Here is a 111,717-nt window from a genome sequence, read left to right as displayed (position 1 = left end):
TCCCACTGCCTCACTGCTGCATCCCAGGGGGACGCTGGCCCTCCTCTGGAGAATTGACCCACTGTAGTCCAATTGCACCTCTCTCTGACGAAAGGGAGCTGGGAAGGGAGGGAGGTAGGGGAGGAAGGGAGGACAACCATGATTCCACTGGTATGGTTCTTGCTTTCAGGGGCAGCTTGAGGGCATGTCCGTGTCCAGACTGATGCTCTGTAATGCTGGGGTTCTACATGCCAGGGTGTTGGGAGGGTTGTTTTGTGGAGCCCCATGTGCCTTAACCCTAACCCAGCGATGCCAGGGGCTGATGGATAGGGCTCAGCAGTGGAGACTTATCTCACCTTATCAGGATTTCCATGACCGCATGCACTGCAGACAGGGCAGAGTCCATCCTGTGAGGTTGATAGGGCTGCTGTGTGCAGCCCATGACATCGTCCCAGGTGTTGCAAAGGTCTCCTGTGTCTTGTGGAAGGACATTTCCACCCCCGGGGCTGTGTTCACCAAGCTGGATGAGGGCTAGCAAGATGGGAGCAGGCATGCCAGCACGGGGGAAGGGATCTGCTCAGGGGTACCCCAGCCCCAGGAGATCCAGCTTTCCACCATCCCACAGGAATCCGGAGAGCCCTCCTGCCAGGAGCTCTGGCACAATGCATTGTGCTTCTGCCCTGTTCCCCACACTCCCAGTGCCCACAGGGTTGCCCCGTGTGTGACTTGTGGCCCCTCACCCCCAGGGCTGCCCCAAGCTGTGTTCACAGCTCCTTGGGGCACCACAGAGAGGGCTCTATGGGGGAGCACGGTGCAGCCTTGGCTGCCAAATGTGTGAGTGCCTCAGGGACTCAGGACCCAGTTTGGGTTTGTCTGGAGGATAAGGAGATAAGCAGGGATCCCTGGTGCTCTGACCTTTACTGCCCAAGCAGCCAGTAGGAGACAGGGCTGGCTCCTGTGACAGAACTCCTCACTGTAACCATGCAGCTGATGCCCTTCTGCCAGCTGCTGGCAAGAGGCTGCTGTCTGGCTGGACAGCCGGGGCATGGAGCTGAGCCCTGGGCTACCCGCCCTGTTCAGCAGCACCACCAGCCCTGCGCCCAACCACACTGACGTGTCTCAAGGCTGCAGACAAGGCCAGCACAGGGCTGAGCTGCCAAGGGATCAGGGCGTTCCTCAGCCTGCAGTGGGGGAGCACTGAGCTCCGATGGAAATGCTCACAGCCACAGTCCATGCTGTGGCCAGCAGGTCCCAGACTGGGTGAGCAGGAGCACAGGAATGGGCTGATGAAACAATTCTTTCCCCCCTTCTCCACATACCATGTTCTATTTGGGGCTCCCCAGAACAAGAAAGATCCCAAACTGGAGTGAGGCCAGTGGAGGCTGCTGAGCTGGTCAGGACTGGAACTGGACTTACTTGGGCATAAGGAGAGGTGAAGTGGGACTTTATTTGTCCTCAGCTCTGAGAGAGGCAGGGCTTGTTCCTTCTCCTTTTGCACCTCCCAGGCCAGCACAGGCATTGGGGTGATGCCTGCCATTGGGATATCCTGCAGGCAGGGACTGGATGTTCTGACTGTGTGAGTGGCTGCCAGACCTAGGGCCTCATCCCTGTCTCAGTGCTGACACACCCCTGCCTGTCCCCACATCTAGCCTTGCCCTTTGCCCCAGCTAGCTGGCAGTGCTGGTTCCCTACTGTGTGTGTACTGTGCATGCTGCTGGCTGCATCCTGACCATGTTCCCATGGGACAGGCACCCTCAGAAGAGACACATAGCTCTCTCTTCTGGAAAAGGGGCTGTCACCCTGCTCAGGGCAGAGCCAGAAGAAACTGAGTTTTCCTCTGGCTCCCCTCCCTGGAAGCAGGGAGAGGAGCTGACCTTGTAGAGCACCAGGTGCTTGTAAATACCAGCGGCTCAAGGACTGCCATGGGCCATTGCCCTTCATGTGAGGCTCCAAAAATGGTATTACATAAGGAATTGCTGCGGCACTGGATATAAGCCTCTGCATTCCACTGCTTTAAGCTGGAACTTAAAAGTTTTGTGGAAGGAAGGATGAACATGTGTCCATCCTGTGCAATAGGGCATCCAGGGCATTCATGGCTCTGGACATGGAAGGTAAAGCAGGGAAACAACTTGATGCAATGAAATCTCTTTGTGGAGATGACTTTCACCACCAGCAAGGCAGTGTGCCGGGGTTCTGGAGTGGCTTCCAGCAATAAATAACCAGCCCTGCCTATAGGGAAATACAGAAAGCCCCAAGACATAAGGAAAGTGAAGAAGAAACCACCCCAAAACCACCACAAGGCACAGAGGTTCCATGTAAAATGTCAGATGCTGGTGGCAGCATAAAATTCCTACCATTTTCTGTTTTCCCTTAGCCCCTAGGCAATTATCTGTGCCATTGTGAACTTGTGAGCACCTAGTTTTACTGCCCTGGTGAATGCCTCTCTTTAAATTATGGGAATTACCCAGGGGGAAGCAACTCTGCAAGGTGGAGTGGTACCTGACATGCGTTTCACTGCACTCCAGGTGAAGATCAGGCAAGTGATCAGTCAGCAGGAGCTTTGTTGGCTAGGAGCAGCTCAGAGAAGGGACACACTTGCCAGAGTGTGTGGGGGCTCGGCAGGAGCCACGGACTGGCATTCTGGGGAGAGAAAAGGTCATGGAGTTGGGGTATTTCTGGAAAGCACAGTCTCCTTTCTTTCAGTGTCCAGGGAAAACTGTGGGCTGGTATTTTCATCTCCTTGGAAATGAAGTGAATGGACAAAAGTATCTTGATAAGAGAAAAAATTCTCACATGCTTTAGGCTGGTTTCCCATTGCATACGATGGATGTGACTGAACTCTGCCTGTGACAACTGCTGAGGATGTTTGGGTGCCCGTGGTGGGAAGTGTGTGTGACACTGGGTGAATCATTTACTGCAGAGTCAGGCAAACAAGACATAGCACATGTGTGTGTGTTACTCCCAGCTGGGCAGAGCCAGGGCCAGCGCGCAGCCAGTTCCACCCCAAGCATGCAGTTCCATGGGGGCTGGCAGAGCTGCATCCAGTCTGCCCTGACCCACAGCACTCACACCACATCCACATCATTGCCACACAAAACAAAAGGGTACGAGTGTAGAACATGCTAAAAACTTGTGGATTCCTCCTTGAACCCTACCCATCTCCTAATAAAGCCAGTTTCCCTACTTCTAGTAAAGGCAGTAGCCAATTTCAGATGGCCTTGGGTCCCAGACAATTTCTTCTTCACACTGGAGCCGAGTCTGATGCAACCAGACCATGGGCTTCTCTGATGAAATGGCTGTGGTGGCTCCCATTTGTTTGTCCAGCATAGAGACAAGGCAGATATACACAGACATACAATTCCAGCAATTTCTACAGTGTGCAGTCCTCTGGAACAGCCACACCATAGACCCTCTGCAGATGTTGGCCAGCAGCAGGATGATGCCAGCTGTGCCTGAGGCTGTTGAAGCCTGTCAGCAGGGACAGCAGAGCAGTTACGCAGAGCAGCAATTCATGGCACAAGTCCCAGAGACATGGCACACTGCCGAGACAAGAGATTGTGCAAAGGAAACCAGGACTTGGGAGTCTTCCTGTCCCTGGGCAAAGATGGTGGCCTTGGCCTGTGCCACTGTTACAACCCACTGTGACATTAGTTGGGTGCTCAATGTTCATTGTAAATTCTCATCAGACTGAATAAAGACACCAGACACGTCAGGGAACTTTTATGCTTTATTGTGCAGTCACCAGAGCTCTGGCAACCAGCACTGTTCAGGCTCAAAAAGTGTTGGCTAACAAGCCCTCAAATTCTTCAAACATAGTTCCACATGAGTGGTGGCTCACAAGCCCTTAATTTTGTACTGTACACTTCAGTAAGTTCTCAAGTCTCAAAACAAACTGCTGGTTTATAAGCCACAACATGCTTCCATAAACTCCCCACTCCCACAACAAAGTTCAGTACAGAGTATGGGGTAGACTATGATAGCTATGCTTTGCCCAGACAAAGCAGGGGAGGACAGAAATAAAGAGAGAAAAGGCAAAGAGAGAACAAAAATTATCACCAGTCTGTGATCCCATGTTGGTCCTGTCACGTGGATAGTCTGGAGATGGGGCTGTGAGAAAAAGGTGAAAGAGAAAGGGAGGAAAAAGAGACTGGGCGGGGGGGGGGCCTGACAAACTTACTTTCCTAGTTAACCTATTGCATGTGTCTTGTGTAAACCAGAGTTTTTGTGCCATTTTGTTTGCCCATGCACACCCAGCCCTTTGAGCCCTCCTCCTGGAGTGAGTTGAGGGGAAGTGATTGTGCTTGAGCCTCAAGGTAAAGCTGGAAGCTGGCTCAAAACACACTGCCCCACCTCTGTGGGACCCAGTCCTCTGATCACTTCCTGTCATAACTGTCAGAATGTTTGAGACAAAACATACTTATACCACACCACAGCTGTCAGTATTGGCACCAAAATTTTGTGAGCAGCAGAAGGAGCCCATGGCTGGGGAATGAACCCAGCCTAGAAAACCACTGAGTTAATGAGCAAATCCAGCTGCTCTTCCAGAAATCTACCACTGAAGCAGCCCTGAAAAAAGGCAGTGCTGTTTAGAAAATGGCTTGTTTTTATTTTGGTTACTCACACCACCTCCAACATTGTTTTAATTCATCCTGATGTTCATGTCAGTCAATTTGGAGGGCTGAAACAGCTTTATAGGCTCTCCAGCCTTGGGACTGCCTTTACCGTGTGGCCACACCACATGCACAGTCACCTAACCCACCCTTGGGGCAGACAGCCACCTCTTCTGCACCCTGTGCCAGAGGTTCTCTGGGAAGGGAAAGGGTTGATTTTCACAATTTTCTTTTGGATTCACAGTATGGCAAAATACCAACTGCCCAATACAGAGTAAAAGCTTCCCTCTCCCTGCTGAGAAAAGGGAGGAAAGGAAAAAAACCCTCAAACTAGGTTTATGCTTAAACTAACTATATATACTTATACAGGAAAGAGAAAATTAAGAGAAAATTACAATATAACACACACACAAGTTAGATATAACAACAATTTTCTACCTCCCACAGAAAAGATTCCATCACTCTAGATCTATAAGCACCCTAAAAGACACCCAGCAAGAAACAGAAAGTATAACAACAAAAATATTTCTACTTCCCTGAACTCAAACAAAAGGCAAGTAGCCACGGCAGCAGCAGGGCCCACTCCAGCAAGACAGCAGCTGCATATCTTGCCTCTACTTCAGCCATGATGGAACTGAGTGAACACTTCCCACTCCTGTATTCATATCTTAGGTTTGCATCATCTGGTATGAAATATTTCTTTAGTTACTTAGTCAGGTGTTACCTGTCTCTCCTAATCTATGTAGATTCTTTGAGCCTGCTAATTTGAGGCCTGGCTGAAACTACCACACCTTGCAGCAACACGGCGATTTCCATGGCTTGAAAGCACTGTTCAATTTCTGGAAACCTTACAGGGGAGACAGAAGCTGGAGAAAAGATGTTTGCAGCTGTGAAGCAAAATATGAGCAGGTATTCCCCCCAAATGGCAGAGCAGTGGAAAGAATTGAAAAAGGTTTATTTCAAAGGCAAGAACACTAAAAACTTACAAAGATAAAACTAGCAGTGCTGTGAGCAGCACTGGGCCTAAGAAAAGGCAAACCTTCTGCTCGTTGCCAGCTTTATCATCACTTCCCCACCTCGGCTCCCCTGCTGGCTGCTGAGGCCTGAAGCGGGTCTGTGAGCGTCCTCTCTCTTGGACCCAAGGAGTCAACCTCTGTGGAAGGTGTGTGGAGACACGTCTAAAACTGTCTCTGGGAAAGAGGCCTCATTCCAGGCAGGAAAGCTTTGTTAAGAGAAAATAACTGCCTCCTTGGTGGCAATATCTTCCAGAAAAGAGTTATTTCCCCCTACAGCGGCCCAGAAAAGCCTCTGGTGAGGAAAGGTTCAGGGATAAAAGGGACAGGTGTCAGGGATTTCCACTTGAGAGGCACCACTCCAGTTGCAAGGTCTGGTGAGTGGGGAATAGGTCTGGGTATGGATGGGCTTCCACACAGAGGGGCTGTGAACCTTCTCTTTGGGCCATGTCATGCTGACCAGATGGACCCTCCAGCTGGGGGTGGCAGAAAGGGCTCTGGGTATCTGTCTTGGTTTGAGATAAGCAACTGCCAACCCCCCCAAGCACAGAGAGAAAAGCCTCCCTCCTAACACCAGGGAAAGGGAGGAAAAGAGAGGGGAAAGAAAAAAAACACTTCAAATGGCATTTATACTAAAACTACATATATTTTTCACAGAAAGAAAGAGACAATTAGAAGAGAGTACAAATATACACTCACACAAGTCTGCAACAACAAGTTCCCCACCTCAACTTCTTAACGAACACACAAATTCTACTGTCCTGACTACACATTACTTAAGAAGCAGCTTATTCCCCAGGGAGACAAACTCAAGCAGAAAGGAGAGACCCAGAACAACACATTTTACTTTCCTGAGGTACCCTGTGAGCCAGTGGTGGGCCTGGTCCTCTCCATCCCCCCTGGAACAGCATCGTGAGTCCTCCCAAGAGGAGGGCTGAGAAGTGACTGCCTTAACCACTCCCACACTGGTTCCTACTTCCCTGGAGATGATGTCATAATGTGGTATGGAATACAAAGTTACTGGCTAGAAGAGGTCAGCTGTTAGCCCAGCCCAGCTCAGGTCAGCTGACAGCTTCAGCCTAGTCCACACTTCAGAGTCCAAATCTAGGCCCACCTGGGTGAACCCATAACAGTATCACAGCCTTAATAAGCACAAGAAGCCCAAGAAGCTAAACTGGTCTGCTTCAAATGAGCGTGACCTATGCCTTGCTCCACCGGAGAATCCATCACTGTCCCACATGAGGCAGCACCACAGTCCCCGAGGCCAAGTCTGTTCTGGGCATGTTGGAGGTGGTTATTTTCCTGCTTAGGCACCAAGGACTAGCCTGTACCTGGTGAGATCTTCCCTATCACTGACCCCTGACAGAGTACAATGGAACACAGTCTGGTAATGTCTTGTGGGGACACCAGGTCTGTCCAGTGCCTTTCCTGGAGTCAGGGTGTCCTGATTGTGGCTGGGACAGGGCTAGTTTTTGCAATAGCTGGGAGAGGGCAGGGCCAGGACCTGGAAATTATTCTACACAACCTCATGTCATTGCTGGGAGCAGCAGCAAAGGAGGATCTTCTGAGGAGAAGGGGTTTTCCTTCTGGTCAAGAAAATGTGGCTGAGGGAGCTGTTCAGTGCTGTCTAATATTGGAGAGCTTTTCCATGTGAATAATTTCTTTTCTTATACCTCTTGTTACTAATATTGTTGCTGTTACTTTTTGGGATTTTTACTCTCGTTGCTGTTTCCAGTAACTAGTTCTTACCTCAACCTGTGATCTTTGCCTTTTGTCCCTGCAGTTGGAGGAGGGAGGTCATGTGGCATGTTCTTTTAGTGGGAGTACTAAATTGGAGAATACCATTCCTAAATGATTGTCTTGGTTTGAGGGGAAAAAACTAAAATGTTTACCCACAAGCGGGGGAGGGGCCTCCTCCACGATAATCACACCACTCTTTATCAAATTTAAGAAAAGGAATTTTAATACAAGAAGGATAACTGCTATATATATATATATGTAAACAGACTAGTGCAACCCACTTCCCCAACACCAAAAGAGAAAGAAAAAAAAATAAACAACAACAAAACCCAGCAGGTTTTCCTCTGGGAGGAAAGGTTATACTCAAGTGTCCATGTCACAGCCCGGCTGGCTGCAGAGTGAGTTTCAGTCCCTCTCCAGCGAGACAGACGAGCAATGAGCTTTCAGATGGACTCAGTCTCTTCCCCCTGTGTTCCCCGTCCAAGAAGCAGAAAAGCACGAGCAGCCAGAAGCAAATCCAAGGCAGGCAGCAGCAGCAACGCGGCCAGAAAAGCAGTCAGGGACAGGCAGCAGCAGCAGCGCAGCACGAAAAGCAGTCAGGGACAGGCAGCAGCAGCAGCAGCACAGCCAGAAAAGCAGTCAGGGGCAGGCAGCAGCAGCACAGCCAGAAAAGCAGTCAGGGACAGGCAGCAGCAGCAGCAGCACAGCCAGAAAAGCAGTCAGGGACAGGCAGCAGCAGCAGCAGCACAGCCAGAAAAGCAGTCAGGGACAGGCAGCAGCAGCAGCAGCGTGGCCAGAAAAGCAGTCAGGGACAGGCAGCAGCAGCCGCGTGGCCAGAAGCAGTCCGGGTACAGCAGCAGCGAGACAGCCAGGAGAGCCCCAGCAGTAACCAGCAGGGCAGCTGCCTCCTCGGAGCCCCCACTCCCGCGTTCCGCCGGGCCAAGACTGGAAATATATCCAAAAAAACCCAAAAGAGACAAACCTTTTTGTCCTTTAAGCAAGTGGCTGTCTATTTTACTTATCAGTAGTCCTGGTTCATCAAGGGGTTGACAAATGGGATGTCCATCTACAGGAATGGTCAGAAGAAATATCTGGGGAACTACAGGCCTGTCAGCCTGACCTCAGTGCCTGGGAAGGCCATGGAGCAGATCATGCTGAGTGCCATCATGCAGCATGTACAGGACAACCAGGGAATCAGGCTCAGTCAGGAGAGGCTTAGGAAAGGCAAGTCCTGCCTGACTAACCTGGTCTCCTTCTGTGACAAAGCAATCCAATCAGTGGATGAGAGAAAAGCTGTGGATGTGTGTACCGTGACTTTAGTAAAGCCTTTGACACCATTTCCCAGAGCGTCCTTCTGAAGAAACTGGTTGCCATGGTGTACATGGGTGCACAAACTGACGGGCGTTGTCCAGGCCCAGAGAGTGGTGTGGGGAATGGGGTAAAATCCAGCTGGGGCTTGTCACTAACGGGGTTCTCCAGGGCTCAGGATTGGTGCCAGTTTTGTTTAAAGTCTTTATTGATGATCTGGATAAAGCTAAAGGACTCCAGATGCCTGGGAGGAGTCTTGAATGGATCCCAGAGATCCTTGAAAAGAGAAAAATAATCTTGGGTAGCTTCTATGGAGGAATTTGGGGCTTCTGCTTGTGATCTCAGGTGCCTATGGCAGAGAGAAGATTCTGAGAGATGCCTGGAAGACTTGGGTGGTTCCTGAAGGATACAGAATCTACCAAAAGAAAAAAGTTGTCTTGGAGGTCTCCCTTGGAGGAGTCTGGGGCTGCTACCCATGACCACAGGGCACAGTAAGAAGGCAAAAGACTAGGAAATGAGGTGGAGGAATCTCCGGCTGGATCCCAGAAGAGAGAGTTCATTCCAAAACAAAGTCATCTGATTGCTTCCTTGGAGGAGCCCTGGGCAGATACTGGGTTTCAGAGGACTAAAGGAGCTGTGTAAACCATCCAGGAGATGCCTGGGAGGAGTTTTGGGTAGATCCTGGAGGATATAATTTCCTCAAAAGGTGAAAAATCATCTCAGGAAGCTTCCTTGGAGCAGCTTCTCAGGATGTCTGTTCTTTATAAGTAGTAGTAAAAACAATCCTCCCAGATGGGAGGAGTCTTGGGTGGATACTGGAACAGAGAGCTGCTACCAAAGAGCAAAACCACCTTGGGGAGTTTCCCAAGATGCCAGGGCTTTAAGAACTAGAAATAAAAGTGTGCCTAACGAAGCCAAACCCAGCCAAACCGAACGCAGCCAAGCCAAATGCAGCCGAACTCTGCTGAACCCCACTCAGCCCAGCCGAGCCGAGGCCAGGCGGGGGCCAGGCGGGGCCATCGGTCCGGTCGTGCAGCGCCCCCTGCGGGAGGGGCGACTCCTGCTCCGCCGATGCCGCTGCCCCAGCCCCGCTCCCGGTCGCTGCGGCTCCGTGTCCTGCTGCGAGACGGCCCCGCGCTTGGGAACCTCCCGGCTCTGCTCGGCCCCTGCCAGGGTCTCCGGAAGCCGGAACGGGGTGACTGTGGGGGGAGCAGGCGCAGCAGCAGGAGCACGGCAACGCCACCCTGGCACCACCTCCGCCGTGAGCCCGAGATGGGGACGGGATGGAGAGAGTCCCGCAGAGCACCCCTTGCCTGCCCTCGCACCAGGAGCCATCATGGCAGGACCGCGGTGCTGCTCCATCCTGCCTACATGTCTGCCCAGCCCAGAGCTCTTCCAGTCCTTTGGGATCCTCTACGGGCTGGAGCTGCTCCTTGGCGCCCATCCAGCAATTTTCATAGAATCATGGAATATCCTAGATTGGAAGGAACCCACAAAGATAGAGTCTAGCTCCTTGCCCTGCACAGGACAACCCAGCAATCCCACCATGCTCCTGAGAGCGTTGTCCAAATCATTCTTGAGTTCTGGCAGGCTTGGGTCCATGACCACTGCCCTGGGAAGCCTGTTAAGTACCCGACCATTCTCTGGGGAAAGCAGCTTTTTCCCAATATCCAATGTAAACCTGCCCTGACACAGCTCCATGCTGGGGACCTGGGGCTGCAGAAATGTATGAACAGGACAGAGCCCTCCCAGCTCCCTATGGATCTCAGCCCTGCAGAATCTGGGACAGGCAGGAACCTGCTGAGGCAGACAGGAATGCACTGCTGGGCTCCCCTGCCTTGATTTTGGAGGCATTGCCCCCACAAAGCAGTGCCACTACAAGAGGTCAGCCCTGAGTCCACCTTGGCATCATCCAGACAGCAGGAGGCAGAGTCAGCCTGAAGGAAGGTACCAAAGTGCAGAACACTCTAGAGGCACACTCACTGGCAGGGACCCACTGTCACATTAGGGTCCATCCAGTGCTGCAGCCCCTTTCCCTGGAGCTGAAGAGGGACTGTGGAGAGCACAGCCAGGCTGCAGGCCCCCTGCTCCCAAGCAGGCAGGGAGGGATGAGACAGGAACAGGTCCCTGGTCCATCCTGCCCAAGGACACAACTTGTGCCATTCAGCTGCATGGAGCGCCCAGGGGTGGGCCACAGCCCCTGCTTCCCTGCTGCCCAAAAACTATACCTGCCTTCTACAACTCATTTATTTACAGAAACTCAACATTAAAACCACATCTGGGGGCCAGCACAGACGTGTGCAGACCAGCTCAGCCCCTGGAGCCCCCAAGACCAGCACCAGGCAGCTGGCACAGGACAGCCCAGTCCCAGTCCCAGCTCTCCTTCCCCCTCCTTGCTGCAGGAGGGGTGCACAGCTTCTCCAGGCCAGGGGGATTCAGGACTGTTTTCCATGGATGTGAGAGCATGGAGTAGGCAGGAAGAGCAGCCCAGCCCTCATTGCTGAAGCTGGGGGTTGGTGTGCAGCAGCCATTCAATGGTTTCCAAAAGGTAGGCCATGTTGTAGTGCCGGGCGATGTTCTGGAAGACGCTGATGTGGTCTGTAAAGGTCTGTCAAGAAGGAAGCAGGGAAGGGAAGGAGGCTGCCCAGCACCTCAGGCAGTGGGGAGCTCCAAGGGGGTGGCTGGGCAAGGCTGGTGGGGCAGAAGGCAGCTCAGCAGATGCCAGGGGACATGGGGTTAGAGCAGAGGTAGAGAAGGCACAGGACACTGTAGGGCTCCTTGTTGTCCCTTGCCAAGCTGCTGGCCTGGGAAGGTTCTAGAAGTACCTGGAAGGAAATGGTGAGGGCAAAGTCTCCAGCGCAGCTGCAGTACACAGGCATGTGCATCTCCTTCACACCATGACACTTCTTGCAAATCTGGAGGCCAAGGAGGTTCAGATGAGCCAGGAGATGAGGCCAAACATCTCTGCCAGGGGCAGAGTGTATGTGTCCAGCTTCAGTCACAGGAATGGACACAGGAGGCAATCCCTGCACTCACCAGGTCCTGTAGCATGAAGGCCATCAGCTTCTTTTGCAGGGCTTCCACCAGTGCCATCTCGATGGCATTGGTGTCATACTGCACCTGGCAGTTGGGGCAGACCCATCCAGGAAGCACTGATCCATCCTAGAGGCAAAGAGATGGAGGTGAGCACTGTAAGGCCTATGCACTGGGATGGTGGAACTGGTTTCTGGAGAGGAACAGCACATAAGCCAAGCCCAGGCATGCTCAGAGTTGCAATGCAAAGGGATTCAGAGAAAACATGGGTAAAGTGATGAACTACTGTAGTGGGGCCTCTGGTGTCCCTAGAAAAGAGGGTGCACCTGGCAGAGAGCATGGTCCTTGCACAGGTCCAGGTCCCTGCAGAAGTTGCAGTTCCTGCAGATGACTTCAGGAAGCACATAGGAGCGGCATGGGTCCTGAAACTGGGCTGCTTCTGAGAACTCGCCCACCTCGACGAGGCGCAGCAGGTCCCGGCGCAGTTTGTTAACCTGGTTGGTTATGTTGGCATCCAGAGAGAGGACCTGCAAGGATAAGAGCCAGGTGAGCCTCTCAGCAGAGTATCCTCAGCAGGGTAGCTCGTACCCTTGTGACATCATATGTGTGCAGGGCATAGCAAAGTGATTCTGATTTCCCCCTCCTAGGGGAAAGCTGTAGCCAATCTGAGCCATAGACAAGGATCAGAATTTGAGCCCAGACCCCAAACCTTCAGCCAAGGGGCCTGGCCCACCCCGCTGACCTTGCAAACATATTTGATGAACTCCAGGGCTGGGTTGTTGAGTGGCAGGTAGGAGCCAGGCAGGACAGGGAACATGTCTGAGGGCTCTGTGGCATTGCGGGAACCAGCCATCTTCTTCTGGATCTTCTGGGTAATAGTGAAGAAGCTTTGGGTGAGCTCATTGGCCACATAATCCTGTGAGAAGGTGATCATGCCTAGAGGAATGAAGCACAGAGTTCTTGAGATGATTGGTGGCATAAAGGGACAATGAAGTGGGTGGCTCTCTGCTTGCAGCAGGGCTGTTCTGGGGCTCAGCACTCACCGGGCAAGGCCCCCAGCTCCCCCAAAGTCTCCTGAGACACCTGGCTGGTGGTCCTCCTCTTGACTGGGGTACTCCCGGGAGTGTTACGCCGCAGCTCCTCCTTCATGCTGTGGTACACGGCCACGATGTAGGCTGGGGAGACATGGGCAAAGCTCCAGTTCCTGCCTGGAGCTAGCACTGAGGCAGCACAGTGACCTTGTCTCTTTCTCATGACCACTCACCTGACACAATCATCAAGAAGTAGCTCTGGCAGGAGGCAGCCTGGGGCAGGAACTGCGCAATGTTCCAGCTGTTCTCCAGCAGCTCCTCCATGTCTGGCTCCCCTTCCTCCTCCTCTTCTTCCCTTGCCACCTCCTCCTCCTCTTCCTCACTGTCCTCGTCTTCCAATGCCTGCCTCTTGCTTGTGTTCTTCTGGGGGAGCCAGTGATGCTGCAGCCGTTCCTCATGCACATCCAACACCTTACTCCGCTCAACCCCACCACCCTGTTCCCAGGCGACTGGGTGCTTCCCATCTCTTACCTCCCCATAGTGGATGCGGGGATCCACTTTTCCCTTGATACCTCCGTAATTTGCTGGGTCCATCCAGAGAAGAAATTCCCAGCAGCGGGAGAAGGATATGGTCAGAGAATGGAAGATCTCCTTGGAGTGGATGCTGGAGGGAAGAAACTGCAGTCAGTCCTTGTGTTGGCATCGTCCCTTTCTATGGGAGACAGCGGGGAGGTGGTGCTGACCAGAAGAGAAAGGTGTCCCCTTTCCCACCCAACCACTGCCAGAGATCCCAGGGGAAGCAATGCTCAAGGACACGTGGCTTTCTATTCTTGTATCAAGGTGCTGTACCACAGCTGGGATGCTGAGAGCCAGCCAGGAAATGAGTTGCTGGGCATGTCAGGTTCTCCTGAAGGTATCTTCTTCATTGAGCGCTACAAATATTCTTGGAATACTGCCTACAGAGGACAGGTAGGGACAGATCCTTACTCCAGGTGTGACAGCAAGAGACCTGGGAAGCCTTGTCCCTTCAGTATCTTTGTCAAAATAATAAATTCAGTTCTGAGGCCCACTAGAAGGCAAAAAATCAGCATTCTCCTTCCTGGCCCTGAGCCCTGCCCCAGCCCCATGACCTGGGAGCCCCATCTTCAGGTGCACCCTACCTGTTGATGATGTACTCCACGTAGCTGATGGCGTCCTCGATGCGCCGCTTCTTGGTGCATAGAATGATGCGGTTGAAGTTGGCGTACACAACAGAGGAGCCCAGGCGCTTGAACTCAGCTACCAGCCTGCAGCAGGGCACAGGGTGGGGGGGTCAGTGGGTGAGAAAGCAATGCCCAAGGAGCAGATGCAACCTATGGAGGATGTGCTGATCCATCAGTCGGAAGTCAACAAGCAGCAACACTGCTCAAGGGAGATCACCCAAATAGGATGAGAGGTCCACTCCACTCTACTGCCCACCCCTTTGGAGGATCATTGTGAGCGTCAGCATCCTGGTCAATAATCTCACACCTGTCCCTTCCCCATCCACCAGCCTGCACCCTCCAGGCCTCACTTACTGCAGGAATAGCTTCTTCATCATGTTGTGGAGTGTGCGGTGCAGTGCTGGGTCGTAGAGCAGGGAAGAAGGAGAGCGAAGCCAGCGGTAAAAGTGAATGACCTGGTTGTCAGCGTAGACATTGTGGTACTGTGTGATCTCCTTCACCCAGCTCACCACCATGCTCTTCAGGATCCTGCCAGCAACCGGAGAGCAGCATTACCCCACCAGCAACCCTTTCTGCCTTCCCAAGGGGGTCATGTTTTTGGATACACTGGAGGATTCAGAGTGGGATCTTCCTTGTCCCGCTCTGAGCCAAAGGGTAAATATGTGCCTCTATAACATGGCGGAGCATGAAGAAAGGAGAAACAGGAAAGGGCAGTCTTCAAAATCCCCGCGCATATACTGGCTGAGGTACCAGGCAGCTCTGAGCTCAGGATCTTCCAATGTGTGGGAGAAGACGTGTGCCCTGCCCTGGAGTCATGGGTTTATACCCCAGAAGCCTTATTGCTGGGGAAGGGCTAAAGCCTAGAGGGGATGAGGCAGGACCCTGAGGGAATCTACCAAAATGCAAACCTCCTGCTCTGCCTCCTGCTACTCCTCAAGCTGTACCTGAAAGTGTTGGAGCAGAGGGCAGTCTCATCATAGCTGGCTGGAATGTTGGCAGTTTGATTCCCTGTCACCATGTCCTCTAGGGATGCCTGCTGAATCACGTCAAAGCTGATGCTCATGCTGGAGCCTCCTTCCATGTCGTTCACGTGGTGGGATTGCAACACGGTGTTCACAGCCAGGCTCTGGATATCCAGCTCCAGACACACTAAGAGCAGACACAACTGTCAGCAGGGAGGCAGGGAAAGGACCAGGGACACCCTTCCTGCTGCTGCCAGAAGTGCTTTTCACAGATACAGGGTGATCTATAGGTGCTGCTGCAGCAAGTAGGGAGGTGTTTTCACAGGCATGACTCTCTCAACCAGATCTTATCTTCCAACAAGAATCAGACCTACTGACCCTCTGAGGACCACCAGTTTATTCCGGAAGCTGCAGAAGTGGATCTCAGAAGAACTGAATACAGTCAAGCTGTCTCTGCTTAAGAAAGACCTGTCCCAGGCTCACCAGGGATGACCAGGTGAGCTAGTCTGTCCTTTGGCTTCACATGTTGCAGGTGGTCTGCCAAGTGTTGCTGTCACTGTTCATTGGTAAACAATCCGTATTTCAATGCCTGCACATTACAAGTGAGCCTCCCCTGACCAGGACATGCCTTTAGCATCCACCTTGCCCAGACTGATGCTGAAACCTGAAAGATGCTGGTGATAACTGTCACCACACAGGCTTTTTGGGGACTGCATCCACCCCTCTGCAGAACTCAAAAAGCAGGATCCAGCTCTGACCCACTCAGTGCTACCACCCTCTTCCCTCCTCACCTGTGGAATAGCAGCCAGGGTTGTTGATCTCCACTGAGGTTCTCTCATCAAACTCCATGACCAGGCGGTTGTCATCAGCCTCCTTCCCACCCAGGTCAGGGCGGGCTGTGGGGGACAGCCACAGCAGGTGGTTGTGACGACGGAGGTGGCGTGAGAAGAATAGGTCAGAGCCAAAAGTGGAGATGTCATCAGGGAGGTTGCCAATGGGGATGTGGTAGTACCTGGGGCACAGAGAGGTGAGTGGTCATTGGAGTGGGCATGGCTGCAGGGAAAACAAGGACAATGCCTGTCCCCTCAAGGGACAAGACAGGTCCTGTGGTCTCACTGAGTGCACAGCAGCTTCAGGGGAACATGGCCATTCGTGGCACCTGCTCATCTCAAAAGCCTGGGAGAGGCAAGTGTCCAGATTGAGATAGTGGCGGATCATGCGGCGGGCAGCGTGGCGCTGCCAGTCCAGGACCAAGTAGCTGACGTCATCTACCAGCTGGATGGGGACCAAGGGGAACTCATCGATGATGGGGATCCCACTTGCCAGCCGTTTCAGGTCCCAGTTGGACTGCACAGCCACCAGCGTGGGGCCCCGGCGCTCATCCTGCACCAAAGAGAAAGGGATATGTCCTGGTGTGCTGGTCAATCTGCTCAGTAGGAAGCTGGCAGTGTCAGGTGCCCTGTCCCCACAGCAGGTCCCCACAGTGGGAAGCACATCCCAGCATTCCCAAAGCGGCCACTCACCTCCATACTACCAGCTCTTGAGCTGACTGCAAGGATGGAAAGAGATACTGGGTGGCCTTTTGGCTGGCACTGCCCGAGGTAAGCCACCCATGCAAAACATAGCACCCACTTTGACTCTTGACCTTGGGCCCAGAAGTTATGTGAAGGTGCTGTTGGAATTCATGTACCACTGCCTTCCACAGCACTCTCTCCCATGGAGACCTTCCTCCCACCTTCATCTCACCTTGTAGCCCAGCAGCAGCCTCTGGACACCTCTGTAGATAGCCTTGGGGTCAGTCTCAGCACGCACCTCAAAGGTGTGCTTGTCTGGGGGCAGCAGCTCCTCGCCCACCTTTTCCAGCAGAGCTGTGCGCTCTGCTGAGAACAGAGTGGTGAGATTTGGCATCTGGTTGCTGCGTACCTGGGTGCAAGGGGGACTGGGTCAGAGCAGCAGGAGAGAGACCTCAGGATGCTTGTTGCCAGGGGAGATACACAGAGAAACCTCCTGCTGTCCAGCCCTAGCATGGAATGGTTTGGAGTGGAAGGGACTTACAGGTCATCTAGTCCAACCCCCTGCCATGGGGACACTGTATAAACACAGAATTGTTTGGGTTGGAAAAGACCTTTAAGTCCAGCTCTTCACCCAGCACTACCAAGACCACCACTAACTCAGGTACCCAGGTGCTACATCTACATGGCTTTTAAATCTCTCCAGTGATAGTGATTCTACCACTGCCCTGGGCAGCTTGTTCCAGGGCTTGAAAACCCTTTCGGTGAAGTGTTTCCTACTATGAAACCTAAACTTGCCCTGGTGCAACTTGAGGTGAACAAGATCAGGGCACTCCAAGCCCTGCCCAACCTGGTCTTGAACACTTCCAGGCATGGAGCAGCCTCAGCTGCTCTGGGCAACCTGTGTCAGGACCTCACCACCCTCAAAGGGAACAGTTTCTTTCCAGTATCCATCTAACCCTGCCCTCTTTCACTGTGAAGCCATTCCCCCTTGTCCTGTCACTCTAGGCCCTCGTCTAAAGTCCCTCTCCAGCTCTCTTGGAGCAACTTTAGGCTCTGCAAGGGGCTCTAAGATCTCCCTGGAGCTTTCTCTTAGCCAGGCTGAAAAACCACAGCTCTCCCAGCCTGTCTCTGGAGGAGAGGGGCTCCAGCTCTTGGAGCATCTGCGTGGCTTACTCTGGACTCACTCCAACAGCTCCAAGTCCTTCCTACGCTGGGAGCGCCAGAGCTGGAGGCAGCTCTCCAGGTGGGGTCTCACCTGAGTGGGGCAGAATCCCCGCCTCCCCTGCTGCCCATGCTGTGGCATGAGCCCAGCACACAGGTTTCTGGGCTGTCAGTGCACATGGCTGGGCCATGTCCAGTCCCTCACCCACCAGCACCCCAGATGCCCCACACTTCACAGTCCCCCTTACCTTGTCCAGCACGAAGATGGAAGCTTTATGCTGTGAGGGAATGAAGAGGCCCAGGAGTGCCTTGCTGCCTTGGGAGCTGTGGTACAGGTAGATGTGGCGAATGCTTCCTGGAGGCACAGAGCACAGAGCATTAGTGGTACCCATGGGTGTGAGATACCAGATTCCTCAGGATACCCTCTACCAGGATGCCTCACCTGGCTCCAGGTAAGTGAACTGGGCCAGCGATCGCATCTCCAGGTGCTCTATGTCGAAGGTTTCAAGCTCTCGCCCTGCCAGGTGTTGGACGAGCTGTCTGCTGACCATGCACACGCAGCCCAGGTGGGACAGGGCACGGAAAAGCAGAGGCACCTAGAGTGATGGGGAGAGATGTGATGGAACAAGAAAACCACACGTATGACACACCTGAGGTGCCTTTGGCATGAGTTTGGTATTAACACCTTTGCCAGTGCTTAGAGGTATCTCAAAATCCACGTGTTCCTATCTAGCCCCAGGTCCCACCATCAAGGGTACTTTGGAGGACATGTGGAGCGGTATTTGGGCAATCTTGCAGCTCTGGAACTTGTGGTTTGGCACTCCAAGGCAGAGACTCCATCTGAGGCTCCAGATAACCTGCATGGTGCAAGATCCACCAAGGATCCACCTGTTTTTTTAACCCTGTAGCTGTCAACTCCACAGCTGCAGGAGACTCCTGAAAGGCTTGCTGAGGGACCTGGTCCCAAATCAGTTAGAAGGAATAAGCATTTCTTGCCTCATTACACTTCCCTTGTGCCAGTTTTAGTTGTATAGACTCCGGATACATTACATCCCTTCAGCACGCTGAAGCATTCCCATCTAAGCCCCATCCTTGCCAGGAAACTGTTCCCTTGCTCACATCCTCCTGTGTCACTTGTGCTACATTTTTTGCGATCATTATCAGAATGGCACTGCAGATGTTTAAAGATGAAGACGGATCTTCCCTTAAGCAGGTCTGTGTCCAGCTGGGTTATGTGTGTCTCTGAGGATGGAAGCTCCACAACCCTCTGGTCAACCTGCTTGACCACCCTTGCAGGTTTGTGCCCACTGCCTTCTGTTCTCTCCTGGGCACCAGAGCACAGTCAGGTTCCTCTCCTCCACTCTTCCCATCGAGCAGGTCTCCTGAGACTCTTCTCCGTCTGGCTGCACAGTCCACCTCATTCAGACTCCCCTCACAGGACAGATACCAGTACCCTACACTCATCTAATTTCCTTCATATCTTTAAAACTTCTCTATGCCCCTGGTTTTACTTCAGCTGCTCATTTTAGTTTCCACTTAGTTCCTTGATTTTTCCTCTTGCAACTTATTAAACACTGTGGGAGTGAAGAGGATTCCATTTGCTAGAGGAAGGTCTATAGATGTGGTGAATTTGGATACACACTACTCACTTTGGCAGAGTAATCTGTAGTCTGTTTTGGATGCTGCTTACTAAACGTCAGTAAGGTTTGATAGGTACCATTTTCAATTGCTGATGGCATAGATGCTTCAACCTTTTTCATCACCACAGGATTTCATGAGCTCCATGTAAACATTAAGAGTTGTGCCTTGCCTTGTGGAACCTTTGTCCAAATTTTCCAAAAGCAGAAATTTCAGGTTAGTAAAAATGGTTTCTTTCACCATGCGCCACTGGAACGCTTCCCAGGTTATACCAGTAACTTGAGTTGCTGAAGTCTCCCAACCTTGTGATGCTCTTTCTGCCCCCTGCAGTCTCCTGCACCTTGGAAAGCATTTAACAGCCATGGCACCTCTGCTCACACAAGTTTGTCCTACTCAGGCAAAGACTTTTAATCCATAATAATTCTATGGTGCATTTTAGTATCAAATCCACCTTCCTTATGCTTTCTCTAATTCCACTCTTACAACAGCTTTACTCCCAATACCCTTTCTCTTTTCTGGTCCCAACACTAGCAGGCTGGTTCTGGATTAGTTCAGAGGAAGATTACCACTTCTGCTTATTAGAGGCCTTCTTTCCTCAAAGTTTCCTAACTCAAAATAAACTGAAACCCCCTTCCCTGACATACTGTAACTCACATGCTGGTATTTCTGTCCATATGAGCATGGGTATATGTACCAGTTCTCTACTGTCCAGATTGGATTTTTGGTATCTTGGTGCCTTGGATTTTTGGTGACTTGTCACTGGCACTCAGACTAATGAGCTACTACTGCTCAGCAATCCTTAAAAATGAGCACCTGGAGGAGTTACCTGTGTCTCATACACTCCCTCAATGTCTGGAGCAGAGAGGTCCGCATTAATTTCATTGATGTGCTCTTGGTACATGTCTTCGGGAACAGAATATTCATACAGGTTGTAAACCAAGTTTGAGCGGGGCAGGATCCTGTTCACCTGCCAAGGTAAGGGACAAGATTATTGGGACATATCCCACCATGTGGCACCACTGCCAGGAGCCAGGCTCTGAGCCCAGCTTCTGATGCTCCTCTCTCCTAGGGGGATCAGTGGGTTATGCTCATAACATGTTACAAATTCCTGTAACAGAGAACCTGCTTTCCAGACAGGCTGGGATTAGCAGAGGGACTATGCCCTGGATGAGGGATATCTGCAGAGCGGGACAGTGAGATGTTGCTAGGCCTGTAATATCTGCTTGTAGGTGAGGTGAAGCACCTCATCTCAATACAGGCAGCCGCTTCTCCTTCCAGAAGGGGAAGGTCCTCACCTTCCTGTAGGCTGTTCCCTCCTCTGGCTTTGGGATACGCTGGTTGACGTAGAAGACACGGGGGATGCTCAGCTTGATGCAGTGCAGGTCGCTCCCTATCACTGCCCACAGCCGGAACAGCCCAGGCTGGCTGGTCTCAGCAATCTGCAGGACACGGGGTGCAAGGTCAGGGTTAGCAGGAGATCCAACATGCCATCAATGCTTTTATCTGTGCTGTGGAGCACTCTGAGGATGTACATGGTCAGTTGGTGGCCAAAAAGAGTGGAGGTCTTAAAGTCATTGCTCTCAGCTCTGGAGTCCTTATGTCCTGCTAATGTCCCAGGGTACCATGAAGAAAACTCTGCCTCAGGTGGGCCAACAAACTCCAGGGGATGATGTCACCCAATTCACTCTGACCTGCTGGACCTGCAGCTCTGAGGCTTTTCTAGAGGATGAATTGGTGACAGGGGCTGTGCTTAGGTGGCCATGCATAACAAAGGTTTGCGAAAATACAGGTGGCACCATTCCATCTCTGTGTTTGTACAATGGCTGCTTCCAGGTACCACTGGAATCCTGTGCTCAGTGCTGGACTCCTCAGCACTGGACATGGACACACTGAAGGGCTACAAGGATGAAGAAGGGACTGGAGCATCTTTCATATGAGGAAGGGCTGAGAGAGCTGGGACTATCCATCACTGAGCGGAGGAAGCTCAGGGGGATCTCATCCACACGTATACCAAACAGGAAGGATGGAGGCTGGCTGTTCCCAATGGCAGGACCAGACACCATGGGGACAAATCAGAATGCAGGAGGGTCCCTCTGCATGTCAGAAACACTTTTTTCCTGTGAAGGTGACCGAGCCCTCACCCAAGTTGCCCAAGGTAGGTGTGCAGTCTCCATCCTTGAAGATATTCCAGGACATGGCCCTGAGCCGCTGGCTCTGGGTGGCCCTGCCTGGGCAAGGGGTGCAACAAGAGGGGCCCCAGAGCTGCCTCCAGCCTCAGCTGATATTTCTGTGGTTCTGTGACTGCCCAGTGCTGCCCTCCAGCTGAACTGGAGTTGCCCCACTGGCCGATCTATACACACATCCCAGATTCACCAAGAACGACCCCGTGGGTGCCTGTTTCCATCCACGTGTGCGCGAGCCTGAGGCTCTGTGGCACCGTCTGAGTTCCCCAGGGCTAACAACTGCATGGCGCTGGGGTCAGGGTTCCTGAACTTCACTGCTTGACCACAGAATTTAATGTAAGGGCTGTACCCTGGGTTGCTCTGTGGCAGGTCCCCTCTCTGGTACCTGCACAATCTGCCAGGGCAAATCCAAGATGCTGCGTGCTGTCCGGCGCAAGTAGCTGCTGAGCCCTTTGGAGGAAGCATCGCGGACCACTCCTCCACCTGTCCCTATCCCGCCACCCTCCAGCCGCCGCCTCTTCTGCCGCTCCCGCCGCTGTCGAGCCTGCAGCTCCCACTTCTTCTGGTGGAAGCGCAGCCAGACCAGCCGCTCTTCCTGAGTTGGGTGACAGAACACATGAAACCAACACAGGCTTCCCAGCCACACAACACCACACCACACAGCCCAGCCCTCCAGCCCCCAGCCCTCCATCCCGCTCCTGCCCCAGCTGCAAAGCCACTACTCCCCTTTTCTCAATTAGTGGTTTTATTTCTGTCTCTTGGTTATATTTCTCCTTGTATCTGAACCATGTGTGCACAGAGGGTTTTGAGAGATGCACAACTTGCTCCTGGCAGCATCCAAGCTGCTTTGATAGACAAGCACAGTACTGAGGCATCCCCTGTAAAATCTGCTTCAAATCTGCTTCACCTACCTTGGTGGTGCCCATGGGTGGAGGTGGGCCCAGGATCTCCCGCCAGGACTGGGACAGCTCCAGGTCCTGGGGAAGCTGTTGGCTTTCCTCTGCTGCAGGGATGCGCTTCCGCTTATTTGCAATGGGAACCAGTGGCTGAGGAATCTTGACAGCCCCAAAGTCCTCTATGTCACCAATCTGTGAGCTGGGCATCCCCTCCACAGACTGATTGGCAAGGACCTGAGAGAGCAAAACAGCCGGAGGATGTGGGCTGCTGAAGAGCCCCACAAGCACAACCAGTACCTTCCCTTTACCCTCTTCACCTGTCTCTTGCCTTCCAAAACAAAGAGCTCGTTGATTTTTTTCTGTTTGTACACGTCATTCTTCTCCAGGAGTTTCTTGTGGAGCCAGTCTGGGTGCCGAACCCGTGGCACCGGATTCTTTACCTGGAGAGCAGCTCCAAATCAAAGTAAGTCCCTTACCCCAAGGCCTGCTCTTCCCACCCCTGCACTGCCCTGTACCTGCTGCAGGGCTGCAGGAATGGTGATGATTTTCTGGATGGTGCTGCCCAGTCTCTCAATGTAGTAGTCCCAGTCCAGAATCTGGAAAGAGGGCAAAGCTTGGGAAGTGAGGAAAGTCAAGCAGTCACAGAAGCAAACATCCTTGTTGTGCCCAGGTTGTGCCTCTGAAGGGATGAGCCCCTATCCCAAATGCAGGGCCATTTGCAGGGATGCCTTACTCACCGCACGGATGTTGAAGTCCTGTAGTGAGGGACTCTTCAGCCATTTTCGGAGGTAGTGTTTGCACACGCTGGGCTCGGCTTGGAAGATGGCAAGGGGGATGGCCCTGGGAAAGGCAGGGAAGCAACATCCTAGCACTGCACAATGCTCTCTCCCAGCCTGTGGAGACCCTCAGGCTTCTCCTCCCATCCCTGAGAGACCACTGGGCTGCATGATGTTACCCATCACCCCACTCATGGTCTGTCCCAGATTCAGGTGATCACCTGGCTACAGCATACCAGCTCCCTCCCTTTCTGATACCTGCCCATCCCCTCCTGGTTGCTCCCGCACTACCAGAAGCCCTGGTCCCTTCAGGTGGGGTTACCTCTCAGTGACTGGAGACCCTTCTGGTTTTTTGGAAATGATGAAGCGACAGCTTAGCCCTGCATCCTTCACCATTTGGTCCCCCAAAAACTCTGCCAGGCGCTTGGCAGTGCTGATGGAGGTGGACTTCTGCTCCCCATAGTCCTCCAGCTTGCGTGACATGGAGCGGTTCTCTGAGATGAGCTCAAACAGCTCTGAATCGGGCATGTTGGCAGCCTGAAAGCAAGGGAATAACCCAAAGTTGGCAAGAACTTAACAATCAAACCTTGCTGCTGTCAGGAAGAGGAAGCACCTACATCCATTTGGTGTGTCTCTTTACATGGAGCCTGAGAGCTGCTCCCTGTTGCAGCTGTCAGTAGGATCTATAGAAAAGAGGGAGCGTGGGTTTGAGGCTGGCACCAGTGACAGCACAGCTTTGTGCTGCAAAGTTGGACTCACCAAGAACTTGTAGCACAATGTCATCACAAAGTGAAGTACTGTAGAGGACCAGACTTAAGTGTTTTCTGTATCAAACTTCCTGAGCACTGCTACAGAAAAGGTATGATTGGAGGAGAGGGTCCCACAGCGGTGGGGCAGTGTGTTCCGAGCCAACTTACTGTATTGTGTGCAATATCATATAAAATATTTAGAAGACTCTAAGTGGGTTAGAGCATGGTGCCAATAGGTCCCAGATTTGATCCCTGTATTCACCTAAGAGTTGGACTTGATTATCCTTGTGGGTCCTTTCCAACTCAAAATATTCTGTGATCTGGGAGCTTTCTGCTCCACCTAGACACTCATGCTCAATTCCCCTGTCCAACTCACTTCCAGGAGGTCTCAAAGGGCTGGCTGTGCATGCATGAACAATATGGCACAAATAATCTAGTTTACATGAGAGTCGTGCACCAGGTTAACTAGGAAAGGGAGCAGATTGGGCCCCCCTCTATCTTTTCTCTCTCTTCTCTTTCTCCTCTCTCCTTCACTCTCTTTATCTCATTATTTGCTCCAGCTCTGGACCACCCATGCAGCAGGACCAAGGTGGGATCTAAGGACTGGTGATATTCTTTGTTTTCTTCCCTTGCTTTGCCTGAGCAAAGCACAGCTAACAGATTTTACTCCGTATTCTGTACTGAGTTCTCTGTGACAGTGGAGAGCTTGTGTAATGGGGTGTTGTGGCTTGGTAGCCAGCATCCTTGAATATTGGAGTATTGTAGTGTGAGCCAGTGCCTTTGAGGAGTTTTTGGTGGGAGTTGAGAACTTAATGAAGTGTTCTGTACAAAATTAAGGGCTCATTTGCCTCCACTGTTGTGGAAATTTGTGAGAACTGGCTTGTTAGCCAACACCTTCTGAGTCTAAGCACTGTGGTTGCTGGAGTTATGGCAACTGTATAATAAAAACCTAAGAGTTCCCTGACACATGTCCAGTGTCCTTGTTCAGCCAGATGAGAATTTATAATGAACATTATGACGCTGATCAGTGGGTCATAACAAGGACCCAACCAGGCTCTCGGTCCCTCTCACCCTCTGATTTCATAGAATAACAGAGTAATTCAGGTTGAGAAGCCCTCTAAGATGCCCAAGTGCAACCATTCCCTCAGCACTGCCAAAGCTGTCACTACGCCATGCCCCCAAGTGCCACACCCATAAAGCTTTTAAATTCTTCTAGGGATGGTGATTCTCCTACTGCCCTGGGCAGCTGTGCTATGGCTGAACAATCCTTTTTGGGGATGAAATTCTTCCTGTTATTTAACCTAAACCTCCCCCAGTGCAACTTGAAGCCATTCTATTATCCTGTCTCTTGTTCCAGTCAGCAAAGACTGACCCCCCGCCCCCACCTTGCTCCACCCTCCTGTCAGGGAGTTCGAGAGAGTGATAAGGTCCCCTGAGCCTTCCTTCCTCTAGGCTGAGTCCCTCCAGCTGCTCCACATCAGGTTTGTGCTTCAGCCCCTTCCCCAACTCCCTTGCCCATCTCTGGACACGCTCCAGTCCGTCAGTGTCTTGTCGTGAGGTTTCCAAAAGTGATCCCAAGACTGGAGGTGTCTCAGCAGTGCCCAGCACAGGGGCACAGTCACTGTCCTGGTTCTACTGCCACACCATGGCTGGTACAGACCAGGTGCCACTGGCCTCTTGCCCAGCTGGGCTCATCTGGGCTCATGCTCAGCTGCTGTTGACCAGCACCCCCAGGGCCTTTCCTGACGGGCACCTTTCCAGCCCCTTTGTCCCCAACCATGGGGTTGTTGTGACCCCAACGCTGAACCTGGCAATTACTTTTGTTGGAACCTCACACCACAGGCCTTGGCCCACAGACCCAGCCTGTCCAGTTCCCTCTGCAGAGCCTTCCCACCTTTCATCAGACCATCACTCCTGCCCAGCTCAGTGTCACCTGTGAACTGACTGAGGGTAAAAGAGGCACAGGGGACCATCAACTCTGTGCAAGAAAAGTCCACCCTCCCCACAGTGCCCAACCAGCTTGGACACTCCTTCCCAGGCTCCACCTTGGAGCACAGACATGCTGAGCTGTGCCTACCTTGCTATAGAGCACATCCAGCCAGTAATCAGCCACTTTGGCCACTGAAGCGTAGACCTCCTCCAGTGTGCTGCCTTTCAGGAAAGCTTCAAACACAGATGACTGGAATATCTTCACCAGCTGCAGCTCTCCCCGGCGCTTCACCTCAAAGCCCTTCAGCTCAGCCAGAGACCCATCCTCGTTGAACACGGCATACCTGGGAGAAACAGCATGAGAAAAGCTGGCCTGCACCAAAGGACACATCAGGATGCTGCTGTCCCTCCTGCTAGGGCTCTTCTCCCTGTGCCATTGTGCCATCATCCAACACATTCAAAGGAGCCATGGTGGCACCTGGATAGTCTCAAATATCTACAGCTGCTCTAGCATCCATTTCAATTTGGTCTGGAAAAGCATAAGAGTTCTTGCCCCAGCTCATTCAAAGTGATTCATAGAACCACAGAGAGAGGGACCTTACAGATCATCCAGTCCCACCTCCCTGCCATGGGCAGGGACACCTTCCGCTAGCCCAGGTTGCTCCAAGCACTGTCCAACCTGGCCTTGGACACTTCCAGGCATGGGGCAGCCACAGTTTCTCTGCCCAACCTGTGCCAGGGCCTCCCCACCCTCATAGAGAAGAATTCCTTCCCAATATTCCATCTAACCCTGCCTTCTGACAGTGGGAAGCCATTCCCCTTGTCCTGGTCACTCCATGCCATTGTTTAAAGTCCCTCCCCAGCTCTCTTGGAGCCCCTTTAGGCTCTGGAAGTGGCTCTAAGGTCTCCCTGGAGCCTTCTCTTATCCAGGCTGAACACCCAGCTCTCCCAGCCTGTCTCCAGACCAGAGGGGCTCCAGAGGTTTAGAGAGAAGGAAACTGTCAACTGCAATGGTGGCGGAGGGGTTCAGGACACTGAATGCAGCCATGACAGACCTTCCCTCTTGCCTCTTCTCGTGCATTGTTTTGCCTTTCACAGTGCTGGCAATTATCTGTATGTCTCAAAAAAACCCAAATCACCCCATGGGAACCATCAGTGAGGAGAGGGGGTATTCAAACCTACATGGTTTGGTCAGCTCTTCTCCTACCTACCCACAATCCCATGGGCACAGCCTTTGCTTCTTCCACCTCCAGGCCGTTTTGCTTGAAAAGTAACCAGGAAATACATGCTGATTTTAACATCCCCAAACTACTGGAAACCAGAGGCCCTGAGAGGAGTCCTACAAGCAGAGCCTACTTAGAGCTGGGCATTACCTTGACTTCTGCAGAGGGGATTGACTGCTTGGGGAGGGGCATTGACAGGGGATGGTGTGTCCTGGCACTCATGCTGTGGGGGATTAAGCACAAAGAAATACTTAACTAGTTGTCAGGACAGAGGGTGCTGGGGGCAGTGATAACATTTTTTGGAGCCAGACCCAGGTCTGTCAGCTGCCTTCAGAAACAGTGCATGCTACTGCTCTAGCTCATGTTCTGGTTAGGAAGTGGCAGGGAAATCAGTGAAGTTTTGTGTACAACTATCCTACAATGGGACAGTAATGGCCGGACTCAGACGCTATTCCAGATGGAGAAGGAAGGGTAAATACCGAGGGGAAGTGTGACTGGAGGTCTGTGAAGTCCTGAGATAGGAAGGCAGAAACTGCTGAGTTTAAACAGATTAGATTGAACGCAAGCAGTACTAGAAACGCTCAGAACGAAAGTCAAAGTTCTCCTGCACACCTCAGAGCCAAAGAGGGAGATGTCTGGCAACCAGGTAGGAGAAATGTAATTTTGCTATTATCTGTTAAAATTTATGGCACTGGAGGTAAGTGCACAGCTGGATTCAAAGATGATCTGATGTAAGGAACTTGCCATTTAAAGCCAGTAAGTCAAGTGTGCTGCTGTCTCCAGGGGCAAGGACCAATGTGTCTCATGTGTACACAGGGAACAAGAGCCTCACTCTGTTACTCAGGGAAAGGGATATCTCTAGCTTTGAAATCTCACCTTTTCTTTAGCTTCTTCCCCTCCTCTTTGGAAGCTGGAAGGATCATTGCCAGGTATGGACCATCCACCTCAAAAAAGATGCTGTTCTCTGACCGTGTGACGTAGGTGAGTGAGGCTGGGTCCTGCAGTTCCTGGTACTGGTCATTGGTGAAGCCTTCCTGTGGGCACAGTCCCGGGAGAACAGCTTCACTCCACAGCCAGCTGGTCATACCTGGGGACATCCCTGGTACACATCCTGCCCAAAGGGATCCCTCTGGGAGCTACAGCACAGTTTAGGACTCAAAAGTCAGAACATCTGACCTGCCTGTTGAGATCCTAAAATTATATTCTTTTGTCTTACAGAGGCTGGAGTGAACAGAAGATGTGTTTAGACCTTGCTCTGGACTCCCTACCTGCACAGGTGAGCATGCACCAAACCTGTCCTCTTATAGACCCCCCTCTCTGCTGAGGGATCCTGAGCCTCTCCCTTCGTTCAGGTGCTCTCCAGGGCCATCAGTACTGACACTTCACTTGCTACAAGGGGAGCAGAGATAGAAGAGGGGCTCTCTGTGGCAGGATGGCCTACAGCAAGAAGGCCTAGAATTCAATCAGAGAATGCATGCAGTGCAAGCTATCATGTAAATTCTACTGCTGGCACCAGGGTGCTGTTTTGGTGTTGAACTATGCTAAAACCAGCCTGGTTCACCAACCTTCAAACACACATCCTGCTTTTTGAAGCAGGATTTGACCAATAAACTAGTTGCTGGCCTGTAAATCTATGAATACCAGTCCATCACTTTATAATTATAAAAACCCAGTCCAATTTTCATATGGCAAATCCTTCCACATACTTCTCTGAAGTGTGGAGCTTCTCACCTCTTCATGTGTACTCCCCAAGCGTTAAGAGAAAGAAAGAGATCTGCCTGCTACCTTGTATGATGAGTTATATCAATATCTACTTAATGATTGTTTCTTTTGCCAGCTTTGATACAACTGCATTAATATAATTGCTTTGATATAGTGCACTATAGTACTTCATGCTATATGATACCCTACTAGTAGATTTTTAGCTTTTACACTGTGTGATAAATAATTCTGATAAAGATCTTTAGTCTGCTCACTTATCTGTTCATTTGTTATAATAAATAATTAACTCCATATAAATACATCCAATTTGCCATCATTAAAACCTGTGGTACAAAGTGATTTAATCACACATCTGTAATTCCTTAAATTTAAACCATTAGCACAATCTGAGACAGGATCCAGCCACACCTAAACTCCTCTCTGAGAAGGAGTTTAGAAAGCAAGGAAGTCTTTTCTGCACCTTGTGACTCAACAACAGGGCTTCTTTAATAAGTCTTCCACTCCCACCTGTGACACTCTCCCCACTCATCAGCTCTCCTCTCCACCTCTTTTCCCAGGCTGCAGAGCTGGCCTGGACAGGTGCCAGACTCACCTTCACCAGGATGTTCAGCATGGCACCCGGGTAAGAGATGGTCACCTTTGGCTTCTTGGCATTGGTTGACTTGATGACAAAGTTCTCTGGGAAGCTGTTGGGGAGGACACACCAAATTCCATCGGTATCTAGTTCCAGAGGTCTCCTAAAGAAGGAAGAAAGGCCACAGTCAGGAGCAGAGTGGATGAGGGGTGAGGATAAGCTTTGTCTCCTCTATAAAAGCAGCAGCAGCACGTTGCATCCACTCCTCTGCTGCCTTCTGCAAAGCAAACCCTCAAGTGAAACAGAATAACCATAGCACTGTCAGGAATATGTATATTTATAGAATCCCAGAATCCCAAACTGGTTTGGGTTGAAAGGGACCTCAAAGCTCATCTCATCCCATCCCCCTGCCATGGGCCGGGACACCTTCCACTAGCCCAGGTTTTTCCAAGCACCATCCAACCTGGCCTTGGACACTTCCAGGGACAGGGCAGCCACAGCTTCTCTGGGCAACCTTTGCCAGGGCCTCCCCACACTCATAGGGAGCAATTTTTCCCCAGTCTATCATCTAATCCTGCCTTCTTTCACTGGGAAGTCATTCCCCCTTGTCCTGTCACTCTTGGCCCTCTCCAGTTCTCTTGGAGCCCCTTTAGGCTCTGGAAGGAGCTCTAAGCTCTCTTCTACAAGCTGAACACCACCAGCTTTCTCAGCCTTGCCCCACAGGAAAGGTGTTCCATCCCTCTGAAAGCCTGGGTGTTTAATGTGCTTCCACATCTGTCCTAGATGTAGATGGACCTTCTCCAGCTCAGCATGGACTCACCCAATCTGCTCGATCAGCTCCCTGGCCTGGGTGATGATATTTGCCCCTGTGAAGCAGACGATGCCAGCCATTTCCATGGAGTACCAGCGAGCTCTGTGAGCAGAGGATTCACAGTGAAGAGCATGATATGCTTTCTCCCAAACCCAGCTATGGAAGGGCAGGAGAACCTCCAGGGGAAGAAGCACAAGAAACACATCAACACTGGCCCTTGGAACATTGTTCCCCTATGAAGTTCTCTACTTATGATGCTCCAGAAAAGCTGGAAACCCACTAACAGACAAGATTTGCACCATTTAATGTCTGGCAAGTCTCCAGATAGAGAAGTCATGGGTAGAAGCAAGACGAGAGTGTTACAGGCTTCAGGAGCAGGCGAAGCAAGTGAATACTTCACCAAGACAATCCTGCTTTCCGAAGGTCCTCTTTTGAGGACCCTGGATTGCCTAGGGGAGACTCACCCCTTCCGCATGACATATCCATAGAAGGAGTTGAGGATGCACTTGTGGGCCAGCTGCAGGGAGTCATAGAGAATCTCCATGTTCTTGCAGCGTTTCACTTCAGAGGCATCTCCTATCTCCACTGCTGCTGACAGCTTCTTCTTCCACACCTGCATGCCACAAGAAGAGTAAGGATGATCCCACATGTCACAACCAGTGCCACTCAACTGGCTCCCACTTAGTTCCACTATAGCATTGCAACTGTAGAGGAGTATCTTCACCAAAGATCAGTAGGATGAGTGAAACATCCTGTTTTCTTTTGAAGCACAGGAAGGGTTGGCCAGAGGCACTTTGTTACTCAGCAGGAGGGACCTGCAGCTCCCACCAGCCATCAAAATTCAATCAGCAGCAGCTGTGCGGAGCACACTTATGCAGGGAAGAACCCAATACACTGCCTGCAGAGATCCATGGTATCTGGCTAACAGCAAAACCATCAGTGCAGAAAAAGCTTCTCTGCCAGCCCTGTGATTCGTGACAGAAGAGTCATCTGGGAAGAACTGCAAACCAACTGGCTTATTAATTAACCCTGCCAGAGGTAGAATCCCAGTGTCTCACAAAATGGTTTGGCTTAGAAGGGACCCTAAGAGCTCATCTCATTCCAACCCCCTCCAGGGGCAGGGACACCTTCCATTAGATCAGGTTGCTCCAGGCTCCATCCAGCCTGGCCTTGAACAGCCTCAGGCACGGGGCAGTCACAGCTTATCTGGGCATCTTGTGCCAGGGCCTCACCATCTTCACAGGGAACAATTTCTTCCCAATACCCCATCTAACTCTGCCCTCTGTTGGTGGGAATCCAAGGAAGTAATCCTTTGAGGTTTTCAGCAAGCCCTTGCCAAGACCAGTTTGACCACCACCCGAGCTTCATACCTTGTGCAGCCCCTTGAACTCATAGCGGCGGTCCCGGAACGCTCGCACCGTGTCCACATAGAAAGAGTTCTCTCGCTGGCAGATGGTGGTGACTCGTTCCTCCACCTTAGTGACATGGATCTTCTTGTATGCCTTACGGCAGTAATCTGTTCAAGGGAGGAGGCAGAGCGAGCTTCTCAGGGATGGGTGCCCTGCTACAGATGGAAAGGCACAGGAAGGACAGGGTCTACCTATGCATCAGGCATTAGTAAGCACAGGACAGTCCTGCTGTAAAGGGAGAAGATCTCAGCATGGAGAGAAGCAGCACCTCATTATGGAGATGTGGGGACAAGGGCAGTAACAAACTAAATGTATGGCCTATTCACAAACTCAGGCTCTGCCTCCAGTCAGCAGGATGGTTCTGCTGGACAGGATCCCTTCAGGTGATGGGATAATGTTGACATTTCCTTTCCATTCACTGGCTTTAATAAGAAGCCTTACAAAAAATAGAGCCCTTCACATTTCAACTCAAATCCAGGCTCTCTATAGGCAAAGGGAAACAATGACAAAGCTACAAATCCCTGGCTCCTCTTTGTAAGCACACAGGACTCTGCTTAAATCCTGGAGAAGTTCTGAGTACAGCCTCAGCCTGACGTCACCCCACAGCCCTAGGAGGGGTCACTAATGCTTAATACTGCTCACAGTCTGGGTTGCAAAACACTGCCCAAATCATGACCTTGACTGTTTTTTTTTACCTGCCAGGCGCTTCTTCTCATACTTGGCCTGTTCTTCCCTGGAGAGCTCATGAAAGGCACGGGGTGGTGCATCGGGGGACAGTGGAGGGAACTTCTCCGACTCCAGCTGCTGCTGGATGCGGTGGTACTCGCTGCGGCTGGCAGGCACTGCAGAGGAGAGCAGTGATCAGTTCCCAGTGATCAGAGGAGAAGCAGGAATTTGGCTCCATCTGTGGGCTGGACTGCATGGTTCTTCCTGTACTTACTGAACTCTCCTCTCCACTGCCACGTCATCCGGCGCTGGCAGTTGGCACCTGGCTTGTTGAAGTCACAGGCAGCACATGTGGCTTCATCCACCATGGCTGAGGGCTGGATGCAGTAACAGACACACAGGTGTTAGAGCAGACATGTCCCCAAATAACAGTTCATGCCAGAACAGGTGGTAGGTGGCAAGAGAGCACAGGTGTGAACATCAAAGATGTTCTCCTGACTGAAGCCTTTCAGGAACATAAAACCGTCAAAATAACAATGTGTTTATGGGAAGAGTCCTAGCTAAGGCTGTAGCTCAGTCTCTGCAGACCTGGCATTCAGAGGACAATAGAGCTAGGGAAAGATCTAGAGCACAAGTCTGATGAGGAGCGACTGAGGGAGCTGGGGGAGCTCCATCTGAAGAAAGCTCAGGGGGCACCTTGCTCTCTACAACTCCCTGTCAGGAGGGTGGACCCAAGTGGTGGTCAGGCTCTGCTCCCAGGTAACAAGTGAGGAAAGTGACTCAAGCTGTGCTAGGAGGGGTTTAGGTTGGATATTAGGGAAAAATTCTTCATTGGAAAGACACTGGCACAGGCTGCCCAGTATGGTAGTGGAGTCACTATCTCAGAAAGGATGTAAAAGCTCTATGGATGTGCCACTTGGGGACATGGATTAGTGGTGATTTTGGCAGTGCTGGGGGTATGGTCAGACTCAATGGTCTCAGAGGGCTTTTCCAACCAAAATCATTCTATGATTCTAATTTCATGGCAGCTTGACTGAATTTCACACCCAACCTTATCTGCTTCCCGTGCCCTGGGCAGAAAGTTGTTGTTGATCCCTTTGCTGTTAAGGGGATCAAGAGGAACAACCAACTCATCTGGAAGTGAAATTAGGAAATAGAAGGTTGATGTTACTCACCTGCAATCTGTTGGTGAGAATGATGTTGGGGTACATGGCCCCCACATCCAGATGGTAAATAAGGGGACACTCAATTCTGTTGGGAACATCCTTCAGGGAATTCAGTTTGACCTTGATCTCATCACAAACCTGTGGCGAGACACAGAGAAGTGAAACTCAGGCAGGAAGGAATTACAATGTCAAATATTTGTTGAATTTGATCCTTTACTTCTTCACAGGGACACCTGCCACAGGCTCTGGGGATGGATTCTAAAGGACCAAAGGAGAGAACAGGGAATCCCTGACCACCGGTGCTTCAGGTTTTGGTTTGGACCTTCAAGGTGAGCTTTTCTATAGGGGTACAAGGCAGCTGGGAGCAGCTGCTTCCTAAATGTGACTCAATCAAGGACCCTTTCAGTCCAAATGGGTTAAAGGAGACAACAGCAAAAACTAGAATTCCCATCTGGTGCTGCCCTCCAAGAAACTCCAGACCTGGATTTGGAGAAGGGCAACCTGCACTTTGCAGCTGATAAGATGTGGGGAACAAGAGGAACATGAGTACTTGGGATATGTGAGGGGTCTGCACGCTCTCTAAATCCCTTCCCAGCTCTCTGAGCTTTGCTCCTGGTTGAGCATGCAAAGGGGAAAGCAAGAACGGCATCCCTCAGATGGGGCAGAGACCTGGATCTGCAGGATGGGTTGCAGTGTCTGGGCAAAGGGGATCCCAGTGGATTAAGCCTATAGATGGGCTTCTTGGTCTCTCTGTGTAGAGCACAAATTGAACCCAAACAAGAATTTTAGAGCTGCAGTCCCAGCCCTCTCTGCCCAGCTCAGCTGTGTTGCTGGTGCTGTACCTCCTGAAAGTTGGTGACCTGATCCAAGGGCAGACCCTCCTCCTCCTCAATGGCATGCTGCAGTGTCTTCTCCACATGCTGCACCAGGAAGTCGAAGGCAGCAGGATTCTGCAGGGATGTGGAGATGGCAGTGAGGCTGTGGACAGCTGTACCTGGCTGCAGGCTGGCAGCTCCTGCCCTGCATCCCTGTCTCTTCCAGGCCTGGGGAGCTACAAGCTGTAAGTGACATACTGAGGCATGGTGGGAGGTAATGGAGGTAGCAGCCTGATCCAGAAACAGGTAAAAGACTCAGGAAGGATTCAGAAGAAGCTTAGTTTGGGAGGGAGGACAGGACACAAAGGGACAGAAGCATAACTTTCAAGAACCACTGCCTTAAAAACAAACCTAAAACCCCACTTCACCACTCTCCCTTACTGTCAACGAGCTCTGGCTTGCTTCCAGTATGTGACACATGTGACACCTGCTTTCCCACTGAAGCACAGATAGCCACTTGAAGGCCTCCTCCCATCCATTCCCAGCCCAGCTTTATGTGCCCAGGGTCTCCTGGAGGTTGTCAAGCATTGGAACAGGCTGTCTAGGCCACTGGTGAAATCACCATCCCTGCAAGTGTTCAAAAGATGGGTAGGTGTGGCACCTGGGGACACGGTTTAGTGGTGGCCTTGGCCATGCTAGGTTAACAGTTGGATTTGATGACACTAGAGGGCTTTTCCAGCTTTACTGATTCTCTGATTCTAGGTGCTGGCCAAGCCAAACAGGGACACACCAGAAATGCCAACACTAGTGGTAGGGTTATGCCTCCCCACCACGCTGCTCCATGAGAACAGGGGCTGGCAAGTGGCCCCCCTACCATTTTGAAGCGGCAAGGAATGTCACTGCGGAAGACCCCAGACTCCAGTGCTTCCACATGGCCTCCCACATAAGTCTCTGAGTCCAGCACATGGCCATCTTCTGTAAGCTTGTTGAATTCCTGCTCCTGCTTGTTGGGGAAGACGATGTTGGCATGATAGGCCTGAACCATCAGCAGTGCCTCGCACAGCGTTCCTGATCCTTTTCTTAACACCTGTAGAATTAAAATCAAAGCCAGTTTTAAACTCAAAAAGAGTATTTAGATATTAGGAAGAAATTCTTGTCTGTGAGGGTGGGGAGGCCCTGGCATAGGTTGCCCAGAGAAGCTGTGGCTGCTTCATCCCTGGAAGTGTCCAAGGTCGGGCTGGATGGGGCTTGGAGCAACCTGGGCTAGTGGAAGGTGTCCCTACCTATGGCAGGGGGTTGATGAGATGAGCTTTAAGGTCCTGTCCAACCTAAACCAGTCTGATTCAGCAGAAGTGCTGTCCCAGTGCTGGCAGGACTGGACTGGCCTTACAGTCGCAAAGTGAACTGGACAGCTTCAGCTGGTGACACACATGCAACACTACTCCACCATCAAGCACTGTTGTCAGCTCAACCAGGTGGGAAATGATGGACATTTTCTACCTGCTCAGCACTGAGAACTTCCCAACCATCCTCCTTACATCTGATAACAGTCATCAAGAGACACAGCTTTGCCTGGTCATGTGTAGGCAGAAATAACTCTTTTCTGGAAGATATTGCTACCAAGGAGGCAGTTATTTTCTCTTAACAAAGCTTTCCTGCCTGGAATGAGGCCTCTTTCCCAGAGACAGTTTTAGACGTGACTCCACACACCTTCCACAGAGGCTGACTCCTTGGGTCCAAGAGAGAGGACGCTCACAGACCCGCTTCAGGCCTCAGCAGCCAGCAGGGGAGCCGAGGTGGGGAAGTGATGGGAAGTGATGGGAAGCTGGGAACGAGCAGAAGGTTTGCCTTTTCTTAGGCCCAGTGCTGCTCACAGCACTGCTAGTTTTATCTTTGTAAGTTTTTAGTGTTCTTGCCTTTGAAATAAACCTTTTTCAATTCTTTCCACTGGTTTGCTATTTTGAGGAAATATCTGTGTATATTTTGCTTTTACACCATGACTACAAGTGAACCTGGCTCAGCATGGAGCATTAGGCATACTTCCTTGCTCCAGCCCTGCACTGCCAAACCCTTAGGTGTCTTCTTGTTAAGACACCTCTCTCCAAACATCCCAGGCGATGCAACAGAAAGGGGTAGCCTCCAAATCTACCCTCCCTTCCACAGGTGCAAAGGGTCCATGCATTGGGAATCACATCTGCAGTCAGAGCATCCCTGCAGCATGGGAGATGCGGCTCTTCACTTGGCAGAGAAATCATCATTTTGAGAAAGCACTCACTTCATCAGGCTCCATGGGAATGATGGTGCATAAGGCAAAAATGAACGGATGCACATACTTCATATACATGTAGTAGGTGGCAACAGCATCAGACACCGAGTAGGTGGCCAGGGTCTGTCAGGGAAGAAGAGAGGCAACTTATTCCCAGTCCTATGACAGAGCAGCTCAGTGACAATGATCTTTCCTTGCTTCCTGCTGGACATGCTTGTATCAGAGGAAGAAAGGAAAGGTGTATTTCTCTATAGTCTAGGTTGTAAAGAATAATATGTTACTTTCAGAGTCATCCTGCTCTAGCTCTAGTCACACAGCAACATGTCAGCTTTGAGTGGGAAGGAACAGGGAAGACACAAAATCCACCCTGTTTGGGACTTAGAAAGCTGGTCCAGGGCAAAGCAGAACCCCCTGCCCATGACAGCTGAAGCATTAACCCCCTCCTGTCCCTCTAGCAGGTCTCAGTTCTCTGTGGTGTTTCTGATTTTGGAGGTGCCTGTTACCTCATACTGACATAAATACATAGAGAATGCACAGTGCAATGGCAGGGCCAGAACAACTTCAGCAAAATCCTGATCTTTCTTCTCATGAGTTCTAAGGCGCTGGCAGTCTAGGGAGACAAACTGAGTTCATTTATCAAAATCCACTTTTAGCTTACAGATTCAGTCATCTTGCTACTGCTCTGGGCTTGTTTTCCCATAAAGCACAGGGAGGGAATACCTGAGGCTCTTCCGTAGCCATCCGGCACATCTCCTCAGGGTCCAGCTCCACTGGGTCATAACCTAGTTTCGCTTTAGCAGCTGCTTTCAGGTTGTGACTTCCTACTGGGAGGTAACTGTCTCTCTTCACCCACCTGGAAAAAATCAGAAAAAACAGCCCTGACCTTCAAAATAGGCTCAGGGTTGCAAAGGGGATGTGGATTGCCATGGGGACCTCTCACCAAGGACAGCCCAGCTGTGGAGAACAGCAGAGTACAAGGCTGTCCAACTTTAGCTTTCCCTATCAGGACAAGCCCCACTGTCCATCCCACCTCCACCGCTCAGAATTTCCACCTTCCAGATAAGATAAACATTTCACCACTGGAGACAACCTGGCAGGACTGCAAGGACATTCAGCTAGGCTCCAGAGCCTAGACTGCTCCAGGCGGAGAAACTGACATAAAATTCCAAACTGCTCTCTCTCCCATGTGTTCTTTCCTCCTCTGGCTGTGCCAGGAGTCTTGGTGGGTGAGGCTACAGTTCCTTCCCTGCTCCAATGGCCTGATCTTAACCCACCCTTTCTCTGTTCCCTGCAAATCAGCCATCAAACACTTGAGGCTGCAGGGCAAGAGCCAGTTCTGGAAGCCCTTCAACTGCAGAATACAGCATGCCAAGGGGAAGAAGACATCACAGAAATGGATTATCACACAGATGAAGAAGGTTCACAAAACTTTCCAACAGACAGAATGAGAACAGTATTCAGATACAACAATAATTATTTTATAAAAACGCAAGAGATAAAGATGCAACTATATGATAGCACAGCAGCATTCCATACCTCAGACAGTCCATGTGGATGCACTGGGATGCCTTGTACTCCCCCTGGCTGTCCTTCTGAAACCCAATTTCCTGATACATATTCATTCCATGAGCTGCTGCTCTTGCTTCCACAAAGGGCCTGGGGAAAGAGGCAGAGTGAAGAGAAGGAGCAGGATAGCCATTTTCCTGCATCTTCAACAATGGTTCCACAACTCCTTTGTTACAGACTGCCTAAAGAATTTTTCTTGTGATTTATCTGTGTATCTTGCCATGGAGAAAACTTTCTGCAGGACATGGGAACACATCATCCCTGAAAGTGTCCAAGGCCACACTGGACAGGGCTTGGAGCAACCTAGTCTAGTGAATGGTGTCTCTGCTCATGGCAGGGGGGTTGGAACTAGATATTTAAGGTCCTCTCCAACCCAAACCGTTCTGTGGTTCTATGACAGAAATGCAATGTGACCCAAGAGGCAAAGCTCGTATCCTGCCCCTGGAGGTGATGGCATGTGGTCCCTCTGCCCTGCTTTCCAAGGCTTGCCTGTGCCCCCCCCCAGTATCTGCCAGGTCTCTTTTGACCCTCTCCCTACTCTCCCAAGACTGGGCTCATCCACAATCCCACATTCAAGGGTTAAAGGCAGCTCAGGCAAGTGAATGGACTCTTCAGAAAGTCCTACTGCCAAGCCAGTGATCACAGGATTTGGTGAGGTGGGCGAAGTGGCCATTCCGCATGGATCCCACACTGCCTAAGCTATGGAAGGATGTCAAGAATGGAATCTGACCCTGCCCTTCAGCTCTGGTGACATGTTGCCAGCTTAGTTGTCATTCCTGATCTTACCAGTCAAAGAAGTCTCCGTTGTATGTGACAATGATGGTGGGTTTGGTCTCCTGGACATGTTCAAACCACCTCTGGATTAAATGAGCCTGGGATGAAACAGAAAGGATATGTACTTTAAGGAACTTCATCTCCTTCATGGACAGTTGGCAGATACCATACACTGTACTCCACCCTTTCCCTCTCCTCTGCACCTAGCCCAAACCTGACCTCTCTTACCCTTATTCCCAAGAAATGAAAGTACAACCAGCCCTGACAGACTCACTGAATTCCCCAGAGAGGCAGTCTGCCAGGGAATGAACTCTCTTTGGCCAACAAGAACCCCAGGCAGGCAAAACTCTGCTAAGCAGAACTGACTTACCTCATCTGGTTCATTAAAGACACAAAATGGACCCTCATACTCTGGTTTGGGAGTAAACTCAAAGTCCTCAATGTCCTCTGAGACGATCTCCCTGTTTGTGATCAGGTAGCCCTGAGGAGGTGACAAGGAGGCAGTAAGGAGGACTGGGCTTGTAGGCAACCCAAAAATACTGTCCAAACAATAGGAAGTTTTTCCTCTTGAAAGCCAGAACTTCTGTCAAGGGGGAACAACTGTTTGGGAGTCATCTGTCAGCCATCAGAAAAGGAGGCCAGGAGAGACAACACAGGACACCAGTGTTGTTCCTCTCACTCAGAGGAGTACCAGTAATCTAAGCTGGGTACCACAAAACTCAGAATCTTCTGCATCACCCAGACTTTAACACCATTTCCACAGCCTTACACCATGCAGCTGCCAGCACAGCAAGCCTGAAGCCAGCAGGGTTGAAGGGGAATGCTGGGCTGCTCCCTGGTTTCGCTGCTGGAGCCTGAAACCACCAGAGGAAACCACTCTGCTAGCCTTACCTGCCCATCAACCATATAGGAGATCATCATGATCTGGTCTGTCTCTGCATCAGGAAACTTCAAAGGGAGTTTGGTCGTTTCAATGTCAAAGGCAAGAACAACAGGATCCTGGGCAGGATCAAATCCATTAGAAAATATTCCAGAGTTGACTTAAAGTTAAAAAGCAGCTCCCATCAAGCCCAGTGCAAGTGAACCAGAACTTCCCCACTAACCATTTTAGTGCCTTATCAATGCAAAAATCATTACTCAAGCCCAGAAACACAGCTTTCCCCCTGCCACCACGGTGTGACACCAGCAGGATGTCAGAAACCAGTCCCTTGGGTGGACACACCTGGACAAAAAGACACCTGCCCACCCAATGCTCACCGGCCGCTCCACAAGGTCATCTCGGCGGGTGATTTCGGGGGGGTAGGTGTTGCCCCGGTATCGCACGTCATACCAGTGAGCCTATAGAGACAGGAGGGCAGGCAGGGTCTTACCAGAGGGCCAGATCCCTCTGGTACCCTGTCCAGCTGCTGGAGACAGCACTGCAGGAATCACACACAGCCCAGAAGAAAGGCTCAGATTGTGGCTGTGCATCAATCAATTATCTTTTCTGCGTGTCATTAACTAAGGAGAAATCCAGCAGCACAGAACTAAGCCCTCCACATGAAGTCCTCCTCACTGACACCTTTGTGAAGGTCTTGGAGAGAAAAAGACCTTTCTGCGCTTCAGGAATGTGACCGTGGGAGAGCAAAGCTCTTCCCTACTCACCACATGGATCTTCAGGTCAATGGAGAGGCGAATGTGGTAAGGCACATCATACTCTCGCATATCCACAATGTTGTCCATCTGGTTAGCAATTTTTCTGGAGGCTCCCTCCTCTTCTGCGCTTAGACTGCCTCTGCTCAGAGCACTGCAAGAGCAGAGGGAATAGGCTGCCTTTCCCGAGTGGCCATCTCCCAGGGACAGCCACTGGCACTGGTGACACCAGCAGCAGGAGTCAGGGACAGGAGAGAAATAGAAAATATTGGACATTTTCCCTTTTAGTTACAACTAGAAGTTAAGGTTGCCCAGTGTCTCTCAGGATCCTTTCACAGGGAACAAGCAAACTATCTGATATACAGGCAGATATACCACTACATGCCATGCCATCCCAGAGCCTCTGGAACCTCTTGATGTGCAGCATGAAGCTGGAAGTTGGGTGGCAGAGAGGCACAGCTGGGATCAGACTCAGGCAGGACAACATCTGTGAGGACAGCTGGGAAATAATCAAGGGAGTCTAATTATTAAGTAGGTGGTGAGGCCCTGACACAGGTTGCTCACAGAAGCTGGGGCTGCCCCATCCCTGGAAGTGTCCAAGGCCAGGCCAGACAGGGCCTTAGACCAAACTGGTCTAGTGGAAGGTGTTCCTGCTCATTGCAGATGGACTGAACTAGATGGCCTTTAAAGGTCCCTTCCAACCCAACCATTCCATGATTCTATGAATTAGGAGCTTTTACCTTGACAGCATGGCCGTGTAGACATCGCTCGCCTGGTCCCGCTCTCTGTTTTTCCTCACAGCAGGAGAGATCTCCTTCCGCACCTTCACCAGGTCCTCCACTGTGTTGAAGGACAGCTTGATGTAGTTCCTTTTCAGGCCCACTAAGTGGTTTGGCTGTGAAGCAGCACAAGAACAGCAGCTCAGGGATGGGCACCATGAGAGGCAGGGGAAGGCCAACAAGAGTGATGTAGGTGGAAGAATTGGCCAAAAAAGAGGTGCTGATGGGTGGGAGAGTAAAGCACCGAGAAGAGATTCTGGTGGGCATGTCAAGAGCAGCACAGCAAGGGCCCATCCAGTCCAGCTGTTCATGCAGGCATGTTGTGAGCAGTGTTCACCCAGGGATGAAGAGGAAGAGCAGGCCAAGCATGCATCCCCATCCCACAGCACCCTTCTTCCTCCAACCACTTTAATTCCTACAACTAATGTCCAGAACACACTGTGAAACAGCTGATATGCTTGAGGAATATAATCACTGATAAGCAATTAGTCATAATGAACACACTTCTGAGACACCACAGCAGCACCTGGAGACTGAAGTCAAGCATGCTGCTTCCCTTCCTACACCACTAGAGCTGTGTATGGGCCAAAAAACCCCACCACTTAAGAGCACAGAGGGATACAGACCAGGTCCAAGTCTTCTTTGGGAACAGTCTCCAGCTTTGCAATTTTCCCTTGGAACTTCTTAGAAAGAAAGGAGGACACTTCCCGCTCGCAGCCCTGTTGAGACACCCTGGGGCTGAGCAGTGTGGCTCTGTCCCTCAGGAGGAGACCAACCCAAAGCAGGTTGCCCAGGAGGTCTTGAGCTCCCCAGGATGCCATCTCCTTCCCTGGGAACCTCATCTCTGCCAAGGCCCCCTCCTCACCTTCTGGGTGGCAATGTAGAAGTAGGGTTTGTAGGGCAGGGCCACCTAGGAGACAGCAGACGGATGATGGTGGCAGGTTCCCTCCTGGGACCCCACACCACCTCATTGCCCTGAAGACCCACCTTGAAGCGGCTCCCATCCTCCTGGATGAAGTAGTAGTCCACTGCGCTCACTGACCGTCGGTCCTCATCCAGCACCTCTGTCTGCCCAGACACCATGACTCAACAAAGTCCCTCCATGAGACTCCCCTGGGGCCCCACTACAGGACCCTCCCATGCTGGGGCCTACCAGAGGTCTCCCTGTGAGACCTCCCTTCTGGTAGGGCCAGGGAACCATGGGAGGGCCAATAGGCCCGTTTGTGTTACACCACTCTAATTAGCCAGATTGCTCCGCCAAGTGCCTTGGGAAGTAGTTTACTATTTCTTAGCTCCCTGAACCCCCTTAAGGCAACTGAAGACACCTGACATTGCATGGCACGGAGCTGCCTGTAGCTGCAAATAGCTGAGCTCATTGCAAAGCCAAACCTCGAGGAGCTTGACTACTTCACCAGCGTTTGGAGGCCCCCCAGAAAACCCAGAACAAAACTAGTTAGTTTTCCCACCTTGGCAGAGCCAGTCTGCCTGGATACCAGCAGTGTAACCAATCAGTGCCATGGAAAAGTCTGCCTGGAGCAGCCCTAAGCACCAGTCATCCACCAGAGGGTATTTAAGACAGCACCCAGAGGGGCCCAGGGGCCAAGACCAGTCCGGTCCCATGCTGGCTGCTGCCCCCACTCCTCGTTAACTCCTCCTGCCTGCCTCCGTCCTGCTGGTCCTGCCTTCCTGTGTCCTGCCTTTCTGTGTCTCCTGCTTGCCTTGCTTCGGTTCCTGTTTTAACTCGGTTGTTGGCACTGCTCTGGCTGAGGACCTGCCTGCTGGCTGAGGACAGCCTGCAGCCGTGTAGCAACACGTTCACTGGTGGTGAACATTTGTTTCTGTGCTTTTTATATTAGTTTTCGCTTTTCCTCTCTCCCTCTCTCTCAGCTCTCCCCTTCTTTCGCTTGTTTGTGTTAAAACAAAGCAAATTATCTGTTTGACCTTCAATATTTGACATTGTTTGCCTTAATTCGGTTTTCGAGGAATCATTTTACGAACAAGGTTTTCGATCTGTCTCAAATACGACCGCGACACCATGGGAACCCCTCCTCCCCAGTAGGGCCTGGATCTGTGTGGGAACCTGCTCTCCCGGCCCTACCGGGGCTCTCCCCAGGGCTCTCTCCTCCACGCCCTGTGTGGGGTATCTCCGTGGGACATCCCCACACTCCGTATCGGAGGCCTCCCCATAGGACTTCTGTCCCCCAGCCCTACTGGCGAGATCTCCGTGGGACCCTCGCTCCTGGTACGGCTGGGATCCCTCTCCCGGAAAACCCTCCCCAGGCTGTACCGGGGCGTCTTCCCGCAGGTCTCCCTGTGCCTCATCTGTTGCCTGCTCAACTCGCGCCCCGGCGGCCCGTACCGGGTGCATGTTGATGAGCCAGCCCGTCCGCTCTCCGGGCTCCGCGGGCCGCTCGAAGCCGAATAGCGCGTCCAGCCGGTCCGTGCGCCGCGCCCGCTCCAGGCGCTTGATCGCGGACAGCGCGGGGGCATCGTCCCGGCCGGACCCCGCGCCGTCCACTGGCTCCCGGGGCCCGGCCGGCCGCCGCCCCCACCGCGCTGCCTCGGGCTCGCCGCCGCCCCGCAGGCCCATCCCCGCCCGCCCGGACAGCGCCGCGCCAGGAATTTCCCGCGCTCCGCCGGTTCCCGCGAGAGCGAACACCCGCCCCGCGCGCGGCGGCGGGAACACCAATCAGAACAAGGCCCCGCCCCCCCGCGGGCACATCCCACCAATGACGGCCGGGGCCCCGCCCCCCGGCGCGCGCCCTGCCGCTGGCCCCGCCCCCCGGCGCGCGCCCTGCCGCTGGCCCCGCCCCCCGGCGAGCCAGGCCTGGCACGGGCTCGGCTGCGGCGGCTGTGGCGGCCGAGTAGGCAGGAGGCGGGCAGGGAGGAGGCGGGAGGCGGGCAGGAGGCGAGCAGGGAGGAGGCGGGCAGGGAGGAGGCGGGCAGGAGGCGGGCAGGGAGGAGGCGGGCAGGGAGGAGGCGGGAGGCGGGCAGGAGGCGAGCAGGGAGGAGGCGGGCAGGGAGGAGGCGGGCAGGAGGCGAGCAGGGAGGAGGCAGGCAGGGAGGAGGCGGGCAGGGAGGAGGCGGGCAGGCAGGCAGGAGGCGGGCAGGGAGGAGGCGGGCAGGAGGCGGACAGGCAGGAGGCGGGCAGGGAGGAGGCGGGCAGGAGGCAGGAGGCGGGCAGGGAGGAGGCGGGCAGGAGGCGGACAGGCAGGAGGCGGACAGGCAGGAGGCGGGCAGGAGGCAGGAGGCGGGCAGGGAGGAGGCGGGCAGGAGGCGGACAGGCAGGAGGCGGGCAGGAGGCGGGCAGGGAGGAGGCAGGCAGGGAGGAGGCGGGCAGGGAGGCAGGAGGCGGGCAGGGAGGAGGCGGGCAGGAGGCGGGCAGGCAGGAGGCAGGCAGGGAGGAGGCGGGCAGGGAGGCAGGAGGCGGGCAGGAGGCGGGCAGGGAGGCAGGAGGCAGGCAGGCAGGAGGCAGGGAGGAGGCGGGCAGGAGGCGGGCAGGGAGGCAGGCAGGCAGGAGGCAGGGAGGCGGGCAGGAGGCGGGTGGGCAGGCAGGCAGGCAGGCAGGCGGGCAGGCAGGAGGCGGGTGGGCAGGCAGGCAGGCAGGCAGGAGGCGGGCAGGGAGGAGGCGGGCAGGCAGGCAGGCAAGTGGCCGGGCGGGAAGGCAGGAGGCAGGCGGGCAGGCAGGCAGGAGGCGGGTGGGCAGGAGGCAGGCAGGCAGGCAAGTGGCCGGGTGGGAAGGCAGGCGGCAGGCAGGCAGGAGGCAGGCAGGAGGCGGGCAGGCAGGAGGCAGGCAGGGAGGCAGGAGGCGGGCAGGCAGGAGGCAGGCAGGCAGGCAGGCAGGAGGCGGGCAGGGAGGAGGCGGGCGGGCAGGCAGGCAAGTGGCCGGGCGGGAAGGCAGGGAGGCGGGCGGGCAGGCAGGCAGGGAGGCAGGAGGCGGGCAAGCAGGCAGGAGGGGGGCGGGCAGGAGACGGGCAGACACACACACGCACACACACAGTCAGGGTTCACAAACGCACACACGCGCTTGGACCCCCAAGCACGTGGGCCCAGTGGCCCCTCAGCCCCAGCCCACAGGCCTTGCCTCACCAGCTAGCCCAGCTTGAATTCTGCTGCTGAGTGCACAGGCGCACACGCCCCCACCTCCCACCCATGGTTTCGGTGGGATACTCTCTCCAGCCCACCAGACAGACAGGCAGTGATACTGTCCAGCTCCAGCTGCATGGAGCCTCCGATTCACGATTCACGTGTGAGTACCCAGCATGCCTATTACCCCAACCACTTCATTACCACCTGACCAGAAGGGACAAGCCACTCTCCCTGTCCTTCCCCTTCCCTCCACCACCCCCTAACAAATGATGTGAAGTGTACAGAATAACCTCAGGGTCCTGGCCAAGTCACTTTTGGCTACTACAAAAATTAACCCTGTCCTGGCCGGAGCCAGGACACACAGCGATGTGTTTTCTATGTGCTACAGAGAAGGAACAAATAAAATTCAATTCCTAAGTGTTTTGGATTGAACTGGCAAAATGCCAACTGCCCAACACAGAGTCAGTCTCCTACCAAAAGACCTAACTGAGGCCTACCAAAAGGTCTAACTAAAACTACCACACTAAGGAAGAGGCCTGAAGCCCCTTTGAGCTTCCAGAAGTTTCCATCTCTGCTTAGGAAAGTCTGAATTTCACCTGAGCTTGACCCAGAAAGTCTTTGTAGATCCTGGACACCACCGCAGACTGTCCTGCCCTGGCTGGTGTATACAGCAGCAGAAGATTGGGAGCAGTGACAGTATTCACATGGTCCAAAAAGGAACTGACTTTGTGAATGTGAACAATGGGATTTAAAAATACCCTGCCGGCTGTCTTCTGAATGTGCCATGGCTGCTGTTGAGTCAGACTTTCCCTGGAGATGCAGGAACCTGTTTAATGGCAAAGCCATGTTTTGTGATTCTGTCACCTGGCTGCTCTGGGGGTCAGGTTGCTTGTTTGCTCCTTCAGTGAATTGTGGTCATTTTGGTTAAACTAGGCCGGAGGGAAATGAGGGGAAGTTTTGATGATGGCTTCACATCATCTGTGGCTTGCTGTGGCCAGTGCATGAGAACAAGCCTTTGTAGGGTTCTCTGGAGTGGCAGACGCTCCCTCAGAGGGACAAATGGGTCTGAGGCATTTGGATTTGGATTGGGAACCAAGGTCTTTTGTTCCAGCAGCCTCTCACCAGGTGTGACACTGGTGGTCCATAGCTGGCATCTGAATCAGCCAAGCAGGGCAGGGCTAAGACTGGATGGTTCAGAGGCTTTATTGCTGCTCTGCACCATGGATTTGGCATTGAAAGGTTGAGATTTGAGTGCTGGTAAACGACTGCCCTTCAGTAGCAGAGAAAATCACAGAATCCCAGAATGGTTTGGATTGGAAGGGACCTTAAAGATCATCTCATTCCACCCCGTCCCATGGGCAGGGACATCTTCCACTAGCCCAGGTTGCTCCAAGCCCCATCCAACCTGGCCTTGGACATGCAGGGATGGGGCAGCCACAGCTTCTTTGGACAACCTGTGCCAGTGGCTCTTTCTTACCTATTTCACTGAGTTGTCACCTGAGATCAGGTAGAGGTGAAGCGCTGGATTGGCAGCACCAAAGAGTGCATAGAGAGTGAATTTAAGGCTGAATGTAACCTTCTCCAAAGCACCCTGAGCAGTGAGAAGCTGAATTCTCCAGGACAGCAAAGCAAGCTGTCAGTTGGGTTGGTCTCTCTATGGTCATCTTCCCATATTTACAGTGGTCAGTGAGCACAGGCTGATGTTTATCTTCTACAAGGTAAACAGGCAATTATGTTTTGTAAGTCATCCTGGCATGTCTCAGGCTGCCCTTTTTCTTTGAGGCTTTAGCAGCAGAAAGGGGATATGTCCACACACGTTGAGATGCTTTGCTTTAGGTCCCATGTGTGCCATGGACTATGGGGCTCAGCGGGCATTGCAGGCCTTTGGCAGCTTTCCTGCAGGCTCAGAAACCTGCAGATCTGAAGGTGATAACTTGGGACCATAAAAATTGCCAGACTGCACCACGCAGTGTCCCCTAGGTTATCTCTGGAGCACATTTTGCTATTAACCTGAGAGGTTAATAGCTAAAAATAGTCCAGCTCTGACCTCTTGCATCCCACTCCAGAGCCATCCAGCAGGTGGGTGGGCACAGTTGGCCAGTCTTATGCAGGCAGAGCAGAGCAGGGACAGCCATTACCATCCAGAGCTTCCATAGGTGCAAAGGGCTAGAAACTCTCTGGGGGAGTCCATGGTTGACCTGCTGGGCTGGGGTAGTGCCTGGGGGACATCACAGCAGCTGGGAGGAGGGTGGGGACCAGGAGTGGCTAGTGGTGTGAAGTGGGAGCTGGGGAAGTGAGAGAAAGATGAAGGATGCCAAAGCAAAGCAGAATAATACAAGGGATAGCAGGTGACCTTGGATGGAAGGGAGAATTTGGCTCTGTCTGGAGAGAGGTCTCCAAGGATCCAGAGAAGGCCCTGAGGGGGTGACAGTCTGAGGGATGGTGGATTAGAACACCCAGGTCCCCGTGGCTGCTGTACTTGCCAGGTGGATGAAGTGGGGGAGATGCACCATCCACATGACCCTGGACTGCACCTCCAAGTGGAAGAGGGATCCAGCAGGCACCTGGTCCCTGCCAACTTCTCTCCAAAGCTGAGGCCTGTGATGGAACGCTGGAGGGCACCTGCACCAGGGATGTGGGCCTGCAGGTGAGAGGAATGACTGGCTTCTGGAAGGGACACCTGCTTGGACTGACATCTCTTATCTGGACATGGTGTGGTATTTCAGAAATTGTTGGGTTATCTCTGGGTCAATTCTGAAAGATGCTGAAACCCACGTGGACAGTTTGGGTCTGTTGAGCTGAGGGTGCTACTTGCAGGAGTGTCCTGGGATTTACAGGGAAGCACTACACAGCTCAGCATGGAGCTCAGAGCTTTGTGAGCATCACAAAAAAATCATTGGCTGGCTCTTCTTCTGCCCTGGGATCTGTCCATGCCTAAGCCTTACAATCTCTTTCATGCAGATCAAACTGTGCGCAGGCACAGCAGGGAGGGCAGAAGACTGAGCCTCACTTGGGCCAATGCCACTAGAGGAAAGGCATCTGTTCATCACTGCATCCTGTGTGCATCAGTAGAAGTACTGGATGGCCATGCAGAGCAGCTCCCAGAGCTCCAAACTGTCTTTCACCCATTGATTTTTAGGTTCTATTTCACAAATGGGAATTCCAGATAAGAAGATTTCTGTTTCCCAAGAAAGAAAATGTTGTTGGCTGCTATCTTGTGAATAAAGTCTGTTCTGTTCCTTCTCTGCCTGTGTGTAGCAGTAGGGAGGAAAGTGGCTGCAGGTAGCTGACATGTTTAGCGAGAATAAATTAGGGATGCGAGCAAGTGAAACTTGCTTTTCCACGAACTTAAAAAACTGGCACAATGCATGCTGAGTTAGTGCAGTGAAAAAGGCCAGACTCTTATGGACAATGAAGAATTGCTGTGAATTACAAGTTCTGAAGGCACACCTGACCCCAAGTCACAGCCAGGATCAGTTCTATGCTCCCTGCTCTGCCAGTGCCCCTGAGTGTGACAGTGCCCTGCCAGGATGACTAAAGCCCTGACCTGATGGAGGCAGGAGGAGAGGTCTGAGAGCATGAGCGGCATCCCCAGTTCCCAGCACCACGTATGGTGCTAGCCCTGCTCCTTGCTCCTGGAGGATGGAACCAGGCTGGCATGGGTGCTGAGCCTGCCTGGCCTGCCATCAGGGACTGTCCCACTCTTGTCATAGAGGGCAGCACCCACGACCTCCTGCCACCTGACACGGGGCTGTGGTGATGATAGGCAGTGCTGGACCCCCCCTAACTGCAGGGCTGGCTGTGACCCACAAACTGCGGCCATGCCCTCCCCCCAGCCCCATGGTGCTCCTCATTCAGGCACCCCATCTGCAGATGAGACCTCATCTCTGCACTCTTCGAGGATCATCTGTCAGAGATGTGTGACAGCCCATCACCAGCTCCTTAGAGCTCAGTCTGAGACTGGAACATCAGGAAGACATTGTCCTCTTTGCCTCATGTTTGGGAGAAGAAGTCATCCTCCTGCAGCCTTCACCCAGTCTCCCTGATCCCATTATCCACACTGGTCCCCTCATGTGCCACCGCATGCTCCCATATGTACTGCGACTTTCACATTCTCCTCCATGACCTGTCATGGTGACTGTGCTCCAGCAGCCCCATTCACCAGGTTGCCAGGACCTGATGTTCTGACCTGAAGATTCCTTTTCCTCTTGCATCTCCTTGGTACACCTGCGGCCACCTGACTTCTTCTGTCCTGCCTGTGCTCCTGGCCAGAGTCCCTCAATGGGAGGCACCCTGATCTCCATCCACTTCCTCTCCTGCCTCCAGACGGATCTTCTCGCACCTCCTCCAGCCCATCCTGCACTTACGTGTTGGAATATGGCACAAAAAGCAACTGGGGGTGATTTCACAGTGTTGCAGGCTCAGGTTGCTGGTCATCTGCCTGTTGTTGTAGTGCAGTGTTTCTTACTGGGGGTCAGGGAGGAGCCCTTTGCCTGGAACTCAGCATGCTGTCATCTGGAGACACCAGCACTGCAGACGTTTGGTCCCACAAAGTCTGATGAAGATGCAGAACTGGCTGGGGCTGTCAGCTCAGGGCTGTTGCTCTGCTGTGGCATCTCTTCCAGCCATCCCAGAAGATCCAAGGCTCTGGCCCCACCACTTTCCGAGAAACTGAACATACCGGCTGACATCAGGGCTAATCCGCTCTCAGAGAGCCTTCACATCCCAGCTGAATCCATCTTCTCCTGCCCACGGCCCTGCTTGCACCAGCTTTCTCCCCTGGGCTGCTCTCTTGTTGCAGCTTCTCTCCTTTGTTACCTTCTGTTTTTCCCTTTTCCCTTACCTGTCTCCTCTTCCAGGATTTCCTTCCCAGGGGAAGGCAGGAAAAGGCAAAACAGGGCCATTCAGGCAAACCCAGAAGTTTTTCCCAAGAGAACAGTGATGCAGAGGCTTGAATCTGGCCTGGAAAGCAGGTCTGGGAGTGCCAGAGTGTCTGCCACTGGGTTATGGGATCACCCCAGCATCTGCCCTTCCCTCTCTTCCCAGCACATCCCTGCCCTCCCAGCATGTGCCTAGGCTGAGGAGGACACATCTCTGCCTGCCCCAGGCTGCATGGGATACCACTATCCCTGCTGCAGTGGTGTGGTGGGGGGTTAATTTAGGGTAGGGGAGGTGTGGGGCTGCAGGCTGTCACCTCCCTGAGCCCTGCAGAGGGACCTGAGGATTCACAGCATGGTGGGTAGTTGCCTGGCACTGCTGGCACAGCCCCGTCAGCTCCGCAGTGAGACACTGGAGTGATGGAGCCAGTGCCCAGAGCCCAAGAAATGTCAGGGATGGGGACATGCACTACCCAGAAGCTCTGTGGGGTTTATGGGGAAGGGAGGACCCCTAGTCATCCATCCCTCTGGGTCCTTGCCCAGTTACACCACTGCAAACAGAGCTGCATCTCCGACTGTTCTCAGGGCAGCACAGCCCCACAGTGCTGCTGGTGTCTCATTGTCCCTCCCCTGTGGTGAGGTGCTTGGCCCCACAAGGTACACTTGTAGTGCCAGCTGAGCATAGAATCATAGACTGGTTTCGGTTGGAAGGGATGTTAAAGCTCATCTCATTCCAACTCTCTGCCATGGGCAGGGACACCTTCCACTATCCCAGGTTGCTCCAAGCCCTGTCCAGCCTAGTCTTGGACACTTCTAGGATGGGGCAGCCACAGCTCTGGACAACCTGTGCCAGTGTCTCACCACCCTCACAACCAAGAATTTCTTCCCAATATCCAATCTAAATCTACCCTCCTTCAGCTTAAAGTATGGCCACCCATGGCTTGCAGTTGGGATAATTCGCTGCAGAGCCATTTATTGTCTTCTTCCAAGGCTCAATCTTTGCTGTTGGCTTGGTAGCTGTGTAGAAGCAGTTTTCCACACCACAGGTCAAAAATCCTGCATGTCATGTAGGGAAACAGAGGCGATGGGTCTGCTAGGGGTCCTTACACCCTGTGGGATGAACTTTGCATCATGCCCCAGTCAGAGACAGCATCATATGCTGAGATGCTCCTGCTTCATGGCTTGCAGGCAGTGGACCTGGGAGCATTTCTCCTGCCTTAAAATTTAGACAGATCTGTGAGGACCCACCATCCCTCTCCCAAGGCTGTGGAGGCACGTGGTTCCCTGGAGCTTCCATGCTGGAACACTCCATCCGTGGGTAGTTTGTGGGGTTTTTACAGCAATGAGAACTGCAGCTGAACAGCCCAGTTAAAACTCTTGTCCCATTTGGATCAGGGAACTTAAGCTGGACATCGAAGAGCAGTGAACTGCCTGCAAAACCTCAGGGAGTTGTATAATCAGGGTATAAGACAGCAGCGACCTGAAACAAACTCTCAGGTGGAGAAAAAAAGCCTTCCTCTGTACCTAGGGTGGTCTCAAAAGTCGTTGAGTGAAAATAAAGGACAGATTTGGGGCATGTGAAAGGGCACAAGGAGATGCTAATATTGCCAGATGACATGATGGGGAGCAAAAGAGTTTCCTGGGGAGAACAGAAATATGCCAGGCGGATGAAAGCTGGGTAGGGTGGGGGCACAGATCAGTGTTTCTGAGGGGAAGAAGAGACACTTGAATCCAGAAGGAAAATGCAGAACAAGTCACTTTGGAAGGGCTGGGCCGGGGTATTTCAGACGGTCAGAGGAACAGTCCCGGGAGCGGCGGCCCCGCAGGACTGAGCAGACCTGAATGCCCCGGAGTACCCCGGGACAGCGCCGACCCCTCGCCAGGCACGTTCCGGCAGCGGGAAGGGCCGGTCGGGACCTCCCGCCCCACTCCCCATGGCGGAGGCGTGTCCCGCGCCCCGCCCCGCCTCGGCACCGGTCGCGCTTCGCCCGCAAGGCCGGTACTGCTGCTGCTGCTGCCCAGGTAAGCGCAGGAGGCGGCGGGGACCCGTCCCAAGGAAGATGTGAAGGAACGGGGGCTCGCGGCGCAAGAGCGCTGCCCAGGACCTCACCGCATCTCCGGCCGGAGGGACTGGGCGGTAGGGCCGCCGCTGCTCCCCCAGGCGCGGGGGCGCCGGGGCTGTCGGGGGCGCGGTGGGTCCGGGGGGGCTCCTCTGCAGCCACAGCTGCCGGCGGAGCCGGGGGGGGGGACAGAGCGGAAGCGCCACCTGTCTCCGCATCTCTTCTGAGATGCAGCAACTGCTCGGGAAATCAAAGCGGTGAAAAAATGGGTCACGGAGGGAAACAGGGCTTGGGTCCCTGTGTGCTGTGTCGTGTTTTCTCGACAGCGTGTTCTCCAACTTTCTTTGTCTCTGTTTCTGGCAACCACGATCCCACCTGGACAAGAGGGAAAAACTTTAAACTGAAGTAGCATTAGATTAATTATTAGGAAGACATTCTCCCCCGTGAGGGTGGGGAGCCCTGGCGCAGGTTGCCAGGAGAAGCTGTGGCTGCCCCATCCCTGGAATTGTCCAGGACCAGGCTGGACAGGGCTTGGAGCAACCTAGGCTGGTGGAACGTGTTCCTGCCCATGGCACGGGGTGGAACTGAATGAGTTCTTAAAAGTCCTTTCTAACCCAAACCATTCAATGATCCTTGTGTGTCCCTGTCCAGTAGGACATTCTATGATTCTATGAACTGCATTATGTCCTTTGAGAGGGAACATCCACCGCTGAGTGTGGTGGATGGAAGCTGGACTGTGGTGTTCTGCTGTAGCTGTTCATCTTGGAAAACATTGCTGGAATAAACTCCTGCCTTGCTCCACCTCCTGTGGGGAACACGGATTGCTCTTGTGCAATGGGGACTTGGCAGTGACAGCACGGCAGGGGCTTGACTGCCTGTGGTGGAGCGATTGAGAATTAAAACTGTCTCGTGTTTTTTGCATCGAGCACTCTATGCCTGGGGGAGAATTTCCAGCATTTGCGCTTTTTATTAGCAAACCTTTGCGACCTGAACCAAATTTCATGATTAATGATTTCCAGTCCAGCTCACAGAGAAGGTGTGTGACAGGGCGGCAGTGCCAGCACTGCCGCATGAGCCTTTAATCTGAAGCTGGTAAGTTGCTGAAGCAGGAGCCAGGAAAACAATCCTGTCTGATTGTGCTCTGACACTGCATTCTCTCTGTGCTTCTTCAGAAGCCAGCGGGGTACATTAAGCGGCAGCTTTGTAGCTCTCAGTGCTGCCGCTGACGCAAACTCCTGGTGAGGAGGTGAAAAAGTAAAGTGCACGAAGGCACATCACTCTCTGCCCTCATTCCTCCCTGCCTGCGGTGAGAGGGGGCTGTCCAGCCCATTGCTGGGGCCGTGAACTGCTCTCGGCATTTTGCAGCACGAGTTTGCTTGGGACCCTCCAAAAGGAAATCAGCTGACAAAGCCAAACCCGGTGCTTTCACCAGGTGGGTGTAAAGTGAATCTGAGACCCCACCAGGAAGCATCTGGAGAGATAAAGATCTGTCCAGAAGGGCTGTGATAAGAGGGGCTGGGTGGTCCTGGGCAGGCAAAGTGGATGAGAAGCAGGAGGGGAAGGAGAGCTCTGAGAGCATCAGAGTCACTGTGTCAGCATCTGGGCAACCCTGGAGCAGGGGCCAGGCAACAGGATCAGGATGGGCATGGAAATGGCAAGAAACTGGGAGCAGGAGCATTGAGCAGAGGGAAGGGGTAGCTGGCTGGAGGGATGGCAAGGGGGAAGAAAAGGAGTGAAGAGCTGGAGAGGTAAAGATGAAGTTGGGGTGCCAAGAAGAGAAGGGGGTTCTTGTGTGTCCATGAGTTTGGCTCATCTGTTGCATGGGCAGAGGGTGGGCAGCAGTGCATGGCATGCCTGCACAAGCAGTGTGACAGTGTCCTGAGTGCAGCATCTTCAAGGTGGAGGATTGAGAGGCAGTTACATGAACACAGGGATGTTGCACCAGGTGGGCACCCTGTTCTGGAAGGCTGGTCTGTGTGAGCACTGGGAGCCACAGATGGCATGTTGTGGAACTCTGTTTTCATCCTTTGTAGTGTGATTCCTGATGGAAGTGTTAACTTCAGAATGGAGACCCGCCTGTTTTCACCCTCATCTTATTTTAAAAATACAGGTTCTCCCTGCCTTAAAAACATCATCCCCTGTCACACTCTTTTCTGTGTGACTTGAATCTCTTCCCACTCTCTTTTTCAGTTGGTGGGCAAGCCCTGTGCACCTCCCTGAGGTCAGAGCAGGGCTACTGCAGGTTGCCTTGATAACACAGAGTGCACAGCATTGTCCGTGGGATGGGGGAATAACCTTGGGCCCCATAATGCTGCAACTATGCCTGGGTTGTGCTCAGAGTCCAGTGTCCAGAGGAGAAAGCTGCTTTTTTGGCAGCAGAACCTGCTTGTCTTGGAGACTTGGCAGTTTGATTTTGCTGAGCCAGACCTTGATGGGAACCAGAGATCCTAAGCAATGGGAATTCTCATTGGAATCCTGTGCTGTGGCATCCAGGGTGCTGCAGGAGGTGGAGGATGGACCCCAGGGTGGGCAGAGAGGGGGTGCTGTGGGCAGCTTGAGGTGTCAGCAGGACTCTATGTCAGGGGGTGCTGTGGGTTTTGGGGCAGTTGCTCTCTGCAGGGTGGTGGGGATGGCAGAAAGGTGCCTGTGGGCTGTGGGCCACTGATTGTGCAGCTGTGCTTGGACAACAAATGCCATCTCACCATCACTCTGCACCATGGGGAATACGGTGTGTCCACTGTGGAGGTCTGTGCACTGTGGGATCTGTGCTGGCTTCTGCTCTGACAGGCCCTGGGGGGATGAACTGGGACTACTCCACACCAGTGGCCCATGGAGAGTGGCTGATTTTGTGGAGGGAATGGACAGGATGAGAGGATATAGTCTTAAGCTGTGCCAGGGGAGGTTTATGTTCAACAATAGGAAGAACTTCTTCACAGAAAGGGTGATTTGATATTGGAATGGGCCACCCAGGGAGCTGATGGAGTCACCATCCCTCAAGGTGTTTAAGGAAACATGGCACATGTTGGTTTTAGATCATAGGTTGGACTTGATGATCTCAGGGGTCTTTTCCAACCTGATTGATTTGGTGAGTCTCTGAGCTGTGGGCAACTGCTGGTATGCCTCTGGGCTGAAGCCTGGTCCCTTGCAGAGTCAATGGGAGTTGTGCCAGGGGTACTGGGGTCAGAAGGATACTGGACAGAGGCAGGTGTGCTGTCTGGTGGACTGCAGGACTCTTGGGATCCACCTGATTGATTGATTCATTAATTCATTTATCTATCTATCTATCTATCTATCTATCTATCTATCTATCTATCTATCTTTCTTCTTCCCACAAAACTGCTGAAACTGGGTGAGGAGTTTGAGGTGAAAAGCATCACTGCTTGCTGGAGTTGCCCCACTGAGCAGACATGGAGGAGAAGTGGGGCATGAGACTGTGCATGGTGGCACTAAGAGTGAAACAGGAGCTGACCTTCAGGAGATGATGAAGGACAGTCTGGGTGTACTCATCAAGGACAAGGGAATGTGGAATCACCACTTGTAAGTCTTTCTTATGCTGCTGCACCAGGCGTGGGGAAACCTGGTAAGAGTGGTGGCCCACTGCTTAGTTCTGGCAGTCACTGTGGGAGTCAAACTAGAGCAAATCCCCAGAAAAGTGAAATGGGCAGCCCTTGTAAGAGTGCAGCAGGAATGTGAGTTAGGTGTGTGGTGGTGAGTGCCTGGTGGGTCAGCATGGGTATGTGCCTGGAGGCGATGGAGCCACCCAGGGTGATGGTAGGGCTGAGAGATGGGGTCCGTTGCTGAGCGCCATCATGTGTGGAGAGGAGGTAGGTGGGAAATGAGGGCTCTGGGTCCCAGTGACATTCAGGACCAGGTGGGGTAGAGTTCTTGCACCCGGGGCTGCCCTGTGGGACAGGCTGTGCTTTGTGGGATGGGCAGGAGAGGCTGTAGTGGGATCTGTGCTTCATTTTGCTTGTAGGGTGTGACCAAAACAGATCTGCCGCTGGGACTGCTCCATGGCTCCTGCTATCTCATGAGTCAAAGACAATATTTTGCACGTAAGGAGAATTGGCAGCGCTGCAGTGCATAGGGTATGGTTTGGGATCAGGGGTTGTTTTTCCCACTGCAGGGAACAAGAGTTAGAGCCAGCTCTTCCCTGCAAGCATGGACAGTGACACCAGATGCTCTGAGCCTTCAGCTGCGTCCTCCTCTTTGTTCCTGCTTTGGGGATGTGGGAACCAGCTTGGAGATCTGGATCTCGATGGCTGGAACAGGCACATGGTCCCTTTCACCATGTGGAGCAGACAAGGAAGTCTTCCGGGAGATGTGGAGATCAGTCCTTACACACAGCAGGAAAGAAATGGCTGACATGGACCCTTCAGACACATCCATGAAGGATGACCCAAGAAGAAAGCGCTGAGCTCTTCAAACAGCTGTAACACTGCTCTGAGTCCAGAAATTATCTGCAGAAACTGATAAAGCTTCTGAAGGACAAAGTTCTCAGGGAAGAAACAGGCAAATGTTTGCAGACAACAGAATCCAGATGCAATAAAAAGAAAATTTTATTGTATACAGGGGCAGTTAAAAACCAGCGGGTCCTGTTGAGCATGGAGCTGTTGGATGTTGCCTTAGAAGTATGTATGGCCAAACTTCGTGAACGAATATTTGAGAAGGGCTCTCCATTTGGGGGTGTGCCCTTTGAGCCTGCGCAGTGGATTTTTTTAGGTAAGGCACAGTGAGGGCAGTACTGACCCCACCGTTTCAGTCCCGAGGTCCATCTGCCACGGCCGAGCCGGCTTGGACAGTGACAGTGAAGTCCTCAGGACTGCCTACAGCAACCGGTACTAACCGAGCGTCTGAGATCTGACGGGATCGTATGGCAGGGAGGCTTTAACTGCCCGGTACGGTCTCCACTGAGACTCGAACTCACGACCGTGTGATCCAGAGTCTGGAGTGCTCACCATTACACCACGGGACCGCCTTAGAAGACCTGTACTACAAATGACTGAAAGCTAGAGAAACAAAGCTGCTGTGGGGAAGAGAGGCAGAGAGATTACAGACACAGCTGGACTCCTGGCCCTGCCACAGCAGGGAATCCCTGACCAGATATGACCTTGAGGAGCCCTGGCGAGGGGCTGCACTCAGAGCTGCAGGGGAAGGCAAACCCCACCAGGCACCTGTGCCAGTTTCCAAGGTAAAAACTCCTTTCTGACCCCAAACTGGCAATGAGCTGTTCCCTAAGCACGTGTGCAAGCCCTATGCCTGACCCCCTGGGGCTGCCATGACTCCAGGGGACAGCATGACTGCCCAACCCCTTTCCTTCCTCTACTGGAGGTACATCAGTCCTCCAATACTGAGAAATTCTTGCCTTGAGCCCTGGGAAGGTCTCCTCCTCATCCTGATAGAATGCCTTCCTTGGGAGGTATCTGCTAGACCTCTGCTTTTTTTTTTTCTCCTGGTGTGTATTCTAGAAGAGACCTCCTCATCCTCACTTTTATGGACCTTGGTTTTCCACAGATCTGCAGACCTTCTCCTCTAGATGGGTGATGTCAATGAAGAGATCGAAGTAATTTCTTTGGGAACAGAGCACATTCCAGATGTCCCACATGATCACCAAAAATTCCAGTGGTTCTTCAAAAACCTTCTCAAAGATCTTTCAGGTGGTCTGCCAAATTTCCTCCAGATCCTGCTGCAGAGCACTACAATGGAAGCAGAGAGCTGTGATGGAGACCTGTGTGGAGAGGGCAAAAATCTTTGGAGTTTGGTTTGATGACCCCATATATCATTCAGACATTTCCAGCTGTGGGAGGGAGCCAGTCCAGGCAGTAGCACCTGGAAATGAACAGAGGAGAAAGGCTGGCTGAGCTCCCTGGGAGACTGGATGTCAGTTGGTGGTGGTGGCAGGCTGAGAGCATCCATCGTTGTCTGGTTTCCTTGTACTGCTGATCGTTTCTGAGCCTTGGGAGCCTGAACTGTGTCCCCAGCAGCTCCAGGGCCGGCTTGGTTCTGGACTGAGGAGGAGGAGAAGATGCAGCTGTGGGAGGAGCAGGGCTGTGTAAAGCCTAGAGGATCTGGGATTGTAAGACACAGAAACAGATGTTTCATATTCTGGTAGCCACAACCAGGATCCTTGGGAGCTGGAAGCTGCTCCAGCATCTTTGTCTCCTTCATCCTGCACCCCCGGGCAGACTCCCTTCTCTGGGATCATGTGGTGGATTGGCACCAAGCCCCTGTTTTCTCTAACCTCACACCCACCAACCCCTGGTGCCAGGAGATTACATCAGTCATCTTCTTGCTGACACTGGGAGCCCTCACATCACTGGCGAGAGGAGATTTGGGTCCAGGTCTTGCGAGGAAGGGTTCAGTGGGGTGGGGAGGGGACAGAGTTGCCTTGGGAGGTGGCAGGACCCAGCTCTATCTGGTCAGGGGACCAGGCATGGGGACTTGTGCTGGATGAGTGGGAAGGGGATGAGGAACAGCCCGCTCCCCTCTTTCCCTCTGGTGGCACCCAGGACTGGCATGGCCAGGGCCAGCGGGTGAGGGGCAATGGCAGGGAGTCAGGGTGATGTCCATGAAAAGGTGAGGATGCAGATAGAAGCTCAGTGAGGTGGTCTGGAGGAGCCTGGAGAGGCCACAGGTGCAGCTGGTGTCCATACACACCAAGGGCCCCTCCCACAGCAGGTGAATCACGGCTGAGGGGACTCCATCAGCAGTGTCATGAGTGTGTCCGTGCTCAGTGCTCCACAGAGGTCTCCAGCTGGAGCTAGCTTGGATTGCAAACTGATGCCTCTGGGAGATGCCCATGTCACTGGGCACAGCTTGGTGCTCAGATGTGTGCCAAAGTTCTAGGCAGGCAATGCGAGATTATTCACAACAGCAGGACAGATGTTGACAGATGCTGCAGCTGGATGGGAAGGATGTGAGTGCCAGGTGAGGAAATGATACTGTAGCAATAAACATAAATTGATGTTCAGGGGGAAAACATTATTTATGCCTACACTGGACTAATATACAGTTATATAGTTACATAGTTGCCACATTAGCTCTTGGAAAAAACTTTTGAGTCACAGCAGAGCACTTGATTGAAACAGGAGCCTGGGGTGCCGCAGCGAAGAAGCAGAGTGCTAATAATAGCTCTGCCAACACTGTGCTGCTCGGAAGTGGTGCAGGCTCTGGATTCTGCTCCAAGCACAGGCTATCTGAGCCCAGTGGGAAGCGTGGGAAAGAGTGTCCCCAGCTCCCTGCCCTGTCCCTGCCTGCTCGTGGCACGTGGATGCTGTTGGCCTTGTCAGGGCAGTGGACACTGGGCTGAGCGATGTGGACTGTCTGGTCTGACAGTATCCCTGATCTGCACTGAAACTTGATGTTGCCATATTTTACATATTTTACTGCTCTGCAGGGTAAGTGCTCAGGGTCAGTAGCACTGGATTGTTTCTCCTGTTGGATTATTTTCCCTGTTTCTTCTGTTTGGAGCGGACTGGTGTTCCTGGATGTGTGCTCAAGCCCTGCTCTCTGTGGCTTATGGAGTTCTGCAGACAGACTGGTGCAGGGCTGGTTCCTCATTCACACTGGTGTTTTTAAGGATGGGGCAGTATGTTCCTCAGCGCCATGACAGTTGCCTCGATTTTGGTAACCCACTCCTCCTTGCCCTCTTTAAGCAGATTCTGAAGGTGTTCCTGCCCAGCTGTGTGTCACAGAGTGTTATTTTGTTCAGGGAACAGATGATGTACTGTTTTAGTGAGGCATGGACACCTTTTGCAGGTCTGGGCATTGTCCTTCAGGACCTAGCAAGGTTTTACAGGTGATCCTGGGTTCAGCTACATCGTGTCATATATGAGCTTATTTCCTTCTTCTAATAGAGAGGAGATTTTGGCCATGACTCCTGCAGGACCCAGCTCCAGATCAGTACCTCTGGATGCTGCTAGCAGTGACATGATGCTGCCACTAAGTTGGTTTAGCAGGGCAGGCCGGTGCCTTTCTACAACCAGCTGGGTCTCAGTTGACTCTGAAGCATCTCTATGGCCTTGCTGGAACTGAGGCTGGGTGCATCCAGGTGGCCTTTTCTCTGGTGGCATCAGCTGCAATCCTATGAAGAACCATTTTGGTTTTGCCTGGTGAACTCCAGGAGTGGAGAAGGGACACCTCTGATAACAAACAGTTCCCTCTGACCTGCTCTGAGAGGTGCTGATGTCTCAGTACTTCTGAAGGGTGCTGGGGTGGGGATGGGGGTGGCGACCATCAGTGGGAATATTAGGAGATGTGAAATGGGCCTGGGGGGTGGCTGCAGATTGCCATCTTTAAGGTTCAAACAAAGTGAAGGCATCTCACATGCCCCTGAGTTCCCATTAAAACCAGCCAGACCATCTGCAAACCAGGCCCACATCAGCATCTCTGGAGTGGTTGGGGAAGTTGAGGCTGTTCTCTGGTGAGAGATATTCAGGAGCCACGCTTCTGCCATCCATCCCACTGCCTGCCCAGCAGCTGGAGATCCCTGCTGTGCTCCCCCACATACATAGCATCCCAAGGGCTTGCTGTGATGCTGCCAGGGCACTTCCCTGCCTGGAGCATGACTTCATCTTGCCACCACATCATCCACTTCTTCAGGAAACCCACTGCAAATTGCTGCTGTGGTTTATGACAGGGACTTGGTTTGGTCTTGAGGCAGCAGTGACAGTATTTTATTATGTGTTTTACAATAAATTGTTCTTCTGTATCACTGATACCTCAGAGGCTCAAGACTTGGTTTGGCTGCTACAAAGCTGTTTTCCTTTTCTCCCTGCTGGTTCTGGCAAATGGCTGTACAGCAGGTACTGCATGTGGTGTCTCCAGTCTGCTCCCCACTCTTCCTCTGCATTTATGCATCTTCTTACATGGCATTTTTTTGCATTTGCTCTTGCATAAACATTGTCATGCTGTTTTCGTGAGATGCTCTTGGAGAAAAGCTCTTGGCTCTTCCCCTCTGCATTTAATGATCTCTCTTTGCCCTTGTACACACACATCTGATCACTCTTCGTGGGCAATCTTGGGTTTGTTTTGCTGTGCTAATAGTCTGCTCCAGACTGGTACCCTCAGTGCTCAGTATCAAATACCATGTGTCTGCTTTTCATCATGTGCAAGGCACCAGGCTCGTGTTCCTCAATAGCTTGGATTGCTTATTCAGCATGCTCCAGGCTATGAAGGTGCTTCTGCAACACGCCTGGGACTTCGTGGAGGTGATGCCATGAATGGAAGGGGAGTTCAAAGGTGTATTTTGGAGGGATATAGCTGGAAACAGAAGGGTACATTCTGGCATTTTGAGTTGGTGTTTAAGCAAAGGAGAGAAGGTGCAAAATTTCTTCTCATCATAAAGATCTTGAGGCACTTTCTAAGTTTCAGAAAAGCCTTGTTTGACTGTGTTAAAATATCATTTATAAATGGTTTTTAATTTCCTGCCCAGCTGGGGGACGTTGGAATAATATATGGCAAACTTATAGTAAATCAGTTCACTTCAGGTAGGAATGGGTAAAATGAAATAAATATGCTATTTTATGGCCAGTGTGTTGGATGAATCTTTGCTGTTTTCAGTCATGGAATGTAAGTGAGAAGGTTTATCTGAATTCTTAGTCTATACCAAAATGGGAGAGCATTCCAAGTAAAAGCTAATAAGAGAAACACAACTTGACCTCAAACATTTTAAAAAATTGATCTTAATAGTATAAAAAAGGGAAGTTAATGCTAAATGGTCTGATACTGAAACCCCTTTCTTTAAATAATTAATTTTTCCAAAGCCAATGGCATTTCTGCAGGAATGAGCATAACTGGAATAGGGGAATTCACAGGACTGGGCAGTAAAGCAAACTTCTTTTTTGCATCACCTAATAATAACAGGAAAAAATGTCTAAAAAGTATTTATGGTTTAATCATTGTATTTAGACTGTGACCTGTGTGCTTAGAGTTTTAATTCCAAAAGGCAGGGCTTTGAAGGGTAATTAAATGTTATGAGGGTTTTTGTAATTAACTTTGATGCTTGCATTTATAAACTTCATAACTTAAGTTACCAACACGGTGACCCCAGCAGCACATTGTCCCCTTGTCCCTCGGGTCACTGGGGGCACATGGGGCTCGGTGCCCCCGTGCTCCCTGTGCCACTGTACTGGTGCTGGCAGCTGCAGGCACAGGCAGCAGCGCTGTCACGGGTTTGCCTTGCCCTCCCGCAGCACCCTCCTCCCGGCTGTACGGGCTCTCACGGCACTTTTCTATCCAGCGCAGGTGGGGATCGACGCCGGCGCCGAGAACCGTGCGAAGATGTGCCTGCGCTCACGCTGACCTGCCCGCCCCTCGTGCCCGCTGCCTGTGCCGCACGGCGCCATGGGAGGATGCTTCTCCAAGCCCAAACCAGGTGACTGCCCTCCAAGGCCGAGCCCCCATCCTGCCGTCCCCCTGGGAGAAGTAGGTCAACAGTGGACGCTGGCCGGGGGAATGTTAATGCTCGGCTCCTGCAGAGAGGATTACTGGACTCTTAATCCCCCCGAATTCCTCGGCTCCCTCACTCTCAGGCAGGGAGCTGCGGGAGGCTGCAGCAGTGCCAGGGGGACAGTGGGCAGGTGGGAGAGGGCAGCTCTGCCAGGTCCTGTCTCCTTGTACCTCACCATCCTTCTGCTTCTGCCTTTCTGCTGTAGCTGCGATAGAGCCCCCCTCCTCATGCCCCAGGGTAGGTTTGCTATCCTCACACACACAGGTGGGGCTCCAGCACCTTCCTTCTGCTGCAGCTTTGTCATTCACTGGCCAGCCCTGATTTTTTCCCTATGGGAAGGGAATTACCTGAGAAGAAGGAGGCCAGGTCCCAGGGCTACTCTGCCTTTGGAATTTTATTATCTTGGCAAAGCTTGTCTATGTGTGCTGCTTCCAGTGGGAAAAGCAGCTGTAAGCACCTGGACATCAAGAATACTCTCCTTGCCCAGGACAGTCCCACTACGGCTGGGCTGGGTGGGCTCCCTGCTCTGTGCATTTTGGGGAGGGTGGTGTACATGGGAGGGGCAGGGTCTGTGGTGTCACCTGTCCAGGCAAACTGGCTGATTGCGGGGTGATGTTGAAGTGTCAGTGTTCAGCCTTCTCCTCAGCAGGCTGGGCATGAGCAGGCAGCACAGGGTCAGCCGTGCTCCTCATGCCTGGCAGCACCCACGTCGCCCAGCGCAGGATGCCAGGGAGTGATGCTCTGGTGCATGAGGGATTGGTCTAGTCAGCATTGCCAAAGCTGCCATGGAGGAGCTCCCAGTTCCCATCCTGAAGCTTGTTTTGGCCACCTAGGAGTGAGCTGAAGAGTGACCTTGTCCTTGTCACCTGCTTGTACCCCAGGGCAAGGGGAATCAGATAGTGGCACTATCAGTTCAGTCAGCATCCATGTGTAGCCTTTCTGGGTGGACAAATGTCCTTTGGGGACCTTTTCTCGACAGTTTGTATTCACTGCCTCAAGCAGGGGGTAGTTCACGTTGAAGGACTCAAAAGGTCAGAAGGGCAATAGAAGTTGTGATGCACTGAGCATCCTTGGAGTGAGGTTCCTGCCTTTATGCAAGGCACAAGGAGAAAATAAGGGTGATTTTCTGCCCTTGACCTGTACCATGATTAGGTTATGGGTCATCGCCAAGGTAATATAGCATGGGACACTGTGACCTTGTATAACAAGAAGTAACTTCCCACTCCCCAGTTAATAAAGTGTATTACTCTAAATCTATAAGTACTCTAAGAGACACCCTGCAAGAAACAGAGAGAGTAACAACAAAATATTTCTACTTCCCTGAACTCAAACACAACACGATGTAGCGGCAGCAGGAGCAGGGCCTGACAGAGGAGAAGAACTGCACCAGTCTGCTCTGTATTCCCGCCACAGTGGAACTGACCAAGCCACTCCCACACACTGGACTTTACACCCTTTGAGATGATGTAGTATGGTATGGAGTACAATATTATTGGCTAGAAGAAGTCAGCTGTTAGCTAGCTCAGCCCAGCTCAAGTCAGCTGACAATTTCAGGCCTGGTCTGAACTTTAAAGCCTAACTTCTTGGCCTACTTGGCTAAACCCATAACAGACCTGTAAGTTTTCTTCATGAAAACCCTGTTTATGTCCTTCCTTGAAGTGTTTGAGGAATGAAAACACATCCGGGAATAAATACCTTCATTGCCTAAACTTGTGACAAACCCTGCTGGCAGCTCCACTTTATTTTGTATCCCATTAGCAAAACTGTGTAATCTTGGACCAGCATTCTGCGGGTGTCCTTTCTGAGCTGTGGATTTTCATAGAGATCCGTATTTGCATAGCAGGGCCAAATGACTGAAAATGTCGCCCTGCAACATATCTCCATCCCTCAGCTCTGGTTTGGATTAGCCATCTTCAAAAAGGCTTTGGGCAAGTCTTCTGCAGACCCTGGAAGGCTCAGCACTGACTGCAGGGCTTCATCTTGGAGTTATAAAACCTGCAAATGCAGGGAGGTAAACAGAGGGATTTGAGGATTGTGATTGTTCTAGCAAAGAGGTTTTACAGCTGTTTCGTGTGAGTACTGTATGCCATCAGAGCTGAGTACTGGGCTTTACTGTTTCTGAGAATCCACCTATTCCCTGCCCAGATAAAAAGCAGGGACAGAACAGAGCTATTTGCTCCATCAGTACTGTTTTCATGAGAAGGGGATATTTCAGATGCAGCATAAAGTCAACAGAATTGACTCAGACACTTTTTAAAGATGTACACAAGGCACCCTTAGTCTGCCCTCAAGATAACCTTGGCATTGCACATGTCAGTTTTTGATGAGCAGATGAGTAGTACAAGAGCTTTGAGGAGTACAGTCCTGGTTCCCTAAATAGCTGTGCTGACTGTACCACTGGCCAGCCCCACGATCTGGCTGCTGCTGCAGTGCCTATCCCTGTCCTGATATTTCAGTGTTTAATTAAGAGCTGATGCTCAAGCAGTGAAGTAATCTGCTGTTATCTCCAGTGCTGCAGTCCCGTGATGCCAGAGCCTCTTCTGAAGGCCCAGTTCTCAATCTCTGCATATTTTTTTCCTTGTGTTTGTCTCGAGTGTGTGATGCATTGTGGATGAGCTGCCAGCTGGCAGCCTGTGTGGAGTCCCAGCACCCGCTCCCACAGCACAGCCAGGGCAGAATGTTGGGTGATGGGAACCATCGTGCACAAGCACCAGCTCTGTGTGAGCTGTGGCAGCACCATCTCTGCACTGGGTCTGGGAGAGTGGATTCAAAACCTATAAATTGTGATTATTTTTCTTCTGCTGGCCTCAGTGCTTAATGGTGGGGCAAAGCACCCACTCTACTACGCATGGAATGTCTGGGAATGGGCTTTGCCATTGCATTTGCCCTGTCTTTAGCAGGGAATGTGCTCCCTTCCCAGGTATGCTGCATGCTGCTGGAGAGGGTGCTGTGGGCTGTGTGACCTGAGCTTCGGTCTGAGGGTGCCCCCAGGCTTGGCTGGCAAGTCCTGCCTCCTGGTTTTTGGGAGTGTGGCATTTGCTGACACATCATCTGGAGACAGAGAGCAGGGCTTGGCATGTTTGACAGGATGGTTTTGTCGTGAACTCTGTCATTTTTAATAGAATAAAAAAACCATGGGATGGTTTGGGCAGGAAGGAACTGTAAAGACAAACTAGTCCCAGTACTCTGGCATGTGCAGGGACACCTTCTACTAGGCCAGGTTTCTCCAAGCCTCATCCAACCTGATCTTGGAAGGAGGGGAGAAATGGTCAATAGGAATGGTTTGAAGTATCTTTGAGATCACCTGAAGTCACTCTCATTGGGGTCTGTAGTTGAGGCAGCAAGTGCAAGCCTGGGAGATGCCTGGGAAGCACAACCCTGGCAGGGCACAGTGAACCCCCATATGTGGCCCATGGTGGTGGATTTACTCTGTGCTGGCTTTGGGAAGATAAACCCTGATAGGTGAACTGAGATTTCTGGCTGTACCCTGCTGGTCCCTCCAGCATCATCCCTTGAGGGTTTTTTGGTTTCCACTGCTCCTGGAGCTGTTGGTACCATACAGCCCATACAAGGCTGTTCCCTGCTCTCAGTGCTCCTCTGCCCTGTGCCTGCAGCCCCAAAGCAGCACTGTCTGAGGCATTGCAGGGTTTGGGAGTTGGGAAAGTCAGACACACTGCTATCCCCTTGTTTAGCTCAGCTTCTCCATCCCCTATGGCCAGGCATCTTCATCTTACCCAGACTCCCCCAGGTTCATGTTAGCTCTTGGCTCATGGCAGTTTTCTCTTCCCATATAAACCCAGTATTTTCCTGGTTTCTATCATTTTAAGTATTACACTTTCAATGGCCTGATACTCATAATTTAAGTGTAGCCTCTTGAAGGGCTCTGAGCCATACTGGAAACCCATTCTTGTGCTAAAGCAGTCTTGGGGCATTTAATTATCCTAATTTTTAAAAAAAAATCCTTTGGTCCTGCGCTGCTGCCCAGCCACCTGCCAGCACCCTGCCCTTGGGTCCATGACCACAATTCTAGCCTCACATCTCAAGTATGTGCCCAAAAGCAGGCAGAGCCTTTGACTTGTCCCACAAGGCTGTGAATAGTGATGGAGAAGGAATAAATTTACAGGAGATGTAATGGGGTGTTAAGAACATGGGGTGTGAATAACATGAGGCAAAGCAAAAGAGCATTGTGGCCACAGTGTGAAAATAACACCTGAGCCAACTGTGTTAAATGGAGTTGGGTCATGGTTCTTGAGTGTGTGTAGAATGGCCCAGCAGTGCTTGACCTAAAGGCTTAAAACCTGGGAGAAAAAAAATGGGTCAAAAGGTATAGTCTTGTGGAGAGTCTGTATTTTAAACAATTCTGTGACACTGAGGATCTGACTCAGGATTTTTGGACAGTGAAAGCTGACAGTGCTGAGGTGTATGTGGATGTGTGGTATGAGCACCTGCTCAATTGGTTCCTCTTCTTTTTTCTATGTTCTTATAAAGTACATCTCTGACCTCCTGGTTCTTTTTTAATATATACATATGTATGTAACTATGTATGTATGTATATATACGTGTGTGTGTGTATGTGATGTGTGTATGTGCATATATAGATATATATTAAAAATGTACGTAAACACATTCACACAGTTATATGTATTTAAGGGATGCTGGTGGCACAGGGCAAGCAGACATCTCTCTCCCTCTCTCTCATCTATATCTATACCTAAACATCTCTCTCTCTATATATATTTATATTTTCTCTGTATCATCTATAACTATACCTTTTTCTATACCCATACTTATGTATCTATATTTATATATATACATACCCATATCTTTATCTGTATCCATATCTCTGTGTCCCTTAGGAGTTGTCCATTGTTCAGATTTGTAGTCACATGCCTAAAACTTTCCAAACAGTTTGCTTTAAGGTCCAGACTCTCTTCTAGCTGTTACAGGATATGACTGTCAAAAGGCTGGAGTGTGCTGGCCCCAGCCCCATTGTACCAATCAGATTTCAGAATTAAACTTGGGTTTATAAATATTTCATTTAAATGTCATTTCCCCTGATGGCAGTTGAAGCAGTTTGCTGGATCAGCTCAGATGCTGCTAAGCCCTGGATTCTTGGAGGGATCAAGCATTGGGAATGCAGGTTTCAGGCCAGCAGGACACCTCACACAGGGGCTGAAAGGAATGAGAAGAAGGAGATGGGGGGATAAAGTGATAGTGAGAAGCAAGTGGGAATTGCCTCCCATGGGTGCAAATGGTGAAGTGTGGGGCCTGAAATAGGAGGGGGAAAGACTTTATACCTCTTTTTCTTTTCTCTGGACATTTGTCCAGCAGTGTCAGTGAGTGCCAAGCAGTGCCAAGTCACATACTGGTCCCAGAGACCTGCTGCTTCCTGCATATGTTTTTCTGACTGAGGAAGAAGTGAAGAGAGTAAAGCTACGTTTCCATCTTCATCCTTGCAGATTCATATGCCTGTGGATCAGCAAGCACTCCCAGTGCTCACCTGATACAAATGTGCTCTGGGGCATTAGCCAAGTGAGAATTGGGGGTTGTATCCTGCAGGGTGAGTGCACTGATATCAATGTCACTGCTAGGGTTCAGAGCTGCCAGCTTTGCTGGTGCCAGCCTGGTTTCATCCTGAGACATGGTCCAGCTCTACAGTCTGGCTGCAGATAAATGTCTTATTGACTATGAAATCATATGACATGACTCTCGGGTTTTTTTGGCCAAAAGTATTTACTGGGACTCGCATAAATGGGCATTTGTTGTATTTCCTAATGCTGTGTGCTTCTCCTAGTGCCCTAGGAAAGCAGTTCTTATGGAGAGCAGCCTCTTCACTGGATACCTGCAGCAGCTGTGCTGCTTGACTAGAGCTCCAGGAATAGATTTGCGCATAGCAATTTTTTTAATTCACAGTGCTGGCCCTGTTAGTTTGCATTAACTCCTGCAGCTGCAACAGCACAACAGAAGTTGACGTTTTCTGTTAGTTCAGCATTCATACACAGAAAATCACTTTCCTGGATCAGTATCCACAGTGAATCCTGCCCTGGTGAGCACAGAGATTTGGCACTTTGACAAAAAGCCACACCATCCCTTGCCCTGCTGAGCTGGCACAAACAGCAGAAACCTACAGGACTCCTGAGTGCCTGGATGGCCCTCACCCCTTTGCTTTTCTTCACCTTCCTCCTGACTTCTGTTGTCATCTCAATGTTCTTGCAATAAAAGTTCTGGGACAACAAATGAGGCTCTAAAGGCCCAGTCCCCTCCTCTTGCCGCAGGGCTTGTTTCTACCCCTTTTTTGTCTTTCCTTAACCTGTTTAGTTTACAATTTTTATCTTCTGCACAGCTTTAATTTTTATCTTCTGCACTTATTTTTAAATTTTTGTCTTCTGCACAGCTTTTCCTCTTCATGACATTAATAAGATGGGGAAAGCTCAGTGATCTCCTGTGAGCTTGAGACACTTCACCAATCTCTGGCATTTCCCTCTGGCTCACTATAGAACTCACTGGGGTTTATTATTAATATTTATGGCTTCAGCTTTGTGAAGTCCCTAGGACATAAAGTGATATATTCTGCTTTGTGATGTAAGAGCTCATCAGTGGCTTCCTCTGATCCTTCTGTGCCCAGCCTGCCCACCCCAGGCATGGGGCGGTTGGTGGAGGTGCAGCTGAGTGGGTGAGCAGTGAGTGCTGCCTTTTAGGGAACTTGAATGAACACAGAATGACAGAATGGTTTGGGTTGGAAAGGGCCTTAAAGCTCATCTCATTCCACCCCCTGTCATGGGCAGGGACACCGTCCACTAGCCCAGGTTGCTCCAAGTCCCATCCAACCTGACCTAAGGCGTTTCCAGGGATGGGGCAGCCACAGCTTCTCTGGGCAGCCTATGCCAGGGCCTGCCCACCTTCACAGTAACTTCTGCATATCCTCACCTGGATGGCCAAGGAGAGCCTCTCTGCTCCCCACTGTCCCCAGGTCAGGGGTGGTTTATGGTCAGACTTGTTCAGTGGTCTACATATGAGTAAAATGGACCATCCTTGGTTCTCTGCACTTGAAACCTCATGTGGAAGTAATTTTGGTATTTCTAGTTCTTTATTAATTGGTCTTCATCTAATGAAGCAGCTTCATGCACCATGCAGTGTTGGCTTTCTCTTTCAGTTAATGTTACCTACAAACAATTAGTTTGAAGTCTTGCCTGAGCCCCAGAGGCCTCGGCATGCCTGACATGGAGCTGTCTGAAGCTGTTTTCCACTGAACAGGATGAGAACTGTGGCTGAGGGGTTGTTTTGCACCAATGACTCATATCTGCTTGCAAGAATATGTACTTTATAAATGCAAAATGCCTGATGCGGAAAGAGCAGAGGAATAATGAGCTCAGGTAATCAAACCAAGTTTGATGTTAAATGTTGTATCTTCCCAGGTCAGCCAACAAAAAATGTCTGTTCTGATGTCTGTCAGATCCTTGCCAAGATTAGGAGTGGAGGGAGAGACAGAATGGCTAAACTTCTGGCTTCCTTTTAATAAAGTTTTCTGTTTGTTCCTGCAGTTGAAGTGAAAATTGAAGTTGTGATACCTGAGAAGGAGAGAAGCAAGGAGGAGATGTCACCCAATGGGAAAGCCAGCCCCTTGATCTACAAAGTCAATGGAACTGCCCGGCACTACCACCTCGAGGAGCATCCAATTGCCAGCAGTCACTACCAGAACCCCAAGGGCATGGTGGAAGCATCTGTGTGCCACGTGAAGGACCTGGAGAATGGACAGTAAGGCCTCAACTTTTTGCATTTAAAACTTGGGAGACTTTATTATCCAATCCGAGCACCCCATGTCATTCTTTAGAGTTTCTGGAGATGATAATTTAACTCAGTAAAATAAACTTTCTTTTAAACTTAAAAAATGACATCACTGGCAAGTGACAACTTTTTTTACCAGAAGGTCTGCTTGGTCTGTGATGGGACTCGTCTCAGAAAGAGGTGATGTTCTGTAGCAGAATTTCTTGGGAGGCTCTGCTCAGCTTGTATTAGCCAACTCAGATAATTTTTTGTAAATTTATAACCTTTGCAAAGTAGTACAGGAAGTGCATGGGGGGAGCTGATGGGGCAGGCCATGTGCTCCACCCTGGCTGCAGTGCCTGGCTCTTCCAGCTGAGCTCATCCATTTGCTCTTTCACCAAGGATGCAGTTTTTCAGATCTTTTGCAAATGAGAACATACTTTAGTTGGGCACATTCAGTGTCCTAATTTAAGAGGTTTTCTGAAGTCTGAAAGGTGCCTGTCCCAGTCACTGTGCCTCTTTTCTAGGGTAGAAGTACAGGTTCCATCAGGCTGATGGCTGACATCTCAGCGGCCTCTATCCTTGTATGGAAGAAAATAGTTTGGAATAGCTTTTGTTCCAGCAAGGAAGCAATGTCAGGTGTGTGGGTCACACCAGGAGTCTGGCAGCTGTTTGCTTTAAACTGAAGTATTGGTTGTGATAATACCCTAGAATAATCCAAACTACAGGGTACTTTGTGTTAAACTTTATGGGCTTCTTGGGCCATAAATTCTTCTTATTGGGAAAGTTCATCCAGAAACAAATTGGTTTTTTTCATTGCAATGGGAATTTTTGTATTAGACCATTCTACAAAGGGATGCATGTGTTGGATTAAATCTTTACTTGGATTATGTCCTGGTTCCTGCCAGGGCAGGGTTAATTTTTTCAGTAGCCAGGAGGGGCCAGGAGCAGGACCCAGAGGTTATTCTCTACCACCTCATGTCATTGTTGGGGACAGGGGAAGGGAGTCTCTTGCAAGGAGAAGGGGTTCCTTCCAGTTGAGCAAGCGTGATGATAATGCTGGTTCCAAGTCAGAGGGGGTGGTTTGGGTAATGCCAGTCCTGAGCCAGAAGGAGCTATAGGCTGAGGTCAGGTCCAACTCTACGGTGAGCATTTTTGCACGTCAATCACTCTCTCTTTTGTACACGTTTGTTATTAATATTGCTGTTGTTACTCTTGCTTTTCTGATCTCATTGCTGTTTTCCAGTAGATTGTTCTTATCTCAACCCATTATCTTCTACTTTTGTGCCTCCAATTCTACTCTCCAGCCAGCTGCAGGAGTGAGTGGGGAGAGGGGGGAGAAGTGAGAGACAGCATGGTTTTAGTGGGAGCATTAAATTGGGGAATACCATTCCTAAACCATGACTGCTTTTTCAGCCTGGAGAAGAGGAGACTGAGGGGATACTCATCATGGTCTGCTGCTTCCTCATGAGGGGCAGTGGATGGGCAGCAGTGATCTCATCTCTCTGCGACCAGGGAGGGAATGGCTGGAGCTGTGTCAGGAGTGGGTTAGGCTGGGTATCAAGGAAAGGTTCTTCCCCCAGAAGGTGGCCAGGCACTGAACAGGCTCCCCAGGGCAGGGGTCATGACCCCAAGGCTGACTCAGGAAGTGTTTGAACAGCACTCTCAGGCCCATGGTAGGATTGTTGGGTTGTCCTATTGCAGGGTCTGGAGTTGGAATCAATGATCCTTGTGAGTCCCTTCCAACTCAGGATTCTATGACTCTTCAAGCTCTGCTGAGCCCAGAGAAGTGCAGATGGGCCATTGAGACATGGAGGCAAATGTCCTCCTTGAGCAAGAGGTGGGAGTGAGGAATCAGGGGAGATGCTCTGGAATCGAGGGCAAGCAGAGTGGCTGCAGAGTTGCTCCTGAAAGATGATGGGTGACCTGCTGCATCCTGGGCAGGTGAGCATTGATAGCAAGGCTGGAGAGGACCCAGGGCAGAGTACGCAGCAACTGGGATTGTCCTGAAGGTGGAGTGAAGCAAACGGGGGACACTATCCTGGGAAATACTGGTGGCACAGAAAGGGTACTGTTCCAGGGTCAAGATCTGGCCAAATGCCTGAACACCAAGTGTCACAGGGGCTTCCATGTCTGCTGCCTTTGTGTTGGGGTGTTAGAAGAAGAGTGTGCTCTGCTTTAGTGCCCCAGGGCAAGAAGCATATAGAAGACTTAGGCTGATCTGTCCTTGTGAGACCCCACCTGCAGTTCTGCTTCCAGCACTGGGGTCCTTAGCACAAGACAGGATGCTGTTGGAGCAGGTCCAGAGGAGGCCACAGAGATGTTCTGAGGGCTGGAGCCCCTCTGTTCTGGAGACAGGCTGGGAGAGCTGAGGGTGTTCAGCCTGGATGAAAGGAGGCTCCTTCCAGAGCCTAAAGGGACTCCAAGAGAGCTGGAGAGGGACTTGGAACAAGGGCCCGCAGTGACAGGACAAGGTGGAATGGCCTCCCACTGACAGAGGGCAGGGTTAGATGGGATATGGGGAAGGTGGTAAGGCCCTGGCACAGGTTGCCAAGAGCAGCTGTGGCTGCCCCATCCCTGGAAGTGTTCAAGGCCAGGTTGGATGTGGCTTGAAGCAATTTGGTGTAGTGCAAGGTGTCCCTGCTTATGGCAGCGGGGTTGGAACAAGATGGTCTTTACTGTCCCTTCCAACCCAAACCATCCTGAGATTCTGTGATTCTGTGAATAGCTAGATTGACTGGGAAGCAGGCAGTGTGGTAAATGAAAATATTTGGAGAGTTCTGCTGGCTGTGGGAAAGGTGAGGAGGAGCTGGCTGCAGCCCATGAGAACATACATGGCTGAAAGCGACCAAAGCAGGGAGCTCCTCAGCTAAAGGCAGGGCTAGGAACTGGCATCAGTCTGGGAGCTGGGCCCACACTGCAGTCCCATGTGCATCAGCTGCTAAAAACATGCTAGCAAATGTGGCAGCAAATGTGCCACCATTAGACATTCGAGGTTGAGAATAGCTGTTTTCTGGCAGGCTGAGTCCATGTTAAGAGAGAAGTGCTGTGAGACAGTCCCACAGCTTCTGTAATGCAACGGGCCAGGCCAATGGAGCCCCTTCGCCTTGGTACCCAGAGGGATTTTCCAGGATGTGTCTCCCAAGGAGACCAGCTGGCACCAGCAAGACCTCAGAAGAACTAGTGAAAGATATGGAAGGATAAACTGGTGCTGCTGTACCCAGCCAGCCTCCCAGCAGGCTAACTGTGGGGACAGAAAACAACTCCCAGTGCTCCCACAGCTCTCGAGCAAAGGTCCTTTGCTGGCCAGAGCTGTTTTAGCTGGTGCTTCCCAAGTGGGGAGTAGTGTGGGGCAACAGGACAAATTCCCAACTGAGTAAACAACTCAGCAGGGTGCAGGCAGTGGAAGTCATTCTCTGGATTGCTCTGGAGTGAGTGCAGGATCACTCTGGATTGGAGCTTTGCAGGTGGCTGTGTGCTGCCTTGAAGACACCAGGTCTTGGTGTGGACTCTCTCAGCTCACACAGCTTCTTGGGTAAGCTGTAAACTCTTTCACTTATCTTATCTTCCCAGGGAATTATGGTTGCCATTGAACAGGTTTTATCAGCTGAAGAATGCAACAGGACTTGTACCACTTCATTCCTCTTGTGCTGAGGGAAGAGCTCCAAGTGCCATGTGTCCTGCATGGAGGGGGAGCAGAGCTGCATCACTAGGGAGCAAGGCAGCCAAGTTACTGGGACAAAACAGCTCCTGAGGACAGGTGTGCTGAACTCTGCTGGTTTTCACCCAAAATGGCAAGGAAATCACAAAACTGGAAAGAAATTTGGGAAATTGAGCATTTGTCATTAGGTAGTTGATGCAGGTGGAGCAGGCACCTCTCTAAAGTCTTGTCCAAGGTGGATTTGAAGATGTCACAGGAGTGCTGGTAGGCTGAGCCCCATTCTCATCTCCATGGGTGTGAAACACAGAGTGAGACAAGTGTCTCTGTGGCTTGAGTCCAGGTCATGGGATAGAGCTGGGTAGTTGCCTGAAGATAAATGAGCATGCAAAGTCAGTCCCATTCTTCTGAGACTCTGGAACTTGGTGTGCATGAACAAGATTCCAGGATCACTCATGGCCAGTGGCCATCTTGAGCAGGTGGAGTTTGCTGTGGGCCTTGTGCTGTGTTTGGCACCCCACAGGTAATCTCAGGGCTGTCTATAGATGAGGTGGTCCACTCCATGCAATGGGACCAACCAGGATCTCCAGATAAACATCAAGCTGTGTGGGGATAGGCTTTCTGCTGGAAGACAGAAAGTTTCCAGGGAACAGCAGCTCTGTGCTCCGTATCCGTCTCCCTGCAAAACAAGGTCTCTCTCTCCTAGACCAGGTTGCTCAGAGCCCTGTTCATAGAATCATAGACTATCCTGAGTTGGAAGGGACCCACAAGGATTATCAAGTCCAGTTCCTGGTCCTGCACAGGATCATTCCCAACAATCTCACCCTCTTCCTGAGAGAGTTGTCGAAACTAATCTTGAGCTCTGGCAACCTTGGGGCTGTGCCCACTTCCCTGGGGAGACCGTTCAGTACCTGACCACCCTCTGGGAGAAGAATCTTTTCCTGAAATCCAACCTAACTCTCCCCTGACACAGCTCCAGGCATTCCCTCAGGTCCTATCACTGGTCACAGAGAGAAGAGATTTGTGCCACTCCTGCACTGCTCCCCATGAGAAAGCTGCAGACTGCAGACTGTGACGAGTCTCTCCTCAGTCTCCTCTTCTCCAGACTGAACAAACCAAATGAAGGCCCAAGGTCCAACCTGAAAACAATGTCCAATCTGACCTTGAATGTTTCCAGGGATGAGGCATCTACCACCTCTCTGGGACACCTGTGCCAGTGCCTCACCACTCATCATAAAAACTTCTTTCTTATAGATTCTAAACTGATCCTCTTTTAGTTTAAGACCAGTCCATCTTTTTCTATCAGCAACTTGAAGATTTCAAAGAGAACCTGAACCCCTCCATGGGAATGCCTCGAGGTCTGTTGGCTTCTGTGCAGAGCAGGGCTGAGGAGGTGAAGCCCCTTGGTGATGCACAGATGGGGTCAGTAGCCTGGTTCCAGTGGAACGTTGCTGTGTGAGCTTCACTCTGCACAAACAGCTGAGGGAAGCATCAAAGAGTGTGACGCACACAGGTGTCTGCTGTCCTAAGAGATTTATCAGGACAAAGGTGATCAATGTTGTTGACCCTGGGGCCTGGCCAGGACCAGAGTACAAGCCCCTGAGGTGTGGGAGGCAGACCCCAAGGGTCAGAGTCGCCTCACCTGGTTTTCAACTCTGAGATGGGTGTTTGCTTTGAAAGACTGAACGCAAGCCTGTTCTGCCACTGGGGGCAGGAGGGGAGGTGATTTCACAGTAAAACCAGTTTTGGTTCTTGCTCCCACTACCAGCTTCTCCAGCATCTGGGGAGGTGCTTTGGGCCCCTTCTTGATACAGTGATGGATGAAGATGCTGCCACTCAATGGCCCAGCTTGGATGCGCCTCAGGATGGGGACAACAGAGCCACCTCCAAAACTGGCATGGTGACAAGGAATTACCCACACCTGTAGTCACCTGCAGTCACCTGCAGGCAGTGGTGAGCAAGTTGAAGGAGGCAGGGAGCCTGACAGGACCAGGGCTGAGTTGTAGGATAAGGGGATGGCATCTGCTGTGAGGTGGATGCTCTGCTGTCTGTTTCCATACTCCTCCACAGGATGAGGGAAGTGGACCTGGGCTGCGGAAAGGCTCTGCTCATCAAGGAGAGTGGCGAGTTCTACGCCGTGGGACACAAGTGTCCCCACTATGGGGCTCCACTGGTCAAAGGTCAGTCTGATCAGAGGGTGGGCAAAGGACAGCCCGCTGTTCACCTGGCTGTCCTGCCAGCAACAGGACAGTTCTGTACCACACACTTGGCATCACCTGGGCATCTTCTGGCTGGGGAAGGCACAGCCGGCAAGCTGGGCTTGCACAAACCTTCCCAGAATGCTTTGCCACAGCTCTGGTTTGCAGCTGACTGTAGCTGCCACAGGGCTGGTCACAGCACTGGGGTTTCTGCTGGTGACTGTAAATCAAGATCCTTCTTAGGGGGAACGAGGACTCTCTTTGGGCTGATGAGATCCTTTCAGTAGCAAGAAAAATGTTGCTCATGTTATTGACTGAAGTGGGATGAGGTGTGGTAGTTGCCCATTTTAGCATTAAAAGTATGCAACCTGGCACTTTCTCAGCACAGGCTTCAGGCAAGTTCCTGCACAGAGCCTAAGTGATAGCAGAAGGCATTCCTGGCCTGGCTGTGTGCTGAAGTGCATCACCCAAACTGGGGTTGAGGGGACACTTTACTGGAGGTGGGATGCCATGACAGACAGTGGAGCATCCTGCTGAGTGTCCTTAGGGCATTGCTGGTCCAGCAGCAGTGCTGGGTGTAGCAGTCATGCTCTCAACCCCTCACCTGGGGCAAGCAGCCTGCTGAGCAGGGCAGAAGAGCCCCATGCTGCCCTTGAGGTGAGAGTTCACCTGCTCTTTCAGAGACCTGTGAGTACATTCCTCAGACTGGCTGTCACACAGGGATCTCACTGGGGAATTAGCTGCAGCAGTAAGTTCAGGGGCTGCCCTTGCATCCCCACACATGGTGGTGATGAGATGTGGCATTGCTGTGCCTCAGCAAGCAGAGGCACAAGCTCAGTACCAGTCTATGGCCACATGATAGCCCAGTGTTGTAGCAGAGAAAGCTAAAGTCCAAGGTAGCAGCCTCTGAGCAAACTCCTGGAGAAATGAACACATGGCTTTGGGCATGCCTGTGCCTTCCAGGTGTGTGCAGGCACCTTGCTGTGTCAAGGTCTGCTCTGCAACACATGTGCTCTAAATCAGTGATACTCTGAGTCACCACTTGCTCTGGATGCTACTGGGACTTAAAAGAATGACAGTGAGACTCTGGAGATGGCAGACCCATCCTGGTCAGAGATCAAGGTTATATCCCAGGCAGAGCAGACAACTTTGGAGCTGTGCCCAGAGGTGCTAGGGAACACTGCCATCCAGTGCATTTTAGAAGGGATGGCTCATATAGGATCCCAGTTGGTCCCAAACAGCTGAGCCTGTCCACTGTACATATTGGGAGAACACCATTGTGGCCCATCCAGGTCCACATCGGCTACCATGTGTCCTGTAGGAGAGGTGTCATCCCAAAGAACAGGAGGCAGCTGCAGGGCAGCACCAACCCAGCTCTGCTGTGTTCCCTGCAGGCGTTTTGTCCAAAGGAAGAGTGCGCTGTCCCTGGCATGGAGCTTGCTTCAGCATTGCCACAGGTGACATTGAGGACTTTCCTGGCTTGGATAGTTTACCCAGATTTCAGGTGAGACCCTTGTCCTTGCAGGAGCAGAGGAAACCACAGAATCACAGGATGGTTTGGGTTTAAAGGGACGGTAAAAACCATCTTGTTCCACCCCCTGCCATGGGCAGGGACACCTTTCACTAGCCCAGGTTGCTCCAAGCCCTGTCCAGCCTGGCCTTGGACACTTGCAGGGATGGGACAGCCACAGCTTCTCTGCCCAACCTGTGTCAGGGCCTCCCCACCCTCTCAGGGAAGAATTTCTCCCCAATACTCCAGCCCTCTGTCAGTGGGAAGCCATCCCTGCTTGTGCTGTCATTCCAGGTCCTTGTCCCAAGTCCCTCTCCAGCTCTCTTGAAGCTCCTTTAGGCATTGGAAGGGGCTCTGAGGTCTTCCTGGTGCCTTTTCTTATCCAGGCCTGCCATGGCCTGAGCTACTCTCACAGATGAGCCAGTGCCATTGCTTCTCCATTTGTTAGCTATTGCCCAGAGGGAGCCCTCACTGTCCTGCAAACCACTGCTCTTCTGTCACCCTTAGGTGAAGATTGAGAAGGAGAAGGTGTACATTCGAGCAAACAAGCAGGTGAGGGACTGATGACATCCCAAAAACAAGACCAGTGCTTTTGGTTTTTGCTCTTTGTGCATGAGGGTGGGGGGGAAATGCTTTTCCCTTGGTCCTGTGGCAGGAAAGCCTGGGCTGAGGGATGAGCATCCAGCATGGGTGAACCCAAGGTCCACCCAGCCCAGTCCTGTCCAAGCAGTAACCTGAAGTTCATATGGAGGTACAAGCGGAGCAGGGCTGAGGTGTTGTGTCCTCCTCCTGCCCTGCCTCTCTGCAGCTGTCAGACACCTGGGCTGGGTTGTCCACGGTTTCAGGTCTTACAGGTGTCTGTCCTGAACTTGTCCTATGTTTGCTTAAGCTCAGAGCAACTTTCAGTTAAGTCCATGGAAACAGGCCTCTTTCATTAGCCTTTTGTCCTTGTCTGAACATGGCACACTGATGCCAGATGCCACCTGTGCTCGCTCTTGAGCCTCGACATCAGCTCCTGCTAGGGAGGAGCCTGGTGTGTGGGAGGAAGGGCCCTCATCCCCTGATGGGATGCAGAATGAAGCCCATTCAGGCCAGTAGCATTTTTCTTTCCCTGAAAAGCCGCCTTTTGATGCACATTTGCATGTATGCATGTTCAAATCCAGTAGCTCAGAGCCCTATGGACCCTTATAGCACTTGATTTAGTTCCAGAGAGGTTACCTGAATGGTAGCACTTCATCTGATTTGGGGATGTGAAGGAGTGGACTGAGCCTAGTCCCTTGACCAGGGAATAGATTTTGGCCTCCGGTGGTTGGGAATAGGGGGTCTGTGAAGCAGGGCAACATGGAACAGGTTCACAGGTGTCCTTCGGGGGGATTGGATGAGTCCATCAGCTTTGGATAGCAGGTATACAAGCTCTGCTCAGGTGCAGGATAAAATTCCTGGTAGAACTTCTCCATTCTCACCTCATCTGTTGGTACAGAATTGTACAAGAACACACCTGGGCTTTCTATTCCCCCTCTCCCGGCTCTGTGTAGCTGGATGGATTTGCAGAAGATTGTGGATTTATTTTAATTTGGTACCTTGTAAGGGGTAGTGCAGTGGGCATTGGAATGGTATTTGAATGAGCAGGGGTTTGAGTCCTTGTTCAGTACAAGGACATGGTTGTTCTCTTCCTATCCAGTCTAGTTTATGACACTACCACAATTGTCCCCATACCTGCCTAGCTGCCCAGGTTAATGTTGAGTAAAGATAATGACTTTTCTTCTTTGTGGTGATACAGGCTCTTCAGACACAGAGGAGGACAAAGATGATGGCAAAGTGCATCTCCTTGAGCAACTACAACCTGAGCAGTACCAACGTGCTGATCATCGGTGCAGGTAAGGATGGCAGATGCTGGGACCACGTATGTCCCCTTCTGGGCAGGGGTGCAGGGAGCAGAGTGTCTGTGTGCCACGTTACTCCCTCCTATATCCCTCCAGAGAGTCTACCTGCCTACCTGCCTACACGCTAATGATCTGTGCTCCAGTCTGTGGAGCTTTGTCTCCATCCTTTGGAGTGGGTACCCTGAACCCTCTTCCCACTACACCCTTCACAAGTACATCAGCAGCCTCTGATTTCCACAGCTAATAAGTGTAAAGTCCTCTCAGGTGTTCCTGCGATGTGGATACACCTCTTTCTCTTCAACTTTGCACATCACTGTCTCATCCCATTACAACTCCAAACTTCTCACCTCAGGGTACTTCTCTGAAGATAAATTCTTCCACCTTCCCAGCAAATATCAAATCCCTGCCAAAAATAGCAAAGCTGACAAACTGTCTTGTTCTTTTCTCTTGTCCCAGCTTCATTTGTGTATTGCCATTTTTTTAGAAAGCCCGAAGGGGTGAAGCCCATCTGCTGGATTTCTGGAATGTGTTAGATGCCAAGGCTTGACCATGTTGTGGTGAAAATGGAGGCTACTGGACCTTGAGCTGGGAGGGAATGGCTGCTCCTGGCACATGGGTTGTTCTTAATTGAATATATCCTTCAGATCACCAAATTCAGGTTGTGGAAACTGGGATCATCTAAGTTGCATCTTGCAGCCTGAGCAGAGGGGAAAACCAGCCTAACTGGCTTTTCCCTTGCCGTTGGGTGACATTTTTTCTTTCCCTGTGCCCCTTGTTGTCTGAAAGCTGGAGTGTAAAGTACATGCTGCTCTCTGAGGTCAACTGGAATATCCTGGTGTGTGGCAGGGCTGGACAGTCATGCCAGTTGTCAGCTATGGACAGTCATGCCAATCCACAGACAACATTAGCCACTGCTGAAGGAACTTTCTCAGGCTTTGCCAGCTAAATTTACAGGTCTGTTAAAGACCAAAGTCTGTTTTGGTGAATGGGAAAGGAGATTTCAAAGCTGGGGTTGGGGGAAGTGGTGCTGGGAAGAGGATGCCCATCCAGCCCTGCAGCAAGGACCAAGATCTGGCCATGCCCAGCAGACCTGAGGGCAATTGACTGCGGCTGCTTGCTCATGTGAGGGTCATCATGGCATCAGTGCAGCATCAGCTCTGGTTTAGCTTGCTCCTGGCAGGGTGCACAGGATGTCCAGTCATCTGTCGCTTATTCTACTGTCCCCTGCCTCCATCAATGGACCAAAACAGGTCCATCTTCTCTCTTTGGTGTTACAGAAACTGTGACTCTAAAAACACTTATTATCAAGCAAGCCTTTCTTGGCTGAGAAGAGACTCAGGATTTCTCACCCAAGCTCTTCAGTCTCAAAGTTTGAGGGAAGAAGGGACGTGCCCATCGGGCTGTGTGGCTGCAGGGGGACAGCATACCCTAAGGCAGCTTTTTGCTTGATTTAGCTGTTTTTTTCTGTAATTGAAACATGCAAACCAAAAAAACCTTAAATAAACAGCATGGAGAATGCTCTGCAGTGAGTCACACAACCAACACTTTGGCCATGGAGAAAGGGAGGGCTTCCTGCCCTCCATGCTTGGCCATGAATTCACTAGGAGCTGGGTGTGCAGACCTTTCCCCAACTAAAGAAGTTCGAGGGTCTAAGCAGCTGCTTGTGCCCTGGAGCTTGTGAGAGGTGTGTAGGCATTAGCAGCACTCCTCAGGTGTGCTCTTTGTGATTTTGTGACAGTTTAGGGACAGACAAGAGGATTAATGTCACACTCCATAGACAGAGGGTCCCTTCTCTTGCCTGGTGCATCTGCCCTGACCGGCTTCCTGTGTGAGCTGTTTGACTGTGTGAAGTGAGGTCAGGGCTAGTGGAGATGGTGATCTTGGAGACAGCCCTGGTAGGTTTAACAGCAAAGGGCTCGGACCTCCCAGTGCCCCATACACATGGCTGTCATTGGTCTCCTCCCTTAGGGGCAGCTGGGCTGGTCTGTGCAGAGACCTTGCGCCAGGAGGGTTTCTCTGACCGGATCGTGATGTGCACAATGGACAGACACTTGCCCTATGACAGACCAAAGCTCAGTAAGGTTTGTATCACTCTGGGTATGCCATATTCCTCCCCAGTTTTAAAATTTGCTCTAGGACCTTTCCCCACTATTATTCACTGCAGCAGCATGATTCTCCTTCCCTATTCATCCTGTCTGTTTCCCTTGAATTCGCTTTCCTGTTTGTGACTGAAATATGAAGCACAAAAAAGGAGTTGTTCAAACGCTGAACTAAGAGTATTCCAGCACAGAAACAAGGGCATTTTTCCCTGTTGGAGTGGTGAGGCCCTGGCATAGGTTGACCAGAGAAGCTGTGGCTGCCCCATCCCTGGAAGTGTCCAAGGCCAGGCTTGTCAGGGCTTGGAGCGACCTGGTCTAGTGGAAGGTGTCCCTGCAGATTGGAACCAGATAAGTTTTAAGGTCCCTTCCAACCCAAACCATCCAAGGATTCATATGATGATTCTTCACAGGCCTGGAAGTAGTTATCTTAGTCAGCTTGTACCTGGATGGATCTTTGTAACATGTTTCTGGATCAAAATCTTTAAGGCAATGAAATGGGGCATGTGGAAAAATGGTGTTGTCTACCATGGTTTCTAATTAGTGGATGGTTCTTGCTGCCCAGGGGTGCTCCATGCCATAATTCTGATGATTTTCAGTCATCATTACAACTTGATAACTTGATGGCAGTGCAAAGATCACTTTTTCTGACACATTCCATTTTGCATTCCAATTTGTAGACACAGGATGATCTTCTATTCACATTTCTTGCTGCTGTTTCCTGAGCCTTCATTGATGTCAGACAGCAGATCAGGCTGGACAAAAGCATTTGATCTTGGAGTTTGGAGATAACATAAGGTGGACTATGTATTCACCTTCATTTCAGGAATGCTTATTCATGGGGGCTGCTACCCTACAATCACAGCATCTACCTCTGCTTCCAGAAGCAAAAAAAAGGCATTTTCAAAGAAAGGCAAACATGGCTTTTGGGAGCATTCAGGCTATTTCTGTACTTGGGCAAGTTCTGCCTGAGGTGAGGAGCAGCTGGCTGAAACCTGCATCTGAGGGTCACAGAGGTTGTGGTGGGGAGCTCAGAGAATCTTGGAGCTCCTGTCCCATCCAGGCAGCTCTTGCAAACACTTATCTCTACATGTGAGTCTTAGACTGGCTTTTCTTTTCTCTGTTAAATAGTAAGAACATTTCACATGCCAGAGATATTTTACATGGTGTGTTAATCTCTGCACTAAACACCTCTGGCTGTAGTTCCTTTTGGAAGGTGTACAAAACCCATGGAAGAGAAGGCTGAATTTTTGGGAACAGGCTGGGAAAAAAATGGGGTTTTTCTTAATCTGGTTATGAGTGGGACTAACCCTGTACAGTCACTGGAGGAGGAGCACATAATGCTGTAAGCAACAGACTTCTTGCTCCCTGAAACTACAGCGCTGCCCTTCCTCTGCCCTGCTGAACCTGTTACCAGTCTATGCCCAGGTCCCACCGGCCTGTTTCTCCTTCTCCCTGGTGTGTTACCATGTCTCTGTTACCATCTCCAGAGCACTGAGGAGCAGCAGCAAAACCCGTGGTGATGGTGCACTGCTCTGTGCTGCACTTCCTGGCACATTTGGGTCAGGCACTTCTCTCTGTAAATGTGGAGTATTTGAAGAACTTGCAGTAAAACCTGTATGCCCCTGCCACTGCTTGGAGTCCTGCAGCAGGTCTCTCCTGAGCAGAGCATTGTCTGAAGTCAGAGTAAGGGAGTGTCCTGCAGGGCTCATCCCTGCCCCTGACCAAGCCACCTCCAGCAATAAGGATCCTGCACATCTATTGCCATGGGCAAATGGGAAAGTCCTTGATTCCTGCATTCCCTGTCCCTCCTGGGTCAAGCCCAAATGTCATGCCTGTGTGGCACAGGTGGATACTGCTGTTCAGTGCTATATGATACATTGCAGAGCTTGACTGTTCCTGCTATGCTGCAGGCAGGGAGGGATGAACTGGAGTAAGGAGCAGGCTGCACATCTAGCAGGTCACTTGATGCTTAGCTTGTCTTCACCCTAAGTCTGAGCTTGTCTCCACAGGGTCAGAAGGGCATATGAACTTGGGCACAGCTCTGCATGTAAAGATGATGTACATCTCACCCCAGTGACCAAGGAAGGCCAGGAAGAGCAAGAACCTTTATCTTGCTGCATGACCCTGTTTCAGCTTTTGAGGGAACTTGTGCAGCGTAACTTGAGTGTTTTTGAAAGTTTTTCCTTGTGTGTCAGTGCTGCTTGTTCTTACTGCTCTTCTAACTTCCATTTCCCCTGGTAACTGGTTGTTTTCCAAATAGCCATAGAATGGTTTGTGTTGAAAGGGACTTTTGAAGGTCATCTGGTCCAATCCCCTGCCATGAGCAGGGACACTTTCCACTAGACCAGGTTGCTCCAAGTCCTATCAGCCTGACCTTGAACACTTCCAGGGATGGGGCAGCCACAGCTTCTTTGGGCTTCACTGTGCCGGTGTTTTACCACCCTCATTGTAAAATGAGGCTTTCCTCTTGCTCCTGTGAACCTGTGTGAGCTGTGAGGAGCTTCATTTATGGTTGCTTTCCCAACACTCAGAAAGACTTACTGTAGTCCTGACTCAGCTGGTCAGTACCAGCCTCACACCAAGCCAGCAGAGGGGGAACCAGAGCCCAGACTGGCCTCTTGTGATGACTTTTACTTGAGCAGGCTTTTTGATTCCAGCCCTGTAGAGCCACTCCCTTAACCTGTGCCATAAGTGCTGACTTCAGGCTACTGCTGGCTTGTGTTGGTAACAGCCATTTCTCCACTCACCTGTTAAACCCGCAGCAGTTGACAGAAAAATGGCTTTTTTTGCAGTCAATGGATTCTCATCCTGAGCAGATTGCCCTGCGCCCCAAGGAGTTCTTCTGCACCTATGACATCGAAGTCCTGACTGAAATGCAGGTAAGGAGAGTCCTGTGTGTTCCTGCAGGCTGTCATCAGCAAGTGCTGGTATGCAAAGACTATATTTAGGGAACGTGGCAGCTGTCTCTGTTCTTGTCTCACTGGATGCCATTGCATAAATGTTGGGTGTCCCCCAGCCCCCTGTTTTGTGCCCCCGGGCACAGGTTGCCTGTGGTTGTTCAGAACACAGCTAATGCAATGCTCCTGTGGCAGGGAGCACAGCCGGGGCATCACCATGGTGTGGTCATCAGTGGTGGCCATCACTTCTTACATGCCATTTGTCAGCACTCTTGTATGGATCTGGGGTGACCACTTGCCCTCTGATTAGGATAATCAGCCTTCAAGCAGTGGAAACAATGATGGCTTAAACATTTCTTTCTGTTATTTTATTTATATTGAGAAATCTCCCAGGATTTGTGAAAAGGTAGCAAGGAATATTTAAGGTCTGGATTGGACAAGCTGTGGACTGGGAAGAGTAAAACTAACAGACTAAACAAGCAGACTAAAACCAATTAACTAACCAACTAAAACAAATAAACTAACATGGATGACTAAAACCTGACAGATGAGTTGACTGGGCTGGGAGCTCAGTGAGCATCTGGGATTTCATCCCTTAACATTATTTAAGAATGATTTCAGGTTGCGGCTGTGGATATCAAGAACAAGATAGCTGTGTTCAAGGATGGGCTTAACATGGAATACAACAAGCTGCTGATAGCGACTGGAAACACGTAAGCTACAGACAAAAGTCTGAAAGATCAAGAGAAACTGTTTTATCTGAGAATTTGAGGATTGTCCCTGGGGATAAGGGGTGAAATATTGCAGGTGAATTCAGACACTGAATTTGTTTGCAAGAGTGTTTTTGGCAAAGTCAAGGATCACCAAAGATTTTGGATGTATCTGCATGTATCTACATCTTCATCTGTGTATCATCATCTGTCTATTTCATGTATATATCTCTGCATCATATATTATAAAATTGTAGAATCACAGGATGGTTTGGGTTGGAAGGCATCTTAAAGCTCATCTGGTTCCAACCCCCTTCGATGGGCAAGGACACCTCCCACTAGACTAGGTTGCTCCAAGCCCCATTCAGCCTGACATTGAACACTTCCAGGGATGGTTGCCCCAGACCTTGAACATATTTTCTTTAACAAAAGCTTCCAATGTGGAAGGATCTTATTTTTTTTTAGAGGTCATTTTAGCCACGTTGCTCTTCTTTTCATTCTTCAATAACATCCAACCTTAACATACCTCTGAATTTCCATCTTTCATTTCCTGCCAACCTTTAAGATCTTTCTCAGCAATTAAAGCTTGACACTTCACTATTGCAGCCCTAATTAAGTCCTGCTGTTACCTCAGCCTAACAGACCTTTTAGGAGCCTTGCCCCCACGATGGGATTTTCAGGACTGAACCTGGTCCAGCCACGGGGAAAGGTGGTATTAATGTGCTAGAATGCTGAGCATCACCCCAGATGGCATTGCTCCTTGTACCCTGGAAGTAGTGGATCAGTTTGTTTTCAATAGGAGGTTTGTCAAAATTGGCAGTTTAAGCTGAAAAGAGGCATCCTTGCTCTCCTTCCTTGTGCTCGTTACACCAAGCCATAAAATGAAGTATGAGAAATGCAGTCCCTGCATAATTTATCATCTGGGAAGGGGATGCTGCAGAACAGCCAGTGCAGGGACTCACAATGGAAGCCAGTGTACCACCAGTCACAGCAATAGCCCCACCAGGTGTGAATGGCTGGTGTTGGGGTGTACAGTGCTGCAGCCAGAATGCCATCTGCACCAAATACTGAATTAGGTTCAAAAGATGGTTTAGCCTTTGGCAATAATTTCAAAATCCTCGTACACAATCTCCAGGTACACTGGGTAAATGTTTTTTAAAGTACCTAAATATTTTAGGATCATCTGTCCCATTTCCAGATGTGAGTAAGGTATGCAGAGAACAGATATTAAAAATTTATAGGCTCCAGTAAGTGCCTGGGGAGGGCATGATTAGGTTGCTACAGCATCAGCAGTGTGCCTGCAGGAATGGAGAGTGGAGCCTGCATCTGCAGAGCCTTATCAAACTTTCAATATCTGGCTCCAAAGCACTGCTGGAGGACAGAGTAAGTTTTCTGTGTCCTCTTAAGCTTCTGAAAATTTTAGAACATGCCAGTGGTTGAGCAAAGGCTTGTAAAGCAGTGCCTATCCTGCACCATACTGCATTGCCCCAGAAAGGAGGTCCCTCAGCCCTTCAGGGACACAGTAGGGTCTGGGGTGGCTGCCTAGAAGCCCCTGCTCAACCATTGTCCACCAGCATTTGGATTTTAACATGTTATGTCTCCAGCCTAGAGAAAAGTAAAGAAAGGAAAGTCTGAAGCCCCAGAAGGAATTTCTACAATCCCAACTGGGGCCTGCAGTCATCATGGGGTCAGGAAAAGCAGTTATATCACCCTCAGTGTTTTTCAGGCCCAAAGCTCTCAGCTGCAAAGGCAAGGAGATGGAAAATGTTTTCAACATCCGGACACCCGAAGATGCCAACCGTGTGGTAAAGCTGGCCACGAGCAAGAATGTGGTCATCGTGGGAGCATCCTTCCTGGGTGAGCACTTGCTCAGGTGGTGCCGTGTCCCAGCTCTCCACCTCTTCCCGTAGATAGTCCATGTCCCTTGCCCAGTTTGTCACTGCCCAGTTAGAGGTAACTCCCCCACCGAACTGCACCTTGGGTAGTCCAACCTTCAGCCCTGGGTGTTTGTAAGAACATATCCTTGCTGAAGAAATTGGTTTTCCAAAGAGGCTGGGCTTGCATGGGCACAGATGTTGCTGTCCAGTCTGAAAAACACATGGCAAGGCCAGTACTGGTGCTCAGGTGGGTTCAGGTCTTGGGTGTCTGGATTTGGCTTGACTCAGGAGAGTCTTGGCAGGTGGGAGCCTGTGGGTTTATTTCTCTTTTACTTTTTAGCAGAGCAGTGAATTTTTGAAATACACAGGACAAATCTTACAGTTTCCTTGATAGTTCTTTTTGCTTGATATGATTCTAACAAAATTATTGTGCATCCTAACAAAATAATAAAGGGCCCTACAAGCCTTAAGAATAATTTTTTATTAATGAATGAAGTTATTATAAAATTTTCATTATTTGGTTTTTTCTTTTATAAAAGATAAACCTGTTTTAGCGGTTAATCAATAAGATCTGCAGAAAAGCATGTGGTGTGAGGAGCCAGTTGTAAACTGCAAGTCATCAAGAAGATTCATTTCCATAAAAATCCACATAGATAGAAAATGTCTTGGTGGAGGTTCCCGTGGATTTCACAGCAGCACAATTCTCCCATTCTGATCAGAGAAAACAGCTACTCCCAATGGCTGTTTTCAGACTGCAGCTGGGTCCTGGAAGGAGGGTTTCCCTTGGCTGAGGTCCATCATTCCATGTGCTATGGCTTCCCAGGGCACTCTGGGGCTTCATCATGGCCAGTTCCTCCCTTTGGTCTTAAAGAATACCTGAATTGGTGTTGCCCTGCGTGTGACCAGATCTGGTGGCTCCCGTTTTCCCAGTAGTGCAGCTCCAGCCTCCCCAGTCAGAGTGGGTGAGGCTACTCCTCTGCTGCAGCCGGTTCCAGGGACACAGGGCAGTGCCGGGGGGGTCCCACAGCCACTCGGACCTGCTTCTGTTTCCCAGGGATGGAGGTAGCTGCCTACCTCGCAGAGAGAGCCCACTCGGTGTCCCTGGTGGAGCTGGAGGAAGTCCCCTTCAAGAAGTTCTTTGGAGAGAGGGTTGGCCGTGCTGTCATGAAGGTGACCTTGCTTTCCCATATGGAGGGGAGGGTTGGTAACAGAGCGTGTTCTGCTTGTTCCACTTTTTGCACTAATTAATTTACTTGATGTTTATTGACAAAGCTGTGATGGCAGCAGTCAGTAGACAGAGTGGGCTTTGTCTTCCTTGCCGTGCTCCACCTTCTGTAGAGCATCTTCTCCTGGACCCATGTTGGGAGGGTGGGAGTGCTGACCCCCTTTGCGGCACGGATCAAGGCAAGACCTGGGGGTGGGCAGAACAGTGCTGGGGGCACAGGGACACCAGGATCAAGGGTGGTTCAGGGTCCTGATGTCCCCTCTGTCCCTTGTTTCCCCCTCCAGATGTTCGAGAACAACAGGGTAAAGTTCTACATGCAGACAGAGGTGTCAGAGCTACGGGAGCAGGAGGGAAAGGTAGAGTGTGGGCAGGGGTTCCCAGGGGGCACTGCCGTGGCATCCCCAAGGGCTGCCATTCCCTTCCCTGCTGAAGTTTTGCTCTCCTGTCTTTACTAGTCCCTGAAATTCATATTCTGGATTTAGCCCCCATGAGCAAAAGTGTGGTATGGGGGATGGCTTCATTGCTCCCACCCTCCTCCTGATGCTTTTCTAAGGAATTACGGTCAGCTTGCATGTCACAAAGGAGGCGAGCTGCCAGCTTGGCTTCCTGCTGCTACAGAGGGTTTTCTGTCCCTAAAATAACTGTGATGGCTGCCCCCTCTCCCCGTGTCTCTTGCAGCTCAAGGAGGTTGTGCTGAAGAGTGGGAAGGTCCTGCGCGCTGACGTGTGTGTTGTTGGTGTTGGTAAGGGGTTGTGTGGTGCTGACCTGGGGGCTGGGGAGCTCTGCAGGGAGGAGGGGAAGCTGGAGGGGATGTGGCAGCAAGGAGTCCTTGGGGCTGGATAGCTGGGGCTGCTGGGGGTGGTATGTCAGCTCTGTTCAGCTGCCACACACGAGTCTGTGTAACTAAAAAAGGCCTTTCTAGAGCCTCCACTCCAAAATATATTTGGGAAATAGTAACAGGTTTGGCTTTTCCAGAAAAAAAGCCCACATTTGAAGCAATTTCATCTCCTCAAGTTGTTTTTTATTGAAGCTTCCCCAAACTGAATGTTTTTAAACTGTTTTTAATTGCTGCTGCCAGCAATAAAAAAATGAAACCCATATTATAAAATAAGAGAATACCCTATTATTTTAAAATCAAAGAAAATACCCTATAGAAGAGGGTATTTTTCTCCTTTATGTTTAGGGGAAAAAAAAACCTCTTTCCCTCCATCTCTGTAACTTTTCAGAATGCTGTGGACTGAAAGAATCACAGAATTCATTTAATTCTGGTTTTGTATGACTACTCTGATTTGTGAAGGCTGGAGGAAAAAAAATAGTTTAAAAAAGGAAAAGGAAGGGTGAAGGAAAGGTACCGACTGAGGGGGGCAAGGAGCCCTGGAAACTCAGAGATTCCTTTTTAAATATAACTTTTTTTCAAACTAAAAGAGAATTAAATTGAAAATTATCTCCAAGCACTAGAAAAGGGTGGTGGGCAGGTTATACTGATGGCTTGGGGAAGGATAGAGATCCTGAGGGGCAGAAGCTGGTGCAGTGGGGACTCTGTCGGGTGCCTGGCCTGCTCCCTGCTCCTGGAGCAGCCACTGCCTTTCCCTGGGCACAGACCAACTGTCCTGGCAGGAGAGGATCTGCTGATCTTGGATCAGGCCCCCAGGGCCACAGAACAGCCAAGTATTGCAGCAGCAACCTTTGCCTTCTTCCATAGGTGCAGTGCCAGCAACAGGCTTCCTCAAGCAGAGTGGCATCCATATTGACTCCAAGGGCTTCATCGTGGTCAACAAGGTAAGCCCAGGGCAACCTCTGGAGGAGGGAGAGCTGGAGGAGCCAGGTCAGCTCTCCTCACGGATGAGCTTCCTGGGGGCTCTAAACTCCTGTCACAGGTGCTTTTCATGGCTTTTTATCTGTCAAGATTGGCAGAATTGGAATTTTGAAATTCTAGGGGTGGCCTGTACAGGCTCAGGAGTTGGACTTAATGATTCTATGAGATGCTGAGATTCTGGGATCATCACCAGGAGTGCCTGGGACTGCCCCTGCAAGTGTGGGATTTGCAAATTCCAACCCTGGGTGCTCTGTCTTGGGTCCCGTTTTGAGCTGCCCTGGAGGAGTTTGGACATTTCAGGGGAGAGAAGATCAATCTTTCCGAGTATCCTAAAGGATCTCAATCCGCTCTCCCCATCACCAGTGACTGTTGGGAGTGATGATGGTGCTGATGGGTGGTGAATGCCATGAGTGAGAGGGTGTCGGCCAGCTGGGGTTCAGTGCTACCCACACTGTGTTATTGCTCATCCATGTGAAAAGCTGGGCTCTATCTGCAAGGACCAACAGACCCTAGACTTCTAAGGTCTGGGATGCCAGTCCATGTCTCTTTTTACTGGATAACTCACTGGCAGAGGGATATTGTAGGTCCCTGTCTGTGTGTTCTCCTTTGAAAGTGAAGAAGGCTGAATGAAATCCCACCTAGGGGTCCCACAGCTGAGCAGAGGTGTCGCTGTGTTCCTGGGGATGTGGCAGCTCTAGAGGAGTTCCCTATTTCTGTTTGTGTGTTGTGCAAACCCCACTAATGCACACCTCTGTTCCCTGCAGATGATGCAGACCAACATCCCTGGGGTCTTTGCTGCCGGAGATGCTGTAACATTCCCACTGGCCTTGAGGAATAACAAGAAGGTGAATGTCCCCCACTGGCAGATGGCCCACATGCATGGTAGGTACTTGACAGAAAAGAGCCTTTTGCAGATTCCCAGGAAATTTCCAAACCCTCTAAGAACAGAATGAGACAACTGCTAACAGGGAGATTGGGTGATTGTATTGAACATTTTGAAGCATGTATATTTTATCCTGCCCAGTACGCCTGCATTTGTTTGCATTTGTGCCAAGCTTTGCCTAACAATGCCTTGTCACAAGCACAGAGGTCCAGGGACGGGGTTGCCCGTATGCCCTCTGCTCCCTGGCATCTGCATTGCTGCAGGAGTCTGCTCTTCTCTTTGCCTGGGGACCACTTAGGAGCTCAAATCCTAAAGTCAGCCTGGGCTCAGGTTTCCAGCTGGGCTGCCCACACTGCTAGGCTGGCCCAGGATCATGTTGCAGAGCTCAGATCTTTCTCCCCTTCATATCAGCCTAAAACCCCTGATGAGACTGACCGCTCTCAAGGCCACAGTCCTGTGAGGAGGTTTCCCTCCAGATGGGTGCCCTGGGTGAGAGGTTTTGGAACCACAGCTCCAAAGTCAGCCTTGGACTCAGCCCTCAGCCCAGACATGTCTTTGTGGCAGAGACCGTATCCCAACAGCTGGTATGTCTCCAGGGGTTTGTCCATCCTGTCCCTGTCTGCGTGGGAGCTCAGCATGCTCTCATCTCTGTCACTATTCCAGAAGTTGTGGGGAAAGGGTCTCATGGGTACATTGCTCATGCTATTGGATATGATGAGTAGGAGCTGCACCATGGGAAGGAGTCCAAGCCTATCCTCAGATGATGCAGTGTGCTTCCTGCTTGGTCTTTGTTGCTGTGTGGGGTTTTTGCAGCAGCAGTTCTTGGTTTTGCTGTACTCTGTGACTGGTTATATTGATGCTGAGCTGTGCCCTGAAGGCAGACCACGATGCTTGCTCTGGTGTGGGAATTCCTCAGTCCTTCTGGTTCTGCTCTCTTGCAGGCCGTATTGCTGCGCTGAACATGCTGGCCCATGGCACAGAGATCAGCACCATCCCGTATTTGTGGACCGCTATGTTTGGGAAGAGCATCCGGTATGCGGGTAAGGGGCTCCCTGAGGCTGCCATGAAGTTTGTGCTGGTGGGGGTGTCCTCAGATAGAGCCACAGCCATCTCCCTTGCTGTGGACCCTCCACACCAGCCTCTGCCACGGATCTGCTTCTCTGCCTGACTTCTGAGGGGTTTAGTATCTCCTCTGAAAACTGTCTGCTGTGAAGTGAACTTCTCTAAACATGATGGGGGGGTTGATTTAGATTAAATATTGGGAAGGAATTTTTCCCTGTGAGGGTGGGGAGGCCCTGGCACAGGTTGCCCAGAGTAGCTGTGGCTGCCCCATCCGTGGAAGTGTCCAAGGCCAGGTTGGACAGGGCTTGGAGCAACCTGGTCTAGTGGAAGGTGTCCATGCCTATGGCATCCTGTGATTCTGTGAGTCCTGGTACCCACATCTGCCAGTGCTGGTCTCTTGTTCACTGCAGGATGTTCTTTCTGTAGCTCTGGAGTGAAACACCCTATCTTAGAGCTGGATCTAGAGGAATTGTTGCTGAATTCACTTCTTCTCTGCTTTGCAGGCCATGGGGAAGGATTCGATGATGTTGTCATTCAGGGAGATTTAGATGAACTGAAGTTTGTGGCATTTTATACCAAGTAAGTGTTTCTCTTCTCCATGTTTCTACACAGGCATTCATCTGAGAGTGCTCTGCAAGACTGGAAAATAGTTTCACCAGGGCTTCTGTCAGTCAGTTTTGTTCATCTCTGGACACTGAGCTTATGGGACACCAGTAAAAGGCCCTGGAGAAATTATGTGCTGATCATAGAACAAATTAAGCTGGTCTTTGGACTTGGTGTCTCTGTCAGACATAAGCCCTTTGTTCACATAATCTTTGGGAGCAGATGATGGCTTCTACTGGCAATACCTATCAAAGATTTCCTTCCCATCTCATGACCATGTTAATGGTTTGTGACCAGGGCTGGACTGGGTGCTCAGGCATCACCAATTCTGATTCTGGATTGACAAACTGAGCTCAAAAAACATTTCTGTCTATAGCAAGCTGTGAAGGTTTGCAACAGCTCAGGAGGTTTAGTCTGTAGTGAAGCCCATCTCTCCCCTGGGCTGGGACCTTACCTGGGAAGTCATTCCTGAGATGTGCTTGCAGCTGGGATGTGTTGCCTCAGGTGTTCTGGAGCCACGTTGGCTGTTTAGACTGGGTGCATCATGAATTTGTCTCTAAAATATTTGCTGCTGTTTATTCTTCTGTTGCCTGTGTTTCATCCCAGTCTGAAAACAGTGGCCATAGAACCTCCTTGTGCCTGGAACCAGAGGGGTTTCTCCAAGTGCTTTCTATTATTAAGGATGGGGAGAGGGAAACCAGGGAAGCAAAAGGCTGCCCAGCTCAGCCATCAAACTACTCAGCAGCAGCATCCAGGCAGGGATCAGGAGGGAGTTCCAGGCAGGAGTCAGCTCTGGCTCTGCAGGGATCATTTCACTGTCCCTCTATTCCCTCTCCAATGTCCCTCATGCCTTCCCCTTCTCTGAGGATGCCACATTGGCTCCAGGATGGAGCCTGGCAGTTGGATTTGTCCCTTGGGCTTGGAGAGGCACAGGGCTCATTGTATCACCCCATGGGTCCTTGATGCTCAGCCTCTTCCTCCTGATGCTTGCACACCTCAGGTCAACACCTGTGGGAGGGAATGGGGCTCCAGCTGGCACCTGGGGCCCTTCACACATTAGACACAGTTTGGGGTGTGCTGGCCCCTTGGCCAGTATTGCCTGAAGGGATGGGTTTGTGCCACCTGTGCTGGGGAGAGCTGCATTTAGCTCTTTATCCCAACCCTAATTAGAAAGGAAAGGTCAGATGCTTTAATGAAACATCTGAGGAGCCTGTTCAAAGGGAACACCTTGAGCAAGGTGCACAATCCATGCTCTGTGTGCCAAGGTGGCTGCAAGGGGTAGGGACTGCCTGGGTCTGCCCAGGCACAGCGGAGAGCTGGGCTTGGTGGGCAGCAGCAGGGGTCCCCTGCTGAGCACTGTGTTGTTCTGCTACCTAGGAGGGGTTCCTGGCGATATCTTTTGGGTACCAGGACAGCATTCCACACTGAGAGCCAGAGGTACTGGGGTATGCCATCTGGTGGAGGTTGGCCATTGTGTCCCCCACTGCTTTGCTCAGCTGTCATCAAGTCCCTGTCCCAGCTTCTGTGACAGGCCACTTCCTCTTTCTTCTTTGGTGATGGTTCTTCTGCTTAGTGCTAATGCTTTTTGACTAAGGACAGTCCCAAACCAACCATTTCCTTCTACTTCCTTCTGCTGTGCCCACACCATAATTGCACTCTTCTCCTCCTGGTCTTCCTTGGCTGTTGCAGGAACCACTGGTGGTTCCCACTCCAACAGCCTGTCCTCAGCATCAGTGTTCATCATAGGGCTCTTTTTGCCCTCGAGTTTGAAGAGGAAAACTTCATCTCTCCCTGGTCAGAGCAATGTAGGGGTCAGTGAAAGGCCTTGTGCTGGGAGGTGTATAGGAAACAGGAACAGCAAATCTCTCCCTGGTTTTGATGGACAGGTCTCTCCAACCACTTTGTGTTTCCCACCTGGGAGCTGGCTGTGCTCAGGACACTTGCTCTCCTTGATTTGCAGTGAGCTTATTTAGGAATGGGAACCTTTTGAAACAGACAGTCTGTGATGGAGCTGCCCCATGGTTTTGTGGACAGCTGTGAGAGATCACTTCAACTCCCATGGCTATCCTCTGAAACATGGCTTTTGCTCTCCTCCTCCTGGGAATTAGGCACATGTACCCCCCTCCTTGGCTGCTCTTTGCTCTGTTGATCACAGAACTTTGTGGCAGTGGATTGAAGAGCAGATCTTGGTTTGGTGGGTGCTTTGATTCTTCAGTTTACTCAACATCACCAGAGTTTAATATCTTACCCACACACCTTCCCTGATCTCACATTGTTTGTCCATTCAGTTCTCTCTCCACAAATCATCTCATGGGTCAGTCTTAGAAGGTTTGTGTTTGGGTCGACCTCAGCAGACCTCAAAGTAGAACCCTTGTTTGCCTATGGCCTTTAGCCTAAGCTCCTCCAGCATTTTTACATTCTCTTCTTTCTGCTTCATTGGTTTCCCGCTCAACCTTTGAGGTTGCATTGGGATCCTGATGGGGAACAGTCAGCTGCCCTGGACATCCTACATACACCAGGGCTTCATCACTGGGGCTGTGGGATCCTGGTGTTGGACACTCCAGCTGACCTGGTGCCTGTGAAGCAGCTCAGAGGTGGGCACTCTGCCTATTTGGAGGTGGGGATCAGGAAGGGAATATGGAGCATGCCAGCTGAGTGTTCCACAGGGAAATCCTGACCACCTGCCTCTCCATTCCCTTGGCACAGGGCAGCAGCACAAGGATCACAGCAACCAGTGGGCAGTCTTGCAAATGTCCAGGTTTTTATCCACCATCAGATCCACCTTTGTTTCCCACAGATGCCAGGGTGCCAGAGCTGTCTCTGTCTCCCAGACACCCTTGTGATACTCACCATGCCAGCACATGAGCATTGGCAGGACCACTGGGGCCAGCCTGCCATGCCAGCTTTGAGCCCTCTCCTGACCCTTGTCACATGCCACTAGCACAGTCCTTGTGGTGCTCATGCCTTGGGATCGGGCCTGGCTCTGGAGTGGGTGTTTCTCTTTGCTTCCCGCTCCTCTCCAGCCTGTTGGATTTTGGGTGATGGCCATCCAGAGTGCCCTAACTGCTCTGCTCTGCCCGGCCCTAGGAGCGATGAGGTGGTGGCTGTGGCCAGCATGAACTATGACCCAATCGTCTCCAAGGTGGCTGAGGTCCTGGCTGCTGGCAGGACCATCCGGAAGCGTGATGTGGAGTAAGTAGACATGCAGCAGGAACCAGTAGTGCCAGGGCAGTGGCAAAGCACAGCCATGGGGTGCAGGTCAGGGCTGAGAACCCGAAGGCAGCTCTTCCCTGCTGCTCCTACTCCATACCCTTCTTGCATCTCCTTTCCTGTACTGCTTACTCCAGTGCTGCCTCCCAGCTTCCTCCAGTTCCCCTGGCATCCTGCACACATGGCATTTGTCTTAAACACTAGGTCTCAAATCCTTGCACAGACTGGATGGGAGGGGGATATTTACTGCCTTCAGGTGCTGGCACATCACCAAGGACATCACCTGGGCACCCAGTCAGGCAAGGGCACCTGCAGAGAGGGGCTGAATGTGCAGCCTGTGCACAATCCTCTATGCACAACACAGCTCAGAGAACTGGTGGTACCAGGATGCCAGCCTGTGGTGTCTCAGCCTCCAGTTCCTTGCAGTGGAGCTCATAGACATAGGGCATTTTTCTCTTTCACTCTTGTTTTTGAGACCTTGCAGAGGAAAGAGTGCTGAGTGTGGGTGCTGAAAGACAAATGCCGGGGAAGTGATAAGAGCTGGGAAGGAGACTTCAGAGTGGGAATCAGAGCTGCTGAGGGAATATGGGTCCCTGTCCCAAGGGTGTTTCCACATCTGGAATAAAAGGAGATCTTTTCAAAAGCTCAGGGAAAGGAGCACTCCGAGCCCCCAGGCATCTCTGAACCAGCTCAGACTCCCTTGGGCACCCCTGGGGTAAGGAGCATGTCATGGGTCCACCCAGCCAAGACAGGGTTCATAAAATCACAGGATGGTTTGGATTGAAAGAGACCATCTTGTTCCCCCCTCTACCATGGGCAGAGACACCTTCCACTGGACCAGGGTGCTCCAAGCCCTGTTCAGCCTGGCCTTGAACACTTGCAGGGATGGGGCAGCCACAGCCTCTCTGGGCAACCTGTGCCAGGGCCTGCCCACCCTCACAGGGAAGAATTTCTTGTGCCATCATCCCCAGTACATCAGGAAGTGGTTGCTGGTTTCCCACTTTGTGGCTGGGAGGGAGGTGGTATCTCATGGGCATCCCAGTGGCAGGTGGAAGCTGCTGGCCCTGTGGTGGGCTTGGGGGGCCTGGAGGAAACCAGACCATGTAAACCTGAATGTCTTTTCTCTCTTTGTCTCCTGCTTTCACAACTTTAGGCTGTTTGTCCATCATGGCAAGTATGTTCGGTTTGGGGTGCTGGGTGTGCTGGGCATGAGGGTGGCAGGAGGGACAGCCAGCCACCTGACTGGGCCATGTCCCTAGTTCCCACATGGGGACACTGATTGTGTGGTGGGGCATCCTTGTTTTGCATAACCCTCATAGAGGGGGCGATGCTGCTGTGCTGCTGTGTTGTGCTGTGCGGGGTGCCAGGAGCCACATCAGGCACAGATCTGCTGGGGATGGGCCTGTTGGCTGGGACCCTGCTTGGCTGGGGGTTTGGGGGCTTTCCATGAATATTCAGCTGAATGCCAGAAGGGCAGGGTATAAGTAAAAAAAAAGTAAGTGTTTGAGTTCAGTTTTACATGGAACTGAGGATCTGCATGGACTTTTTGGACAGTTCAGTGACATGTGAGTGAGAGCAGAGAGCCTCTGCACAGTGCAGCATGGTGCTGGGATAGGCCCCAATGACTAATATCTGGACTAGCACCAAAACACACAGAGAACATTTGCTTCCACATGCTGAGAAACACCTCACCTGGTTTTTCGCTCTTTTAGAACCGGAGACATGTCCTGGCTAACAGGGAAAGGCTCCTAACACCGCTGGTGGCTGTGCCCTCCTGATGCTGCACTCACCATGGGGAGACAGGACAGCAGCTTCACGGCTCGGTGGGAACCCCAAGGCTCAGGCATTTCACTTTGAGACCTGGATGAACCTATGCCTGGCACTGTACACTGACCTTCCCAGCAGGACCTCCCATGGCTTCTCTGCCCTGGTGCCTGCAGGGCTGGGGCTCTGCTGCTGCAATTTCCATGGGACTGGAAAAGCAGGCCCCAGAGACCTGTGGGGTTTGGCACTGGCAATGGATGTGGATGTTGCGCAGCTCCAGATGCTGCCATTGGGCTGAGGGTCCCCAGGCAGGCCTGCCCTGATTCATATCCCTTGTCCCCGTAAGCAGCCTGAGTGCCTTTGGTTGCTCCTGTGCTTTCATGCATGAGGCTCCTTCCAAAATTCTCTTCCCTCCCAGCAGAGCTCCAATGCTCATCCCCATGATGCCTGACATCTGCTCCCTCCCTGCATGGCTGCAGTGTTTGCCACTACTCTCCCTGTGCCCACCCCCTCCATGAGGCATCTGGGCAGGCCAGAAGATGGGGTCACACCGGCTGGTCTCTGTGCAGCCTGGGCGTGTGTGGTCCAGCTCCCACACCTGCAGCTCTTAGTCCATCCCCAGGGTGAGGAGCAGGGGTCCCTGGAGAGCTGGGATGGCTCAGCTGCAGCCCTGGGCTTGGTGGTCACCCTTCAAGGCAGCGCTGGGATGTCTCTCCTTAATGATGTCATGGGATTAGTGCTGCTGCTGCTGCTGAGGTGTTACTTGAGGAAAAGTAGCCAGAGGAGCATTTCTGGCTGTCCATTGTCTGTCACTCATCCATCCTGTCACCTGGTGACAAGGCTACATTTCTCATCTCAGCCCACTATGCCAGTGCTCTGCTGTCCTGTTTCCTGCCCCTCCTGAAGAAGAGCCATGTCTCCAGCTCAGGAGTGTACCTGGCCAGCCACAGGCCCATGGCCATCAGCCTAAAAGAGCAGGGAGTCATCCCCTCAGAGTCTTCAGTGTTTTGTTCTGGGGGCAGCTCCTTCCCCAGCAGTCAGTGTTTTACCCTGAGTCCAAAACAAGAGAATTTATATTTTTAATTTGATTAACCCCCTATCAATTAAAGCAATACTATTCTTGGGATCTCAGTCATTTCTATTTCCTTCCAAAGCCTTGGGTCACCTCTGCAGGCTGGCCAGTACCTTTTCACTAGAGGCTTCCCATGTGTGTCCAGCTCACCTGTATTTATTTCCAGTCTTTCAGATCTTGGCTGGATAGAAATATCACCAGTGTCTATGACATCTCTGATTGGTGTCTCTGGTTTCACTGCAAGGTTTTTTCCAGGCAGAATGACCAGGAGAAAGGTAGACAGGATGTGCAGGTTCCAGCACACAGCAATGAAGAGGGACCATTGTATGTCTTCTGGATCCACAAAAGATGGACATTTCCACTCCGCAATGGTGTGGGATGGTGTTGAACCTGGGACTCCTCATCCAGTGCCTTGGCAAATGCTCACCAAGTGGTGAGCCTGTCCTGGAGCTGGGCAAGGCTGGGTTGTTTTCTCTGCCCCCTCTCCAGGCACATCTTGCAGCCTCTCACACCAGGACAGAAAGTTTCCATCTCATCTTACAAAACTGCCCATATCCATAAGGAATGAGAACTCAGCTGTGCACATGCAGCTTATTAGTGATGCCCAGCTGCATTACCCCATCACAGTTACTTTCACCAGACTGCCCAGGTAGGTATCTTCTTGGTTGCTCACCCTTCTTGCCCATAGAGATGTGATGGTTCCAGACCCTGAGTTCTCCAGCAGTTGCTGCTCCTGCTGTGCCTGTTGCCCTGCCCATGTCTTGCCCCATGTGCCAGCGGGACCCCTGGGTGGACACATGGTGGGCACAACATGCCTAGAGCTTTGCCTCTGCTCCATTCAGATGAGACCCCACCTGGAGTACTGCATCCAGCTCTGGAGTCCTCAACATAGGAAGGACATGGAGCTGCTGGAGCAAGTCCAGGGGAGACCATGGAGATGCTCCAGTGCTGGAGCCCCTCTGCTCTGGAGCCAGGCTGGGAGAGCTGGTAGTGTTCACCTGGAGAAGAGAAGGCTCCAGGGAGACCTGAGAGCCCCTTCCAGTGCTTAAAGGGGGTCCAAGAGACCTGAAAAGGGACTTGGGAAGAGGGGTGGAGGGACAGGGATATTGGCACAGGTTTCCCAGAGAAGCACTGTCTGCCCTATCCCTGGAAGTGTTCAAGGTTGGGTTGGAAGGGGCTTGAAGCAACCTGGTCTAGTAGAAGGTGTCCCTGCCCATGGCAGGGGGTTGGAACAAGATGGTCTTCAAGGTCCCTTCCAATGCAAACCATTCTGTGATTCAGCGATCCTGTGACTTCAGCCACTCAGGCATTGGTCTACCAGGCTTTCAGCTCCAGAGTGTTTGGTTTTGGCAGCATAGGGCAGTGAGCTCTGCAATTTCATTTTGGCTTTATCAAGAGAAGAATCCTCTTATTCTTTAGTTTGTTGTGTCCCTTGCTACTGCCTATCCCACAAAGCATTCACTCATTTACAGCATTCACTCCCACTATTTGAGGCAGCTTCTCTGATGTACCTTATGGGGTGGGTTGGAGGTGAAACCACATCTGTTGGGTAGGACTAACACAGCATACCCAGAGAAGGGCAACTGAGCTGTGGAAGGGACTGGAGCACAAGTCTGATGAGCAGTGGCTGAGGGAGCTGGCAGGGCTCAGGCAGAAGAAAAGGTGGCTCAAGGGTGACCTTGTTGCTCTCTACATCTTCCTGACAGAAGGTGGAGTCAAGGGATCAGGCTCTATTCCCAAGTAACAAGTGACAGGGCGAGAGGAAATGGTCTCAAGTTGCACCAGGGGATGTTTAGGTTGGATATTAGGGAAAATTTCTTTATGGAAAGGGTTGTCCAGCACTTTCACAGGCTGCCCAGGGTGGTGGTGGGTTCTCCAACCCTGGAAATATTAAAAAAAATGCGTAGATGTTGGACTTGGGGACATGGTTTTGTGGGGTACCTGGCAGTGCTGGGTTAATTGGTTGTATTTACTGGTCTTAGAGGGCTTTTCCAACCTTAATGCTTCTGTTATTTTAACAAGTCCCCAAAGCACCATCGCCTTTCCCTGACATTCACCTCTGGCTCAACCATCCCCTCACACACCACCCCCACTGCCCTCCCCAGCACTCCTGAGCCTGCATGGAGTCTGGGGACACTAAGCAGTGTGGAGATCTGCAGGGACAGCCTGTTCGCAGGGACGCTCGCAGGGATGGGTAAATGCTCCATGAGCCTGAAGGTCTTGAAGAAGCATTTCAGATGAAGAGCGCCATTCTTTTGCGGGCTATCCTCCTCTGTCAGGAGACTTTGAGCAGTAATTATGTTGATACAGCCTAGCTGGGAGAGGGTGCAGTTGCTGGGGACACTGCTGTGTCCCTGTCATGGTGACAGGTACAACCTGCTGCTCAGCCCCTAAAGCTGCTGTGGAGAGGAGATGCTCTATGACTTGTGGCTCCCTTGCAACTCCACCTTGTGGTTCCTACATAGGAACCAAGTTGGGAATTCTCCTTCCTCACATCCCCCTCCCATCTCAGCAGCCCAGTCCTCAGGGAGCCAATGGCCAGTGGCCCTGCGCATTAGCCTGACCTGTCATCCCACTGATTTCCTCCTGACTAATCCTGGCTGAGCTGGGCTCAGCTGTCAGCCATGGCTGCACACACCCTGCTGCCCCCCAACCTGCGCCGGGGCTTGGTGGCCTTCAGTGGCTCCCTCTTCATCAACAATAAAACACAGGACAGTGGCACTACCCACATCTACCAGCCAGGTATGGGCAGTGAGGCTTTGTAGAGGGGTGTTTGGGAGGGGGTCATCACTGTGAGCTTGCTCAGCACATCACCAAACCACCTGGGTGCCTCTGAGGTAACAGCACCCAAAGGGTATCTGCACCCATCCCCCCAAGGAGGGGAGCAAAAATAAGAACATTTGCTGCAAACAGCCATATGCGGTACCCAGGGGCTATTGCCCTACTCCATGAGCTGTGAGTGAAGGGTCCCTCTGGGCAGGGAGACCCAGGGCTGCTGGGCAGCTGGCCCATGCCTGCCCCTCCTGCCTAGCCCACGAGGTGCTGGCCAGCCTGCCCCTCCAGGTGATGCTCTACTTCAACGTCTACTACTTCCCGGTCTGGTGCCTGACTGAGGGGATGATGCTGCAGCTGAAGGTACTGTGCCAATGGGTCACGTGGGGAGGGGGGAAGCTGCTTCTGCCCAGCCTCCCTTGTCGTGGGGGGGAAACAGTGAGCAGGGAAGAGGGGAGCCTCTTCAGAATTGATGGGTCTCCAAAGCACCTTGACCCCACAAGACAAGATGGCTCATCTCTGTCTGCTAGAAATGGAAATCATGAACTTTTCAGGGAGGAAAGCTTAAACTGGGAGAGAAATGTGGGCAAAGCTGGGCACCAGCATGAGGGGAGCTGGCAGAGCATGGAAGAGAGGGTATGGGGAGGAGGGCACAGGGAGCTGAGCATGGGGTGCAGGGGACAGGGCAAATGTGATGAGGAAGAGGGCCCAGCTATCTGGGAATGGTGCACAGGCACTGGGAAATGAGGCATGAACAGTTGGACTGGAGTGCAGGGGGTGGGGCTGACTGGGACAAGGCTGTGCCTGCATTACAGTACTACCTCCTGCCTCGGCACTACCAGTTCCTGCTCATCACAGCCTTCCTCATTCTCTCGCTGGCTGAGGGTTTCCGCCTCTACCTGGGCTACCTGGGCAATCTCCAGGAGAAGGTAAGCACTGCCTGCCCTGGCCACAGGACCCCTGAACTCAGGGAGGGCTTGCCTAGCTAGGGGAGCTGGATGGCCCTTCACTTGCGATCCAAGTGCCCATCACTGCCCCTTCCTCCTGGAGTTCTGCCTGGAGCTGTCTCAGAAGGGAGTCATGGGTGCGGGCAGGACCTGAAGGCTGGGGATGAAGGAGACTCATTCATCCTCCTGCTGTATCTTCCTGTGGGTGCAACCCTCCAGCACGGGGCTTGACAGCACCTGACCACATCCAACCACAGGTCTGTGTGGCAGGGACATCCCCAGTACCTAGGTGCCAAGACTGGCAACAGCTGACACGATTTGCTCCTGGGTAAGAGGGTCTCCCCCAGCCCACTGCTGCCTCCTTACCCCATCTCAGCAGATTCTGCTCCTGCAGGTGCCTGAGCTGGCCGGGTTCCTACTACTCTCCTTCCTGATTCAGCTGCCCCTCCTGCTCTTCCTGCTGACAGACAGCCAGGTCATTCACCTGCCACTGGAGATGTCCATGCACAGCCTGTTCCTGGTCTTCCTCCTTGCTGAGATCGTGGCTGCCTTCCTGGCGCTGAAGACCATGACCAAGCAGCTGGCAGCACAGTTCTACCTGCGGCAGTTGCAGGAAGGTGGGAGGGGCCAGCCAGGGCAGACACACGGGGCAGGCAGCTGAGATGGGGTGATGCTGCAGGACACCTCCAAACCACGCAAGTCAGTCCCAACAGGGAGCATTAAAAGGTGCTCAAACCCACAGACACTGTGTTTTTGAGCCTTGTGGCGTTCAAAGAGCAGCACCTGGGCACAGACCCAGGCAGTACCTGCCTTGCTCCAGGCCAACACAGCCTGGAGCAGGTGGGAATGACGGGTTAACACCTCTGAAACACTCTGGCTCACCCCATGGCTGTGCCTGTCCTTGCTGAGCATCAGCCTTGGCAGGAGGCAGGACTTAGAGGTGCAGAAGCAAAAGCACCCCCAGGAAGTACCAGCCTTAAGGTTGGAGCCTTAAGCCGAGTTCTTAAATCTTCCCTGAACCTCCCAGAGATCTCCTGAGGATCTGGGCAGCTCACACGACACCATCCCAGCTGGAAGTGTGCAGGGTGCTGAGACATGTGAGAGCAGCATCCCAAAACCTTACAGCCACCTGTAGGGCTAGAGACAGAGCAGAGCCACTTCCTGCTTTTGGAACAGCTTTATTCCATTGAATCCCTGTTTTTCATGGGAAATTAAAGCCCATGGCTATTGGAACATGTTGAAATACAAAGTGGTTTAAGCCTCTTGTGCCAAGCACAGCTCTGCTCCAGCACCAGCTGTCAGTGCCGTGAGCTGCACCTGGGATGGCTTTGTGTTCCAGGAGCCAAGAACTGCTGCTGCCACCAATGTTTCTCCAGGAAAGGCAGACCCTAACCCCAGCAGTGCACACCTGGGCCAGGACTAGCCCAGCTCCACCTGGGCTGCAACCATGCCCCCATCACAACTACCTGGAGGTGGCTCCAGAGGGAAGGAAGCCTCAGGCTTACCTTTAGGGGGTTTTGCCTGAAAAATGAACAGGGGCATCAGTACAACAGGCACAGGGACAATTCAGGTGGACCTGCACTGGTCTGCTTGGTCCCATGCAAACAGATTCATTGTCCAAGACTCCCACTCTGCTTGCAATCTGAGATCTAGCATCAGGAACATTCTCCCCCAGGAGGATGGTGCAGCCCTGGGGCAGTTCACCAGGAGCTGGGGGATCTTGGTTCTCAGAGGCTCCAAAGACTTGGCCAGACAAAGCTGGAGATGACCCAAGGCAAGGCTGGCAGCTCTCCTGCTCTGCAGGGACCTCCTGTGACTCCCTGATTCACCAGGGAAGTGAATTCCCACATCAGGAATCATGCAAGGCATGAAAACCTGTCACTGAACTGCAGCACTGGTCGTGCTCTGAAGAGCTGCCCTCCTTTCTCTGCATGGAGTCCAGACAGATTCCATTAAGAGGATGAATACATGTGGAGCTATGTCAGGTTTCCACGTAAGGTACCCACAGGGAACCCCTTTGGAGTCTAACTGCAACTCAGGTTGTGGTGCAGCTTTCCCTAAATCCTGGCACCAAGCTGCATCCCTCTCCCAGTTCAGACCAGTCACTAAGCCCAAAAGTTGGAAACTAAGAGCTGCTCCACCAGTTTTTTCCCAGATCTTATGAACTGAGTTTTAACCAAGCGGCAGAAAAACACTAAATCTAAAATAACCTTCACTCCAGCCTTCTCTCTCCCATGTGGCCCCACCTTTACCTCCTCAAACTTCTCCCTCCAATAAAGGTCAGCCTTTGCATCCAGGTAGAGCAAAATCAGGTCACAGACCACCGTAGCCTAGAGACAAACAAATATTGAAGACCATGCACAGGGAAACTTTCTCCTGGAATGCCTGACCCTCCACCCTGGCACCCAGAGTCCTGCAGCTGGCTGTGGGCCAGCCCTCTGAGGGCAGCGAGCTGGCCCTGCCTCCAGCCAGGTCACCTGCCAACTCCAATTGCTCCTCTCTGACAGCCCGCTCCCATAAGCTGCACTGGAGGTCAGGCAGGATCACCCAGGCTGCAATGGATGAACACTGGGGGCGCTCTTCCAGTGCCCCCACAGCCATGTATGGACTGGAACGAGCATGCTGGGGAGGAAAGAGGGGGCAGGTGGGGGACCTCAGGCTCCCTGTTACTCTGCTAGAAGGGATGAGCCACAGAAGGGCTCTACGAGGGGCTGCCCCCATCTTGGTGACAGTACACCAGGTCCCTTGAGATTCAGGGGAGAAGCAGAGAGAGGAGCTGCTCTCTCCTGCCAGCAGCACCCCAGCCGTGCTCCTTCCCAGGGCCCACACAAACACCCAGCCTCCATGAGACATGACCCTGACAGCCCTCAGGATCCCAGTGGTATTGTTGCCAGTGGTCACAGGGAAATGGGAGCTGACAACCTGCCAGACCATCTTCCCTCCATGCTGGCCGGCACCCAGGCAGGCAGCGAAACAACTGATGAGTGGCAAATCCCAACCCATGGATCAAAGGAAAAGAGCATATCGGAGTACTCACGGCACCAAAGAAGGCAATGCTGGTTCCGAAGCTCACAGCAGTAGGAATCATGCTGAACTTCCCAGCCTGGTGAGAAATGGTGGGTAGAGAGTGGTGAGAGTGTGGACTGAGCCCCATGGGGCACCATGCTTAAAGCTGTGGGGTGCAAGAGGGATTCAGAAAGATGCCCAACTGTAGGAATTGCTGTTCCACTGACTCCAACCCTCTTTGGCTGTCAAAGAATGGATTGACAGCTGGTGACTTGGTGGCAGCAGAGTTTACTGTGAGCCACATGCTCCCACAGGCATGGCAGGAGCCTCCCTCTTGCTGCAGCTGCCATCCACGGAACCACATCCCAGCAAACATGGCCCTGATGCAATGTGTCCTTCTCTGTTCAAATGAGTCAAATGGTTGTCTGGGGGGAGAGATTTTGGGGTTACCATCTCTCTCCTGGCTGTTCTCTCCTGCTCCTGGATCTGCTCTCAATACTCAGAAGTGGTGCACCCTGTCCTGTGCTGTATGCTTTACTGTCTTCAGGTGCAAAGGACACTACTGAGCATGACAGTCTAGCTGTGAACATCTCTCAGAGTGCCAAGAACTCTCGGCACAGTCTCCCTCTTGCACAGCTGAGCACTGAGTTTTTCAGAGATGCTACATAGAGTAGCGTCACCAATCACAGAATCATGAAATGGTTTGGGTTGAAAGGGAACTTAAAGCCCACCTCATTCCACCCCCATATCATAGGCAGGGACACCTTCCACTAGACCAGGTTGTTTCAAGCCCTGTCCAGCCTGGCCTTGAACACTTGCAGGGATGGGACAGCCACAGCTTCTCTGGACAACCTGTGCCAGGGCCTCCCCACCTTCACAGGGAAGAATTTCTTCCCAATATCCCATCTATCCCTGCCCTCTGGCAGTGGGAAGCCATTACATCTTGTCCTGTTCCTCCAGGCCTTTGTCCCAAGTCCATCTCCAGCTCTCTTGGGACCCCTTTAGGCACTGCATGGGGCTCTAAGGTCACCTTGGAGCCTTCCCTTCTCCAGATGAACACTTCCAGCTCTCCCAGCCTGTCTCCAGATCAGAGGGATTTCAGCCCTTAGAATATCTCCGTGGTCTCCTCTGGGCTTGCTCCAGCAGCTTCATGTCCTTCCTGTGCAGGAATCCCAGAGCTGGAGGCAGCACTCCAGGTGGGGTCTCACCTGAGCGGGGCAGAATCCTCCCCTCATCTGCTGTCAGTGCTATGGGATGAGGCCAGGACACTGGGGGTTCCTGGGCTCTGAACACACATGACTAGGGCATGTCCAGTCGTGATCATGCCCACACCTTGTGTCCCTAAGGGTACAATTAATCAAGAGGGGTTTAATTGTCCAGGTTCAGAAGAGTTCAGGGTGATCTTTGCTACCTTCCCACTCAAGATCCTCAGAGATGCCCATAGGCCCAGAGCAGCTCACCTTGTCTGCTTCACAGCCCCCAGGTCAGACCTTCAGGGAGAAAAACCTCCCTGCTCAGGGCATTACCAAGAGGTTATTCTTTAAATGGGAGAGACCATTTTCTCCTGCTCTGCTTGAAAACCTCTGGAAAGAGGTGAAGGGTTCTTCAGGGCAGGGAGAAGTGACAGCAGCAGCAAACCACAGGGGTGGCTGCAGGAGAGCAGCAGGGAGTGGTGTGAGGAGTCAGCCCTGGGGATGAGGCTGCCGGGGCTGTGCATGCCAGGGCTGTGCATGCCGGGGCTGTGGAGGACATGGTACCTGGCCGTGCACGGAGATGTCAAAGTGAAGGCCATAGAGCTTCAGCAGGTTCCGGTAGAGCTGCTGCTGGGAGTCCCAATAATAGGAGGCAGTTCTGTGGGAGACATTGGACACGGCTCAAAAAGCAGTGAGGGACGTGGGCTACCAGTGCCAAATGATTGCTGGGGTTTCTGTGTGCCTGTGCACACCTGGTGTCCTCCAGGCTGGGACCTGGGCAATAAATGTGTTGCCATAACTCACTGGCTGGCATCAGCAGGGGGGCATCCACATTCCCCCAGTACCCAGTCCAGGTCCCTAGGAGCATACAGCTCCCAATGCACCCAGTTCAGGTATGGACAGCCACAGGTCTGTGCCCTCAGGCAGGTAATGCCCTGCACAGCTCCAAACACAGTCACTCTACAAGCTGTGGGAACTGTCACAGCATCTCAGTACTAACAGGCCCTCCCCTGAGTTACCACTTCCCATTGTCTTGAAATCATTCAGGTTGAAAAGCCCTCTAAGATCATCAAGTCCAACCCTCGCACCATCATGTTCTCCACTAACCCATGTCCCCAAGTGCCACATCTACATGGTTTTTAAATCCCTCTAGGAATGGGGACTCCACCAGAGCCTGGGTGAGCTGTGTCAAGGCTGGACAACTCTTTTTATGAAGTAATTTTCCCAAATAACCAATCTAAATCTCCCTTAGAACAGGCCTCCCTTGAGGCCATTTCCTCTTGCCCTGTCAGTTGTTACCTGGGAGCAGAGCCTGACCCCCACCTGACTCCACCTTCTTCTCAACTGAGTTGTAGAGAGCAAGGTCACCCCTTTCCTCCAGACTGAGCCTCCCCAGCCCCCTCAGCTGCTCCTCATCAGACCTGTGCTTCAGTCCCTTCCACAGCTCTGTTGCCCTTCTCTGCACAAGCTCCAGCTCATCAGTGTCCTTCCTGACAGGGAAATGGTCACTGCCCTGGTCCTGCTGCCACACCTTGGCTGGTACAGGCCAGGTGCCCTTGGGCTTCTTGCCCACCTGGCTAAACCTAAGCTCAGGTTCACCTTGAAGTCCTTTTCTGCCTGCAGCTTTCCAGCGACTCTTCCCAGCCCGGGGCATTCCATGGGGTTGTTGTTACCCAAATGAACCTCATACCACTGGCCTTGGTCCACAGATCCAGCCTGTCCAGATCCCTCTGCAGAGTCTCAGACACTCCAGCAGATGAACACTCTTGCCCAACCTGCTGACTGCAAACTGACTGAGGGAGAGTTTGGAGATGACACCTGCAAACTGTGTGTCTCTGCTGCTCCTTTTCAAGCATCTATCCATGTGAGATCTCAAATTACTGCAGTGTGCTCATCCCACAGGCCCACGTGGCCACTGTCTGAGCATCCTCACCTGAAATTGTACCTCGTGTCCAGCAGGCTGAAGGAATACTGTGGCTGGCACTGGGCAGCAGGGTGGTCCAGGTCACAGTCCCACTCGATGAGAACTCCAATGCTCCCTCCCTGCAAAACACATTTTATTCCTGGAAAGGCATGGGATCACAGATTGGCTGAGTTCTTTACTGTTCATACATTCCCAGATCACACACTCCTTTAGCATTTCAGGGTTAGTCCTGTCCTCTGCCCCTTGCTCACATCTTTGGGAAATGTTGAGTCATCTTCCATACTTTTATAAAAACAAGTACCAGCAGTGCAAGGTCTGTGAAGTTCTCTCCAGTTGCCTCCACCATGTTACGTACACGGAAGACAGGGCAGGAGGGGTTGGAGATCGGATCGTACATGCAGCTCTTGAAATAGCTGGGGTCATTGGTTTGTAAAGTGTTACACCTGAGACAGCAGAGACAGGGTGTGAGAGGTCATGGAGCCCATCTGTGGGACTGCAAAGGGGACCCCTCCTGTTGGAATGGGCCCACCAGTGCTTCAGCTTCAGTGGGGCGACAGTCATTGCCTCACCTAAAGCCTCAGATGGAGGGAAGGTGGAGTAAAACCTTTCCAGAGGAATCACACACGGAATTATCATCCTTTACAGCATCTGCCATAGCCCTCCCCTCCACCTCCTGATGCTTCTTTCTTTCTCTCCCAGCACCCAGCTCCCACCCAGCTTGACTCAGTGCTCCAGAGGTGACAGCAGGGACAGTTCAGCTGCCTCATACCACGTTTTCTGCGAGAGTAAGGCAGCACAGTCAACATGCCTGGGGCTGTGAGGCCAGTGCAGCCCTTTACCTGGCTTCTGTAAATACACTTTACAAGGACTAAAAGGCAAAAATATTAATCTCACTCCCAGGCTGGCACAACCAGTCCCTCTCTCTGAGGTGTCCCCATTCCATCGCTCTTACAGCTGCACACAGAGGGCGATCACCCGAACACCATACTTACTTAGAGAAGTTAAATTTGGTGAAGTGGACAGTGTTTTTTATAAAGAGAGTGAAATTCTCTGTCTCAGCCAGAAGAGAGTTCCTGGAAAACAACCACCAATGAATTCAGGTCTTGCACAGTGGCCAAGGCACAGTCCCATTCCCCAAGCTCCGCAGTCTCTTCTACAATTCCAGGATTTTGGACAGGTGCAAAAACACTCTTGCATGAAATTCTCAGACCTTAACTGCCTGGAAGATTGATGTCAAAGGTCTCCCCAAACACAGCTGCCCCTCGTGTGAGTGTCAGGGTCAGGCTCCTGGTTACACAGAGGGAAGGAGCTAAAGCTCCCAACACCTGCTGTCCCCTCATCTGTGATTACCTGGGCAGGGTACTGTTCTCCACAGGACACCAGCCATAGATCTCACAGGTGGAATGGGTGGCGTTGAACATCACACATTTCCCTGTTTTTATGCCTAAAAATGAGACAATGTTAAGACAGGCTGAGAGAGTTGGGGTTGATCAGCCTGGGGAAGAAAAGGCTTCAGGGAGGTCTTAGAACCCCTTCCAGTGCCTAAAGGGCCCCCAAGAAAGCTGGAGATAGACTTTGGAAAAGGGCCTGGAGGGACAGGACAAGGGAGAATGGCCTCCCACTGCCAGAGGGCAGGGTTAGATGGGATGTTGGGAAGGAATTCTTGCTTGTGAGGGTGGTGAGGACCTGGCACAGGCTGCCCAGAGAAGCTGTGGCTGCCCCATCTCTTAAGTGTTCAAGGCCAGGCTGGACAGAGCTGGAGCAACCTGGACTAGTGCAAGATGTCCCTGCCCTTGGCAGGTAGGTGGGACTGGATGAGCTTTAAGTTCCCTTTTAACCCAAAGCATTCTAGGATTTGATGCTTCTTTAGAAAAACACCCAGTACCATTGCCATGAATCACAGGGTTTCCCATGGGACAATCTGCATCTTCCAGGCACATCGCGTCAAGGACAGAGGGGCTCTGGGAGGGACAAAGACAAGTGCTGTCACTGCACTGTGCTGCCACCTGAGGCCATGCTGTCACTCACTCCCACTGCTGTGCTGCTGCTCCTGTAAAAACCTCTTATTCAAACACAGAGAGAGGATGGTAAGTGGGGGAACACCAGTAACACCTTCTCCAGCTACCCTAGGCCATGGCAGGAGTCACCAGACTGTAAAAAATCCACCTTCTCAAGCCCCAGGGGGCACAGAGGTTCAAAGGCAGGCAGGGAATCCCAAGTTATGGAGTCAGAAGTGGGGGTCTGTCCAGTCTTCCCAGGGCTGCCTCAGCCTCTCGTTCAAGTGTGAAACCCACCAAGAGGAGCTGAGAGGAGCAGCACCTTTGGGCCTGGTGGGGATTCACTGCCATGGGGAATGGAGTCATTATAGTATGCAGGAGAACATCTGGGCATTGCACAGGGTGTTTAGGGGATGGGCTGTTTAGGGCAGGAAGACAAGGCATGGAAAGAAGGGAACTAGCTGGTCTGAAAATGAACAAACACTGGAAAATAGAGGAATAAAAGGATGCAGAGTAACTGCATGTACAGCTGCTAAAACAGCTCAGCTTGTGCTTCGTGCTGCTTCTGGCTCCAGACACACTCGTCTGCCAGCACTGAACACTGGTCATTGAGAATATTCAGGGAGTATTCAGACAGCTCTAACTCCCTGCAAAGCCAAAAGCTGTCACTGCTAAATCTTCAAAGTTTTCCAACTATGAATGTCACCTACAGCCCCAAAGTCAGCAACTGAGGAGATCAGCATGCAGTGCAGGCTGGGACAGGCACCCACACACACACACCAACACTGGAACAGGGTGAAATCCTCTGCTCTCTGTGTCCTTGGTTTGCACACTGCAAACCCAGGCTCCAGAGATGCCTATGGCTGCCTGTGAGAGCCCCCAAATGCCCTACAGCACCTGTCTTCCCCTCTGTCAGGATTTCAGGAGTTCTCAGCATTTTAAAGATGGATCATTACTGCCATTTTCCCTGACCCAAAACTGGAGTTGCTCCTCCTCTTCTGCAGCATCTGGCCACGGCAGGAGCAGAAGGGACCATTAGGACAA

The 111,717-nt window shown here is 51.7% G+C and overlaps 4 protein-coding genes across 15 annotated transcripts in view; 2 read left to right on the top strand and 2 right to left on the bottom strand.

Annotated features, from left to right (window-relative positions):
• Positions 1-10,886: 10,886 nt before the first annotated feature.
• Positions 10,887-43,717, bottom strand: POLE (DNA polymerase epsilon, catalytic subunit). 3 transcript variants are annotated; one of them, XM_071572110.1, is made up of 48 exons: positions 43,487-43,717; positions 42,115-42,195; positions 41,993-42,037; positions 41,754-41,846; positions 41,089-41,243; positions 40,361-40,502; positions 39,974-40,054; positions 39,608-39,715; positions 39,087-39,197; positions 38,729-38,814; positions 37,913-38,032; positions 37,097-37,229; positions 36,386-36,499; positions 34,985-35,197; positions 34,138-34,245; positions 33,305-33,433; positions 32,404-32,506; positions 32,159-32,305; positions 31,425-31,570; positions 30,519-30,667; positions 30,064-30,156; positions 29,262-29,406; positions 27,824-27,981; positions 25,873-26,068; positions 23,369-23,583; positions 23,008-23,110; positions 22,786-22,866; positions 22,588-22,710; positions 22,286-22,504; positions 21,760-21,969; positions 20,487-20,630; positions 20,018-20,158; positions 17,996-18,149; positions 17,802-17,908; positions 16,625-16,801; positions 16,038-16,261; positions 15,670-15,890; positions 14,861-15,065; positions 14,271-14,444; positions 13,875-14,000; positions 13,246-13,378; positions 12,948-13,137; positions 12,727-12,858; positions 12,426-12,619; positions 12,010-12,210; positions 11,687-11,812; positions 11,476-11,565; positions 10,887-11,258 (listed from the first exon to the last, which is right to left on the bottom strand). In XM_071572110.1, the coding sequence occupies exons 1-48, from the start codon at positions 43,715-43,717 to the stop codon at positions 11,145-11,147; spliced, it is 6,891 nt and encodes a 2,296-aa protein (XP_071428211.1). In that variant the 3' UTR covers positions 10,887-11,144. The 3 variants fall into 3 exon arrangements, with proteins under 3 accessions (XP_071428211.1, XP_071428212.1, XP_071428213.1); XM_071572111.1 differs by having other exon boundaries at positions 12,948-13,134; XM_071572112.1 differs by lacking the exons at positions 10,887-11,258; positions 11,476-11,565; positions 11,687-11,812; positions 12,010-12,210 and having other exon boundaries at positions 12,556-12,642.
• A 1,622-nt stretch (positions 43,718-45,339) lies between these two features.
• On the top strand, positions 45,340-98,881 carry AIFM3 (AIF family member 3). Of its 9 annotated transcripts, XM_071571733.1 has the most exons (21): positions 52,052-52,115; positions 62,394-62,528; positions 70,145-70,358; positions 76,096-76,205; positions 77,618-77,727; positions 78,241-78,285; positions 79,514-79,610; positions 81,585-81,697; positions 84,508-84,594; positions 85,234-85,325; positions 87,049-87,179; positions 88,254-88,369; positions 88,709-88,780; positions 89,103-89,166; positions 90,127-90,203; positions 91,005-91,122; positions 92,065-92,163; positions 92,689-92,764; positions 95,876-95,980; positions 97,152-97,172; positions 97,711-98,881. In XM_071571733.1, exons 2-21 carry the CDS (start codon positions 62,498-62,500, stop codon positions 97,748-97,750), a joined length of 1,818 nt encoding a protein of 605 aa, XP_071427834.1. In that variant the 5' UTR covers positions 52,052-52,115; positions 62,394-62,497; the 3' UTR covers positions 97,751-98,881. The 9 variants fall into 9 exon arrangements, 8 of the variants coding, with proteins under 8 accessions (XP_071427831.1, XP_071427830.1, XP_071427834.1 ...); XM_071571730.1 differs by lacking the exons at positions 52,052-52,115; positions 97,711-98,881 and adding an exon at positions 45,340-45,376 and having other exon boundaries at positions 62,399-62,528; positions 97,152-97,386; XM_071571729.1 differs by lacking the exon at positions 97,711-98,881 and having other exon boundaries at positions 52,033-52,115; positions 62,399-62,528; positions 97,152-97,386.
• Positions 98,882-101,458: 2,577 nt separating this feature from the next.
• LOC139679733 (transmembrane protein 17B-like) lies at positions 101,459-103,277 on the top strand. Its single transcript, XM_071571739.1, has 4 exons — positions 101,459-101,576; positions 101,866-101,969; positions 102,422-102,535; positions 102,948-103,277. The coding sequence occupies exons 1-4, from the start codon at positions 101,459-101,461 to the stop codon at positions 103,212-103,214; spliced, it is 603 nt and encodes a 200-aa protein (XP_071427840.1). The 3' UTR covers positions 103,215-103,277.
• Positions 103,278-103,715: 438 nt separating this feature from the next.
• The window catches only part of P2RX6 (purinergic receptor P2X 6), a 9,335-nt gene continuing 1,333 nt past the window's right edge, over positions 103,716-111,717 (bottom strand). The window contains exons 4-12 of one of the 2 annotated variants that reach the window (XM_071571738.1): positions 110,562-110,637; positions 110,027-110,120; positions 109,669-109,749; positions 108,978-109,119; positions 108,686-108,795; positions 107,317-107,410; positions 105,591-105,656; positions 104,806-104,883; positions 103,716-104,074 (exon numbers count right to left, since the gene is read on the bottom strand). In XM_071571738.1, coding sequence (XP_071427839.1) covers positions 103,973-104,074; positions 104,806-104,883; positions 105,591-105,656; positions 107,317-107,410; positions 108,686-108,795; positions 108,978-109,119; positions 109,669-109,749; positions 110,027-110,120; positions 110,562-110,637 — 843 coding nt within the window. In that variant the 3' untranslated portion in view covers positions 103,716-103,972. Of the gene's footprint in view, positions 104,075-104,268; positions 104,884-105,590; positions 105,657-107,316; positions 107,411-108,685; positions 108,796-108,977; positions 109,120-109,668; positions 109,750-110,026; positions 110,121-110,561; positions 110,638-111,717 lie in introns of those variants that run through there. The other variant, XM_071571737.1, reaches the window with a different exon arrangement.

Source organism: Pithys albifrons, chromosome 17, assembly GCF_047495875.1.
Source record: "Pithys albifrons albifrons isolate INPA30051 chromosome 17, PitAlb_v1, whole genome shotgun sequence".
In the NCBI taxonomy this organism is placed as follows: domain Eukaryota; kingdom Metazoa; phylum Chordata; class Aves; order Passeriformes; family Thamnophilidae; genus Pithys; species Pithys albifrons.
Note: the sequence above shows the minus strand (reverse complement) of the source record. Positions and strands in the feature narration are given on the sequence as shown.

Bases quoted from the DNA above. Each gene is read 5' to 3' on its own strand.
- AIFM3 (XM_071571730.1), top strand. From the start codon at position 62,498: ATGGGAGGATGCTTCTCCAAGCCCAAACCAG. The intron at 78,286-79,513 runs GTGAGGGACTGA...GTGGTGATACAG, and splicing joins ACATTCGAGCAAACAAGCAG to GCTCTTCAGACACAGAGGAG. The intron at 87,180-88,253 runs GTGAGCACTTGC...TCTGTTTCCCAG, and splicing joins CGTGGGAGCATCCTTCCTGG to GGATGGAGGTAGCTGCCTAC.
- LOC139679733 (XM_071571739.1), top strand. From the start codon at position 101,459: ATGGCTGCACACACCCTGCTGCCCCCCAACCTGCGCCGGGGCTTGGTG. The intron at 101,577-101,865 runs GTATGGGCAGTG...CCTCCTGCCTAG, and splicing joins TACCCACATCTACCAGCCAG to CCCACGAGGTGCTGGCCAGC. The intron at 102,536-102,947 runs GTAAGCACTGCC...CTGCTCCTGCAG, and splicing joins TGGGCAATCTCCAGGAGAAG to GTGCCTGAGCTGGCCGGGTT.
- POLE (XM_071572110.1), bottom strand. From the start codon at position 43,717: ATGGGCCTGCGGGGCGGCGGCGAGCCCGAGGCAGCGCGGTGGGGGCGG. The intron at 37,230-37,912 runs GTATGGAATGCT...GATTTTTTCCAG, and splicing joins ATCCACATGGACTGTCTGAG to GTGGGTGAAGAGAGACAGTT. The intron at 13,379-13,874 runs GTAGGGTGCACC...TCTTCCCTCCAG, and splicing joins GTGGAGTACATCATCAACAG to CATCCACTCCAAGGAGATCT.